The 144,179-nt window shown below is 43.1% G+C and overlaps 2 protein-coding genes across 5 annotated transcripts; one reads left to right on the top strand and one right to left on the bottom strand.

Annotated features, from left to right (window-relative positions):
- Positions 1-32,126: 32,126 nt before the first annotated feature.
- Positions 32,127-43,825, top strand: CFAP119 (cilia and flagella associated protein 119). The gene is made up of 7 exons (XM_078781059.1): positions 32,127-32,185; positions 32,287-32,466; positions 32,806-32,866; positions 34,470-34,586; positions 34,731-34,785; positions 38,736-38,764; positions 43,703-43,825. Exons 1-7 carry the CDS (start codon positions 32,127-32,129, stop codon positions 43,823-43,825), a joined length of 624 nt encoding a protein of 207 aa, XP_078637185.1.
- Positions 43,826-43,847: 22 nt separating this feature from the next.
- On the bottom strand, positions 43,848-116,695 carry PSPH (phosphoserine phosphatase). Of its 4 annotated transcripts, none has more exons than XM_068120790.2 (6): positions 116,567-116,695; positions 55,355-55,498; positions 55,072-55,203; positions 46,683-46,828; positions 46,440-46,588; positions 43,848-46,142 (listed from the first exon to the last, which is right to left on the bottom strand). In XM_068120790.2, the coding sequence occupies exons 2-6, from the start codon at positions 55,492-55,494 to the stop codon at positions 46,035-46,037; spliced, it is 675 nt and encodes a 224-aa protein (XP_067976891.1). In that variant the 5' UTR covers positions 55,495-55,498; positions 116,567-116,695; the 3' UTR covers positions 43,848-46,034. The 4 variants fall into 4 exon arrangements, with proteins under 4 accessions (XP_067976891.1, XP_067976890.1, XP_067976892.1 ...); XM_068120789.2 differs by having other exon boundaries at positions 116,483-116,684; XM_068120791.2 differs by lacking the exon at positions 116,567-116,695 and adding an exon at positions 116,324-116,342.
- Positions 116,696-144,179: the final 27,484 nt, after the last annotated feature.

Genomic DNA, 144,179 nt, shown 5'->3' with positions numbered 1-144,179 from the left:
TCTCTCCTGACAAGGTGGAGAAGTTTTTATCAAACCTCGACTCTGATTCTGCAACTGGACCAGATGGCATCAGCCCTCGGGTCCTAAAATCCTGCTCTGCCGCTCTATCTCACCCTCTCTCTGTTCTTTTCACCCTCTCTTTTGCTCAAGGTCATCTGCCAGCATCTTGGAAATCAGCAAACATTACCGCTTTACACAAAAAAGGTGCAAAAACAGATCCTTGCAACTACAGACCAATCAGCCTGCTCCCAATTATCAGCAAAGTCATGGAATCCATCATTGCTTCAGATATCAAATCCTTCCTCTTCTCCAATGGCTTGATCTCTGATCATCAATTTGGATTCAGACCAGGTCATTCTACTCTGGACATGTTGCTTCTGCTGTCTCAACAATGGATGGAGGTCCTCAATGCCAAACAGGAAATCAGAGCTGTCTCACTTGACATATCACGTGCCTTCGATATGGTCTGGCACCCAGCTCTGCTCACCAAACTCACCTCCTATGGTATTCAGGGAAATCTCCACTCATGGCTTGCGGATTTCCTCTCTGGTCGTAGGCAACGTGTGGCCCTGAATGGATTTCTCTCATCTTCCCTGCCTGTTCTGGCTGTACTGGAGTTCCCCAAGGTCGTGTTCTGGGCCCTGTGCTATTTCTGGTCTTCATCAATGACCTCTCCGACTCTCTGGAAAATTCTCTCTATCTCTTTGCTGATGATTCCACTATCTGCCGCTCCATTCCTCATCCCTCAGATCGGCAGTCTGCAGCCTCCTCACTCTCTGCAGACCTGGACAAAATCACAGACTGGTCAAACAAGTGGAACATGTCTTTCAATCCTGACAAATCTCACACTCTTACAATGTCTCTCCGAAAGGACCGACTGGACAACCCTCCCATCTACTTTCTCAACAATCCTCTCCAAGAAGTTCTGTCGCTCAAGCTTTTGGGTCTCACTATCTGCCATGATCTTTCTTGGGAAAACCACATTTCCAAGCTGGCCTCCAAAGCCAGTCGCCGACTGGGCATCCTCCGTCGTGCGAAGTCCTTCCTTGGCACACCTGAGCTCCTCACCACATACAAGGCTTTCATCCGCAGCTCAATGGAATACTGTTCCACCCTCTGGGCTGGTGCTCCTGCCTCACACCTTGCTCGGCTTCACGCTGTTGAGGCCAAGGCTTTCAGAATCATTGGAATCTCCTGCGATGTAGTCAACTCCAAGGGCCTTTCACTCACTCACCGCAGGCAGGTTGGTGGTCTTTCTGTCTTCTACCGACTCCTCTCTGGCCTTGCTCCCCCAGCTCTCTCTGTGCTCTGTCCCCCCAATATTCCTTCAGGTCGCACAAGATCTGCCTGCAACCCTCTTATGGTTAAACTGCCAAAGTCTAGGCTCTCTGCTCACCTTCACTCTTTCATTCCCCTTTTCTCCCGCCTCTGGAACAAACTCCCCCACTCCCTTCAATCCCACTCCTCCCTCCAGGTCTTTAAAACAGCTGTTCACCACCATCTCTTATCTTCCCCCATCGAAAACCTTGATCTTTTCTACCCCCGGTAATTCACCCCAGAGTCCTTGCAGTGTTCATATGTTTTATTCCTCTCCCACCTCCCCCCAAGTCCTCCCGATGTCCCTGCTCTCAAATGTTGTGTTTGTGTCCTTCCCCCTCTCTCCCCATCTTGTCTGCCGCTTCCCTTGTTTTTTGTGTTTTGTGTGTCGGTTTGTCTTTTTGTGTGATTAATGTTAGCTCTTTCACGAGCCTCGATCTTGTATACAAAAAAGAAAAAAAAAACAAAAAAAAAAACGTGGATCTAGAACCCCTTAGACCCCGATTTTTTAAAAATGCAGTGAACAAACTTTAGTCACAACACAACAAATATCATTTGTGCTAAGTTTCGTCACAATCCCATCAGCGGTTTTGGAGAATAAGTTGCAAGTGTTTATGGACGGACGGACTGACGACGCGCCATCGCATAAGCTCCCCGGAACTACGAACTACGGTCCAGGTGGGCTAATAACATGGTGTTTTATTTATTTATTTTTATTTCAAATGTATTTGGTGACAATTATTGATTCCCTTTCATTCATTTCCTTTGTGCAGGAAATGATCCGAAAGGCAAAATTGTGCCTTTGGTAAGTATACTTAATGCTAACGTTTATTTCACAACTCTGTTTTTCAATTTCGATTCAAAAGTTTCCCAAACCACGTGTTGCCCTTTATGATTGTTCTGATTTATTTGGATGTTGGCATTATGGAGTAAAATCCAAAACACCTGTCAATGCATCCCCAATGTGCAGCGCTCTAAACCACTTTACTGTGACTGTATTGTGGTGTTCTTTAAACACTATGGTACATTTTACTTAAACCAACAAGATTTTACACTTGAATATTCCTTCATTCTTTATATAGCAATTTCTCCATAACATTTAATCCTTATAATACCCTTAAAAGTAAATTACTCATGACTCCACCACAACTACACAATTGTGGTGCATTTTTTTCCCATACAGAATCAAGGCTCATGCAAGAGCATGGAGACGGAGGGTAAAAAGGCAACAAACTGACAGTGGGACCACAGTTACACACAAGCAAAGGAATGAATGAACAGGAAGAGAGGAGAGGAGGAAGCAATAACCAGCAAGTAATATGGTGGAGCTAGGTACAAATGATCATGGGTATGGAAGGGCGGATGACACGAAATGGTGGTTCACCGCCTGCTTGAAGCACTCGAGGTATTAGCGTTGAACAATCACAAACGAGAGAAAAGAGAAACGCACAGTTGAGGTGTACAGTGAGCCTGGACTTTGTGGGTTTATCGAGGATTTGGTTACTGGAAGAACTACATCCTGGAGGAGCTGTGGAGGGTCAGAGGATTGAGAGAGCAGACGGAAGCTATAGACTAGAGGAGAGATGATAAAATCAGAGCGACTCACCGAACTGTCTGCATTGAGAGAGCAACAGTCTTTGTGCTTTGGCCTCATCGCTGGAGTTTCCAATAATGTTGAGACCTTTAGACTCCAGAGATTCCAGGAGAAATACTGGTAAGAAATGTGATACTGGAGCCTCACTTCTTTGAGCTATGGCCTTGTAGATTGTGAGTAGCTCAGGTTTCAATTGATCGAGGAAATGCTTCGATCGACCTAAAATGCTCAATCGGAGGCAAACTTTGCTACATGTTCGGCCAAGAATAAATCCTGGCTGGTGGTGAGGCAAAGAACCTCTTCCAGGAGCTGACCATGGAAATAGATAAGGGAGTTCATTTGACGATTCCTTAAAACCATCCCGTTTGGGTTGGTATTAGATTTGCTCCTGACCTATAGACTCACAAATCACATCAACACTGACACAATAATTACACCAAACAACATCACGGAGAGACATGACCTGCTTTATATTAGTGGAGGAGGAGACTCCACAGCAAATGTGGAGTCGATGTCCTGGTCCAAAAAAAAAAAAAAAGTAAGGAAGATCAACAAAGCTTCATTCGATCTGTCTCATGAGTGCACATTTGACTTGGATTCAATATTACCAATTGGGTACAATCACATGTATATTGTGTGTTCTAAGAACTGCAGAACTCAACAACCTATTTGCAATCATCACATACTAACTTGTTGCTTTCTCATTTCCGTACAGGGCTGACCTCTCCCCACAGAACATGGAGGACCTAGACCAGGCCACTTCGCCACAACACATGAGACGGTGTGCCGTCTGCTCTCTTGTATAATATGCTATGTTGTATAATTATCTTGTATAATTTTGTGCATAATAACATATTAACATATGCTATGTTATTAGCATAACACAGTCTTTCAGGATATTATCATCATGCCTCCGCCATCGAAATCGCCGGAGGCATTATGTTTTCAGGTTGTCCATCCGTCCGTCCGTTATAGGTTTTCGTTACCGCGATAACTTGAGAACGGATGGAGGGATCTTAGTCAAACATAGTGCAGGTATGTATAATGAGCTAAGGATTAACTGATTAGATTTTGGGGGTCAAGAGGTCAAAGGTCAAAGTCTGTAATAGGTCTATAACTTGAGAACGGCTGAAGTTATCTAATTCAAACTTGGTACAGGTATGTATAATGATGTAAAGATTAACTGATTAGATTTTGGGGTCCTGAGGTCAAAGGTCAAAGTCTGTAATAGGTCTATAACTTGAGAACGGCTGAAGGGATCTAATTCAAACTTGGTACAGGTATGTATAATGATGTACGGATTAACTGATTAGATTTTGGGGTCCTGAGGTCAAAGGCCAAAACAGGTAAAAATGTGATAACTTGTGAACAGCTGGAGGGTTTTCAATTAAAACTTGGTACAGGTATATATAATGATGTAAACATGAACTAATAAAATTTTGGGGTCAAGAGGTCAAAGCTCAGAGGTCATGTGAGGTAAAAATGTGATAACTTATGAACAGCGGAATGGATTTGAATCAAACTTGTTACAAGTATGATAATGATGTAATGATGTGGACGCAGGCATATCGGTCAACGTGGTGATGCCAAAGAGTGTTGTTCTAGTTTTCACCCCTCAGCCCAAATTGGGCTAAGGGGTATTGTCGTCACGGGTGTCGTCTGGGCGTCCGTCAACTTTTGGTTTCCGTCAATTTCAAGGAGAACGGCTTGTCCGATAAATCCATTTGTGCAGTGTGTGTTGGGGTTGAGTAGAGGAAGGTTCCTTTCGAAAATGGGCGCGCTGCGATTTTCAATATGGCCGTCACGGCAGCCATCCGGGCGTCCGTCAACTTTTGGTTTTCGTCAATTTCGAGCAGAACAGCTTGTCCAATTAAATCCATTTTTGCAATGTGTGTTGGGGTTGAGTAGAGGAAGGTTCCTTTCGAAAATGGGCGCGCTGCGATTTTCAATATGGCCGCCACGGCAGCCATCTTGAAATTGGTTTCCGTCAATTTTGAGCAGAATGGCTTGTCCGATTAAATTCATTTTTGCAGTGTGTGTTGGGGTTGGGTAGAGGAAGGTTCCTTTCGAAAATGGGCCCGCTGCGATTTTCAATATGGCCGCCACGGTAACCATCTTGAAATTGGTTTCCGTCAATTTCAAGCAGAACGGCTTGTCCGATTAAATCCATGTTTGCAGTGTGTGTTGGGGTTGAGTCGAGGAAAGTGCCTTTCGAAAATGGGCGCGCTGCGATTTTCAATATGGCCGCCACGGCAGCCATCTTGAAGTTGGTTTCAGTCAATTTCGAACAGAACGGCTTGTCCGATTAAATCCATTTTTGCAGTGTGTGTTGGGGTTGAGTAGAGGAAGGTTCATGGGCGCGCTGCGATTTTCAATATGGCCGCCACGGCAGCCATCTTGGAATTGGTTTCCATCAATTTCAAGCAGAACGGCCTGTCCGATTAAATCCATTTTTGCAGTGTGTGTTGGGGTTGAGGAGAGGAAGGTTCCTTTCGAAAATTGGGCGCGCTGCGATTTTCAATATGGCCACCACGGCACCCATCTTGAAATTGGTTTCCACCATGCATGGGCTGAGAGGTTACGCCCGCTTTGCGGTGCTATTTATTTATTATATACTCACTCCCTTGTAAATTTTGGGGGAAATCAAATCTACACTGATGAAGGCCAGTGAGCCAGAAACATGGCTGTGGATTGATTCATTTCCTGAGGAGAGGGGGATTGGGCATTGCCATTAAGGGTTCCAAAGTTTTCAGACTGTAACACTGGGTAGCGGATGATACTGCTTTTATCATTGGGCAGTTTAATGTCTTTCAGAGTGAACCTAATCAATAAGTGTACTGATATATATTCTCACTCACTCATATAAATGTTTGTACTTTCCAAGTGAGCTAGAAAACAGAAATTTGGCATGCGCAAAGCTAATATTTCAGGACACAAAATAAATCACAAAGCTGTCCCTAAATGTCCACAAAATAAACAAAAGTTGGCCAGTGCAGCTTCGCCCCTGTTCATGCATGAATCATCATGTAACCAAAGACAACTGATCTTCACATGATTGTCACATGACCAGGACGTCGTGTGACTAGACTAGCTCCGGCACATTTTTTTTAATGACTAGCTGCCCAAATGTGCAGAGGCGCACATACTACAAATGTGACCTTTCGTAGATCGCAAGGGAGTTGGAGTTTCTCAGATTTGTGGCGGTGTGATGAGAGAAGTGTCTGTAGGTTTTTATCATTTACGGACATTGTACAGTGAGTGGTAGGAAGTCATAAACATTTATTCTTTGCAGACGGTTTACAATCGTAAGTGTTACAGTGCATATTTTAAGTACAGTATTGTATGTTTACATGTACAGTTTGAACCTCTGTATCAAGCACCCTCCTTAAAATTAACCCATGATTATAACAATCGTGAGATTCAGAACATGTTTTCATCAATGCATATTTACCCTGTTTAAATTTATCCATATTGCTGAAAACGTGTATAATGCTAGCTTTGTCTCGGCAAGTTCAATGCAAACACAAGGAGCTGAAATACAGACATCGGTAAATTGCTGAAATACAGATGAAATAGCTAAACCTAATTATCAAAAACAAAAAGAAAAACAAAAATGACATGAAATGGAATTTATTTTCCAAAACGGAATTTATGTATTTTGGAAATGGAAAATCACTGGCTCTACAATTCAGTGTTTTAAAAACATGCTGCACAATATGGGTCAGTTTATCCTTCACAGCAGCCTTTTGTCCAACCAATAAGGCATGCTTTTTCATTACATCTATTGAAAGCATGCAAAATGATATGCCATATGGACTGCACATAAATAAAGTCCTCATGCTGCTCACTCATTCTAGAAATCAACTCAGGAGTGAAACACAGCAATAACGGGTCAAATGACCTCCTCATGATTGTCCAAACTAATATTCAAGTGCATCATGGTAAAAAAAATCTGATTGTAGAAGGCTTCGTTGTGATTAACCTTGGGAGCTCAAAGCAGTAAGGCCAAAAACAAACAGCAAAACAACTCACCTTATTGTGAGCTGTTTGTTTTAGGTTTACACGTTGGCATGTGGCGGCATGCACATGGCGGCACGTGGGTTGCATGGCAGCCATTGCATATATGGCTCTACCTTAGTTTATGATGGTACAACTGCCCCACGCAGGCCGTAACAACTCCAAAACTTGTTTTTCACCCTTCTGAGTTGTATCATTGAAAGCATTGCTGATCTGGCTTTAATTTAATGTATTTCTTTAATCTGTATGTAATTTTCAAATTACAGCTTATGGGAACTTTTAACAACCTTAGTTAGAAACGCAACAATTGTCCGGATCACCCTCGATCATCACAACTTAATTAAATGAGGTATTCAAAACCTGCTTTGTTGTCAGACAATCGGAATGCACTCTCCAAACGGCTGTATAGGTATACGGATCAAAATCGCTTGTTTTAAAATAGAGGATGTACAGTTGGAATGTATATTTGGAGGTTTAGGAGTCGCGGAAGGCGAGAGAACGAGGCCATTCGTAGGGTTCGAAGATGGTTTATTGTAACAGCAAGATCCAGCACACTAAACCCGAACGGAAGTCAGCATGCTTATATAAAGCCAAAAGCCCTCTTCGGAGGGCGTGGCTCCGGCAACCGCGCGTGCGTCACGTCCGCACAACCACAAGTCCAACAGGCCCATGCACGTGCATTATGCCCAAATAAGGTAATCACATAAGGTAACCGCCACATGCGGTTACCTGCACATAAGGTAACCGCCACATACGTCCCCCCAGAATGCACGCCACGGGCCTATGCGTAGGCCGAGGTGACCGAGGGGCTGGGCAAGTCCTCGGGGGAGGCTGCCGAGGTTCCTCGCGGGCCTCCCGAGGTGCACGCGAAAAGCGGGTGAGCCAACCGAGGGGCTGGTCAAGGCCTCGGGGGAGGCTGCCGAGGTTCCTCGCGGGCCTCCCGAGGATGCAGGGTCGGAGAAGTAGTTGCGGTTGTAGTTGTAGTTGCGCGAGGGTGACGAAGCGGCCGTGCCGCTAACGTCAGCACGCGCGAAGGTGACGAAACAGCCGTTCCGCCAACGTCAGTGCGCGCGAAGGTGACGAAGCAGCCGTGCCTTCGGAGGGTCTTGGAATAGGTTCGCCCCTCCGGTCATAGAGGAGGAGCCGAGCGCGGTGCGCGAACCTCATAGTCATGGCCGTCGTCGTTACCGAAACTCCGGCATTTCGAAACCGCTTTCGAAACTGCGCCCGAAGCCATGAGGGAGAAGCCGGCGTCACCAGCTTAGGTGGCTTCCCTGGCTAGGGCGCACTTGCCGTGTTCGTTCGCAGCCCCCGAATCCGTTCGGGGGCAGTCGGAGGTCACCAGTTTAGGAGTCGCGGAAGGCGAGAGAATGAGGCCATTCGTAGGGTTCGAAGATGGTTTATTGTAACAGCAAGATCCAGCACACTAAACCCGAATTGAAGTCAGCATGCTTATATAAAGCCAAAAGCCCTCTTCGGAGGGCGTGGCTCCGGCAACCGCGTGTGCGTCACATCCGCACAACCACAAGTCCGACAGGCCCGTGCACGTGTATTCTGCCCAAATAAGGTAATCACATAAGGTAACCGCCACATGCGGTTACCTGCACATAAGGTAACCGTCACAGAGGTGTATATTTGGTGAAGTTAGCTAAGGTGTTAACTTTTTTTTCTACAAACTTTTTTTTCACTCTTGAGAATGATGTCATTATATGAGTAGTAAAATTACCTCTACTAGCAACGGTACCCGCCCTAAGGGTGGGGCTTCAATTGGGAGGCCCAAATGAAAAGGCTAAATATCAGAAATTGAAGGCTTTTTAAAATTTTAAACGATTCATATAAACATCCGTTAAATCTCGATCGGTGCAGCCGTTTGTGCGGCCCCCGGGAAAATAACGTCATGCGGGAGCAAGTATCAGCAGGATGTGGCAGTGTGGGAGTCCACGATTCTGATCCTCCTTCATGCTGAAGTAGCCCACCACTTCTCCAAGCATTCTGCTCTTCAGATCCGCCATGACAGATTTAAGCTTGATACTGAAGACGCGTGCAGTTAGTACTCCCGATGTCGTATGTACACCCGATACGTGTTTCCTTCATTGTAAAAACTACCAAATCAACAGTAAAAAGGATTTTGAGCTGATAGCTGTTACGGCCTTGGCAAGATCGATGGAGACAGCGATCTGTTGGCGTATTCACCGCCCAAATAGCTATGTGGAATTCTCTCATGTAGAGATTAAACGTCGTTTGAACTTTGGCCGAGGTCATTATTTACTTTTAATGATGTTTACATACGAATGATGTTTAATGATGTTTATATTGGTTTTGGGTCATCCTTTCCGCATATCTCGTGGGATTGTAAGTTGGAGAGACGGCCTTGATGGCGGGGAGGGGGTTGGAATTCTCTCAAGCAGGGATTCAACCCGTGTCCTTATAAAAGGTCTTTGTCCGAGGTCACCGAGTTTGATCGGTGCAGCCGTTTGTGCGGCACCCGGAAAACAACATCGTCACAATGAAAACATCGTCACAATGAACGTTATGCGAACGCGAATGTTATGCGGGAGTCCAAACCTGAGAATGCTGGAGACCAAAGCTGAAATTGGGAAAACTAAATAGCCTATTTTACTCCTGGAGATCCCAGGATTACCCACCCAAAATATCGTTGCGATCGGTTCAGCAGTTTTTACGGTACCTTTGAATGGACAGACAGACACACAGACAGACGGATGGACATTTGGTGAATCATAGTAAGATATCGTTGTATAGGTTGTGTTTGTACTATTTCTGTTTTTTGAATGATTAGTGCATATGTGAGGTCACGTGACTCCTTCGCCAATCTTACCAATCATGGTAATGTCTTAATTAACATTTATTTTTCACATCTGATACCATATTTGATGATCGGAGCTCACTATCTCACCAATTATATCGGTATTATCTGGGTTGAAATCCCCCCAAAATGGGCTTTTTATAAAGAATTGCAGATATATGGATCTCCCCTCATGGCGATGGCAACAGGTGGTGGTTCGTGTGTTTATAAGTTACGATGAATTGTGAGAAAATAACTGTTTGAAACCCCAATTTAGGTGAATCATGGTAAAAATGTGATCCTATAAAGTTTTGTTACGATTAATCTTGGGAGTTCAAAGAAGAAGAGCGCCACAAACAAAAAAATTAGAACGGCACTTGGTAGAAGACATACCTCCGTCAGGCTGAACAGTTTATGTTTTTTATCCCACTGATAAGCTAGATATGGATCCAGACCTAAACCAAAATCTAATCACTTGTTCTTGTTGCTAAACCAACTCATCCACCTAGTTTTGTCATAAATCGTCCACAACTTTTTGAAATATCATGCTATATATCGTTTTTGACCTTATCGATCAATGGTGAAGAATCACTTTTAAAATTCTCGGATGCAGATCTTCACCAAAATTGAATAATTTTGGCCTTGTCACATACCCAACTTCTCCACCAAATTTCATCCACAACTTTTTGAGATATCCTGCTTACAGACAGACAGACAGACAAAGACAGGGGTGAAAACAAAACCTCTGCAACAAACATTTCATATATATATATATATATATATATATATATATATATATATATTGTTACGGTACGCGGTTAAAGATGGTATGTTTGCCGAGCGGAGGCTCCGCGACCGAACAGTGCTTCCCTGACTAAAACCCGATTCACCCCAAACTTTGGCCGTATCGCGCCGCAGCTGCTCAATATGGAAACCTCTAAAGCGACCGAACGAGAATGAAGAAGAAGAAGAAGTACGGAGGAATAACAGGATTTATTAAGTATTTTCACAAGCCAAAGCAACGAGAGCAGTCGGTTATATACAGAAAATGGAAGGAGCAGACACACAGTGAAATCATTAGCTTACCTATTCAAGCTTAATTAATAAACCCCAGGACAACATTAAAGACAGACGGACGATCACACTTACACAGGGAAATGCAGGCAGGAAGGAATGGCTTGGAGATGGGTGGCTTGTAGAGGCAAGGAAGGTTCAGCGGGTGCTGGGCACGGTCGGGCCAGAAGGCACCGCCGTCAAGAAGCCGAGCTTTGGTCCCAAACTGCGCGGGCGAAGTTCCTTTTTCCGTACTGCCTCGTGCGCTCCTTGCGTTGCCCCGGTCCGTTTCTCCTGCAGCACGGCACTTCTTACGGCGGCTCGGTCACACCTGCTCGTCTCCAGCGCATCTCCTGGACCCAGAACTCATCCCTCCTCTCAGCTCATCTCCCTTGGACCTTTTTGCGACTCTCTTAAAAGCTCCTCTCCTCTATGACGAGGTGGAGACACGCCTTTCTTCTCCGACCCTGCCTCGTGGTCAATGGCGGCAATTGGAGGGGAGGTAATTGCCAATCGATGAAAGGGGGAATGGAGGTTTTGGGAATGGGAATGAAGGGAATCTATCTCTTTCACTGGTGCAATGGAGTATTTCAATTAATGGGAGACACAGCCTTACCCTAAAACACATAATAAGATATAACTATCGAACAGGGGTATTCTATGATTGGCTGACGTGTATGCTTTTGGACTAATTATGGGACGCCCTTTGACCTTTACACAACTCCGGAGGCAGGAGGCGCAGAATAAACAATAATAATAATAAAGCACACAATAAAAAAAATACAGTCCTCATATCCGCAACACTGCACCCTCCTCCTCTTAGGCACGTCCCGGGCCGACAACTTTTATTTAGTGTGACACGTAGGTGTAGTTCCCTCTACTTTTAACCTGACCCTGAGTGCGACAGTTTTAAAACATAAATAAATGTGTCCCGCTGCTCCATTGCACCCTGCCTAACAGACTTACGCCCACGGTTAACCGAATTGCGGAATGGTCTTCAAACTACACACTGACGGTGGGGAGCATTATTTACAATTGACACTACTTTTATTTACAAGACTAACCCAGGACCTGTAATTGTTCTTTCTGGGGGGAGACAGTCTGCTCTGCATCGATGCACCATGAAAGCACCCAAAAACGCACCAATACACCCCCAAGCACCAATCCGTGCAGTCATCACTGTTCATCAGTGTTCAATGAATATTCAATAATAAAAACAAATCAACAACCCCGAACCCTGCAGGTGATCTCTTGCTCTTCGGCTCCCTCTGCTGGCTATTACTATTTCTTCCAGTTGTTGTCTTTCTTTCATTTTCTTACTGGCGGCCTATTTGCAATAAAGCTTGCCCAAATGTGTCCATTTTATTTATTTTATTTATGGCCCACAGGGCCGACTACGTGTGGTTCACCTGTGGGGCATCGGTGCCCTGTGGCCAAGGTCCGCCAGCAAGATTTCGGGCCCTCATGGCCGGTTCCAGCAGAGGGGCCATGCCCCAACCCATGGGGTCCATAAGTGGTGCTCGGCCACAGACATGTGGTCCATCATGTGGTGCATCGATGCAGACAGCTGGTTCTGAGAGTTCCGGGCGCACAATGGCCGACTCACGCACGCTCCCCTCGGCGCCCAATGGCGCACAGGTCATGTGGGAGACAAAAGGGGGGAGACAAATGAGCGAGGGGTAAGGTCACAAGGGTACACATCAATAAGGCAATGCAAGGTGAAATGCGTACGGAGGGCGAAGTGAGAAAGCTCGTCCCTACCGTACGTCACCCCCCTGTCACCTACACTACCCTTGCCCTTACCCCATATTCACAAAATCTACACATTTACAAATTCGTCACGACTGTCACGTCTTCCCCATATTTCTTCTACAACAAATCCGTCTCCACAATCCCTCTAGCCAAAATGTGCCATCACCAAATTCATCATCAATCCTCATAAGGAGGAAGAGATGGAACACAAAGCACAATGTCACACCCACGTCATGATGCGTCTCACAATCCAAACATTTGCTCAATACAAAATAATCAAAACAACCTGGCATGGTGTGGAGTACCTGTCACCTCAGGTGAGTGGATGCAGATGGTGCAAGGAGATCCTTCATCCTATCTATCCTCTAAATGACTTTAACACACGTTACACTACCCGGGGTCTTTCCCTGCCAATCCATTGGCCAACTTACACTATGGGTTCTAAAAACCAATTCCCATTGACCAAACTGTGGTGCTGCTCAATTTGGGGTCTCACTCCCCCGATTCATCTCCCGGTGCCCTTGCACAATTTCTGGGCTGTGACGTGTAGCTCTCCCAGCAGGTCTACCCACCTGCACACCTCCACCACTGCAGTTGCCACCAGCGCTTACCTAGCTCCTCACCCGAACCTATCTAATTGGGGAAGGCCCCTCCTGGCTCTGTCACCCCTTGGTGCCCTCTGGCACTGGGCTACCCGGGTCCGTCCTCCGGATCCTCGGGTCCCATCCACAACAACTACTACCGGCTCCCAGAGCCCACCTGCGGCCTCACCTGGCCGACATCCTCACAGTGGTGGAGTGCCCAAACCAACTACACACACTAACAGGCTACACGCCCAGCCATTTCCACAACACTAATGCACCCATCCAATCACCATTCTTCCACCCGCACCACAGATGCCAATATCCAACCACAATTTACCTATACCCTCTACCTAACACTTACACTACCTGCCCCGGGTATTCGTGATGGGGGTCTACTCTTCCCCCATTCACACCTTCGCACCATCCACTCCACTCCATAGTTTCCACCATACTCACTCCATGACCATCCATTCCAATACTCCAGATATTCCACACTACCATTTATTCCATAAACCTGTTCCTCATACCTGTTGTTGCACACCTGTGCAATCATACCTGGTGCCACCTGCACCCTCCTTCCTTCCTGGACCATTTGGTCATCACAATACACATCACCACTACTCCCTCATACACTGCTCCATACACCTGTTCAGTTGCACACCTGTGCAATCACACCTGTTCAATCCTCACACACTTTTCACAATACACTTCCGAATACACCTCCAACACTCACACGGCATCATCTCATCTAACTGCTCCCCTCTGAAACTTGTGCTTCCCAGTCACCCCTTTAAACTATTGCGCTCCCTCGTCATTATTATCCACTCTAAACTACCTGCGTCCCCACTACAGGTATCTGTCACTAACTAATCTTAACGTTACCTAATGTCATCTTCGCTAGATCCCTACACACGATATATCCTAACCCACCCGGGCTAGTTTTCACTGCCATCAACCCCATAAACTAGTGCTCCTTTGCCCCCCGTTCTGTGAGGGATGACAGAGTTGCCATCCCACCACATGGGGCATCTCTTACTATAAATTTTGCTCGTCCAATTTCCAACAAATCAAAAATTTGCCAATTACTGCCAATTCTATTCACTTTTCCAAATTTCGGATCAAAACACTATCACTATTATCATCATCACAGTCCGCTATATCCTAGCCTCGGTGCGTCATGACATCATTAAACTCGGCTTCGTAAAGCCGAGCAATGAATTCGGGTGGTTTGGTCGCCTGCAGGTTGAATCCGTCCGGCTTTCGGTTCAAGGGAGGTGGTTTGGTCGGGCGAGATTCCACGCACCATCTCGGCGCGGCACCTTGCGGTCCCGGGCCCGATGGCTCAATCTCCCCCGGTCGGAACCGCGTCCCCGCGAGGGGGCACCGTCCGCTTCCTCCCACTCGCCCTTGAACCGGACCGGTCGCCTGGCCCAACAAGGCCCGGACTCGACCGTGCGGGGCGGGGCCAAGCCCGAATCGGCAACGACGCTTCGAAGAGAAACGACGCAGCTTCGATCCGCGCCGGGCCTCGCATCCAACAAAGGGCTCCTCGCACCGAGTGCTCGCATCGGCTATCCGTCGCTCTAACCGCTAACCCGGTTACCGTCGATGCTTCACCGGCATGCTCACACGCATACGCTACCCCTTTCACCCTCACAAAACCCGGCGTTCCAACGCCGTCCGTACATTCCACCAACGCTCTCCCTGTTACACACCACACCTCTCGCGCACATTCTTGCGCACACCTCGGTCCACACCTCTCCTCCGTTACGTCCTCCGTAACACTCACCATGGGCGTGCACTCTGGCATCCACCCACTAACGCGCTCACATGGGCTCTCCCACACTCGCGCTACCACCAACTTAGGTGTGCTTCCTCGCACACGTTCCACCACCACCTTACTCTCCGTGTCACACTCCGTACACCCCGACGTGCATTCTCGTTCGCACTCGGTTTCACACTCGCGCCCTGATGTGCCCTCTCGCACCTGCGCCATCACCAACTCACTCTCCGTGTCACACTCCGTACACCCCGACGTGCATTCTCGCTCGCACTCGGTTTCACACTCGTGCTCCGATGTGCCCTCTCGCACCTGCGCCATCACCAACTCACTCTCCGTGTCACACTCCGTACACCCCGACGTGCATTCTCGCTCGCACTCGGTTTCACACTCGCGCTCCGATGTGCCCTCTCGCACCTGCGCCATCACCAACTCACTCTCCGTGTCACACTCCGTACAACCCGACGTGCATTCTCGCTCGCACTCGGTTTCACACTCGCGCTTCGTAACACGCTCACCCCTTGACGCACACTTTTTATTGCTCTCACTCCCTGTGTCACACTCCGTACACCCCGACGTGCATTCTCGCTTGCACTCGGTATCACACTCGCGCTTCGTAACACGCTCACCCCTTGACGCACACTTTTTTTCCACACGCGTGCCATTTCCACTCACACGGGACCCTTCACCAACGCCCGGATGCTTCCTCGATCCCAAGCGCGCGAAAATTATTTTGTCGCCAAACATCCTCTTACAAAATCTCCCCGCACAATATACAGCACGACTCACCTGGGGGATCCTTTTCTCCACGCGCACCTGCAAACTTCCATTCGGGTTAAGCACAGCATCGTGATGTGAGCAGGGACTTTGCACATTTTCCATTTCTCCCTGCAATTCCCGGGCTACCTCCGTCATCTCTTCAATTTTAATTCCCAGCACTGCTTTGTCTTTGTTCACCTCGACGACCGCTGGCTTTAATAAAACACCCTCTACCTCATCGGTCGCCGGCTTTTCCAAACCCCGTGTCGCGATTTCTACCCCCGTCATTGTACCCGCGCTTTCCTCCGCTTCGCTCAACCAGCACTTCTCGACCCGCGTTACCTCCTCGTGCACCCGTGGGACCTGCTCGCCCAACCCGCGGTCTCTGTCCCTCTCCGCTTCGCTTACTTCATATGCGACTCTGTCCCTCGCCCGTTCCTCATAATATCGGCCCTCATTTCGTTCGTTATTTCTTCAGTTCTTTCTTTTAGTTCCTTAGTCATTTGAACACCCATGTTGTTAATTTCCCTGGTGGATATGAGCCCCTGGGCATACATTTTGTTTTCTTCATCCCACTGGGTCAAAAATTTCAACAAATTTGCAAGAAATGGATCCCAGGCCGTTGGCACCGCGGGCTCGGCTGCCGCGCGCTCGAACGAGGCGCCTTTTTGCGCGCCTGATACCTCGTGCGCGAGAGCGCCATTTTGTGCACCTGATACCCCCACGACTGCAACTTCTTTACTCTCCTCCACCATTTTCCCCACTTCTTCCCTGGGGTCCTGGGTCGATTCTACCCCGTTCATCTCTCCCACCGGCATCCCGTCGCCTTGACCAGCCATGGCGCGATTTCAAAATTCGGGTTTTATAAAACAAAAGCAATTTCTGTACTTTGTAATTTTGAGCGCGTTAAACGCTTCAGGTCCGAATCCGACACTTCTGACACCAGTTGTTACGGTACGCGGTTAAAGATGGTATGTTTGCCGAGCGGAGGCTCCGCGACCGAACAGTGCTTCCCTGACTAAAACCCGATTCACCCCAAACTTTGGCCGTATCGCGCCGCAGCTGCTCAATATGGAAACCTCTAAAGCGACCGAACGAGAATGAAGAAGAAGAAGAAGTACGGAGGAATAACAGGATTTATTAAGTATTTTCACAAGCCAAAGCAACGAGAGCAGTCGGTTATATACAGAAAATGGAAGGAGCAGACACACAGTGAAATCATTAGCTTACCTATTCAAGCTTAATTAATAAACCCCAGGACAACATTAAAGACAGACGGACGATCACACTTACACGGGGAAATGCAGGCAGGAAGGAATGGCTTGGAGATGGGTGGCTTGTAGAGGCAAGGAAGGTTCAGCGGGTGCTGGGCACGGTCGGGCCAGAAGGCACCGCCGTCAAGAAGCCGAGCTTTGGTCCCAAACTGCGCGGGCGAAGTTCCTTTCTCCGTACTGCCTCGTGCGCTCCTTGCGTTGCCCCGGTCCGTTTCTCCTGCAGCGCGGCACGTCTTACGGCGGCTCGGTCACACCTGCTCGTCTCCAGCGCATCTCCTGGACACAGAACTCATCCCTCCTCTCAGCTCATCTCCCTTGGACCTTTTTGCGACTCTCTTAAAAGCTCCTCTCCTCTATGACGAGGTGGAGACACGCCTTTCTTCTCCGACCCTGCCTCGTGGTCAATGGCGGCAATTGGAGGGGAGGTAATTGCCAATCGACGAAAGGGGGAATGGAGGTTTTGGGAATGGGAATGAAGGGAATCTATCTCTTTCACTGGTGCAATGGAGTATTTCAATTAATGGGAGACACAGCCTTACCCTAAAACACATAATAAGATATAACTATCGAACAGGGGTATTCTATGATTGGCTGACGTGTATGCTTTTGGACTAATTATGGGACGCCCTTTGACCTTTACACAACTCCGGAGGCAGGAGGCGCAGAATAAACAATAATAATAATAAAGCACACAATAAAAAAAATACAGTCCTCATATCCGCAACAATATATATATATATATATATATATATATATATATATATGTAGATATACAGTGCATTCAGAAAGTATTCAAACCCCTTCACTTTTTTCACATTTTATTATGTTGCATCCTTATGCTGAAATCGTTTAAATTCATTTTTTCCCCTCATCAATCTACACTCAATGCCCCCATAATGACAGAGAGAAAACAGGATTTTAGAAAGTTTTGCAAATTTATTAAAAAGAAAAAACTGAAATATCACATTGACATAAGTATTCAGACCCTTAACTCAGTACTTAGTTGAAGCACCTTTGGCAGCGATTACAGCCTCAAGTCTTCTTGGGTATGACGCGACAAGCTTTGCACACCTGGATTTGGGGATTTTCTACCATTCTTCTCTGCAGATCCTCTCAAGCTCTGTCAGGTTAGATGGGGACCGTCAGTGGACAGCCATTTTCAGGTCTCTCCAGATGTTCGATTGGGTTCAAGTCAGGGCTCTGGCTGGGCCACTCAAGGACCTTCACAGAGTTGTCCCGAAGCCACTCCTGCGTTGTCTTGGCTGTGTGCTTCGGGTCATTGTCCTGTTGGAAGGTGAACCTTCGGCCCAGTCTGAGGTCCTGAGCGCTCTGTTTCAGGTTTTCATTAAGGATATCTCTGTACTTTGCTCCGTTCATTGTTCCCTCAACCCTGACCAGTCCCCCAGTCCCTGCTGCTGAAAAACACCAGAGCATGGTGCTGCCACCACCATGCTTCACCGTTGGGATGGTATTGGGCAGGTGATGAGAGGTGCCTGGTTTCCTCCAGACATGACGCTTAGAATTGAGGCCAAACAGTTCAATCCTGGTTTCATCAGACCACAGAATCTTGTTTCTCACATTCTGAGAGTCCGTTAGGTGCTTTTTTGCAAACTCCAAGTGGGCTTTCATGTGTCTTTCACTGAGGAGAGGCTTCCGTCTGGCCACTCTGCCATAAAGCCCAGATCGGTGGAGTGTTGCAGTGATGGTTGTCCTTCTGGAAGTTTCTCCCATCTCCACACAGGATCTCTGGAGCTCAGCCAGAGTGACCATCGGGTTCTTGGTCACCTCTCTTATCAAGGCCCTTCTCCCCCGATTGCTCAGTTTGGCCAGGCGGCCAGCTCGAGGAAGAGTCCTGGTTGTTCCAAACTTCTTCCATTTAAGAATTATGGAGGCCACTGTGCTCTTGGGAACCTTCAATGCAGCAGAAATGTTTTGTAGGCTTCCCCAGATCTGTGCCTCGACACAATCCTGTCTCTGAGCTCTGCAGGCAGTTCCTTCGACCTCATGGCTTGGTTTTTGCTCCGATATGCATTGTCAGCTGTGAGACCTTTTATAGACAGGAGTGTGCCTTTCCAAATCATGTCCAATCAATTGAATTTACCACAGGTGGACTCCAGTCAAGGTGCAGAAACATCTCAAAGATGATCAAGAGAAATGGGAGGCACCTGAGCTAAATTTCAAGTGTCATAGCAAAGGGTCTGAATACTCGTGTCAATGTGATATTTCAGTTTTTTCTTTTTAATAAATTTGCAAAACTTTCTGCAAACCTGTTTTCTCTTTGTCATTGTGGGGTATTGAGTGTAGATTGATGAGGGAAAAAATGAATTCAAACGATTTCAGCATAAGGCTGCAACATAACAAAATGTGAAAAAGTGAAGGGGTCTGAATACTTTCTGAATGCACTGTGTATATATGTATATATTGTTGTGGATATGAGGATTGTGTTTTTTTTGATTGTTTTATTCTGGACCCTCCTGCCTCCAGTCTGTTGTATAAAGGTCAAAGGGCGTTCCCGTAGTTAATTCCATAAAGCATACATGAAGGACACCATATATCCCTGTTCAATAGTTATATCCTTATTATGTGTATTAGTGTAAGGCTGTGTCTCCCATTAATTTAAATACTCCATTGCACCAAGTGAAATAAGAGTAGATCCCCTTTCATTCACATTCCCCTTCCAACAATTGCCAACTGTTCCCTCCGCGACTTCATTCGCCACGAGGTCGGCTTGGAGAAGAAGGGGGAGAAGCTGCCGACTCCTGGGCATGCCCGCCCATCGTCATCAAGGGCGGAGCCAGAGGGCCGTGCCGACCAATCAGGGCCGAGGTGAGCTCACCGATGGGCGTGTCCTGGACACCAGCGGCTTGATCGCCTGAGGCGCTATATAGAGCGCGCGCGAAAGCAAGAGAGGAAGTTGTTGTTGGACTAAGAGTTGGACCGAGTGGGACTAAGAGTTGGACCAAGCAAGAGAGGAAGTTGTTGGACTGGGTTGGACTAAGAAAGAGAGAGGAGAGAAGGGGCGAAGCGAAGCAAAGAGAGAAAGAGTCCTGGAGTTTGTGAGAGAGGGAGAGAGAACTCGTCACGCCAGACCCCCCACCAGCGGCGTTGGCTCCACCAAGCAGCTCCGACCCGTTACCCCGCGCACACGACAGGATCGGTGGCATCGGCGGCCGTCGAGGTCCAGCCCGACGTCCCGTGCGGGATCAAGCTCCAGCCAGCTCCGTACCTTCCTCCCCCTCCAGCCACCCACCTCCTGTCATTCCTGCCTGCAATTTCCCCATTCGTGTACGTGAGTTTGTTCTGTGTGTCTTGTCCCAGGGTATTAATTAAGCCTATTTAGATAAGCTAGCGATTTTCACTGTCTCTCTGATTTCTTCTGTAAATTATTTTATTATCCTTCCTTCTTCCTTGGTTTCTATTGGTTGTAAATAGCAAATAAATTATATCCGTATTCCCTACTTCTGTCTTCTTCTTCTTCACATCCTTCGCTTTAGTCTTTTCCCCATTAAATATCCATGGCGCGATTTTGGCCAACGTTCAGGAATCGGGTTAGTCGGGGTAACTGTTCAGGCGCGGCGGCCATCCGCTCGGCAAACAACATCCTAGCCGTGTCCGTAACAATATATATATATGTATGTATGTATGTATATATATATATATATATATATATATATATATATATATATATAGATATATATATAGATATATATATAGATATATATATTGTTGTGGATATGAGAATTGTGTTTTTTTATTGTTGTGTAAATTGTTGTAAAAATATCGCCCTCCTTCCTCCAGTTGTGTATAAAGGTCAAAGTGCGTCCCGTAATTAGGTCATAAACAATCACGTTAGCCAATCTTAGATTTCCTCCTTGTTGGTAGTTTATTTCCTTATTCTATGTAGGTTAAGGCTGTGTCTTCCATTAATTGACCCTCCATTGCACCGAATTCAAATAGATAGATCCCCTTTCATTGTCAATAACAAAGCCTCGATTGCCAACTGCATTCGCCGCAGCTATTGGGCGGTTTTCACCGCGACTCCATTAGCCACGAGGTGGGCTTGGAGAAGAAGGGGGAGGAGCCGCCGAATCCAGGGCGTTGGCCACCCCTCGTCATCAAGGGCGGAGCCAGAGAGCCCGTGCCGACCAATCAGGGCCGAGGCGAGCTCACCGATGGGCGTGTTCTAGAGGCCGGCGGCTGGATCGCCCGCGGCATTATAAAAAGCGCGCGCGGAAGCCTTGGAGGTTGAGTCAGAGATACGGCAGAAGTGTGAAGTGCCAAGTGCGAAGCGCCAAGTAGAACAAGTGCCAAGTGTGCAGTGCCAAGTGCGAAAGAACAAGTGCGAAGTGCGAAGTGCGAAGTGCGAAGTGCCAAGTGAGAAGCGCCAAGAGAGAGTTGCACAGAGGTGCCAAGAAAGAGTTCAATCAAGGGGGAGGTTTGGAGAGCGCAGGGTGCACCGGAGGAGCTTCGCCGTGCAGTTTGGAACCGCGGCGGTTTGGCGATCTCAGCTCAAGTATTGACGGCGGCTGTCCGCTTCCAGCCCGACCGATCCCCGCTGAACCTTCCTCTCCCGCCAAGCTATTCCTCCTTCCAATCATCCCTGCCTGCAAATTCCCCATTCGTGTGAGTCCGTCTTTTGTTTGTTCTGTCCAGGGTATTAAGTAAGACTGCATAGGTAAGCTAGAATTTTCACTGTGTCCTTCTGGTCCGTCCCTCTGTCTGCTTTATTTTATTATCCTTCCTTCTCCTTGGTTTCTTTTGGTTGTAAATAGTAATAAATTATATTCGTATTTCCTACTTCTGTCTTCCTCTTCTTCACATCCGTGTCGCCTTTGTCTTTTCCCCATTGAAAACCTGTGGCACGATTCGGCCCACATTTAAGGAATCGGGTCTTAGTAATTGTTAATAGTTCGGGCCGCGGCCGCCATCCGCTCGGCAAATCAACACCTTATCCGCGGTCCATAACAATATATATATATATATATATATATATATATATATATATATATATATATATATATATATATATATATATATATATATATATATATATAACTGTAAGAAATAGTAGAAACTCCAAAGTACGAGCAGGGCGTCTCATTTGTATTGAATATATAATCATTAGATTAAATAAGACGCGGACGTAGCTTCAGGACGTCGATCTTTAATTGTCGACAAGCTTTCGACCAACAAAGGTCTTCTTCGGAGTCAGCCCCAAGTTGGCCCCAAGGCACTTCCGTTGAACTTGGGGCTGACTCCGAAGAAGACCTTTGTTGGTCGAAAGCTTGTCGACAATTAAAGATCGACGTCCTGAAGCTACGTCCGCGTCTTATTTAATCTAACGATTATATTGTTACAGACGTGGCTTGGATGTTATTTACCGAGCGGTTTTATGGTATGACCACGTCTGCACAAGTTACCCGATTGTGCCCGAACGTTGACTAGTCGCGCGATGCTGGCTCAATAAGAAAAAGAAGACACCCGGCTGGATTACAATAACACAATACGACACCAATGTTTCAATTCTCAAGACCTCCGGAGGAGATTATATTCGTACGGAAAGGTTAGATTACAAGGACGAGAGGTACATCATAGGAAGACAGGCACTTAGACACAATCTTATATTATTCCCAACAGACGACAGATAAACGGGACAAAGCTGACTCACACGGGGGTTGATGGCAGGAAAGCGGTTGTCGATGGCTCCAGGTGCACCTGTGCTCAAAGGTTAGAATCGACCCGGTCCGGTCCAGAGATGCGGGAGGTTTCACAGCGCTCGGAGGGGACGTTCTTTCACAGGCGGGCCTTTCTCTCTCTCAGCGCTCGCAGGTCCTTCTTTCTCCAGCTCGGGGCGCATCTCTCGTCACATCCGGCGCGTGGCCGCGTATATCCGGCGGGGAGTGACACGCCCTCGGCTCGTTAGCTCCGCCTCGTGGAATCGGCACGTTGCTTCTCATTGGGTGCGTGCGGGGGGTTTACCAGGCTCCGCCCTTGACGAGGAGCTGACAAGGAGCCCCTTCGTGGTAACCCCGTGGAGCGCATGGTCTGGAGCTAATCGAGCCGGTGTGAGGACGCATCCTCCCCCGCTCCGCCGCCATCTCCTCTGTTGTTGTTGTAATTGTTGGGGAAGAAGATGGAAGGAGGTATGGGAAAGGTCCTAAACTCACTACTGATGCCATATAATCACATTCTGGTGCAACGAAGAGTCATAATTAATGGAGACGAGGCCTTAACTGACATAGAATAAGAATAACTAGGAAGATGTCCGAAAGTTGTCTACGTGTGGTGCGGTGGACCTGGGCACGACATTTAATGGGGGAATAAGGGGAAGGTCGGCTCTACTGATTGTTATTTACATGCAATGGGACTAGGGAATGGGGGATTGGGGAAAGTTGGGGAGTATTGGAGAAAATAGGGGAATATTTACAAGCGGATATGGAGGCCAAATTCCATATTCGCAACATTGCACCCTTCTCTACCCTCGGGGCGTCCCGACCCGATAAATTTTTACCTACTTTAGTGTGGCACGCAATGTAGTTCCCTCTACTATTAACTCTACCCTGAGTGCGACAGTTTTACAGATATTCACAAATGAGTAAATATGTCCCCCTGCGACGTTGCACCCTTCTCCTCACAGAAACACACCCACAGGATAACCGAATCCGGAAAGAATTCTCAAACTAAACATACAGCCGGTAGGGAGCATTATTTACAAGACTACGCTGCTATTTACACGACGATCCAGGACCTGTTTTTGGAGGAACACATGCAGATGTTATGCATAGAGAGAGAGCGCGCTTGCCAACATCGATACACCAACCCACGAGTGCTCTGTGGCCGACGGCCTTTAATAACGTGCAGAGCACCCTTTCCCAGCATCAAAAGCACCACCCCACCACCAATCGGTGCAGTCACCATTGTTCAATGATTAAAAATAAATGCGACAACCCCTAACCCTGCAGGTGTCTCTTGCTCTTCGTGTGGCCTTCAGTGGTGTTAATTAACAGTGGTGGTTCACCTTTATGGCATAGGTGCCACGTTGACCCATAGGTCCATCCCCGGGTGGTGCTTGGCCGCAAACGAACTGCGGTCCATTGTGGGTGGCCACAAACATTGCGGTCCATATGGTGTATCGATCCCGGCAGCAAACAGCGAAAGTGCAGGCCCACAACTGCGCAGCCAGCACCTCTCTCTCCTCTCTCTCTACCCCAAAGCCAGATCCTCGGAGGTGGGAGACAAAAGAAGCAGACAAGTGAGTAAGGTGGTAAGGGCGCAAAAGTGCACGCAATGTAAGGCGATGCACACTGGGGGCACATGGGAACCAGGTGAGACAGGTACGTTCCTATCGTACGCCCCCCCCCCCACCAGGTAACCTACATGGCCCCTCCCTTACCCCTTACTGTATCCACAAAACACAACACTACCCATAAACATCTACTTTACAAATCAACAAACATCCCTACTGTCTTCCCCGTTCCTCCCATAAACCAAATTCGTCTTCTCTCCCTCCTAACCAATCAAATTTGCCATTTTCAACTCTCATCAAAATTTGCCATCTCCAACTCAACATCATAATTTGCCATTACCAATTCATCATCAGTCCCTCCTAGGGAGGGAGAGATGGAATCACCCCAATGTCTCATCCACGTCGTGATGCGTCTCACAAATCCAACAGCAATTCTCATTTCTGCAACACAAACAAAGAAAACACAGGTGTGGAGTCATCATCATCACCACAGGTAAGTGGCTGCGTATGGTGCGACAGGTTCATCAATCCTAACTATCTCCTAAATGACTTTAACAACTTTACACTACCCGGGGTCTTTCTCCGGCCAAACCATTGGCCCTCTTACACTATGGGTTCTAAAAACCAATTCCCATTGGCCAAACTGTGGTGCTCTTCAATTTGGGGTCTCACTCCCCCGATTCATCTCCCGGTGCCCTCGTACAATTTCTGGGCTGCGACGTGTACCTCTCCCAGTGGGTCTACCCACCTGCACACCTCCACCACTGCAGTTGCCTCCGAGCTTACCTGCTCCTTACCCTAACCTAACTACCAGGGGAAGGCCCTCTGGCTCTCTCCCCACTCCGTGCCCTCTCTGGCACTGGGCTGCCCGATCCACACCCGGGATCCTCAGGCACCCACTCACAACTACCGGCTCCCAGAGCCCACCTGCGGCCTCACCTGGCCGACATCCTCACAGTGGTGGAGTGCCCAACCAACTACACACACTAACAGGCTACACGCCCAGCCATTTCCACAACACTAATGCACCCATTCACAACACCATTCTGCAACCGCACCACAAGTGCCAATATCCAACCACAATTTACCTGTACCCTCTACCTAGCACTTACACTACCCGGCCCGGGTACTCGTGAAAGGGGGTCCACTCTTCCCCCATCCACACCTTCGCACCATGCACACCACTCCGTACCACTTACTCCAACTCTCTCCACACACCTGTACTTGCACACCTGTGCTCTCACACCTGGTGCCACCTGCACCCTTCTCTCCCCAAGCGCATTCGCGCTGATCCACACACTCACTACTCATACACTGCTCCACACACCTGTCCAGTTGCACACCTGTGCAATCACACCTGTTCAATTCTCACACACACACGGCATCATCTCAGCTAACTACTCCCTTCTGAAACTTGCGCTTCCCAGTCGTCCCTTTAAACTATTGCGCTCCCTCGTCATTATCATCCATACTAATCTACCTGCGTCCCCACTACAGGTATCAGTCACTAACTAAACTTAACGTCACCTAATGTCATCTTCTCTAGATCCCTACACACAATATCCTAACCCACCCGGGCTAGTTTTCACTGCCATACACCCCATAAGCTATTGCTCATTTGCCCCACATGGGAAGGATGGTGGATTTGCCATCCCACCACATCGGGGGTCTCTTACTACCAATTTTGCACATCAAATTTCAACAAATCAAAAATTTGGCCAATCACTGCCCATCATCTGCCAATCACTACTGCCAATCCTTTGCCAATCATCAAATTTTGTTTTTCTCTAATTTTGGGTCCAAAACACTAACCTCATCACCCAGTCGACTCACTACTGCCTCTCGGTGCGCCAATTCCTGTCCAAAGCCTGGCTTCGTAAAGCCAAGCAATGGATGCTGGTTGTTTTGTGCCAGCGGCTGGATGCGTCCGGCACTCGGTGCAGGGACGGGGGCTTACCCGTGCCGAGATCCCACGCACCACCTCGGCGTGGAGCCATCCAATGCCCCGATCTCGACCTGCCGGCACGTCTCACCAAAAAGTGGTCGCCATGACGACCCTTTCTATCGGGCTGCCAGCTCCGCCTAGTGGAGCCTGGACGCGGCCGTTCAAAGCGAGGCCCGGCACGCACCGAGGGCCCGATTCGGCTATAAGTCGTTCTAAACTCTACCCCGTCTAACGTCGATGCTTCACCTGGACGCTTACACCCCGCAGCCCGTTCCTTGCTCACACATCCAGCCGTGCCCATGCTCCTCGTACCTTTCCTTACACACCCAGGTACACCCATTCCACTCACAGCCTTGGTCACACACCTGACCACCGAACACTTTGGCACACATTCGTTGCTCGCACACCTCACCAATACACCGCTTCGCGCCCCCTCCTCTGTCACCTCCTCTGTGACAATCACAGGTGTGCCCTCATTCGCACACCCAACCACGTGCCTCACCACCAACTCCAGCGTGCATTCCCACTCACGCTCTACCATTCCAGGTGTGCATCCTTCCATCCCAGGTGTACATCCTCGCTCACCTGTCACAACTAACTCACTCTCCTTGTCACTCTCACTCCTTTCACCTCCATTCCTGACAGCGCACTCACCCTTACTCTTGACAGCGCACTCTTTCCTCATGCCCCTGTCCGTTACACACCTTTCTCGCGCACACTCTCCCGTTACACCCTCTGTAACACTCACCACAGGTGGACACTCTTCCTTACTTCTGACAGCGCACTCTTTCCTCATGCACCTGTCCGTCACACACCTTTCTCGCGCATACTCTTGCGCACACTCTCCCGTCACACCCTCTGTAACACTCACCACACCGCGCTTCCACGTGCTTCCTCGCACACGCGCTACGACCGACTCACTCTCGCCAGCACCCTCACTCCTTGGCACGCACTTTTTCCTCACACACCCCAGAGTCGGACTTTCTTGCACACCTCCTTTTTCGCACACCAGACCTGTCGCACACTTCACCAACGGCCTCTCACGAACACCCGGGTCTATCTCGACCCCCAAGCTTCTTAAATCCCCTGGCGCATCATACGCACGACCATATTGGTCACCACTTACACCGGGTCCTCTTCCTCTTCGCTTCTCCTCCATCACCTGCGAATCCCTCATCCGGTTAATGAGCACATCATCACGATCCAAACACAGACTTTGGACCAATTCTTTTATCTCCTCTTTTATCTCTTTCTTATCCTCTCTCCGTCGCTTTTTAATTTCGCTCACCCCTTCTTCCACTTCTTCTAATTTTTGCTTCACCTCTTTTATTCCCCGGTACGTCTCCTCAAGCTCGTCCTCCAAGGCTACCTTGACCGTTTCCATGTGCGTCCTCACCTGCCGGTCCTTCGTCTCCATTACCTCTATCACCTCGTCCAACCTCGTTGTCAGTCCCTCACGTACCATCTGACATTCCCTCTTCGTCGCTATTAAGTCGTTTTTTATGTCGTTTTGTGTCGCTTTCAACCCTCCTAATACCGCAGTGTTCCTTTGAACCTGCTCCGTTAGTCCTTTTTGTCCCTCCGTCAGCTGTTCCACCTCCTGCGTCAGGACCTCTATGCCCCCTTGTAACTTTACAGTCCCCTTTCTCACCTCCTTTTCCATGTGCTCCTCACAGTGCCTCACCTCCTCGCGCACTCCTCCGACCTCCTCACTCACTCCTCTTCTGATCTCCTCTCCCATCACTTGCATCTCCTGCCCAGATGCCACCCTCATCTGCTCCATTTCCTCCCTGTGAGCATCCAGTTTGGTTTCTACCCCCATTCTGACCCCCTCTATCTGCTGCTCCATTTGTTTAACTTCCCTTTCCGCTTGGTCCCTCATGTCCCTCAATTTGCCTTCCATACTGTTTTCTAACCCCTCTAACCCTTTTTGCATCCCTTCCATTTGATTCTCTTGAGCGGCCATTCTGTTTTCTACCCCCGTTAACCCAGTTTTCACTCCCTCTATCTGATTCTCCTGGGCAGCCATTCTATTTTCTACCCCCTCTAACCCATTTCTCACCTCTTTTATCCCATTGTCTAACCCCTCAAAATTTTTGTCTAACTTCCCAATTTTCTTGTCTAACTCCTCAAAATTATTGTCTAACTTCCCAATTTTCTTGTCTAACTCCTCAAAATTATTGTCTAACTTCTCACCGGTACCCCTTGCTTCGTCCCTCATTACCCCCAATTGCTCACTCCGAGCCCTCGCTTCGTCCCTCATTACCCCCAATTGCTCACTCCGAGCCCTCGCTTCGTCCCTCATTACCCCCATTTGGTTTTCCAATCGCTCACTATTCTTTTCCATAAGGGCCGTCATTTGTATAAAAAAAAGTTCCAATCTTCCCAGCGGCGCTACTTCGGTCGCGGGCACGGTGACCAGCGAGGCGCCATTTTGCGCGCCCGCTTCTTCGTGCGTGACGGCGCTATTTTGCGAACCTGCCGCCCTCACTGCTTCGCTCTCCTCCTGTCCCTCATTTTGGTCCTGGATCGACCCTACCTCACTCTCCTTTACCGGACCCCAGCTGTCTTGATCCGCCATAGCGCGACTTTCAAAATTCGGTTTTTTATTTTTATATTTTCGTAAAACAAATTCAAATTTCGCCGTTATAATTTCGCGCGGGAAACGCGCTCCGAATCGATTCGGTCGAGCGCCGTACGCGCTCCGGCTCGATTTTCCCTCCCAAAATTTGGGCCTAACTAATTTAGTCCCGGGTTCGAATTCCACTCCTCGACACCAATTGTTACTCTAATAGTACAATTGGTGTTCCAAAATTTGGGCTAAATAAATTTAGTCCCAGGTTCGAATCCAACTCCTGACAACCAATTGTTACAGACGTGGCTTGGATGTTATTTACCGAGCGGTTTTATGGTATGACCACGTCTGCACAAGTTACCCGATTGTGCCCGAACGTTGACTAGTCGCGCGATGCTGGCTCAATAAGAAAAAGAAGACACCCGGCTGGATTACAATAACACAATACGACACCAATGTTTCAATTCTCAAGACCTCCGGAGGAGATTATATTCGTACGGAAAGGTTAGATTACAAGGACGAGAGGTACATCATAGGAAGACAGGCACTTAGACACAATCTTATATTATTCCCAACAGACGACAGATAAACGGGACAAAGCTGACTCACACGGGGGTTGATGGCAGGAAAGCGGTTGTCGATGGCTCCAGGTGCACCTGTGCTCAAAGGTTAGAATCGACCCGGTCCGGTCCAGAGATGCGGGAGGTTTCACAGCGCTCGGAGGGGACGTTCTTTCACAGGCGGGCCTTTCTCTCTCAGCGCTCGCAGGTCCTTCTTTCTCCAGCTCGGGGCGCATCTCTCGTCACATCCGGCGCGTGGCCGCGTATATCCGGCGGGGAGTGACACGCCCTCGGCTCGTTAGCTCCGCCTCGTGGAATCGGCACGTTGCTTCTCATTGGGTGCGTGCGGGGGGTTTACCAGGCTCCGCCCTTGACGAGGAGCTGACAAGGAGCCCCTTCGTGGTAACCCCGTGGAGCGCATGGTCTGGAGCTAATCGAGCCGGTGTGAGGACGCATCCTCCCCCGCTCCGCCGCCATCTCCTCTGTTGTTGTTGTAATTGTTGGGGAAGAAGATGGAAGGAGGTATGGGAAAGGTCCTAAACTCACTACTGATGCCATATAATCACATTCTGGTGCAACGAAGAGTCATAATTAATGGAGACGAGGCCTTAACTGACATAGAATAAGAATAACTAGGAAGATGTCCGAAAGTTGTCTACGTGTGGTGCGGTGGACCTGGGCACGACATTTAATGGGGGAATAAGGGGAAGGTCGGCTCTACTGATTGTTATTTACATGCAATGGGACTAGGGAATGGGGGATTGGGGAAAGTTGGGGAGTATTGGAGAAAATAGGGGAATATTTACAAGCGGATATGGAGGCCAAATTCCATATTCGCAACAATATATATATATATATATATATATATATATATATATATATATATATATATATATATATATATATATATATATATATATATATATATATTGTTGCGGATCTCCGGGAATGGGGAGGTACCCGTGGTGGGTGAGGCCTCGACCCCTCTTTAGTCCACGAGTCCACGGGGCCGTAGTCCGCGACTGTGCTGTGAAAAATCAAGGGCCCTCATTTGGGCCAAGGGCCCTCATGGGCCCTCAAGGGCAAGGGCCCTCAAGGACAAGGGCCCTCATTTGTTCGGGGAAGGGAGAAAGGGTCATGCGCGGGGAAGCGCGGCCGCTTCTTGGCTTGGCTGGCTTTGTCCAGCTTGCCCGGATGGGCTCGGTCGTGCAGCGAACGTGCGAGGATCGGCTCGGCAGACGCGCACGCAGGGCTGCTCGCTCAGTCGATCAGCACGGTGGACGAAAACACCAGGAATCGCTCCAATCCAAGGCGCCACAGCCGGAGACGATCGCGGCAGGAATGAAGAGCGATGACAACGAACCAGGAGCAGGAACCAGAGGACCAAGCACGAGCAAGATCGCAGGAGCTGGAGGGAGAGAGAGGGCCTGAATGTGTTATGGGCCGGATTTTTATAACACCCGAACCCCTTCCTGAATGTTCTATGGGTCTCAATTGGTGGCCGAGGGTCAGCCCCTCATTGGCCACCCTCGGTCACTCCCCCCTGCCTTCCCTTTAGCTCCCATTGGTTGCTCACTGCCCCTCCTCCCAGGAATGTCTCGTTCCTCCTTTGGGCCTGCAGGGCCTTGTCTATTCCCATGACGAGGCAATTTAGGCTTCAACGAGGCCCACAATCATCCTGCCTGACTCAACGCATTATTTGTTTTCTTTCTAAACACTGGAAAGGGCCTATACCTTACATTTAATAAGAAATAACTAACTATAGGAGGCTACATGTTGTGGTGTAACTAACTATAGGGGGGTTGCCTTTATTCGCAAAACCGCAACAATATATATATATATATATTTATGTATATTGCTACAGGTTCGGTGTGGAGCGCGGGGTTCAGGAGGGGGTTGCTCGAACCCGCCACCTCCCCTCCGACCCCTGAAGCCGGAGTACTAGCTGCAACTCCACAGCCCGACGTTTTGCTGAGCAACTGCTATGCGGAAGCTGGTTGAGTCAGCTAAATCTAGAAGGTTCCTCGCACCCAGTTATCGCATTACCTCACTGGTGATTTAGTGGTCCCAATTGGGGAACCGTGCTCTCGACTTCCCACTCTGTCTACTTATTATTTATGGCTGAGTGAAACTGTAGGTGGGAGGTCGGCTATCCAGTGAAGCGAATTACTGGGATAGAACTTCCCATCAATTTATTAAATGTTATGTCTAATCAATGAAGGAAAGAGAATCGGGAAGGTTTGGAAACAACAATCGTGTATTGACAGGCACGATACTTTACTGTCTGTTCTGGAATCTCATGGCATAACCCTGTTTGTCTGTGCATTTTACTTTCCTGGAGGTTGATTTATCTCCTGGAGTAGAGAGACAACATAGAGTCTGTGAGGTCTGTCCCATACAGAAAATTTCTAAAACACAGCCAGTGACTACTGATCAGCATATGTTTTTTTTTACGGATGTGCTGAGATAGGAGTTGCTGAGACAGATGAATGGGCAAGTATCCTTTTGTTGTAAAGAAAACACGACTGTAACAAATAAACAGTTTCCTACAACAACTGCCAACCTGATGATAAAATACAGGTATTCGCTTGTGTGTAAACAACGTTTTTCAGTTATTTCAATTTTAAGATGGGCTAGCGGGATAGCCGAGATGAAAACACACTCGCCTCTGAGCTGTCCAGCCTGGGTTTGAATCACAACCCAGCTATAAATTGTTATCAGGGCATGGCATCAATGTGTGCCATCCCTCAGATGTATGATATGCTGGGTGTCCTGTCTGCCTGCACTGGTTGTGTTGGTGGACGTTAAAATAAATCCCACGGTGTCTTTTGTGAAGAGTAAGCGAGTTATCTCCGGCACATGAACAAATGACTAATTCCTGCCCAAATGTGCAGAGGCACTGCATCAGCAGCATCGCCATGCCTCAGTAATTGATGCAACCAGCAGTCTGAATCGAGAATTGAATCCCAGTGCAATAAGCGTTGGCTAACAACAACAACAACTTTAAAATCAGTTTATCTTTCTCAGGTTGCTGGCTGATCTTACAGGTGTTACATACAGCACTGGCAGTGACCGCTCTGCCATATTGCTCGACCTTTACTACTACAGTTTCGTTTTTGCACGAGAACACGACTTTAACCAAGAGCAAACCTCAGCGTTTTTCTCCATCGTCAAGCAGGTTCACGAGCTTTGTGCAGGTACAGTTATGCACAATACTTTCACACCACGTGAAATGTTGTTTGTAAAATAAAGCTGATTGTAGAAATTCCTAGTTAATGACAGTGAAAGGTCACACAGTTTGCATCACAAATCACAAAGCGTTCTTTTAGACATATTGCTTTACACCACTCGGTGTCAAGCAATGCAACACAACCTGCAAAATGTATAATACTTCAAACATTTGGCACCATTTTGACTACCCTGTAGCATTGACTATACTTGGTGTACTGCTAATGATCTACGTTGTGACACTAAACGCCGGTACTCTCCAATGAAAGAGTTCAAATCTTGCCATGAATCATTCTTTCTACGTTTCCAGAAACACAGTTTGGAAAAATATGAATGCTTTTCATTCTTTGAAGACCTCATCCTTTACCATACTGTTGATGTGAGTAATCTGCTCCATATGCCACATTAAAAACATCATCTATGCTGTTACAACATTGACAATTATTGTATTTTGTTGTGACCTTTTGCTGTGATTGGGTGGAATGGTTGATGATGCAATTATGGTAAAGAGATTTGGAATAAAAACATAAACAATTTATTAGTCCCCTACACTAGAGGGGACTATAGGTTTGCTCTCCGTCTGTCCGTCCCTCCATCCCACCTGTTGTTTTTCAGACTTTATCCCCATACCCTTTAACATATTCAACTGAAATTTGGTACACAGCTTTATTATGATAAGTTACAGAAGAAGTTTGATTTTCAGGACATTTCATCAATTTTTCATGGAGTTATGCCCTTTTTGATCTTAGAAAACGTCACATGTTATACATGGATCCGTTTTTCAGACTTTCCCCCCATACCCTTTAACATAATGAACTGAAACTTAGTAGGGGAGATGTATTACAAAGCAATTCTCTCTCTTATGGTGTTTTTGTCATGGAATCATATTATTGATAAAATATTAGTTTTTGTAATACTGGTTAAGTAAAGAATAGCGAAACATGAACTAGGTTGATTAATAATCATAGTAAACATGAACACAAGGTACAGCCAGCATGCGACTAGCAAGCCATGAAAGCCGGGAGCAATCATCCTTATTGGACAATGGCCGATTGACCAAATAAATGTATTTCCGGGTAGGCCACGACAAGGATGGGTTTTGAAGAGGAGAGGGCTTGCCGAGAACGCGGAATAAAGGAATCCATGACAGACAGAGAGATGAAGGAGAGCAAGAATGGCAGAGGTCAACTTGCCATTCAGAGGTCAGAGGTCATGGTTAAACTGCCAAAATCAAGACTTTCTGCTCACCTTCACTCCTTCATTCCTCTTTTCTCCCGCCTCTGGAACAAACTCCCTCACTCTCTTCAATCCCACTCCACCCTCCAAGTCTTTAAAACAGCTGTTCACCACCATCTCTTATCTTCCCCCATCCAAAACCTTGATCTTTTCTACCCCCGCTAATTTCACCCCAAATCCTACACTTTTTTGAAATACCAACTTCTGTCCTGGAAGTCCTTGGTCTCCTTGTGTTTTATACCTCCCCCCCCCCCCTTCCAACACCTCCTCCCCCCACGCCCTTTCCCTCCCGCGCTTCTCCCTGCTCTCAGGTGTTGTGTTTGTGTGCTTCCCCTCCTCTCCCCATCTTGTCTTCCGCTCCCTCTTTTTGTATGTTTTGTTTGTCTGGTTGATTTGTTTGTGGAATACATGTTAGCTCTTTCACGAGCCTCGATTCAGTATACGAAAAAAAAAAAAAAAAAAAACTTGTGGCACGAAGACAATGAGCTTTCCTTTAGAGATATGGCATTTGTGCATTTTCAAATGAGGAAATGTTTAAGGTTTATATAAGACGACAGGTTAACTGTTAGCACAAATTGCAATGGATAGAGAGTTGGATGATGGAATGTGAGGCAGCATGCGAGATGGGGCGAGTTTGTGAGAGACGTGTACACATTTCGTTATCCATTCGTAAATAGAGAAATACATACTGAAGGTTGAACTATTGTGAGTAAAAAATCAAATTTGAGACTTGCATGTTGTTCCAGCAACCACCGTTTAGCATGAGATTGTTCAATGTGGAAGAAGTGAGGTGCATGAAAGAATACATGTTGGACACTTACTTCTCTCATTGCAATCTATACAAGTATGCATTCACACCACAGGTGGGTTGACATCACCTCCACGGGTAATTACTAATTTGTATTTATTTAATAACCTCCCATTCCCCTTATTGAGCACACACACCATCATGTGGAGTTGGACTCTGCACGCCAATAAGTATAACACTTAAACTTTGGTGTCCACAGGTACAACTGGACCTCTCACTGAGCTATCCACAAATGGCAGAATGTACACAAGAACGTAAGTGGGAATTATTGTGTCAGTCACCCTAGTTTTTATTTTTCCCCTCCGATTGAAACAGGACCGATCCAAAATCCATTTTCTTGTCCCATTCACACTTAGATTCATTATTTAAAAATTTTAAAGTGTACTTCTATCACTCCAGTGTTCCTCTTTCAATTGCATGTCAAACCGTAACATGGCGGTTAGCACAACATAAATGAGCAAAGTTGGAACGATGCTGCATGTCCCAGCACCTTCAAATGCCATTCATATATACAATCTTACTATGATCAGAGAAACACTGCATGGAGTAGAGACGCATCTTGTGTGGAGACGCAAAGGCAAAACCAACGTTTTTCAATCACAAATGCAAACTATTGTTAAAAGGCCAAAGTCCGTTGTGAGCACACGGTGGTCTTCAGCTACGACTTGCACCAGGTCTACTATATGAGGAGGGCCGCATCATGTGGCCTCAGGTGTCTGCACTAGACCACAAGACCCCCAACATGATTTGCAAATTGCATATCACCTCCGAAGGTGGACGATGGATATGTATTCACACCTGTTTGTCTGCTTGTTGGTCTGTTTGTGAGCAGGGTATATCAAAAAGCCATAGAGGGATTCCGACAAAACTTGGTGGACAGGTTGGGTGTGTGCCAAAGACAAATTGATTCGATATTGGTTAACTCAGCCTGGTGTTGGCTTAGCGGTTAGGGTGCCGGCTTGGGATCCGAGGATCCTGGGTTCGAATCCCGGTCGATCGCTGAATTAACGCCAGGGGGGTTGACTCAGCCTGTCATCCTTCCAAGGTCGGCAAATTGAGTACCAGCTTGCTGGGATGAATGATCACGGTGTGTACCCCGGTTTAGAATAGGTACACCGTATCCCTGCGCATCGTAAGAAGCGACTAAGGGTTGGCGTCAGGAAGGGCATCCGGCCATAAAAACATTGCCTCAAACAGGGAACCATGATTGTCATGGGGCCCGCAAGGCTAACCCCCACTCTAGCGGGGAAAATGGCCTTAAAACGATCATTCATATTGGTTAAGATACAGATGTAGATCTGGCCTATCAGAAGGATACAAATGTAAACTATTCAGCCTGGCAGAGGTATGTGCTCCACTGAGTGCCGTTCTAGTTCTTGATCTATCCATAAAATATTGGAATTCTGGAGTATCTTTATACAAACAACAACAACATGCATTTTAAAGGCCATTTTCCCTGCTAGAGCGGGGGTTAGCCTTGCGGTCCCTATGACAATCTTCTCCATTTTGCCATATTTTCTGCATCTCTCCTTGTTAACCCCCTTGCCCGCATTTCTTCTTCCACCATCTTTAGCCAAGTCTTTCTCGGTCTTCCCCGTCTTCTACTTCCTTCTACATTCATTTCCATCACTCTTCTCAACCAGTCACTTTCATCCTTCCTCAACACATGACCAAACCATCTCAACCTGTTCCTCTTCACAGCATCAATCACAGGCTCTATTCCCATCATCTTTTGCAATTTATCATTTGTCTTCCTCTCTCTCAACGATACTCCGCACATCCGTTGCAATGGTATCTTTATGATGAAGGTTTATCAACAAAGTGTATTATCAACTTTATATTTGTGGTATTTACCATGTGCAATCAGATAATGATGGCGCTGCAGACGGTGAAACTGAACAAACAGTACCTGTACTTGGCATTCAACATGGAACAGAAATTCAACAAAGTGATTGAGCAATGTCACAACATCCATGTGAAACCCTGCATGCTGATGGCTCCAATGGCCTTGTCCTTGTTTGGGCATTATCCAAGCTTACAAACAGTACATACAATGATGAGCTTGCAGGTGTAAAGGTTACATTTCAGGTTGTAGTTTTGTTTTATGAAATGCTTGAACTGAGCTATCTCAGGACTAGGGATTCCATGACATGTTCTATGCTCTTAACCGATCTATTCTCCAATTGATCCAATATGTGATCAGATCCTTTATACCTATACCAGTTTGTCATCATTCAGCATCTGTTTCACAATCTGATACGAGTTCACATCACTGTTACATCCTGCAACAATTTCTCCTTGCAAATTCCATATAGTAAAAATAGGCATGGCATGATATTTAAAAAGACACTTAAATAATTAAACAAGTCTGGCAACTCTTATTCCTCAAGCAATGTAAATTTTTACCTTCAAATGAGTGAGTTGGATAACTTATGGGGCAGCACAACAGCAGAAACCACCGGTGAACCTGCAGAACCTCATGGAGATTTTGAAAAGGATGGTCATATTTGTGTCCTTACCCCCAGGACTTTCTAGTCCTGACTTTGATCCAGAACAGGAGAGTCAAACATATTGCACTAAAACAGTAGTTTTGTTGTGGTGTACAATAAATAATAAATGTATATGCACGACACTGTCATAGTGTCATTAATGATTATTGTCGATTTTAAACAGAACTCAAAGTCTGCTATTCCATCGAAAATAATTTGAGTATAAAAGACCTCATATAAGAGTATATACAATATTGTAATGAATATTGGGGTAGAGTGATATATAGATCAGGTAGATCTGTGTATGTATCATGCTCCGACTGTCGTGAAGAAAAAGAACCATCTCGATGTACATAATCAGGGATCTGTCTAGCCCGGATGTCGGATTAAGTGTATCTTTGTGATCATACAAGGATGATCCTTGTGTTAAATAGAGTAGGGATTATGTTAATTCCCCTGTGTGTCAGACCTGTGATCTACCCTTTGGCTCTTTTGGCACTGCACCATAGACACTAGTGAGGAAGGCCCATTAACTACAACATAAATAATAATAAAACTCAACCGGAAGCCAGGCATCAAGCACCAAGGCTAACAATCCCGCCTGGCAGGCACACATTTCTCAAGCAGGCAATAGACACGCCCAGAGGGGCAGCGATTGGATGTGACACCACCATTAGGAAGACACAAGGCAGGACAAAGGGCGCCGATTGGCAGAGTAGGGAAGGACTCGTGATTGTTCAAGCTAGGGGCAAGAAGCTGGCCACCGATTGGTGGAAGGAAGGCCGAAGGGGAAGCAGAGCGCCGATTGGCCACCGACCGATGGCATGAGGAGGAGAACGTGAAGCACTCGGCCAATGGTGAGGGACTGACGCCAGAAGAACATTCTAGATGTCGAGAGGTGATGGACTGATTGGAAGGGAGGATCGATGACGTCAGACGACGGGCAGTAAAAGAACTCGCTGGCCAACATTTTCTCTCTTCTCTTCCTCGTGCCACGCTCTTCCCTCCTCCTCTTGCTACCTTCCTGACGTTGTCCTCTGCCCTCGGCTAGTGTCCCTCGTTCCGGACCTCGCGAGAAAACAATACCAGGACAGCGGGCTCCAGGCAGCGATCGGAGATGCCACCGGGAGACGTGCCGAGTTTTGCAGAGGAAGAGCGGCAGTATTGCCAGGCAGAAACGATGCGTGGACGAGCATTACTTGCCGCTGGAGCGTGACGAGGCCGGGGTGGGTGAGACGAGAAAACAATACCAGGACAGCGGGCTCCAGGCAGCGATCGGAGACGCCACCGGGAGACGTGCCGAGTTTTTCAGAGGAAGAGCGGCAGTTTTGCCAGGCAGAAACGATGCGTGGACGAGCATTACTTGCCGCTGGAGCGTGACGAGGCCGAAAATGAGGCCTAGCGGCCTGTGGAACCGAGTGGACTGCGGCCTTCTCCCAGCGTGGGAACGGGTGGAGGGGGGGTGGGGGGGGGGCTGGACGATTTCGGGCAAGGTTCAAGCCGCTCGCAGCTAAGTGCACGATAATCCCACACCATTATTCATTTCAGTTTATTTCTTCTTGTGTCTGTGTGCAAGTCAGGTGTGTGGGATCCCAAATTCGGTTTTAGTTTTTATCGTCGCGTTTCCTTGTCCCGGCATTCCGTTGTAAATAAACCCTTATGTTATTTTCCCCTGTAAATTTTACATCAGTTTTCGTTTGCGTTAATTTCCACAGGTTTGAAGGCTGCCGTCAGGTTCCGTGAGGTAAGTGAGTTTGAGCATCCTCACCCTCCTCCCTCCCCACGTGTATGAACTCTGCCATATTTGAACTGAATGCCTTCGGAGTTAAAGCTTGCTCGGCTAATCTGTTTCCTGGTGAAGATTTTAATCGCCAGGAACATGACATTCGAAAATAATTTGAGTATAAAAGAGCTCATGGAAGAGCATGTACAATATATACATAATGTGGTGATGTCCCTGAGCCTGCCGCACACAAAGATCGTCCCACGCAGATGCTGGAGTCTGCACGGCATCGAGAGACAGGAATCTGCACTCCCTTGGTTTTGCCAAAGAAAATATCAAGCTCCATAGACGGTATATATAAAGAATGAACACTGGACCAAAGAGGAGAGAGAAAAAAATCATCCTTCATTGCCGGGTCTATTCAGCCCATGAGCTTTGGGAGATGAACGGCAGGGGAAAACGATTCATGGTTGACAAAGGCAGCAGTTAATACGAGGAAACAGAGGTCCAAAGCTAATAAAATAGGGGCAATACCCCAGGTACTCACCTGGTAGAATAGAGCAGTGTACTACACTGACCAAAGGTATTTTAAACAGTATCATGGTATTTTAATCAAATTTTAATGGTTGCTAGAAGACAGGGCAGCATGTACAATCATCTTACTATAATTCACCAAATGTCCGTCTGTCTGTTCGAAGGTACCGTAAAAACTGCTGAACCGATCGCAAAGATATTTTGGGTGGGTAATCCTGGGATCTCCAGGAATAAAATAGGCTATTTAGTTTTCCCAATTTCAGCTTTGGTCTCCAGCATTCTCAGGTTTGGACTCCCACATAACATTCGCGTTCGCATAACGTTCATTTTGACGATGTTCTCATTGTGACGATGTTGTGACGATGTATGTGTTCACGGTAGTGTATGACGTGACGGTGTGAACGTAATTTCATAATGTTTTTCGTTTCGCAATCCTTTAATAAACGTTTAATGTTTAATGAACGTTTACTGTCCTTCGATGTCCGGGGCCGCACGCGCGCTGCACTGGACGGGCCAGCGTGTACCTTGCCCTTCGCCGTCAGGCTCGGGTAAACCGCTGAGCCCTATCCGTGATGGGGACTGGGGCTTGAGACAGTGTCCCACGAACGAGGAATTCCCAGTAAGCGCAAATCATCAGCTCGCGTGTTGATTAAGTCCCTGCCCTTTGTACACACCGCCCGTCGCTACTACCGATCGGACGGTTTGATGAGATCCTCGGAGCAGCCCCTGCACTGGCCGTTCTCGGCTCGTGCCAGTGCACCGAAAAGATGAGCAAACTTGACTGTCTAAAGGAAGTAAAAGTCGTAACCAGGTTTCCCTCGGTGAACTTGCGGAAGGATCATTATCGGGACAACATAAGAGTGAGCGAGACGTACGTGGTACGTGAACGTCCATGTACTGTTTAGCCATGTACTGTTTAGATTTTGCCGATTTGCATGTGATATGATTCAACGGATGTTTATATTGTTACGGACGCGGTTAAAGATGTTATATTTGCCGAGCGGAGGCTCCGCGACCGAACAGTTATTCCCCGACTCTAAAACCCGATTGACCCCAAACTTTGGCCGGATCGCGCCACCGCTATTCAATCGGGAAAACTCTAAAGCGACCGAATGCAAAGAGGAAAAGGAATAAGACGAGAAAAGGGTTGAAAATACTACTAAATTTATTTACTATTTACAGGCTCAAAATAACCAAGGAAGAAGGAAAGATAAGAAAATAATTTACAGAAGATATTAGAGACACAGTGCAACGCTAGCTTACCTACAGTCTTAATTAACCCAGGGACAGAACAAACAAGGACAGACTCACGCGGGGAATGATGATAGGACTGGCAGGAGGTGAATGGCTGGAGGGAGAGGAAGGTCCACGGGTACTGCAGCACGATCGGCGCGTTTAGCAGCCATCGTTCTTTCGCGGCCCTGCTCAAGAACTGCCGTCAAGGCCCCAAGCTGCTGTGGCTCGAGCTGCTGTAAATGCAGTTTCGGTGGCTCGAGCTGCAGATCAACTCTGGACTTCTCTCGGACTCAACTCAAAGCGCATCTCTTGGACCCAACTGCTTGGACTCCCTCTCGTCTGCGCTTGGGAACGCCCCGCCGGCGGGTTATATACGCCCCGCCACTCAACCTTTTCGAACCTCCCCCAAACGTTCTCTCTCCGCCCTCTCAAGCCAAACCCCTGGCTCATGGTTGGTCGAGTGGGGCGGGCTCACTCCTCCCCTCTATGACGAGGTGGAGACACGCCTTTCTTCTCCGACCCTGCCTCGTGGTCAATGGCGGCAATTGGAGGGGAGGTAATTGCCAATCGACGAAAGGGGGAATGGAGGTTTTGGGAATGGGAATGAAGGGAATCTATCTCTTTCACTTGGTGCAATGGAGTATTTAAGTTAATGGGAGACACAGCCTTACTCTAAGACACATAATAAGATATAAGCTACTGAACAGGGGTATTCGATGATTGGCTGACGTGTATGCTTTTGGACTAATTATGGGACGCCCTTTGACCTTTACACAACTCCGGAGGCAGGAGGCGCAGAATAAACAATAATAATAATAATAAAACACACAATAAAAAAAATACAGTCCTCATATCCACAACAATATGAATCGTTTAAAATAAAAAGCCTTCAATTTCTGATATTTTACCTTTTCATTTGGGCTTCCCAATTGAAGCCCCGCCCATAGGGCAGGTACCGTTGCTAGTACTAACATAATTTAACAAACAAGACTTTAAGCAAACAAACAAAAACTATAATGTGACTGTCGCCAATATGCCTCCGCATAGTCTCACAATGGGTAGATGCCATCACTCTGCATATGTATGGGTAGATCACGTTTGTGAAGTTTTGTGTTGATTGGATAAGGTTCGTTTTTCTATTCAATATGGCTGCCAAACCACGTGACCTATGCCATCATCATTTTCAAACTATATGCAACAGTGCTGTTAGATGATATTTGTAAAATTTCACATCGATAGGGTGAGCGGTTTCAGAGATATAATTATTTAATATTTTCCTTCAATCCAATATGGCTGCCCAACCATGTGACCGATGATATCATAAATTTAATATTTCAATACAAATGGATCAGAGATCATGTGCATGCAATTTCAGATTTTTCGGAGAAGAAATTCGATTAAAACATTTTTGGCTGGTATACCACATCTCCTATGATGTCATCATTATCATGCTTTTGTTCCCCATTGGGAGTACTTGACAATGTGCCAAGTTTCAAAAAAATTCCATTCAGTGGTTTCCAATAAATAATTTTTAATTATTTGCTTTTAATCCAAGATGGCTGCCATACCACGTGACCTTTGACATTACAATTATCATAAAAACATTCTGCAAGGGTGTCACTCCCACCAAGAAAGTTTTGTCTCAATCGAACACATGGTTGCTGAGAAAAACGAGGTTTAGCCTATACGGACGGACGGATGTACGGACAACCCGAAAACATGTGTCCGGCCACCTTCGGGGTCGGAGACATAAAAATACCTATTTTGGGGATTAACCCATCCCAATTTTTCTAATGCCTTGAACAAACTTTGGTACATCATGGGTGTTGAAGGTTGTGGTGAAGTTTCATCAGAATTGCACGTGTAGTTTCTGAGAATAAAGCAAATACCTATTTGGGGGGGGGGGGGGGGGGAAATCCCCCTCCTCAAAACACTCCCTTAGGGGCCCGGTTTTTTAAAATGCCGTGAACAAACTTTGGTACATCGTGGGTGTTGAAGGTTGTGGTCAAGTTTCATTGGAATTGGATGTGTAGTTTCCAAGATGAAAGCAAATACCTATTTGAGGGGGGGGGGGGGGGGGAGGGGAGGCAGAGTGAGGGCGACAAATAAAGACAAATGAAACAAGAAAAAGAGCAATCAGAGATTGCAAACCCTCGCCAGGATTTTTTTTCAGTGGTTTTTAAGGCTTTTGTGTTAAAACCAATATGGCGGCCGAACCACGTGAACGATGACGTCAGCATTTTTTTTTTCTCCACTAATTTATTCCTAGATTATGCTGAAGAAATTTCATCTTGATCAGATGACGTTTTGTACTTGTCAAATTATGACGTCATAATGGAGGCACCTATGACAATCATCATTCACAGATGTTATTCCACATGGAGACTTCTTTATAATGAGCCATGTCTCAATTTCTTTCTATGCAGCACTTTCGGAGATATGGAGGTGCAGAGTTTTTCGTTTTTTTCCCCCCAAGATGTCATAATTATCATTTAAAATTTTTTACAGGTGGAGATATATCTATGATGAAATTTTCCTGTCACTCGGACCAACGGTTGCAGAGAAAATCATATTTATTCTGTGCAGACAAACGGACAGACAAAGGGACTCAAATGCAATACCCTCTCCTCTGGTGAGGGTAATAAAAACAAATATCAGGCTGATGACAAAGACCTAGAAATAATGGTTGCTGAAAGCAAACTAAAAATAGAAGTGATAGCAAGGAAGGAAGGGAAGGTGAATGCTGGGAAAGGAGGCAAGGGGGTTCCAATATACCACCGTTTAGAGGCCATTTTTCCCCGCAAGGCGGGGGTTGGCCTTTTCGGGGACCGTGGTAGTTGTTGTTTTTTTGGTCCCCTTTTTGAAGCAATGTTTTACGGCCGGATGCCCTTCCTGACGCCAACCCTTTTTGCCGCCTTCAACGACAAACAGGGAATTACCAGTGAACTGGTACTCAATTAGCCGACCTCGGAAGGATGACAGGCTGAGTCAACCCCCCTGGCATTAATTCGGCGATCGACCGAGATTCGAACCCAGGATCCTAGGATCCTAAGCCGGCACCCTAGCCGCTAGCCCAACATCAAAGGGTTCCAATGTGGGACTGAATTGATAAGAAGCACAGGCGTCGAGCACTCGGTTAATTCCGCAGCCTCTCAAGTAAGGTATGAGGTCATGTAATGTGGCAAATAGGCCTGGGAACTTGTTCGGGCCCATGGACTTAACTGGCTGTTGCTTTGTCGCGACCTGCGGGACTCGAACCGGGCAACCGAAACGGACCCACAGCTGCAACAATATACCGCATTGACATTTTAGGCTGAATGATGTGCCCCAGAAATTGCCATGGATATGGAAATATTTAATGGTGACTCATCAAAGGCAAGATTTTACAAAGCACTCGATTGATGAAAAAAGAATCCAAAATTTAACATTTTTTTCAGTTATAAATCTCAACTATCTATTCAAACAATCATTATTATTACTGGTCAAATGCTTTGTTCCAAACAGATCATTCTCATGCATATCAAAGATGCTTTTCAGCAACGATCAAATTCTCACCAACAGTTCATTGTGCCTTGCATTATTCATTCATCTCTGAAACTCGGCGATGAACTGTAAAATAAAGTGTTTTTTTCACCGTGATGTGTACCATCGAGATTTAAAGGGAATAGCATGGAATAGGTTTTACCCTATAAACGAACCCAGAGCAAGCATTAGTACTATTCATTAACTCTAAGTATTCCCAAGCCGAGAATGGTAAGACAATCCATGTTCTCTCATTGAACAGTGTAGAGCAGTGATTGTTGACATGTAAACATTGTTCATGATCGAGTTAAGAGGAAAATAATATAAATTGCAACGCATTAAATTTAAATTAAACAACAAAAACATTTGCTCAACAACAGGAATTAAACAGAATTAACAAACTCTACATCAGATCTGATTCTTATTTGAAAGCTGCAATCTATTAATTATATTGGTAATTGGGCTAACCCCCGCGCTAGCGGGGAAAATGGCCTTAAAACGATCATTCATTCATTCATTCATTCAATCTATAATTATTGGTAGTTTTGCTAGGAAATTGAGCAGAACCTGTGTGATGCCATCAACGTTTTGCCGGTTGTAATTGGAGGGAGTGTGGGAGGAAATTAGAGTGGGGAGGGGGGAAGGGGTAGGGACGGGGGTGGGAATTTCTCCTACTTTGATTGAATGGTGAGAGGAAGACGATGCAGAAGCTTAATTATTAAAATATTGAGGGTTGCCATTTCCTTTTGCTTACAAATTTGTTGCAAAATAATCAAGAAATTTCTTTCTTCTTTACCAGTCCCAAATATTCTCAACTTCTTGTGGAGTGTCTTGGAGGGCGGGAACATTCTGGCCCAAGTCTTTCACGAACCGGCTGGCCATTTATTTGTAATTTGTTTTCTTGTTCAGTGTTCTGGCTTGGCCTTCTCTCCGTAAAGGACACCGCATGATCTAACGCCTACCAACTAATGCAGCAAACGGGACACCCAGCTTAATGTCAGTCCAAGGAAAGGAGCGCACACACACACAAACACACACACAAATCGCTCTACATGCGAAACACCAGGGTGGCATTTTTGGGTTGGATTCGAACCCAGAGGCCGCTCAGAGGGGATTGCACATACCTCTACACTGTCCTACCAGCCCTGAAAATAGTCAAGGGACAGAAAAAGAAAGAATATTTTTTAGAAATAAGACAATTAATGGTTTAAATTGAAATTCAACTTTCATACATTTGATTTCGAAAAGGGTTTATAAGAGGTGTTGTAAGTTGTAATGTAGACCTTGTGCGGTCATCGGTTAAATTTCAACAACAAGACTATGCAAGGTATCATTTATGATTTCAGAAGTGAATACAAGAACCTAAATACATTTCAAAGCAGGAAATCATTGAAAAAGAAGTAACTCATCTTTGCACATTCCCATGAAACGATTCAAGAAAAAACTAACGCAACTGTGCAAAAGCAAAAACAATTTGTGTTGAAGGTGCAATCATTGGCCGAGAAATAATGGATGAAATCAACAAGACGTTGACCGAGGCACCACCGTGGGAGACGAGGAGAAGCTAACGTTTTGGGAGTTAACGCTTTTTTCTTCCGACGAAGGGTTAACGACCGAAATCTCAGTTTCTCCTTCCCACAGTGGCCAACATACCTCAATCAACATCCCATTGATTTCATCCATCATTCCACCTGCCTGCCTCCAATGCGGCTCGACACGAGCCTTCACCAGCAAAACTAGTTCTTCATTCTACCTAATAAATATTCTCCTGTTATTTCACCTTCTGAGGGTCAGTCACTTTCAGGTTCATTCAGCAACGGTATAAAACTCATTTCAAAATGCACTTATCAAACCAAGGGACTTGTTACAAACAAACTTTGGGGGCGAATCTGTCAGTCGTTGCCATTTTGGAGGGTTAAACGAGAGCTCGGTAGGCATGGTATGCGTTTTATAACTGCCTCGCTCTTCCATGGATGTGGATGTGGCATCATTGAGAATATTATGGCTGAAGCTCCTGAAGGATTTCTGAGAAACTGGCCACAAACCACTTGGCCTTCTCTTTTACTGGTGCCCTGATCACGTTGCCACCAAACCCCACGAAGGCATCCTGCAAGGGAGGAGGGCGTGGGGTTGGTGAACATTAGAAACTGTAAATATTCTTGACATTTGAAAAAGGGTGAAGGATAAATAGGAAAAATAAACGAGGATGTACGAAAGGCAGGAAAATAAGCACCAGCATAGCAATACACATTGAACAAGCATTTAATGCACAGCCACACTGGGGTATATAGATTAAGGTAGATCTGAAAATTTGCCATCTTTATTAAAGAAGATCTGTTTGTAGACATTCGCCTTCCGTAATGGGTGAGGCAAATAAGATGAAGTGGCTTGAAAACCAGCTTACCGCAGGTGGACAGGCCTCGAGATCGGTGAATCCATCTCCAATGATGACGATCGTGTGGAACTCCCTGGTTTCCTTGAGCCGACAAATTATCTTCCCCTTTCCACCTGAATCAGAAGTCAACTGGCTTTTGTCAAACCCCACATATTCTCCTGGACACACAGACATCGATTCGTGATCAGTATCAAGGTACACCTGGACATTAACACTTTCATTTAAGTACCAGCGATCTCCCCTGAGGCCTACCATCTTTGCCAAACAAAAGGCGATTGGAGTAGACGTTCTCTAGGGGAATTCCCAGCTCCAATGCCACAGGGTCCACCAGTTGGTTGAAACCTCCAGAGATGAGGAATACCTGGACTCCATGAAGCTGGAGGTAACTCACCAATTCTCTGGTGAACAGACATGAAAGCACCAAAAATCACACTCAATGCCAAAGTTTGGTATTTTAAGGTTTTTTCCAAAACAAATTTCCTTTGAAGAGAAGATCTTATGTAAACAGCGGAAACGCGTTGCATGTGGTAAGTCCTTGTTAACTTTCCAAAGTGCAAAGTAATCTCACTCGTCCCAAAATGGGTTCACACCGAAAGACTAGTCTTGAGTAAATCCAAAGGTTTGAGAGCTGAGGCCTGTGTGAACGCAAGTCAGTTAGTCTCCGAATCAGAAGAGTTAATCCATCCGGGACCATGGAGTTGAACTACTCGTACAGCGCAAGTCTGTGTTAACATAACCAGAACCCTTGGTCAGGGGGAGAGGATGCGACTCACTCTTCAGGGGCAAGGTCTTCGTTACACCATCTTGTGAAAACAACAACAGGTATCCCCCGCTTAACCGCTCAACGAACGTTTTAATAGAGAAGGTTCACTACAATGAATGGTTACATTTTGGGCTATTCTTTGCTTAACGAAGAGTCTGGTGTTCGCTTAGCGGTTTGGGTGCTGGCTTGGGATCCTAGGATCTTGAGTTCGAATCTGTCGATCGCTGAATTAACGCCAGGGGGATGGACTCAGCCTGTCGTCCTTCCGAGGTCGGCAAATTGAGTACCAGCTTGCTGGGATGAATGATCCCGGTGTGTACCCAGATTTTGAATAGGTACACCATATCCCTGCGCATCTTAAGAGGCGACTAAGGGTTGGCGTCAGGAAGGGCATCCGGCCATAAAAACATTGCCTTAAAAAGGGAACCATGAGGTCATGGGGCCTGCAAGGCTAACCCCTGCTCTCGCGGGGAAAATGGCCTTAAAACGATCATTCATTCATTCATTTGCTTAGCAAAGGCCTCGATTCGCTATAATGAAGGAGCAGCCACAATGTCTGGTGATTGCAGGAACATCACTTCTGTGGTGATATATTTTCCGCTCATTAACTTTTCAATTGGGATATTAACTCTTCAAAAGGATTACTGATAATAAACTTTTCAAAATGGAAGGGTTAAAAACAACTCTTTGAAAAAAAAAAAGAAAGAAAGGAAAATGAGAAAAAAAACATAACAAAGGGATTAACGATAAAACACACACACACACACACACACACACACACACACACACACACACACACACACACACACACACACACACACACACTGAAGGGGTATAAAGATACGTAACCCCTTCCTTAAGCGGGGGATACCAGTACTTCACAAACTGACCACCTGGCCTGTATGAAATATCTTCATGTGAATGTCAAAAATGAATACAGATCAAAATTGTTGGAAAGTATTAAGGTTACTGTGGTTACCTAGTTGCTATGGATTATCTGTGTGAACACAGCTTTAACCTTCCACTGATTAGTTACGCTCTTTCATGATCAACTAGATTACTAGAGCAATGCGACTGTGCCGCCAATATGACTTTGCATAGTCCCACAACGGGTAGATGCCCTCGTTCACCGTCCTAAAAATAAACAAGTTTGATTTAAATCCCTTGGGCTGTTTTCAAGTATCACATTTTCATCAGCCATGACAGGTTTCACATTGAGCGGTGAAGCGGTTTCAGAGAAGGGATTTGTTTCAATATCGGCTTTCAAGCTAATATGGCTGCCACACCACATGACATATGACCTTTAAAAATGTACATTCTGCATATGTTTGGGTAGGGGATCATGTTTGTGAAGTTTCGTGTTGATCAGATAAGGTTTATTACTTACAAAAGCGAAGATTTTTCAAGTACAGTAATACCCCGGCCGACGTCATTAATTGGTTCCATAAGCCGTGACGTAACTCGGTTTTTGACGTAAACTGGGCGTAATGCCTTTTAGCTCTTTCACGAGCCTCGATCCTGTATTCAGAAGAAAAAAAAAAAAAAAAAAAAGCCTTAAAAATGCCTTAAAATGAAGACAAACACCGTAAAACTAGAGTAAACAAGCGTTACGCCTAGGTTCCCCGTCGGGGAAGTGATGTGAGTTGACAAAGTGGAACACGCATAAAACATGCTATGATATGATATTTCGCTCACAAGGTTCAGACATACATGGAGGTGGCCATCTTGGATTTTGACGTGGCGACCCAATTTTCAATAGCGTTCTTCCTTATGCCGAGATACACCCACACACCAGAAGGTACTTCGCTTATTTTTCAAGATATTTCGCTCACAAGTTTCAGACATATATATGGTGGCGGCCATCTTGGATTTTGACGTGGCGACCCAATTTACAATAGCGGTCTTCCGTATGCCGAGATACACCCACACACCAAATTAGAAGTTGGTACTTCGCTTATCTTTCAAGATATTCATCTCACAAGGTTCGGACATACATGGCGGCGGCCATCTTGGATTCTGACATGGCGACCCAATTTTCAATATCGTTCTTCCTTATGCCTAGATACACCCACACACCAGATTAGAAGTTGGTACTTCGCTTATTTTTCAAGATATTTCGCTCACAAGGTTAGACATATATATGGTGGCAGCCATCTTGGATTTTGACGTGGCGACCCAATTTTCAATAGCGTTCTTCCTTAAGGCGAGATACACCCACACACCAAATTAGAAGTTGGTACTTCGCTTATTTTTCAAGATATTAATCTCACAACGTTCGGGCATACATGGCGGTGGCCATCTTGGATTTTGACGTGGCAACCCAATAGATACACCCACACACCAGATTAGACGTTGGTACTTTGCTTATTGTTCGAGATATTTCGCTCACAAGTTTCAGACATATATATGGTGGCGGCTATCTTGGATTTTGACGTGGCGACCCAATTTTCAAGAGCGTTCTTCCTTATGCCTAGATACACCCACACACCAGATTAGAAGTTGGTACTTCGCTTATTTTTCAAGATATGCAGGTTACAAGGTTCAGACATACATGGCATCAGACATACATGGCGGCGGCCATCTTGGATTTTGACGTGGCGACCCAATTTTAAACAGCGTTCTTGCTTGTGCCTAGATACACCCACACACCAGATTAGAAGTTGGTACTTCGCTTATTTTTCAAGATATTCCGCTCACAAGGTTCAGACATACATGGCGGCGGCCATCTTGGATTTTGACGTGGCGACCCAATTTTCAATAGCGTTCTTCCTTATGCCGAGATACACCCACACACCAAATTAGAAGTTGGTACTTCGCTTATTTTTCAAGATATTCATCTCACAAGGTTCAGACATACATGGCGGTGGCCATCTTGGCTTTTGACGTGGCGACCGGATTTTAAACAGCGTTCTTCCTTGTGCCAAGATACACCCACACACCAGATTAGACGTTGGTACTTCGCTTATTTTTCGAGATATTTCGCTCACAAGTTTCAGACATATATATGGTGGCGGCCATCTTGGATTTTGACGTGGCGACCCAATTTTCAATAGCGTTCGTCCTTATGCTGAGATACACCCACACACCAGATTAGAAGTTGGTACTTCGCTTATTTTTCAAGATATGCAGGTTACAAGGTTCAGACATACATGGCATCAGACATACATGGCGGCGGCCATCTTAGATTTTGACGTGGGTTGCACCCACACACCAAATTCGAATGCGGTCCTTCGCTTACGCACGCACGCACGCCCGCACGCATGCCCGCACGCACGCACGCACTTGACGGACGGACGGACACACGGACGGAGGGGAAAGCCATCGTCCCCCTTTCGCTCCGCTGTGCGCGCGGGGGACAATAACTCGTGAAAGTATATAACTATCGCTAAACCTTAAAGAACACTAAAACACATTTTAGTCATATTTTTTAATGAGTATTGAACACAATTAATAAATGAATTTGTAAAGAATAATAAATAAAATTAATAAGATTATGTTATTCACCTTAAACATGGCGTCTCTTCTGAACACAAACACACATTTTAGCAGTCTTAGCCGGCAGCGCTTTTTCAGCGACGTATGCGAGAATACGTTCCCTATCATGAATGATGGTCGATACCGTCGACCGTGGCAGCCCTAAGGCATAGACCTTATCGCGAATCGGTAAATATCAACAGAGGGCGCTCCACCGCAAAGCATGATGGGATCGAAAAGGGGGCAAAGGTAAACACGAACCCAGAAGAGGAAGCGTCTGTCTACGATCGACGCTGTGTTTACGGAAAGGAAGATGGCTAATGTGAAAGAAATTCAGCATTTTTTGGCATTAAAATCCAGCGATTTAAAGAAATATTTGAGGGAAAGGGGGGTTCCCATTGGAGAAGAGAAACAACCTGCTTATGCAAGAACAGTTCCTGAATGTTGAAACCTCGATCGGCCATACAAATATCGCCGGGCTGGAACTTGTCTACAATGTTCGTCATCTTTACAATTTTTTTGTCCGACGTGTTTCCTCCTGTAGGTTTGGAAATGTATGAAATTGTTCCGCTAGGTGTAATACCAACAAGGCACTTGAGAGTAGGTATTGACTTATATTGGCTGTACACTTGCGAACAAAACTTGGGAGACAGTGCTTTGTCCTAATCCAAAGCGAAATACTATTGCCCCTTTCCGATCCCATGACGCATTGCGGTTCCGATTCGCGATAGGGTCTATGCGCTGTCAGCGACACTTTTTCACCTTTTTCATACCTTTTAATCATATTTAACTTCTCTTCCATCGTAACCACATTACGCTTGGAAACACTAGCATTATCCTTCTTACGACCCATGGCTAACACAGACACAGTAAAGGAATACTGTACGTCACCTCTGTTTTGAATGAGAACCAGCAGCTGCGCGAATGTACAGTATACTGTACATACATTTTTATATATTTTTAATGTGCTTTTTATTGTATTTTAAATTGTTTTTTAGCTTCTTTTATTGTAAATTTATGCACTATTTTATTTATTTTAAATATATTTTTAAGGATTTTTTTTTTCACGTCCGTAAGAGTGACGTAAAGTCGCACATAATGACGTTCGCTGAACTGAAATTTACTCTAGAAGAGTGGCGTAAAGTTGGATTTGACGTAGGTCGAAATGGCATAAAACGGGGTATGACTGTATATTGGTCGGTTGCGTTTGTGGTTCTGTCCGTTTGTTATTTGGCAAAAAAAAAAAAAAAATTTGCAAGTATGTTGATCACTCCGGTTTGTGTTTGTGTGTGTGTGTGTGTGTGTGTGTGTGTGTGTGTGTGTATATATGTGTGTGTGTGTGTGTGTGTGTGTGTGTGTGTGTGTGTGTGTGTGTGTGTGTGTGTGTGTGTGTGTGTGTGTGTGTGTGTGTGTGTGTGTGTGTGTGTCTGTCCGTTCACTTATACTTGCCTACAGGTCACAATTTTAAACCGATCTTCACGAAACTTCACGAATCAAATGGTAGAGTTCATGGTCCGACAAAATCCTATATATTTTGGGGGCAAAAGGTCAATAGGTCAACATAGGCAAAAGGTCAACCACTTTTTTCAAATTTCTAAAATCCTCAATTTTCATCCGATTGACTTGAAATTTGAATAGGATATACATATCGGCAAACTGAATTCAACCACCAACTATTTTTGAGATCAGCATAGGCCAAAAGGTCAACATATGCCAAACGTCAACAACCATTTCTAAAATCCTCAATTTTCATCCGATTGACTTGAAATTTGAAGGGGATTTACACATCAGTTAACTGAATTCAACCAACAACTATTTTTGAGATCAGCATAGGCCAAAAGGTCAAAATAGGCGAAAGGTAAACCAGTTTTTTTGAATTTCTAAAATCCTCAATTTTCATCCAATTGACTTGAAATTTGAAGAGGATTTACATATCGGCGAACTGAATTCAACCACCAACTATTGATGAGATCAACATTGGCCAAAAGGTCAACAAAGGCCAAAGGTCAACAACCATTTCAAATTTCTAAAATCCTCAATTTTCATCCGATTTACTTGAAATTTGAATGGGATTTTCATATCAGTTAACTGAATTCAACCAACAACTATTTTTGAGATCAGCATCGGCCAAGAGGTCAATGTAGGCCAAAGGTCAACCACTTTTTTTTAATTTCTAAAATCCTCAATTTTCATCCGATTCACTTGAAATTTGAATGGGATATACACATCAGTTAACTGAATTCAACCAACAACTACTTTTGAGATCAGCATCGGCCAAAAGGTCAACATAGGACAAAGGTCAACCACTTTTTTAGAATTTCTAAAATCCTCAATTTTCATCCGATTTACTTGAAATTTGAATGGGATTTTCATATCAGCGAACTGAATTCAACCACCAACTATTTTTGAGATCAGCATCGGCCAAGAGGTCAATGTAGGCCAAAGGTAAACCACTTTTTTTTGAATTTCTAAAATCCTCAATTTTCATCCAATTGACTTGAAATTTGAAGAGGATTTACATATCGGCGAACTGAATTCAACCACCAACTATTGATGAGATCAACATTGGCCAAAAGGTCAACAAAGGCCAAAGGTCAACAACAATTTTAAATTTTTAAAATCCTCAATTTTCATTTGATTCACTTGAAATTTGAAGGGGATTTACACATCAGTTAACTGAATTCAACCAACAACTATTTTTGAGATCAGCATAGGCCAAAAGGTCAACATAGGACAAAGGTCAACCACTTTTTTAGAATTTCTAAAATCCTCAATTTTCATCCGATTTACTTGAAATTTGAATGGGATTTTCATATCAGCGAACTGAATTCAACCACCAATTATATAAGAGGTCAAAAGGATGTTCTACTGAGTGCCATTCTGCTTTGTTCTGTTTTGCCAAGTGTCACTGAATGAGTGATTTTTCATCCGTTTGTCTGTGTTTGTCACCGGCCTACAGGTCACAATTCTAAACCGATCGTCACGAAACTTCACCAAGCTGTATAGGTCATCCCAATTGAGAAGCCTATTGTTTTGGGGTCAAAAGGTCAAAAGGTCAACATAGGCCAAAGGTCACCAACTTTGCCAAATTTCTAAAATCCTCAATTTTCATCCAATTGACTTGAAATTTGAAGAGGACGTGCATATCTGGTCACTGAATTCACCCACCAAGTATATTTGAGGTCAACATAGGCCAAATTTCTAAAATCCTCAATTTTCATCCAATTGACTTGAAATTTGAAGAGGACTTGCATATCTGGTCACTGAATTCAACCACCAAGTATATTTGAGATCAACATAGGCCAAAAGGTCAACATAGGCCAAATTTCTAAAATCACCAATTTTCATTTGATTGACTTGAAATTCTAAGAGGATTCACATACGTATAGTCGTATATGGTCACTGAATTCAACCACCAACTATTTTTGAGGTCAACATAGGCCAAGTTTTAAAAATCCTCAATTTTCATGCAATTGACTTGAAGATTGAACAGCATTTGCACATTGAGTCACTAAATAGGGAAACTAACTATTTTGAGGTCAAAAGGTCAAAGGTCAACTCAAGGTCAACCTTACAAAATCATAATTTTTCATCTGAAAAATCGTCACTTTTCTTCCTGTTGACCCGAGCTTTGATCAAGATTGTCAATTTTAATCTTGATGAAATGGAATTTTTTTTTCTTGGGGGTGGGGGGGGGGGGGTGGATTTTGCAAGTATCGTGCTTCGCATGACGTCTTCTTGTTTTTCTATCCAAGATGGCTGCCAAACCACATGACCTTGGATGGCATAATTTTCAAATTATATGCAATGGCGTTAGATGATATTTGTAAAATTTTGCATCAACAGGGTAAGTGGTTTCAGATATAATTATTTAATATTTTCCTTCAATCCAATTTGGCTGCCAAACCATGTGACCTATGATGTCATAAATTTAATATTTCAATACAAACGGGTCATAGATCATGTGCATGCAATTTCAGATTTTTAGGATGAGGATTTGAATTAAAACATTTTTGGCTGGTATACCACTTCATATATAATGTCATCATTATCATGCTTTGTTCCCCATTGGGAGTACTTGACAATGTGCCAGGTTTCAATTTTTTTCATTCAGCGATTTCCCAGAAATATTTTATTTATTTATTTGCGTTTATTCCAAGATGGCTGCCATACCACCTGCCCTATGACATCACAATTATCATAAAAACATTCTGCATGGGTGTCACTCCCACCCTGAAAGTTTCATCTCAATCGGACACGTAGTTGCTGAGAAAAACGAGGTTTAGCCCGTACGGACGGACAAACAGATCTAATCGGACAGACACCCCGAAAACATAATGCGTCCGGCCACCTTCGGGGTCGGAGGCATAAAAATACTGGACTATACCGCACCACCTTACGTACCGAATGCCAGGCGTGAGTTGAATAGGTTGTCTGGCAACTTGCTCTACTTGCTGCCGACTGGGTCTAATCAGGTTCAGCCGATTATTGAGGGCTTCACAGAAAGACATGCTTCCGCCCATAGTCTTCATTGTCCTGGTGTGTCCGCAGACGAGGTGACGATATGACTGTGAGCTCAATAAAATGTGTAACGACAATCAAGGGGATGAGGAAAGATACTAGCAGCAACATTTTTGCTATGGAACTCATGACATGATGATGGTGTTACAATATATACCATACTTACAATGCAGCAACCGCATCGCACACACCGCACAACTTGGCAATTTCATTGATTCCTTCGGTGACGATGACCGTGCTGTCCACGTCAAAGCACACTGCATCGGCATTCCTCACCAGAGCCTTGACCTCTTCACATGTAGTCATGGTGCTGCTTGGGAAGAGATTTGTTAACAAAAACAAGATTGTAAAACAACATTTACATTTTTTTATGGGGCTGGCAGGATAGCTCCGATATCACATTGCCCCCTTCTAGCTGCCGAGTGCTTTTGATTGCCAACCACGAAGAAATTGTCACCATGGTGTTTCTCAGGCCAGGTATTACATCAGTTTATACAGAGACCGTCAGATAGGACCTTAAAGGTCCACAGACATACAAGTTGTTTTTGATGCGATTATATAGATTTTTAAGTAGTAAATACAAAGAACCGATTGTAGTTTTTTAATTACCTCCGCCAACGAATGTGGATGCAGGTTATGTTTTCACCCCTGTCTGTCTGTTTGTCTGTGAACAAGATATCTCAAAAAGTTGGGGACCGATTCGGACGAAATTTGGCGGAGAGGTAGCGTATTTGACAAGGACGAAATGATTCGATTTTGGTGAAGATCTGGATATGGATTCGGATACGAGAATTATTTAATTTTTAAGTGATTCTTCACCATTGAAAGATCGGACCAAAACGATACATAACAAGTACAGATACATTCAAAGTACAGCGCCCCCATGCCAAATAATTCAATATCCTACAGCGCGGCATTGCCGGGTCGCCTCTGGCGCCCGGCAATACCGCGGTGCAGCTCCTAGAGAGTGCATTGGGAGGGAGAGGTATACAATAATTGATTGATTAATTGCATAATTAAAATCAATAAAAGATTATCATAAAAAATTTTCTTCATCAATTTGGCTAATAGCATAACTAAACCATGAGCGCTTCATCTGAAGATGTATCTTTTATGAATTTAATTAAATAAGTAGTTAATTAAAAAATTAATAATTAATTGATTAATCAATAAATAATTAATCGATTAAATGATTAATCAATCAAAAATATCCTTTATAGCCACCTCACTTGGTCACTGTCATGTCCAAATATTAGCTACCTAAGATATTGCCCAGATGAGAAAGACAAGAAATAAAGGATTAATAATGAAAATAAATAAATAATAATCATAAAAAAATGAAAAAGTTCATCAATTGGCTCATAGAATACATAAACCACCACCATTTCATCCGAATCTGTAACTTTAAAAAAATTAATCAATTAAGTCATTCATCGAATAATTAAATAATTAATCGATTAATTAATCTACAGACTTGGCATTTAATATGGAATATTTTTTTTGTGGGGGTGAACTTACTTTTCAAGATGTCTTAGAACCAAAAGTTCATTGGAATTATGTTGAAATTATTCTAGATTTTGTTAATGTGACCTTTAAAAGAAACAAAAACCACATTTGACATTTCGAAACAAATAAATTGATCCTTGAAAGTGATGTAAACTGATATCGAACTCAATTCATGGACAGTACTGTGTTAAACTTCTGTACGTTTTCCAGAAGTATCTCTTTATTTTGCACATTAGCCAAAATATTTTTAAACAAAAATAAAAGTTAAATTACGACTGGGATTACGGACAGTAAAATTACAGTTCAGTACTTCGTGTAACCCCCACGACCATTCAGGAGAGCACGTACACGTTGAGGCATGCTGTTCACGAGATTTGCCAAGGTTTGGACAGGAATCGCTTGCCATGCAGTGACAATAGCCTGCTGCAATTCACGCACAGAGGTCGGCTGCTGGTCCAAGTGGTCGATTTGACGCGTTAATTCTGCCCACAAGTTCTCTATCGGATTCATACCCGGGGACATGGCAGGCCACTCCATATGCTCTACACCACGGTCAGCAAGAAAGTGTTGGATCATGCGAGCACGATGAGGCCATGCATTGTCATCATGGAAGACAAAGTTTCCTCGAAAGGCTGCACGAGCAAATGGAAGCAATGTTTCTTCCAGAATGGCCCTGTGCTTGAACTGGTTCAGGTTTGCCCCCTGCATGAAAAGCAGCCCAAATGGTCACCCCACCACCTACAGCTTGGACTCTTGGCACTATACAATCTTTGTTGTAGGCTTCATGCACTTGTCTGCGCACTCGGACGCGGCCATCTTGACGATAGACCAGAAATCTAGACTCGTCACTGAAGATCACGTGATTCCAGTGTCCTGGCTGCCATTGACGGTGCTCTCTGGCCCACTGAAATCGGCGCTGGCGGTGTTGTCTGGTCAGGCGTGGCTTTCTCAGGGGACGCCTGGCACGATAGCCTGCTTGAACCAGTCGTTGGTTGACTAGCCTTCTGGATACAGGCACATTTGTCAGTTGCTGCCACTCAGCCCTAAGCCGATTAGCTGACTTGGTACGGCCATTGCGGACTAACCGGTGCAGCTGGCGATCATCCCTCCTTGTGGTTCTGCGGGGACGTCCTGGCCTCGGTATTGGAGTAGGGACACCCCGGGGAGCATTTCGTTTCAGGATCTTTGACACCTGACCTTGAGTGATGCCATACTGCCGAGCAATAGCACGGTTTCATGCCGTAATTTCGTAAAGCCACCACTCCATGACAAACAGCATTGTCGAGTTGACGGACCATCTCCAGAGGAAGCGGCAATAACTTTTGGAGACGTGCAGCAGTTGTTTTCCACTAATACAGAACGCAACAACCCTTGTATACCCGACTGTTAAGCCAATCATCAAATGCACCTGTCCGTACATTTTGCCACGCCACCTGTGATATAATCCTGTTGTTGACTTCTTGCTGCGACAGACAGTGACATGGTTCTTTTAACAAATAAATCACCAAAGTGTAAAAGAAACTCACCAGATTGATATACTGAGTTAAGAAAGTAAACCCAAGTCAAGGAAAAAAAAATATTCCATATTAAATGCCAAGTCTGTATCTATATAAAACACAGTTTGTGTGTGTGTAATGTTACCGATAGACTCCTAAAGGGAGAGGCTCACGTGCTTGATATTTGGCATAGACATGGCCATTGAGCCTGGGAAGGACATGGCGTACCTAAAAATATTTGACGAGATCCATATTTTTTATTCATATTTACCTCAGCGCATTTCAGCGAGGAATATTATACACGGAATCTGAGCCGGTGGCAGAGCAGTGCGCTGATTCGCTCAGAGCGATCACGTGATGTTCCATCCTTGCCGCCATAAACTCACAGTTATGCGTTCGCACGTAATTCAGAGCGAAAAGCGATTGCGTTTTTTCACATTTCAGCAAGGAACATTGCCATTCACACCACAAAGTTTTTTTTTCTTTCATCTTTAGATCCATATTTTTTTTCAGCGAGGAATATTATACACGGAATCTGAGCCGGTGGCAGAGCAGTGCGCTGATTCGCTCAGAGCGATCAAGTGATGTTCCATCCTTGCCGCCATAAACTCACAGTTACGCGTTCGCATGTAATTCAGAGGAAAAAGCGATTGCGTTTTTTCACATTTCAGTGAGGAACATTGCCATTCACACCACATAGGTTTTTTTTTTCTTTCATCTTTAGATCCATTTTTTTTTTCAGCGAGGAATATTATACACGGAATCTGAGCCGGTGGCAGAGCAGCGCGCTGATTCGCTCAGAGCGATCACGTGATGTTCGATCCTTGCCGCCATAAACTCACAGTTACGCGTTCGCACGTAATTCAGAGTGAAAAGCGATTGCGTTTTTTCACATTTCAGCAAGGAACATTGCCATTCACACCACATAGGTTTTTTTTTCTTTCATCTTTAGATCCATATTTTTTGCCATAACGTAGCGCAGTATGGCTCGCTCGAGCTCGAGTTAGCCAATCACCTGGGAGCATGAGGCCACGTTGGCCACGCCCACGACACGACGCAGAGTTGCAATCTTGCGTTTGCGTCATTTGTTACCACGTGTAAACGTAAAAGTGAAAAAAATTGAATTTGTCTACGAGTGAGTGACTGGAAGACTGACTGTGATAAAGGCAATGGCACCGAAGAAAAGAAATTTGTCGCGTTCAACATCCTGAGCAAGGAAAATCACTGATCGGAGACTCCATGAAACCGATGAAGATACTTTTCACCATTGACAAGCCAATCAAGAACGCGTCTCTAGATTCAGACAGCAAGAGACAGAAGATGAGACAGAGGCACGTCTAAACACCAATCAACAACGTCTGGCGAGGGCCAGACAGCGAGAGACAGAAGATGAGACAGACGCACGTCTGAACGCTAATCAACAACGTGTGGTGAGGGCCAGACAGCAGGAGACAGAAGAACAGCGCCAAAAACGACTCAACAACTGGCAACCATCAGGCAGACGGCAGCCGGCCATTGCATGGGAGAAGGCTGCATTCAGTTACAATCCGAACACTGACTACTCCTCAAACGTTGATATTGGCTCCATGTCGTTCACCTATCAGTTTTGCCATGCCTTGAAATGGAAGGGAGAAACACCAGGAATGTGTTGCAGGGGAGGCAATGTCCTTTTGCCTTCTCTCCAATCTCCACCGGAACCTTTGAAAGAACTACTTCAATCAACTACGACTCAATCCAGACACTTCCTGAAGGAAATCCGTAATTACAACTCTTTGTTCCAAATGACTTCGTTTGGAGCAGATCGCGTCGTCACTGAGCAAGGATTCATGCCGACATTCAAGGTGCAAGGCCAGGTATACCACCTCATTGGCTCTATCCAGCCTCAACCAGGTGAGCAACCGAAATTTTTACAAATCTATTTTATGGGTGACCACCGAGAAGAACCTGCCCGACGAGGACAGAACTTCCCCAACTTACGCTCTGAACTAATCCTCGCCTTACAAGATATGCTCCACTCAAATAATGCGCTGGTCAACAGCTTCAAGTCGACATTGGAGAGAATGCCTTCACCTGATTACAAGGTCGTAATTCGAGCTGACAAACGTCCTCACGGAGAGCACGAACGTTGGTTTAACAAGCCAGTCAACAATGACGTTGCAGTTCTCATGGTAGGAGAGCAGTACAACAATCGCGACATCGTCCTGCATCTTCGCGACAACAGCACGAAGCGAATTTCGGAGACTCACCGATTCTATGACGCCCTCCAGTACCCTCTGATTTTCTGGAAAGGACAAGATGATGGCTGTCATTTTGAAGTCGAACAAGCTGGCGGCCGGGGAAAGAAAGTATCTGCGAATGACTTCTATGCCTTCCACATCATGGTCAGAAAGAATTCCACGAATCATATCCTGCAGTGCCGTGATCCGTTCCACCAGTTCATCATCGACATGTATGCCAAAATCGAAAGTGAGAGACTCCTCTTTATCCGGCTCCACCAACGTCAACTGAGGGCAGTTCACCCATCCACGTTCACCGGAGGTCCCCGATACATGCACGAGCGGACCCAGGATGCGATGGCATACGTACGCAATTACGGTCGCCCCAACCATTTCCTTACCTTCACCTGTAATCCGAAGTGGGAAGAAATTAAGCGAGAGTTGATGATCAACCAGCAGCCAACACATCGCCATGACATTGTCGCAAGGGTCTTCCACCAGAAACAGAAGGAACTCATGCAGACGATTAAGAAGGGCAAAGTTTTCGGGACTGTCCGATGCTTCATGTACACCACTGCTGTTTTGATGCTTTTTCACAACTGTTCTGATGCTTTTTTGCCGTTTTTTTTTAAATATAAAAATCTCATTCCAAAAAAAAAAAAATTCAACAAAATCTCACAATGATGACATATAATTCACAGAAAACGTTGAAGCAACCGCGTAATATTGCGGTGATGTTTAACTGAGTGAGAATAGTTCTAAATTTTAAAAACTTTCATCTGATATTTGTGATTTATTTCAAACAAACTGTATTTCCCATCTACACGGCCATGTATTCCTATTAACGTTATGTAAAGCACATACATTGTGTGGATTACATCATTTGTGGATGTGATCAATTGCCAGTAACCATCTATATCCCTCCCCTCCCCTTGCCTCCTCCCCCTCCCTCCCCCTCCCCCTACCCTTCCCCCCTCCCTCCCTTCCCCCCTACCCTCTCCCCTTTCCCCCTCCCCTCCCCCCTCTCCTCCCCTCCCCCCCCTCTCCTCCCCTCCCCCCTGTTCCCCTCCCCTCCCCTTCCCTTCCTCCTCCCCTCCCCCGCCCGGCAATGCCGGGTACTTCTGCTAGTAATTAAATAACTCATCAATTAATTGATTAATCAAAAAACAAAAAATACCGTTTTTGAGAAAGTACTTGCTCACTATATTGTGCCGAAATTTCAGCTTCCGAGCTGAAAGCAAGAAAACAACCAGAGTGAAAACTGAGTACTCCCTTTCAGCGTGCGTCACTGCCGAGCCCCATTCGGCGCCCAGCAATACCGCAGTGCAGCTCATGGAGACTGCATTGCGAGGGAGAGGTGTACAATAATTGATCGATTAATTGCATAATTAAAATCAATAAAAGATTATCATAAAATATTTTCTGAATCAATTGGCTAATAGTATAACTAAACCACGAGTGCTTCATCTGAAGATGTATCTTTTAGAAATTTAATTAAATAAGTCATGAGTAAAAATATTAAATAATTAATTGATTAATCAATAAATAATGAATCGTTTAATTAATCAATCAATATTTCAAAAATACCCTTTACAGCCAAATCACTTGGTCGTTGTCATGTCCAAATATCAGCTTCCTAGCTCAAAAGGTGCCTGAGATATTGGCCAAATGAGAAAGAAAATAAATAAATGATTAATAATGAAAATAAATAAATAATAATCATTAAAAAATTAATTATGAATCAATTTGGTCAGAGAACATAAACCACCACCATTTCATCAGAATCTGAAACTTAAAAAAAAAAAAAAAAAAATCGTCATTAATCGAATATTTAAATAATTAATCGATTAATTGATACATTGGTTAATTAATAAATCAAAAATAGCCTTTGCAGCCAAATCACCTGGTCATTGGCATGTCCAAATATCAGTGACCTAACTCAAAAGGTGCCTGAGTTAATGGCCAGAAGAGAAAGTAAATTTAATTAATGAAATAAGTACTTAATTAATCGCTAATAATTAAATAACTCGTCAATTAATTGATTAATCAAAAAACAAAAAATACCGTTTTTGACAAAGGACTTGCTTACTATTGTGCCGAAATTTCAGCTTCCCAGCTCAAAGGATGGCTGGGATATCGCCCGGACAAACAAACAAACAAGAAAACAAGACAAGTACACATACATTCAAAGTACACCGCCCCCATGCCAAATAATGAAATATCCTACAGCGCGGCATTGCCGGGGCGCCTCCGGCGCCCGGCAATACCGCAGTGCACCTCATAGAGGCTGCATTGGGAGGGAGAGGTGTTCGCTAATTGATTGATTAATTGTATAATTAAAATCAATAAAAGATTATCACAAAATATTTTCTTAATCAATTGGCTAATAGCATAACTAAACCAGTAGTGCTTCATCCGAAGACCTATCTTTTCGAAATTTAATTAAATAAGTCACTAATAAAAAATTAAATAATTAATTGATTTATCAATAAATAATTAATCAATTAATCAATAAATAATTAAGCTATTCAATGATTAATCAATAAATCAAAAATATCCTTGATAGCCACATCACTTGGTCACTGTCATGTCCAAATATTAGCTTCCCAGCTCAAAAGGTGCCTGAGATATTGGCCAAATGAGAAAGAAAATAAATGAATGATTAATAATGAAAATAAATAAATAATAATCATTAAAAAAATTAAATTATTAATCAATTCGGTCACAGAACACATAAACCACCACCATTTCATCAGAATCTGTAACTGAATTTTTTTTATTTTTTTTTAGTAATTAATCGAATAATTAAATAATTAATCGATTAATTGATTAATTGATGAATCAATAAATCAAAAATATCCTTGATAGCCACATCACTTGGTCACTCATGTCCAAATATTAGCTTCTGAGCTCAAAAGGTGCCTGAGATATTGACCAAATGAGAAAGAAAATAAATAAATGATTAATAATGAAAATAAATAAATAATAATCATTAAAAAATTAAATTATTAATCAATTCGGTCAGAGAACACATAAACCACCACCATTTCATCAGAATCTGCAACTTAAAAAAATAAATTTTTTTGTCATTAATTGAATAATTAAATAATTAATCGATTAATTGATTAATTAATAAATCTAAAATAGCCTTTGCAGCCAAATCACCTGGTCATTGGCATGTCCAAATATCAGCTTCCTAACTCAAAAGGTGCCTGAGTTAATGGTCAGAAGAGAAAGGAAATTTGATTAATTAAATAAGTACTTAATTCATCGCTAATAATTAAATAACTCCTCAATTAATTGATTATTCAAAAAAAAAAAAAATTTTTTTGACAAAGGACTTGCTCACTACTGTGCCGAAATTTCAGCTTCCTAGCTTAAAGGATGGCTGAGATATCGTCCGGACAAACAAACAAGAAAACAAGAAAGCAAGAAAACAAACAAACAAACAAACAACCAGAGTGAAAACTGAGTACTCTCTTTCAACGTGCGTCACTGCCGAGCCCCCTTCGGTGCCTGGCAATGACGATTTGCAATGCCTGGAGATGGCATAGGAAAGGAGCGGTGTACAAAAACCAGAAAGAAAACAACCAGAGTAAAAACTGAGTACTCCCTTTCAGCATGCGTCACTGCTGAGCCCCCTTCGGTGCCTGGCAATGACGATTTGCAATGCCTGGAGATGGCATAGGAAAGGTGCGGTGTACAACAAGGACAGATACATTCAAAGTACACAGCCCCCATGCCAAATAATTAAATATCCTGAAGCGCGGCATTGCCGGGGCGCCTCAGGCGCCCGGCAATACCGCAGTGCAGCACATTGAGGCTGCATTGGGAGGGAGAGGTGTACACTAATTGATTGATTAATCGTATAATTAAAATCAATAAAAGAATATCACAAAATATTTTCTTCATCAATTGGCTAATAGCATAACGAAACCACTAGTGCTTCATACGAAGATGTATCTTTGAGAAATGTAATTAAATAAGTCATTAATAAAAAATTAAATAATTAATTGATTAATCAATAAATAATTAATCGAATAATCAATAAATAATTAATCGATTAATTGATTAATCAATAAATCAAAAATACCCTTGATAGCCACATCACTTGGTCACTGTCATGTCCAAATATTAGCTTCCCACCTCAAAAGGTGCCTGAGATATTGGCCAAATGAGAAAGAAAATAAATAAATAATAATCATTAAAAAATTAAATTATTAATCAATTCGGTCACAGAACACATAAACCACCACCATTTCATCAGAATCTGTAACTGAAAAAAAAAAAATGTTTAGTAATTAATTGAATAATTAAATAATTAATCGATTAATTGATTAATTGATTAATCAATAAATCAAAAATATCCTTGATAGCCACATACCTTGGTCACTCATGTCCAAATATTAGCTTCTGAGCTCAAAAGGTGCCTGAGATATTGGCCAAATGAGAAAGAAAATAAATAAATGATTGATAATGAAAATAAATAAAGAATAATCATTAAAAAATTCAATTACGAATCAATTCAGTCACAGAACACATAAACCACCACCATTTCATCAGAATCTAACATGAATTTTTTTTTTTTTAGTAATTAATTGAATAATTGAATAATTAATTGATTAATTGATTAATCAATAAATCAAAAATATCCTTGATAGCCACATCACTTGGTCACTCATGTCCAAATATTAGATTCTGAGCTCAAAAGGTGCCTGAGATATTGGCCAAATGAGAAAGAAAATAAATAAATGATTAATAATGAAAATAAATAAATAATAATCATAAAAAAATTAAATTATAAATCAATTCGGTCACAGAACACATAAACCACCACCATTTCATCAGAATCTGCAACTTAAAAAAAAGAATTTTTTAGTCATTAATCGAATAATTAAATAATTAATCGATTAATTGATTAATTAATAAATCAAAAATAGGCTTTGCAGCCAAATCACCTGGTCATTGGCATGTCCAAATATCAGCTTCCTAACTCAAAAGGTGCCTGAGTTAATGGTCAGAAGAGAAAGGAAATTTGATTAATTAAATAAGTACTTAATTAATCGCTAATAATTAAATAACTCCTCAATTAATTGATTATTCAAAAAATACCGTTTTTGACAAAGTACTTGCTCACTACTGTGCCGAAATTTCAGCTTCCTAGCTCAAAGGATGGCTGAGATATCGTCCGGACAAACAAACAAGAAAGAAAACAAGAAAGAAAACAAGAAAGAAAACAAGAAAGAAAACAAGAAAGAAAACAGAGTGAAAACCGAGTACTCCCTTTCAGCGTGCGTCACTGCCGAGCCCCCTCCGGTGCCCGGCAATGACGTTTTGCAATGCCTGGAGATGGCATAGGAAAGGTGTGGTGTACAATACATTCAAAGTACACTGCCCCCATGCCAAATAATTAAATATCCTACAGCGCGGCATTGCCGGAGCGCCTCTGGCGCCCGGCAATACCGCAGTGCACCTCATAGAGGCTGCATTGGGAGGAAGAGGTGTACGCTAATTGATTGATTAATTGTATAATTAAAATCAATAAAAGATTATCACAAAATATTTTTAAAATCAATTTGGGTAATAGCATAACTAAACCACAAGTGCTTCATCCGAAGGTGTATCTTTTAGAAATTTAATTAAATAAGTCATTAATAAAAAATTAAATAAACAATTGATTAATCAATATAATTAATCATTTAATCAATAAAAAATTAATCTATTAAATGATTAATCAAGAAATCAAAAATATCCTTGATAGCCACATTACTTGGTCAATGTCATGTCCAAATATTAGCTTCCCAGCTCAAAAGGTGCCTGAGATATTGGCCAAATGAGAAAGAAAATAAATAAATGATTAATAATGAAAATAAATAAATAATAATCATTAAAAAATTTAATTATTAATCAATTCGGTCACAGAACACATAAACCACCACCATTTCATCAAAATCTGTAACTTAAAAAAAAATAATTAATTTTTAGTCATTAATCGAATAATTAAATAATTAATCGATTAATTGATTAATTAATAAATCAAAAATAGCCTTTGCAGCCAAATCACCTGGTCATTGGCATGTCCAAATATCAGCTTCCGAACCCAAAAGGTGCCTGAGTTAATGGTCAGAAGAGAAAGGAAATTTGATTAATTAAATAAGTACTTAATTAATCGCTAATAATTAAATAACTCCTCAATTATTTGATTAATCAAAAAACAAAAAATAACGTTTTTGACAAAGGACTTGCTCACTATTGTGCCGAAATTTCAGCTTCCCAGCTCAAAGGATGGCTGAGATATCACCCGGACAAACAAACAAACAAACAAACAAGAAAACAAGAAAGCAAGAAAACAACCAGAGTGAAAACCGAGTACTCCTTTTCAGTGTGCGTCACTGCCGAGCCCCCTCCGGTGCCCAGCAATGACGATTTGCAATGCCTGGAGATGGCATAGGAAAGGTGCGGTGTACAATAAATAAATAATAATCATTAAAAAATTAAATTATTAATCAATTCGGTCAGAGAACACATAAACCACCACCATTTCATCAGAATCTGTAACTTAAAAAAAAAAGAAAAGTCATTAATCGAATAATTAAATGATTAATCGATTAATTGATTAATTGATTCATTAATAAATCAAAAATAGCCTTTGCAGCCAACTCACCTGGTCATTGGCATGTCCAAATAACAGCTTCCTAACTCAAAAGGTGCCTGAGTTAATGGTCAGAAGAGAAAGGCAATTTGATTATTTAAATAAGTACTTAATTAATCGCTAATAATTAAATAACTCGTCAATAAATTGATTAATCAAAAAACAAAAAATACCGTTTGTGACAAAGCACTTGCTCACTATTGCGGCGAAATTTCAGCTTCCTAGCTCAAAGGATGGCTGAGATATCGCCCGGACAAACAAGCAAACAAGAAAGCAAGAAAACAACCAGAGTGAAAACTGAGTACTCCCTTTCAGCGTGTGTCACTGCCGAGCCCCCTTCGGTGCCCGGCAACGACGTTTTGCAATGCCTGGAGATGGCATAGGAAAGGAGCACTGGAGCAGTGTACAATTATCACAAAATATTTTCTTAATCAATTGGCTAATAGCATAACTAAACCACGAGTGCTTCATCCGAAGATGTATCTTTTAGAAATTTAATTAAATAAGGCATTAATAAAATTAAAAAAAATTAATTGATTAATCAATAAATAATTAATTAATCATCAGTGGTTCTCAAACTTTTTTGGACGACCGCCCCCTTCTGCCCTCTTGGACCGGCCCAATGCCCCCCTTGTCCTGTCGTTCGTGGTCGGACACCCAGAATTTATGTAGATAGGAAGCAAAAATAACAGAATCCAAATATTTTCTGAATAATATTTTACTTTATTTTACCTTCCTTTTTATTTTATTTTGCACGACCTGCAATGTTTCAGCAGAACAGGTCCAGGTGAGGCAAACTGGGAATCTGTTATCACAGGCCCAAATACCGTTAGTGTGAAGGGTGGGCCTGGTGACTTGCTGCGAGATTACGAACGTCTGGCTCGATCTCAGTGAGGTAGAGACGCAGATCGCCCCTCTTGGTAATGTCAACGCGGTTTCGATACTTGGTCAGCAGCACCATCACGGCGCTGAACCCTCTTTCAACGAGGTATGATGTGGGGAACGCCATCAGCAGCAGTTCTGCCTCTGTACACATTGCGGGGTATTCGCCCTGCTCCAGAATCCGCTGTATTCATGCTGCTAGAATCTTGCCTTCGCCTCATCGTCATTGTGGAGGTTGATAATTTCGTCCTGTAATTCGCGCTTCACATCTTGAATGTCACATTTGAATGGGTTGATCACCCATGCTGGCATCGACAGTTCTAGCATGTCTCTGAAACGCTGCTCCATATCTCCACGAATCTTCTCAAGGTGATTGCAATAAACGAGCAGCTCTTCATCAGAAACAGCAGTTTCCTTTGGCAACCGGGGAAAGTGGTACATATCTCTGCGGCCGAGGGTTTCCCTGTGCAGAGTCGCCTTGGTTTAGCAAGTTTTTTAGCTAATAAATACAATGTTTCAAAACACAAAAGACAACTTTCAATCAATTTCTACTTCGGTGAAAGATATAGAAAAATATGTTAAAGATGTTAAATTGAACAAAGATAAATATGGAAATTATTGGATAAAACCTATAATGGAAAATAACATGAGCCCCTCTATTTCATTTAAAGGAAGAGCTCGAACTATGCCTGGAAAGACATCTATTAAATTATATATTGTGGCGGACACGAAAGCTCACTGGCGTGAGGGCATCTTTCCACGCACCAAGTGGACGGCGGCCACGCCCGAGGGGTAGGCGTGGCCGCGGGATATACAGCGGGCGCGCAGCCCAGAGCGCGCCAGTGCTACAGTTGAGCTCGTTTAATAAAGACTCTTAAACTCACCGCGTTGTCCGCTTCCTTCTTATTGTACAAGCAAGCGCGCGTAGCACCGCGCTTCATTGGTGACTCCGACGTTCTGGTCAGCCGTCGCTGACCACCCGAATACGCCATCGCAATGGCAAACAACGCGGTCCAAATGAAACTCCCCGAGTTCTGGGAGACGCAAGCCGAATACTGGTTCCTGCAGGCAGAAGCCCAGTTCCGACTTCGAGGCATCACGGTGGACGAGACCATGTACTGCCACGTGGTCGCTTCCCTCGGGCCCGGCACGGCCGCCCGTGTCCTGTCGGTCCTGAGGAACCCACCGGCCGACGGCAGGTACGAGGCGATCAAGCGTCTCCTCCTCACCACGTTCGGCCTCACGGTGGACGCATGGGCCGGCCGCCTCCTGGACCTCACCGAGCTCGGTGACACGCGACCGTCGGTCCGCATGGACCATATGCTGTCATTGATGGGCGACGAAACCCCGAACGCTCTTTTCCGGGCGTTATTTCGACACCAGCTGCCGGCACGAGTACGCCTCGCGTTGGCCGGTTCTGTGACGACGGAACCCCGAGCGCTCGCTGCCGAGGCCGACAGGTTCTTCGCGGCTTTGGACGCGCAGGCGAGTTTTGGTGCGGCCGCCGCGCATCCCGAGGCTGACCCTGATGCTGATGCACCACACCTCGGGGATCCCGAGGCTGACGCACGCCGCGTGGCCGCCGCCACGCCACGCCCACCACCACCGCGAAAACCGCGGCCTCCGCCTTCGCCGCAAACCTGGTGCCATTTCCACGCCAGGTTTGGCCACAAGGCGAGGACTTGTTGCCCGCCGTGCTCCTTCGGCAAGTCGGGAAACTACAAAGCCGGCGCTCGGTAGCGGCCCTGAGCGTCGGCCATTCCGGCAGCCTTCTTTTTATAACGGACACCTTGTCAGGGCGCCGTTTCCTATGCGACACGGGGGCACAGGTGAGCGTTATCCCTGCCTCTATGTCCGACAAGCACACCGCGGGCCGGGGCCCCACGTTGCTTGCCGCGAACGGAACACCCATACGCACTTTCGGGAAGCGCTGCCTCTCCCTGCGGTTCGGAAGGCAACGCTTCGAGTGGACGTTCGTAACCGCTAGTGTCTCCATGGCACTACTCGGTGCGGACTTCCTCTGTGCACACGGGTTGTTGGTAGATGTGAAGAACACACGTCTCGTCCAGGCTGAAACGTTCAGCTCGCTTGCTTGCGCGCTGAGCAGCTCGTTGAGCGGCTCACCGAGCGGCTCGCCAAACGGCTCGCCAAGCGGCTTGCTGAGCGGTTCGGTCCCGGCGAGGTTAGTTTGTACGTTTCCGGCAGCGGACGACTTAACCCGCCTCCTCGCCAGCTTCCCGGCCCTTACGCGGCCCACCTTCTCGGCGGGGGCCGTCAAGCACGGGGTGGAACACCACATCCCCACCGCCGGGCCACCGGTCTATGCCCGGGCACGCCGCCTCGAGCCGACGAAGCTCGCGGTGGCTAAAGCGGCGTTCGCTACGCTGGAGCGGCTCGGCATCGTGCGGCGCTCCGAGAGTGCTTGGGCGTCGCCGCTTCACATCGTGCCAAAGCCCGGCGGGGGATAGCGACCGTGCGGGGACTACCGGCGCCTCAACGACGCCACCACCCCCGACCGCTACCCCGTCCCCCACATCCAGGACTTCTCCACCCGGTTGGCGGGCATGTCCTTCTTTTCGAAGGTGGACCTCATACGCGGCTACCATCAGGTCCCTGTCAGGCCGGAGGACATCCCGAAGACGGCGGTCATCATGCTGTTCGGACTGTTCGAATTTCTTCGGATGCCCTTCGGTTTGAAGAATGCGGCTCAGGCGTTCCAGCAACTCATGGACAGCGTCTTGCGCGACTTGGACTTTGTGTACGTATACCTGGACGACATCCTCGTCGCCAGCGCGTCCCGCGAAGAGCACCTTCACCATCTCCGCACGCTCTTCGAACGTCTGGGCCAGCATCGCCTCATCGTGAACCCCGCCAAGTGCCGGTTCGGCGTAGCAGACATCGATTTTTTGGGGCACCACGTCACCAGGCACGGGGCCGTCCCCCTACCGGCCAAGGTGGAGGTGGTGAAGGGGTTTCCGTGCCCCCGCACGATCAAGGGGCTCCAGGAGTTCCTGGGCATGGTAAACTTTTACCATCGGTTCCTGCCCCGCATCGCCCAGCTCCTGCGCCCCTTGCACGAGGCCCTCCGAGGGAAGCCGGGCAAAGGTGATGTTACCTGGACCGAGGAGATGGACGCGGCGTTCGCAGGCGCGAAGCTAGCCTTGGCTAATGCCACCATGCTCGTGCACCCGGCACCCGATGCACCGATCGCCCCCACCCCCGACGCCTCAGACTACACGGTGGGCGCGGTGCACGAGCAATGGGTGCGTGGTGCTTGGCAACCGCTGGCGTTCTTCAGCCGGCAGCTTCGCCCGCCCGAACGCCACTATAGTACCTTCGACCGCGAGTTGCTCGGGCTTCACCTGGCGGTCAGGCACTTCCGCCATCTGCTCGAGGGCCGTCTCTTCACAGCCTTCGTCGACCACAAGCCACTGGTCTTCGCGATGGGCAAGGTCGCCGAGCCGTGGTCGGCCCGGCAGCAGCGTCACCTCTCGGCCGTGTCCGAGTACACGACGGACATCCGGCACGTCGCGGGGAAGGACAACCTGGTGGCGGATTGCCTTTCCCGGTCCGTCGCCCACGCAGTCCACCTTGGCATCGACTATGCCCGGATGGCGGCGGACCAGGCCGCCGACCCCGGCGTCCAGGCCTTGCGGACCGCCATCACAGGCCTCCGCGTCACAGAGGTGCCGTTCGACGGCGCGGCCCTCTTGTGCGACGTCTCCCTCGGGCGGCCTCGCCCCATCGTGCCCGCGGGCTGGCAGCGCCAGGTGTTTGACGCCATCCACGGCCTGTCCCACCCGGGCACGAAGGCCTCCCAGAGGTTGGTCGCCGACAAGTTTGTCTGGCATGGCCTCCGGAAGGCCGTCCGCGGCTGGACCAGGACGTGCCTGGCGTGCCAGCGCGCGAAGGTGCACCGGCACACCCAGGCCCCATTGGCCCCGTTCACGGTGCCGGAACGAAGGTTCGACCACGTACACGTGGACCTGGTGGGACCTCTGCCCCCTTCGTGGGGTTTCACCCCTGTCCTGACAATGGTGGACCGCACCACCCGTTGGCCGGAGGCCGTGCCTTTGGCGGCGACGACGGCGGCAGACGTCGCACAGGCGTTCATCGCCACCTGGGTCGCCCGGTTCGGCGCCCTCTCGGACATATCGTCCGACCGTGGCCCCCAGTTCACCTCGGAGCTCTGGGGGACGGTCGCGCGGGGGCTCGGGGTCCAGCTGCACCGAACCACGGCCTACCACCCCCAGGCCAACGGACTGTGCGAGCGGTTCCACCGCTCGTTGAAGTCCGCGCTCCGGGCCACCCTCCGCGACGGCGGCTGGGTCAACAGGCTCCCCTGGGTCCTGCTGGGCCTCCGGACGGCGCCCAAGGACGACCTGCGCGCATCTGCGGCGGAGTTGGTCTTCGGACAACCGCTGCGGGTGCCGGGCGAGTTCCTCCCCGACCCCATGGCACCATGGTCCGCGGCGCAGGAGCGCTCCGCGCTGCAGGAGACAGCCCGGAGGTTCGCCCCGGTGCCGACGGCGCACCACGGGCACCCGCCTACGCAAGTCGCCCCGGAGCTTCGCACTGTGGAGTACGTCTTCGTCCAGCACGACGCCCACCGGACACCACTGCGGCCCCCGTACGACGGGCCTTTCCGCGTGCTGGAGACCGGGGTGAAACACTTCACCTTGGACATCGGCGGTACTCCCGACCGCGTCTCGGTGGATCGCCTCAAACCGGCCCACCTCAACGTGGACCACCCACCGCCGGTGGCTCGGCCCCCGCGTCGGGGCCGCCCCCCTGCGGGCGGACCCCCGGCACTGCCCAGGCCCGCCGCCCCCCGGTCCTGCACCCATCCCGTGCGCAGCCGGAGACATCCCAGCTGGCATCCCTGCACCCCGGACGCCGCCGGTCGCCAGAGGGCGCTTCGGCCGGGTCATCCGTTTGCCCCGCAAACTGGCCCTCCAGGTGCGCGGGAATTCTGGGGGGGGGGGGGGCGCGTGTGACGGACACGAAAGCTCACTGGCGTGAGGGCATCATTCCACGCACAAAGTGGGCGGCGGCCACGCCCAAGGGGTAGGCGTGGCCGCGGTATATACACCGGGCGCGCAGCCCGGAGCGCGCCAGTGCTACAGTTGAGCTCGTTTAATAAAGACTCTTAAACTCACCGCGTTGTCCGCTTCCTTCTTGTTGTACAAGCAAGCGCGCGTAGCACCGCGCTTCAATATCTAACAAAGGTTTCTCCTCTTCTCCCGGCAATTCAGATCAAAGACTTTCGAATGGTATGCGCTGCTTCGTTACTTGGCGCTCGCCCTTTAAAAGGATAGAACACGGACAAATAACCATTATTATAGTTGGCAATACTGGCGCAGGCTTTGATGGCTCAATTGGCCTCCTCCTGTGTTAAAGTGCCTTGTAAGATCATTTATATTACTAGGGCGTGCCCGTACGTGGGTGCAAAAAAACATGCGTGCAAACAACAACAACAAAAAAAAACTTTGAAACCACGTGGCAGTAACGACCACAGAACCCCCCCCCCCTCTATTTACATGAAATGGTTTGGTCCATTCGCAAAGCCAAAGCGAACGGCTTGCGAGTACGGTAGAACCCCCCCCTCTATTTACATGAAATGGTTTGGTCCATTCGCAAAGCCAAAGCGAACGGCTTGCGGAGTTTGGTAAATAAATCGCCATAGCTCGGTAACTACTTCTCCGATTAATATGAAACCTTGAAAAGGCACATCCTCAGGTCCCCAGCAATATACCTGGCAAGTTTCAAGTATATCGGACCCGTGGTTGTCGAGAAACAGCGGTCACAGACAAACACACACACATACAGAGATTACTGGAATTATAGATAGACTAGGGCGTGCCCGTACTATATATATATCTAAAATTATATCCCCCCCCCCTCTATTTACATGAAATGGTTTGGTCCATTCGCAAAGCCAAAGCGAACGGCTTGCGAGTACGGTGACAATCCCCCCCCCTCTATTTACATGAAATGGTTTGGTCCATTCGCAAAGCCAAAGCGAACGGCTTGCGAGTATGGTGACAATCCCCCCCCCCCCCTCTATTTACATGAAATGGTTTGGTCCAAAGCGAACGGCTTGCGAGTACGGTGACAATCCCCCCCCCCCCCTCTATTTACATGAAATGGTTTGGTCCAAAGCGAACGGCTTGCGAGTACGGTGACAATCCCCCCCCCTCTATTTACATGAAATGGTTTGGTCCAAAGCGAACGGCTTGCGGAGTTTGGTAAAGAAATCGCCATAGCTCGGTAACTACTTCTCCGATTAATATGAAACCTTGAAAAGGCACATCCTCGGGTCCCCAGCAATATACCTGGCAAGTTTCAAGTATATCGGACCCGTGGTTGTCGAGAAACAGCGGTCACAGACAAACACACACACATACAGAGATTACTGGAATTATAGATAGACTAGGGCATGCCCGTACTATATATATATCTAAAATTATATCCCCCCCCTCTATTTACATGAAATGGTTTGGTCCATTCGCAAAGCCAAAGCGAACGGCTTGCGAGTACGGTGACAATCCCCCCCCCCCCCCCTCTATTTACATGAAATGGTTTGGTCCAAAGCGAACGGCTTGCGAGTACGGTGACAATCCCCCCCCTCTATTTACATGAAATGGTTTGGTCCAAAGCGAACGGCTTGCGGAGTTTGGTAAAGAAATCGCCATAGCGTGCACAAACACGCAGGAAAGCGAAAGAATCGCAAATTAGTTTTAATTAGTTTTAAAACATAGTTTAACGCCAACATAGCGGCAACATAGTTTGCCAACGTGAAATAAATGAATACGCTCTCAAATGTGCCGTCCGAGGCAGAGTCTGTTCGGCACGTTCGGCACACGTGATAGCTCGCTGCTCTCTGATTGGTTGAATCGTTTTTTGGACATAGCTCGGTAACTACTTCTCCGATTAATATGAAACCTTGAAAAGGCACATCCTCGGGTCCCCAGCAATATACCTGGCAAGTTTAAAGTATATCGGACCCGTGGTTGTCGAGAAACAGCGGTCACAGACACACAGACACACAGAGATTACTGGAATTATAGATAGATATCTACATATCTGGGCAGTGCCTGTTGTCACTGAACTACTCCCTGAAACTTTTGTTTCCATGGTTGTGAAGTGTTTTTAATGATGTGGTGGTGGTTTTGAATTATGTGGTGGTGAGGTGTTTTAAATTATGTGGGGGTGATGTGTTTATAATTACGTGGTGGTGAGGTGTTTTGAATTACGTGGTGATGAGGTGTTTTCAATTACGTGGTGGTGATATGTTTTAAATTAGGTGGGGTGAGGCGTTTTGAATTACGTGGTGGTGAGGTGTTTTAAATTACTTGGTGGTGAGGTGTTTTGAATTACGTGGTGGTGAGGTGTTTTAAATTACTTGGTGGTGAGGTGTTTTGAATTGCGTGGTGGTGAGGTGTTTTGAATTACGTGGTGGTGAGGTGTAATCGTCCCAAACTTCCAGTCTGCACCTACCCCTCCTGTAATGTACGTGCTGAGGGGTTCTTTTTTGAATTTTTGTATATTTTTTCAACTTAAATCTTCAACTTAAATTGCTTATAAAAATGTAATATCACAAACACTACAAATAAATTTGTGCCAAATAATTATTTGTATTATGATTGGTGTAAATCATGACAACACAGCAACTCAGGTACAGTTATTATCCTCAGCTAAAATAAGCCCGTTCCTCAGTGACGACGCGCGAGCCGAGCCAAGCTTGTAATACAATATGTCGCGCAAAACAAATACAGAAGCTGTTCAAAGCGATCTTTATCCATGTTGTACATGATATTTGACTATCGAAGCAAACCACAGAGTCAGCCAGAGAAAGGTGCCCAACACTCCTTTTTTTGTCTTATAGCGGAACGTTAGTCAATCCTCCCCGCTTCGCCTCGCTCCCAGCATGAGTGGAAATTTCCCAAAGAGATCCGGCTTCTTATGATGTCACATAAGCTCGGAGGCACCTCATTATGTGGATTCCACATTCACAGTAATCTGACGTACCATACTCTGTTACAGAGCGTCGGTGCTGCCGAAGCAGTGTCTTGGCAAGGGTTATACTGGATGGTTTGCCATTGCCTTCCTCGCAGTAGACCGAGGAGTAATTTGGAATTTGTTCAGGATGCCGGAGATAGCTCGCCTACTTTTCGCGAAGGACACCAACAACAACAACAACAACAACAACAACATGCATTTTAAAAGGCCATTTTCCCTGCTAGAGCGGGGGTTAGCCTTGCGGTCCCCATGACAATCTTCTCCATTTTGCCCTATTTTCTGCATCTCTCCTTGTTAACCCCCTTGCCCGCATTTCTTCTTCCACCATCTTCAGCCAAGTCTTTCTCGGTCTTCCCCGTCTTCTACTTCCTTCTACATTCATTTCCATCACTCTTCTCAACCAGTCACTTTCATCCTTCCTCAACACATGACCAAACCATCTCAACCTGTTCCTCTTCACAGCATCAATCACAGGCTCTATTCCCATCATCTTTCGCAATTCATCATTTGTCTTCCTCTCTCTCAACGATACTCCGCACATCCGTCGAACCATTCGCATTTCCACCCTTTCCAACCTTCGTTGCTGCTCTACGTTCATTACCCATGTCTCGCTCCCATAAATCATAACACTTCTCACACATGCAGCATACACCTTTCCCTTCAGCTTCAACGACACTCCCCTCATCATCAGCACGCCACTCAATTCCCGAAACTTCTTCCATGCACATCTCACTCGAGCAACCGTTGCCGAGTCTGATCCACCTTCTCCATTCAGCATGTCTCCAAGGTAGCAAAATGTTTTCACACCTTCCAGCTTCATGCCGTCTCCAAGATCCAACTCAACATTTCCTCCATCTGCAGCTCTCTCTGTGCACACCTTACATTTGAATGTAGCTGCCACACTGGTTAATGACCCTCTCAGACCACTACATTTTTTATGAACCCACTCAGCGCACATTGTACACTGAATGGAGTTCACTCTGACACCCTTCCTACACACAGCACAGGGCCACTTCCCAGTTCTTTCCACCTCACCACATGCTTTACCACTTGCCATCACCTTCGTCTTTCCGATATTCACCTTCAGACCTTTTGTCTCCATACATTCCTTCCATGTGTTCATCTTTTCCTTCAGTCCATCCATACTTTCCGCAATCAACACCAGATCATATGCATACAACAACTCCCACGGTAAACCCTCCTTTACGTTCTGAGCCAGCACCTCCATCACAGCTACAAATAGTAGTGGACTTAGTACCGACCCCTGATGCACTCCCACCTTCACCTCAAACTCACCACTGTTCCCATCCTTCATCCTTACAGCTGTGCGTGCTCTTTTGTACATTGCTATCACTACTCTGATCAACCATTCCTCCACTCCTAACTTCCTCAATGCCCATGTCAATACTTTGCGTGGAACCCGATCGAATGCTTTCTCCAGATCAACAAACCCAAGAAACAACTTCTTCCTCTTCTCCATGTACTTCTCCTGCAACTGCCTCACAATGAAAAGCGCGTCTGTCGTTCCTCTTCCTGGCATGAATCCAAACTGCATTTCGTCGATCTTCACTTTCTTCCTTATCCTCATCTCCAACACCCTTTCCAATACCTTCATTCGATGCTCCAATAACTTTATCGCTCGGTACGAGCCACACTCCAGAGGGTCACCTTTCCCCTTGTATAGAGGGACGAGGGTGCTCAGTTCCCAATCCACTGGAATGCGGCTTTCTTTCACCACCAGATTGCAGATCTCTGTCATTCTCTTCACACCCCAACTTCCTGCTGCCTTCAACATATCTCCCACAACTCCCGTCGGCCCTCCCGCTTTTCTACTCTTCATTGCTTTTATCGCTTCCTCAACTTCCTTCTCAGTTATCTTCTCTGCTGGTCCTAAAACTGGGTTACTCTCTATGTTGCCATCCCATTCATTCTCTGTGTTCAACAGCATTTCCATATATCTTTTCCATCTTCCTTTAATTCCATCTGGGTCGACAACGATTTGTCCCACTTCATCCTTTAAGCAACTTTAAGCAACTTAAGCAACCCCATCACATCACACCTCTCTTTCGCTATCTGCTTTGCAATCCTGAATACTGCTTTCTGACCCTCTTCCGAATCCAAGCGTTCTCCAAACATTTTCCTACATGCCTCCTGCGCCTTTGCTACCTCTTTCTGTGCAGCGTTCTTGGCTGCCTTATAACTTTCATGCTCTGCCTTTTCTGCCCCCATACCCTTCGCCTTCTGCCACTCCTTGAACTTCTTCCTCTTCTCGTCAATCCTCTTTCCAACTTCATCATCCCACCACCATGTTTCCGAGTGCCTCGGTGGTCCTTTTGTCCATCCACATACCTCACCAACGGCTCCCAACAGACTAGCTTTCATTGACATCCAACCACTTTCAAGCTCGACCACATCATCCTCCACCATACTCAGCCTCTCTTTTAATGCCCCCCTCACTGTCACCTCTTTCAACCTCCATACCTTCATTCTCGGTTGGTACTTCACCCGCCAAACTCTCCTCGCACCTTTCACCCTTATGTCGCAGACAACCAAGTGGTGCTGTGAAACAGCCTCCTCCCCCGGGATCACCTTTGTGTCCCGGAGGTGCCCCCTATCTCGCCTACGCACCAGCAGGTAGTCAACGGTTGTCGTCGACCCACCTGACGTGTATGTAACAAGCTCATTATCCTCTTTCTGGAACTGAGTATTACAAATCAACAAATCAGCTCCATCAGCAAACTCCAAAATCCTTTCACCTTCTCCATTTCTCACACCATATCCGTAACCCCCATGAACTCCCTCAAAACCGTCCATACTCCTTCCCACATGTCCATTTAGGTCTCCTCCTACCACAACAACTTCCTCATCTTTCACGTTTTCCATCAGCTTCTCTATAGCACATCAGAACTTGTCCTTCTCTACATCGCTCTGACCAACCTGCGGAGCATATCCCGAGATGACGTTCACCAAGAGCTTTCCAATCATCATTTTCACCATCATCAACCTTTCACTCACTCTAGTCACACTCACCACACTGTCTACAAACTCCTCAGAAAACAGGACACCAACACCATTCACGCCCTCCGGGCACCTTTGCCACACAAACTTGTATTTCTGTCCCTGCCTACCCTTCACCATTCTCACACCACTTCCCTTCCATCTCGTCTCCTGCACACAACATATGTCCACTCTTCTTCTGACCAATACTTCCACCACTTCTCCTGATCTCGCTGTCATTGTCCCTACATTCCATGTCCCAAATCTCAGAAACCGATCTCCACATCGGGCATCAGACGTTTCGTCATCATAAATGGAGTGATTTCCACCCTTGCTTCGATCGGGTTCCCCACCTTGAGTTTTGACGAGAGGGAGTGGGGTCCCCCACGGGGTACTTCGGGCTGTACCCTGCCCATATGTAGTCGTAATTGTCATGGTTCTCTTTTTGAGGCAATGTTTTTATGGCCGGATGCCCTTCCTGACGCCAACCCTTTTAGTCGCCTCTTACGACACGCAGGGATACGGTGTACCTATTCTAAACCAGGGTACACACCGGTGTACCAGTATATTACATAATACACGATAACTACTGGTATATTACATAATACACTATAACTACCAGTATATTACATAATACACTATAACTACTGGTATATTACATAATACACTATAACTACTGGTATATTACATAATACACTATAACTACTGGTATATTACATAATACACTATAACTACTGGTATATTACATAATACACGATAACTACTGGTATATTACATAATACACTATAACTACCAGTATATTACATAATACACTATAACTACTGGTATATTACATAATACACTATAACGACCAGTATATTACATAATACACTATAATGACTGGTATATTACATAATACACTACAACTACCAGTATATTACATAATACACTGTATAACTTCTGATATATTACATAATACACTATAACTACCAGTATATTACATAATACACTATAACTACTGGTATATTACATAATACACGAAAACTACCAGTATATTACATAATACACTGTATAATTACTGGTATATTACATAATACACTATAACTACCAGTATATTACATAATACACTATAACTACCAGTATATTACATAATACACTATAACTACTGGTATATTACATAACAATTACTGAATATAACTACCAGTATATTCCATAATACACGGTATAACTACTGGTATATTACATAACAATTACTGAATATAACTACCAGTATATTACCTAAAAATACACTGTACAACTACAAGTATATGACATACTACCAATACACTGTATAACTATGGATATATTACATACCAATACACTGTATAACTACCAGTATATTACATAACAATACATTATATAACATTTTAGTAGTTGCCGAAGACGACAAGAAGAGGCCATTTCGTTGGGTACAAAGCTTGTTTATTGTACAGAAATCTCCAGCAACTGCTCGCGAACGGAAGTCGTAACAGCTTATATAAACCAAGAACCCTCTTCGGGGGGCGTGGCTCCAACAGCCGCGCGTGCGTCACGACGACACAACCAAAAGCCCGTGTGCGTGGGTTAGACCAAACCTATCGTATTGGTAACCATCACATGCGGATAAGTTAACCGCGACATGTGAATAAGGGAACCGCGACATGTGAATAAGGTAACCACTACATGCGCCCCCCCAGAAGGCACGCCACGGGCGTGTACGGAGTTCGCGGGTGGAACAGAGCCGGGCCGCGGGTGGACCAGAGCCAGGCCGCGGGTGCTGAGCAGCGGTAGCAGTTGTAGTTGCAGCAGCAGGAATTGCGGGAGTGGCGAGCAGCAGTGCGCGCGAAGCCAACGAGGCTCCAGTGCGCGCGAAGGTAACGAAGCAGCCGTGCGTGCACAAGAGATGAGCAGCGGTAGTAGTTGTGCGTGCGCAAGAGATGAGCAGCAGTACTCGGCCTGTGTGCGCGGAGGTGACGAGCAGCAGTGCTCGGCCTGTGTGCGCGAAGGCGACGAGCAGCAGTGCTCGACCTGTGTGCGCGAAGGCGACGAAGTAGCTGTGCCGCCAACGCCACGTAACGGCGTTCCTTCGGAGGGTCCCGGAGCTGGTTCGCCCCTCTAGTCGTAGAGGAGGAACCGAGCGCGATGCGCGAACCACATGGCCGCTCGTCGTTGCTAAAACTCCGGCAGTTCGAGTTTAGGTCTTGTGGAAGAAATTGCGGTCGCAATACTGCCGTTTTCATGTGGCCCCCGAATACGTTCGGGGGCACCGAGGTCACCAGTTTAGTAGTTGCCGAAGACGACAAGAAGAGGCCATTTCGTTGGGTACAAAGCTTGTTTATTGTACAGAAATCTCCAGCAACTGCTCGCGAACGGAAGTCATAACGGCTTATATAAAACCAAGAACCCTCTTCGGAGGGCGTGGCTCCAACAGCCGCGCATGCATCACGACGACACAACCAAAAGCCCGTGTGCGTGGGTTAGACCAAACCTATCGTATTGGTAACCGTCACATGCGGATAAGTTAACCGCGACATGTGAATAAGGTAACCGCGACATGTGAATAAGGTAACCACTACAACATTACAATTAGGTACACTGTATGTATAACTACTGGTATATTACATACCAATAGATTGTATTTTAGGAGTTGTGGATGACGAGAAGACAAGGCCATTTTGTAGATGTTCAAAGTTCCTTTATTCCGACAGAAATCCTCTCGCGAACAGAACTCATACAGCTTTTATAGCGCCAACACCCTCTTCGGAGGGCGTGGCTTCAACAACCGCGGGGGTCGTCACGCTCACACAATCAAAAGCCCCACTGGCCCGTGCACGTGGATTATGTCCCAATAAGGTAACCACAACAGTATAACATTACAATACGGTACACTGTATAACTACCGGTATAATACATACCAATACATTGTATAACATTACAATACGGTACACTGTATAACTACTGGCATAATACATACCAATACATTGTATAACATTACAATACGGTACACTGCATAACTACCGGCATATTACATTACAATACACTGTAATTATGTCCCAATAAGGTAACCACTACAGTATAACATTACAATACGGTACACTGTATAACTACCGGCATATTACATTACAATACACTGTATAACTACCGGTATATCACATAACAATACACTGTATAACTACCGTTATATTACATAACAATACACTGTATAACTACCGGCATATTACATAACAATACACTGTATAATTACCGGCATATTACATTACAATACACTATAACTACCGGTATATTACATTACAATACACTGTATAACTACCGGTATATTACATTACAATACACTGTATAACTACCGGTATATTACATTATAATACAGTGTATAACTACAGGTATATTACATTATAATACACTGTATAACTACCGGTATATTACATTATAATACACTGAATACCTACCGGTATATTACATTATAATACACTGAATAACTACCGGTAAATTCCATTATAATACACTGTATAACTACCGGTATATTACTTTACAATACACTGTATAACTACTGGTATCTTACATTATAATACACTGTATAACTACCGGTATATTACATTATAATACACTGTATAACTACCGGTATATTACATTATAATACACTATAACTACCGGTATATTACATTATAATACACTGTATAACTACTGGTATATTACATTATAATACACTGTATAACTACCGGTACATTACATTAGAATACACTGTATAACTACCGGTATATTACATTACAATACACTGTATAACTACCGGGATAATAGATTATAATACAATGTATAACTACCGGTATATTACATTATAATACACTATAACTACCGGTATATTACATTACAATACACTGTATAACTACCGGTATATTACATTATAATACACTGAATAACTACCGGTATATTACATTATAATACACTGTATAACTGCCGGTATATTACATAATACACTGTATAACTACCGGTATATTACATGACAATACACTGTATAACTACCGGTATATTACATTACAATACACTGTATAACTACCAGTATATTACATAACAATACACTGTATAACTACCGGTATATTACATTATAATACACTGTATAACTACCGGTATATTACATTATAATACACTATAACTACCGGTATATTACATTATAATACACTGTATAACTACTGGTATATTACATTATAATACACTGTATAACTACCGGTACATTACATTACAATACACTGTATAACTACCGGTATATTACATTACAATACACTGCATAACTACCGGGATAATAGATTATAATACACTGTATAACTACCGGTATATTACATTACAATACACTGTATAACTACCGGGATAATAGATTATAATACAATGTATAACTACCGGTATATTACATTATAATACACTATAACTACCGGTATATTACATTACAATACACTGTATAACTACCGGTATATTACATTATAATACACTGAATAACTACCGGTATATTACATTATAATACACTGTATAACTGCCGGTATATTACATAATACACTGTATAACTACCGGTATATTACATGACAATACACTATATAACTACCGGTATATTACATTACAATACACTGTATAACTTCCGGTATATTACATAACAATACATTGTATAACTACCGGTATATTACATTATAATACACTGTATAACTACCGGTATATTACATTATTATACACTGTAGAACTATCGGTATATTACATTACAATACACTGTCTAACTACCGGTATATTACATTACAATACACTGTATAACTACCGGTATATTACATTATAATACACTGTATAACTACTGGTATATTACATTATAATACACTGTATAACTACCGGAACATTACATTATAATACACTGTATAACTACCGGTATATTACATTATAATACACTGTATAACTACTGGTATATTACATTATAATACACTGTATAACTACCGGTATATTACATTATAATACACTGTATAACTTCCGGTATAATACATTACAATACACTGTATAACTACTGGTATATTACATTAGAATACACTGTATAACTACCGGTATATTACATTATAATACACTATAACTACTGGTATATTACATTATAATACACTGTATAACTACCGGTATATTACATTATTATACACTGTAGAACTATCGGTATATTACATTACAATACACTGTATAACTACCGGTATATTACATTACAATACACTGTATAACTACTGGTATATTACATTATAATACACTGTATAACTACTGGTATATTACATTATAATACACTGTATAACTACCGGTATATTACATTATAATACACTGTATAACTACCGGTATATTACATTATTATACACTGTAGAACTATCGGTATATTACATTACAATACACTGTATAACTACCGGTATATTACATTATAATACACTGTATAACTACTGGTATATTACATTATAATACACTGTATAACTACCGGTATATTACATTATAATACACTGTATAACTACTGGTATATTACATTATAATACACTGTATAACTACCGGTATATTACATTATAATACACTGTATAACTTCCGGTATAATACATTACAATACACTGTATAACTACTGGTATATTACATTAGAATACACTGTATAACTACCGGTATATTACATTATAATACACTATAACTACTGGTATATTACATTATAATACACTGTATAACTACCGGTATATTACATTATTATACACTGTAGAACTATCGGTATATTACATTACAATACACTGTATAACTACCGGTATATTACATTACAATACACTGTATAACTACCGGTATATTACATTATAATACACTGTATAACTACTGGTATATTATATTATAATACACTGTATAACTACCGGTATATTACATTACAATACACTGTATAACTACCAGTATATTACATTACAATACACTGTATAACTACCGGTATATTACATTATAATACACTGTATAACTACTGGTATATTATATTATAATACACTGTATAACTACCGGTATATTACATTATAATACACTGTATAACTACCGGTATATTACATTACAATACACTGTATAACTACCGGTATATTACATTACAATACACTGTATAACTACCGGTATATTACATTATAATACACTGTATAACTGCCGGTATATTACATAATACACTGTATAACTACCGGTATATTACCTGACAATACACTGTATAACTACCGGTATATTACATTACAATACACTGTATAACTACCAGTATATTACATAACAATACACTGTATAACTACCGGTATATTACATTATAATACACTATAACTACTGGTATATTACATTATAATACACTGTATAACTACCGGTATATTACATTATAATACACTGTATAACTACCAGTATATTACATTATAATACACTGTATAACTACCGGTATATTACATTATAATACACTGTATAACTACCGGCATATTACATTATAATACAGTGTATAACTTCCGGTATATTACATTATAATACACTGTATAACTACCGGTATATTACATAACAATACACTGAATAACTACCGGTATATTACATTATAATACACTGTATAACTACCGGTATATTACATTATAATACACTATAACTACCGGTATATTACCTTATAATACACTGTATAACTACCGGCATATTACATTATAATACAGTGTATAACTACCGGTATATTACATTATAATACACTGTATAACTACCGATATATTACATAACTAGAACGGGCACTCGGTAGAGCACATACCTTCGCCGCAGCTACTGTTCTGTACTTGGCATGGGAGTGTAGGGAACAGAACAGTGAACAGTTTGGTGCTGATTTCATGCAAATCGGATAAGAATTGACCGAGTTATGACAAACAAGATCGGGCATTGAATTCTGAACATTTTGGCATTAGTTGCATGCCAATTGGATAAAAATTGACCGCGCTATGGTAAAAATACGATTTTGACCTTTTCGTGACCTTGACCTTGACCTTTGACCCGATTGCTCCCAAAATCTAATCAAATGTGTCCCGTATAATAACCAATCATCCCACCATATTTCATGCAATTCGGTTGAATACTTTTTGAGTTATGCGAATAACATACACACACACACACACACACACAGACATACAAATAAATACACAGCGATCAAAACATAACCTTCCGCTTTTGCGAAGGTAACAATACACTATAACTACCGGTATATTACATTATAATACACTGTATAACTACTGGTATATTACATTATAATACACTGTATAACTACTGGTATATTACATTATAATACACTGTATAACTACTGGTATATTACATTATAATAGACTGTATAACTTCCGGTATATTACATTACAATACACTGTATAACTACCGGTATATTACATAACAATACACTGTATAACTACCGGTATATTACATTATAATACACTGTATAACTACCGGTATATTACATTATAATACACTGTATAACTACCGGTATATTACATTATAATACAGTGTATAACTACCGGTATATTACATTATAATACACTGTATAACTACCGGTATATTACATAATACACTGTATAACTACCGGTATATTACATTCTAATACACTGTATAACTACCGGTATATTACATAACAATACACTATAACTACAGGTATATTACATTCTAACACACTGTATAACTATCGGTATATTACATAACAATACACTGTATAACTACCGGTATATTACATTATAATACACTGTATAACTACCGGTATATTACATTATAATACACTGTATAACTACTGGTATATTATATTACATTATAATACACTGTATAACTACTGGTATATTACATTATAATACACTGTATAACTACCGGTATATTACATTACAATACACTGTATAACTACCGGTATATTACATTACAATACACTGTATAACTACAGGTATATTACATTATAATACAATGTATAACTACCCGTATATTACATTACAATACACTGTATAACTACCGGTATATTACATTATAATACACTGTATAACTACCCGTATATTACATTACAATACACTGTATAACTACCGGTATATTACATTATAATACACTGTATAACTACAGGTATATTACATTATAATACACTGAATATTAACTAACGGTATATTACATTATAGTACACTGTATAACTACCGGTATATTACATTATAACACACTGTATAGCTACCGGTATATTACATTACAATACACTGTATAACTACCGGTATATTACATAACAATACACTGTATAACGACCGGTATATTACATTTAATACACTGTATTACGACCGGTACATTACATTATAATACACTGTATAACTACCGATATATTACATTATAATACACTGTATAACTACCGGTATATTACATAACAATACACTGTATAACTACCGGTATATTACATTATAATACAGTGTATAACTACCGGTATATTACATTATAATACACTGTATAACTACCGGTATATTACATTACAATACACTGTATAACTACCGGTATATTACATCACAATACACTGTATAACTACCGGTATATTACATTACAATACACTGTATAACTACCGGTATATTACATTATAATACACTGTATAACTACCGGTATATTACATTATAATACACTGTATAACTACCGGTATATTACATTATAATACACTGTATAACTACCGGTATATTACATTATAAAACACTATAACTACCGGTATATTACATTATAATACACTGTATAACTACCGGTATATTACATTATAATACACTGTATAACTACCGGTATATTACATTATAATACACTGAATAACTACCGGTATATTACATTATAATACACTGTATAACTGCCGGTATATTACATAATACACTCTATAACTACCGGTATATTACATGACAATACACTGTATAACTACTGGTATATTACATTACAATACACTGTATAACTACCAGTATATTACATAACAATACATTGTATAACTACCGGTATATTACATTATAATACACTGTATAACTACCGGTATATTACATTATTAACGCACAGGTTGTAAACCTGGTGCGTTATAGCGTTTGCCTGGGAATTTCGGGCGCTCAAAAGTGAAGCTAGTTTCTGTCACCCATTTCTGTCGCTCATTTCTGTCGCTCATTTCTGTCGCTCAGATGTGTAAACATGACGTCATCAAATCTATATTTATAGGATAGGTTATAGGAGATATATATGTTATAGGATAGGAATATAGGACCCAAATGACCCAGAGGACCCAAATGACCCAGAGGACCCAAATGACCCAGAGGACCCAAATGACCCAGAGGACCCAAATGACCCAAATGACCCAGAGGACCCAAATGACCCAGAGGACCCAAATGACCCAGAGGACCCAAATGACCCAGAGGACCCAAATGACCCAAATGACCCAAATGACCCAGAGGACCCAAATGACCCAGAGGACCCAAATGACCCAAATGACCCAGAGGACCCAAATGACCCAGAGGACCCAAATGACCCAAATGACCCAGAGGACCCAAATGACCCAGAGGACCCAAATGACCCAGAGGACCCAAATGACCCAGAGGACCCAAATGACCCAGAGGACCCAAATGACCCAGAGGACCCAAATGACCCAGAGGACCCAAATGACCCAGAGGACCCAAATGACCCAGAGGACCCAAATGACCCAGAGGACCCAAATGACCCAGAGGACCCAAATGACCCAAATGACCCAGAGGACCCAAATGACCCAGAGGACCCAGAGGACCCAAATGACCCAGAGGACCCAAATGACCCAGAGGACCCAAATGACCCAGAGGACCCAAATGACCCAGAGGACCCAAATGACCCAGAGGACCCAAATGACCCAGATGACCCAAATGACCCAGAGGACCCAAATGACCCAGAGGACCCAAATGACCCAGAGGACCCAAATGACCCAGAGGACCCAAATGACCCAGAGGACCCAAATGACCCAGAGGACCCAAATGACCCAGAGGACCCAAATGACCCAGAGGACCCAAATGACCCAGAGGACCCAAATGACCCAGAGGACCCAAATGACCCAAATGACCCAAATGACCCAGAGGACCCAAATGACCCAGAGGACCCAAATGACCCAGAGGACCCAAATGACCCAGAGGACCCAAATGACCCAAATGACCCAGAGGACCCAAATGACCCAGAGGACCCAAATGACCCAGAGGACCCAAATGACCCAAATGACCCAGAGGACCCAAATGACCCAGAGGACCCAAATGACCCAGAGGACCCAAATGACCCAGAGGACCCAAATGACCCAGAGGACCCAAATGACCCAGAGGACCCAAATGACCCAGAGGACCCAAATGACCCAGAGGACCCAAATGACCCAGAGGACCCAAATGACCCAGAGGACCCAAATGACCCAGAGGACCCAAATGACCCAGAGGACCCAAATTACCCAGAGGACCCAAATTACCCAGAGGACCCAAATGACCCAGAGGACCCAAATGACCCAAATGACCCAGAGGACCCAAATGACCCAGAGGACCCAAATGACCCAGAGGACCCAGAGGACCCAAATGACCCAGAGGACCCAGAGGACCCAAATGACCCAGAGGACCCAAATGACCCAGAGGACCCAAATGACCCAGAGGACCCAAATGACCCAGAGGACCCAAATGACCCAGAGGACCCAAATGACCCAGAGGACCCAAATGACCCAGAGGACCCAAATGACCCAGAGGACCCAAAGGACCCAAATGACCCAGAGGACCCAAATGACCCAGAGGACCCAAATGACCCAAATGACCCAGAGGACCCAAATGACCCAGAGGACCCAAATGACCCAGAGGACCCAAATGACCCAGAGGACCCAAATGACCCAGAGGACCCAAATGACCCAAATGACCCAGAGGACCCAAATGACCCAGAGGACCCAGAGGACCCAGAGGACCCAGAGGACCCAAATGACCCAGAGGACCCAAATGACCCAGAGGACCCAGAGGACCCAGAGGACCCAAATGACCCAGAGGACCCAGAGGACCCAAATGACCCAGAGGACCCAAATGACCCAGAGGACCCAAATGACCCAGAGGACCCAAATGACCCAGAGGACCCAAATGACCCAGAGGACCCAAATGACCCAGAGGACCCAAATGACCCAAATGACCCAGAGGACCCAAATGACCCAGAGGACCCAAATGACCCAGAGGACCCAAATGACCCAGAGGACCCAAATGACCCAGAGGACCCAAATGACCCAGAGGACCCAAATGACCCAGAGGACCCAAATTCTATGTATGTTTCTATGATGATGTATGTTTTGGTGAAAGTACATAATGTGAATACTAGTAGCAATTTTACAAAAACCATGGCATAATTTCAAATCTTGACCCGAGATGATAATTATGCTACATCATAATTTCCATGTGCCAACCTGGGCGGAATCCAAGTGGATTCACTTGACTTGTTATACACTGTAGAACTATCGGTATATTACATTACAATACACTGTATAACTACCGGTATATTACATTATAATACACTGTATAACTACCGGTATATTACATTATAATACACTGTATAACTACCGGTATATTACATTAAAATACACTGTATAACTACTGGTATATTACATTATAATACACTGTATAACTACCGGTATATTACATTATAATACACTGTATAACTTCCGGTATAATACATTAAAATACACTGTATAACTACCGGTATATTACATTATAATACACTGTATAACTACTGGTATATTACATTATAATACACTGTATAATTACCGGCATATTACATTACAATACACTATAACTACCGGTATATTACATTACAATACACTGTATAACTACCGGTATATTACATTATAATACACTGTATAACTACCGGTATATTACATTATAATACACTGAATAACTACCGGTATATTACATTATAATACACTGTATAACTGCCGGTATATTACATAATACACTCTATAACTACCGGTATATTACATGACAATACACTGTATAACTACTGGTATATTACATTACAATACACTGTATAACTACCAGTATATTACATAACAATACATTGTATAACTACCGGTATATTACATTATAATACACTGTATAACTACCGGTATATCACATTATTATACACTGTAGAACTATCGGTATATTACATTACAATACACTGTCTAACTACCGGTATATCACATTATAATACACTGTATAACTACTGGTATATTACATTATAATACACTGTATAACTACCGGTATATTACATTATAATACACTGTATAACTACTGGTATGTTACATTATAATACACTGTATAACTACCGGTATATTACATTATAATACACTGTATAACTTCCGGTATAATACATTAAAATACACTGTATAACTACCGGTATATTACATAACAATACACTGTATAACTACTGGTATATTACATTATAATACACTGTATAACTACTGGTATATTACATTATAATACAGTGTATAACTACCGGTATATTACATTATAATACACTGTATAACTACCGGCATATTACATTGCAATACACTGTATAACTACCGGCATATTACATTACAATACACTGTATAACTACAGGTATATTACATTATAATACACTGTATAACTACCGGTATATTACATTATAATACACTGTCTAACTACCGGTATATTACATTATAATACACTGTATAACTACCGGTATATTACATTACAATACACTGTATAATTACCGGTATATTACATTATAATACACTGAATATTAACTAACGGTATATTACATTATAATACACTGTATAACTACCGGTATATTACATTATAACACACTGTATAACTACCGGTATATTACATAACAATACACTGTATAACTACCGGTATATTACATTACACTGTATAACTACCGGGATAATAGATGATAATACACAGTATAACTACCGGTATATTACATTATAATACACTATAACTACCGGTATATTACATTATAATACACTGTATAACTACCGGTATATTACATTACAATACACTGTATAACTACCGGTATATTACATTACAATACACTGTATAACTACCGGTATATTAGATTATAATACACTGTATAACTGCCGGTATATTACATAATACACTGTATAACTACCGGTATATTACCTGACAATACACTGTATAACTACCGGTATATTACATTACAATACACTGTATAACTACCAGTATATTACATAACAATACACTGTATAACTACCGGTATATTACATTATAATACACTATAACTACCGGTACATTACATTATAATACACTATAACTACCGGTATATTACATTATTATACACTGTAGAACTATCGGTATATTACATTACAATACACTGTATAACTACCGGTATATTACATTATAATACACTGTATAACTACCGGTATATTACATTATAATACACTGTATAACTACCGGTATATTACATTAAAATACACTGTATAACTACCGGTATATTACATTACACTGTATAACTACCGGGATAATAGATGATAATACACTGTATAACTACCGGTATATTACATTATAATACACTATAACTACCGGTATATTACATTATAATACACTGTATAACTACCGGTATATTACATTACAATACACTGTATAACTACCGGTATATTACATTATAATACACTGTATAACTGCCGGTATATTACATAATACACTGTATAACTACCGGTATATTACCTGACAATACACTGTATAACTACCGGTATATTACATTACAATACACTGTATAACTACCAGTATATTACATAACAATACACTGTATAACTACCGGTATATTACATTATAATACACTATAACTACCGGTATATTACATTATAATACACTGTATAACTACCGGTATATTACATTATTATACACTGTAGAACTATCGGTATATTACATTACAATACACTGTATAACTACCGGTATATTACATTATAATACACTGTATAACTACTGGTATATTATATTATAATACACTGTATAACTACCGGTATATTACATTACAATACACTGTATAACTACCAGTATATTACATAACAATACACTGTATAACTACCGGTATATTACATTATATTTATAATACACTATAACTACCGGTATATTACATTATAATACACTGTATAACTACCGGTATATTACATTATTATACACTGTATAACTACTGGTATATTACATTATAATACACTGTATAACTACCGGTATATTACATTATAATACACTGTATAACTACTGGTATATTACATTATAATACACTGTATAACTACCGGTATATTCCATTATAATACACTGTATAACTTCCGGTATATTACATTACAATACACTGTATAACTACCGGTATATTACATTACAATACACTGTATAACTACCGGTATATTACATAACAATACACTGTATAACTACCGGTATATTACATTATAATACACTGTATAACTACCGGTATATTACATTATAATACACTGTATAACTACCGGCATATTACATTATAATACAGTGCATAACTTCCGGTATATTACATTATAATACACTGTATAACTACCGGTATATTACATAACAATACACTGTATAACTACCGGCATATTACATTATAATACAGTGTATAACTACCGGTATATTACATTATAATACACTGTATAACTACCGATATATTACATAACAATACACTATAACTACCGGTATATTACATTATAATACACTGTATAACTACTGGTATATTACATTATAATACACTGTATAACTACTGGTATATTACATTATAATACACTGTATAACTACTGGTATATTACATTATAATAGACTGTATAACTACCGGTATATTACATTACAATACACTGTATAACTACCGGTATATTACATTATAATACACTGTATAACTACTGGTATATTATATTATAATACACTGTATAACTACCGGTATATTACATTACAATACACTGTATAACTACCGGTATATTACATTACAATACACTGTATAACTACCGGTATATTACATAATACACTGTATAACTACTGGTATATTATATTATAATACACTGTATAACTACCGGTATATTACATTATAATACACTGTATAACTACCGGTATATTACATTACAATACACTGTATAACTACCGGTATATTACATTACAATACACTGTATAACTACCGGTATATTACATTATAATACACTGTATAACTGCCGGTATATTACATAATACACTGTATAACTACCGGTATATTACCTGACAATACACTGTATAACTACCGGTATATTACATTACAATACACTGTATAACTACCAGTATATTACATAACAATACACTGTATAACTACCGGTATATTACATTATAATGCTCTATAACTACTGGTATATTACATTATAATACACTGTATAACTACCGGTATATTACATTATAATACACTGTATAACTACCAGTATATTACATTATAATACACTGTATAACTACCGGTATATTACATTATAATACACTGTATAACTACCGGCATATTACATTATAATACAGTGTATAACTTCCGGTATATTACATTATAATACACTGTATAACTACCGGTATATTACATAACAATACACTGAATAACTACCGGTATATTACATTATAATACACTGTATAACTACCGGTATATTACATTATAATACACTATAACTACCGGTATATTACCTTATAATACACTGTATAACTACCGGCATATTACATTATAATACAGTGTATAACTACCGGTATATTACATTATAATACACTGTATAACTACCGATATATTACATAACTAGAACGGGCACTCGGTAGAGCGCATACCTTCGCCGCAGCTACTGTTCTGTACTTGGCATGGGAGTGTAGGGAACAGAACAGTGAACAGTTTGGTGCTGATTTCATGCAAATCGGATAAGAATTGACCGAGTTATGACAAACAAGATCGGGCATTGAATTCTGAACATTTTGGCATTAGTTGCATGCCAATTGGATAAAAATTGACCGCGCTATGGTAAAAATACGATTTTGACCTTTTCGTGACCTTGACCTTGACCTTTGACCCGATTGCTCCCAAAATCTAATCAAATGTGTCCCGTATAATAACCAATCATCCCACCAAATTTCATGCAATTCGGTTGAATACTTTTTGAGTTATGCGAATAACATACACACACACACACACACACACAGACATACAAATAAATACACAGCGATCAAAACATAACCTTCCGCTTTTGCGAAGGTAACAATACACTATAACTACCGGTATATTACATTATAATACACTGTATAACTACTGGTATATTACATTATAATACACTGTATAACTACTGGTATATTACATTATAATACACTGTATAACTACTGGTATATTACATTATAATAGACTGTATAACTTCCGGTATATTACATTCTAATACACTGTATAACTACCGGTATATTACATAACAATACACTATAACTACAGGTATATTACATTCTAACACACTGTATAACTATCGGTATATTACATAACAATACACTGTATAACTACCGGTATATTACATTATAATACACTGTATAACTACCGGTATATTACATTATAATACACTGTATAACTACTGGTATATTATATTACATTATAATACACTGTATAACTACTGGTATATTACATTATAATACACTGTATAACTACCGGTATATTACATTACAATACACTGTATAACTACCGGTATATTACATTACAATACACTGTATAACTACAGGTATATTACATTATAATACAATGTATAACTACCCGTATATTACATTACAATACACTGTATAACTACCGGTATATTACATTATAATACACTGTATAACTACCCGTATATTACATTACAATACACTGTATAACTACCGGTATATTACATTATAATACACTGTATAACTACAGGTATATTACATTATAATACACTGAATATTAACTAACGGTATATTACATTATAGTACACTGTATAACTACCGGTATATTACATTATAACACACTGTATAGCTACCGGTATATTACATTACAATACACTGTATAACTACCGGTATATTACATAACAATACACTGTATAACGACCGGTATATTACATTTAATACACTGTATTACGACCGGTACATTACATTATAATACACTGTATAACTACCGATATATTACATTATAATACACTGTATAACTACCGGTATATTACATAACAATACACTGTATAACTACCGGTATATTACATTATAATACAGTGTATAACTACCGGTATATTACATTATAATACACTGTATAACTACCGGTATATTACATTACAATACACTGTATAACTACCGGTATATTACATCACAATACACTGTATAACTACCGGTATATTACATTACAATACACTGTATAACTACCGGTATATTACATTATAATACACTGTATAACTACCGGTATATTACATTATAAAACACTATAACTACCGGTATATTACATTATAATACACTGTATAACTACCGGTATATTACATTATAATACACTGTATAACTACCGGTATATTACATTATAATACACTGAATAACTACCGGTATATTACATTACAATACACTGTATAACTACCGGTATATTACATCACAATACACTGTATAACTACCGGTATATTACATTACAATACACTGTATAACTACCGGTATATTACATTATAATACACTGTATAACTACCGGTATATTACATTATAATACACTGTATAACTACCGGTATATTACATTATAAAACACTATAACTACCGGTATATTACATTATAATACACTGTATAACTACCGGTATATTACATTATAATACACTGTATAACTACCGGTATATTACATTATAATACACTGAATAACTACCGGTATATTACATTATAATACACTGTATAACTGCCGGTATATTACATAATACACTCTATAACTCCCGGTATATTACATGACAATACACTGTATAACTACTGGTATATTACATTACAATACACTGTATAACTACCAGTATATTACATAACAATACATTGTATAACTACCGGTATATTACATTATAATACACTGTATAACTACCGGTATATTACATTATTATACACTGTAGAACTATCGGTATATTACATTACAATACACTGTCTAATTACCGGTATATTACATTATAATACACTGTATAACTACTGGTATATTACATTATAATACACTGTATAACTACCGGTATATTACATTATAATACACTGTATAACTACTGGTATATTACATTATAATACACTGTATAACTACCGGTATATTACATTATAATACACTGTATAACTTCCGGTATAATACATTAAAATACACTGTATAACTACCGGTATATTACATTATAATACACTGTATAACTACTGGTATATTACATTATAATACACTGTATAATTACCGGCATATTACATTACAATACACTATAACTACCGGTATATTACATTACAATACACTGTATAACTACCGGTATATTACATTATAATACACTGTATAACTACCGGTATATTACATTATAATACACTGAATAACTACCGGTATATTACATTATAATACACTGTATAACTGCCGGTATATTACATAATACACTCTATAACTACCGGTATATTACATGACAATACACTGTATAACTACTGGTATATTACATTACAATACACTGTATAACTACCAGTATATTACATAACAATACATTGTATAACTACCGGTATATTACATTATAATACACTGTATAACTACCGGTATATCACATTATTATACACTGTAGAACTATCGGTATATTACATTACAATACACTGTCTAACTACCGGTATATCACATTATAATACACTGTATAACTACTGGTATATTACATTATAATACACTGTATAACTACCGGTATATTACATTATAATACACTGTATAACTACTGGTATATTACATTATAATACACTGTATAACTACCGGTATATTACATTATAATACACTGTATAACTTCCGGTATAATACATTAAAATACACTGTATAACTACCGGTATATTACATAACAATACACTGTATAACTACTGGTATATTACATTATAATACACTGTATAACTACTGGTATATTACATTATAATACAGTGTATAACTACCGGTATATTACATTATAATACACTGTATAACTACCGGCATATTACATTGCAATACACTGTATAACTACCGGCATATTACATTACAATACACTGTATAACTACAGGTATATTACATTATAATACACTGTATAACTACCGGTATATTACATTATAATACACTGTCTAACTACCGGTATATTACATTATAATACACTGTAAAACTACCGGTATATTACATTACAATACACTGTATAATTACCGGTATATTACATTATAATACACTGAATATTAACTAACGGTATATTACATTATAATACACTGTATAACTACCGGTATATTACATTATAACACACTGTATAACTACCGGTATATTACATTACACTGTATAACTACCGGGATAATAGATGATAATACACAGTATAACTACCGGTATATTACATTATAATACACTGTATAACTACCGGTATATTACATAACAATACACTGTATAACTACCGGTATATTACATTACACTGTATAACTACCGGGATAATAGATGATAATACACAGTATAACTACCGGTATATTACATTATAATACACTATAACTACCGGTATATTACATTATAATACACTGTATAACTACCGGTATATTACATTACAATACACTGTATAACTACCGGTATATTACATTACAATACACTGTATAACTACCAGTATATTACATTATAATACACTGTATAACTGCCGGTATATTACATAATACACTGTATAACTACCGGTATATTACCTGACAATACACTGTATAACTACCGGTATATTACATTACAATACACTGTATAACTACCAGTATATTACATAACAATACACTGTATAACTACCGGTATATTACATTATAATACACTATAACTACCGGTACATTACATTATAATACACTGTATAACTACCGGTATATTACATTATTATACACTGTAGAACTATCGGTATATTACATTACAATACACTGTATAACTACCGGTATATTACATTATAATACACTGTATAACTACCGGTATATTACATTATAATACACTGTATAACTACCGGTATATTACATTAAAATACACTGTATAACTACCGGTATATTACATTACACTGTATAACTACCGGGATAATAGATGATAATACACTGTATAACTACCGGTATATTACATTATAATACACTATAACTACCGGTATATTACATTATAATACACTGTATAACTACCGGTATATTACATTACAATACACTGTATAACTACCGGTATATTACATTACAATACACTGTATAACTACCGGTATTTTACATTATAATACACTGTATAACTGCCGGTATATTACATAATACACTGTATAACTACCGGTATATTACCTGACAATACACTGTATAACTACCGGTATATTACATTACAATACACTGTATAACTACCAGTATATTACATAACAATACACTGTATAACTACCGGTATATTACATTATAATACACTATAACTACCGGTATATTACATTATAATACACTGTATAACTACCGGTATATTACATTATTATACACTGTAGAACTATCGGTATATTACATTACAATACACTGTATAACTACCGGTATATTACATTATAATACACTGTATAACTACTGGTATATTATATTATAATACACTGTATAACTACCGGTATATTACATTACAATACACTGTATAACTACCAGTATATTACATAACAATACACTGTATAACTACCGGTATATTACATTATATTTATAATACACTATAACTACCGGTATATTACATTATAATACACTGTATAACTACCGGTATATTACATTATTATACACTGTATAACTACTGGTATATTACATTATAATACACTGTATAACTACCGGTATATTACATTATAATACACTGTATAACTACTGGTATATTACATTCTAATACACTGTATAACTACCGGTATATTCCATTATAATACACTGTATAACTTCCGGTATATTACATTACAATACACTGTATAACTACCGGTATATTACATAACAATACACTGTATAACTACCGGTATATTACATTATAATACACTGTATAACTACCGGTATATTACATTATAATACACTGTATAACTACCGGCATATTACATTATAATACAGTGCATAACTTCCGGTATATTACATTATAATACACTGTATAACTACCGGTATATTACATAACAATACACTGAATAACTACCGGTATATTACATTATAATACACTGTATAACTACCGGTATATTACATTATAATACACTATAACTACCGGTATATTACCTTATAATACACTGTATAACTACCGGCATATTACATTATAATACAGTGTATAACTACCGGTATATTACATTATAATACACTGTATAACTACCGATATATTACATAACAATACACTATAACTACCGGTATATTACATTATAATACACTGTATAACTACTGGTATATTACATTATAATACACTGTATAACTACTGGTATATTACATTATAATACACTGTATAACTACCGGTATATTACATTACAATACACTGTATAACTACCGGTATATTACATTATAATACACTGTATAACTACTGGTATATTATATTATAATACACTGTATAACTACCGGTATATTACATTACAATACACTGTATAACTACCGGTATATTACATTACAATACACGGTATAACTACCGGTATATTACATAATACACTGTATAACTACTGGTATATTATATTATAATACACTGTATAACTACCGGTATATTACATTATAATACACTGTATAACTACCGGTATATTACATTACAATACACTGTATAACTACCGGTATATTACATTACAATACACTGTATAACTACCGGTATATTACATTATAATACACTGTATAACTGCCGGTATATTACATAATACACTGTATAACTACCGGTATATTACCTGACAATACACTGTATAACTACCGGTATATTACATTACAATACACTGTATAACTACCAGTATATTACATAACAATACACTGTATAACTACCGGTATATTACATTATAATACACTATAACTACTGGTATATTACATTATAATACACTGTATAACTACCGGTATATTGTGGCGGACACAAAAGCCCACTGGCGTGGTGACATCATTCCACGCACCAAGTGGGCGGTGGCCACGCCCGAGGGGTAGGCGTGGCCTCATGATATACACCGGGCGACCAGCCCGGAGGAGTTCAGTGTTACAGTGTAGTCTTACAATAAAGACGTTTATATGTTACCGCTTGTCCGCTTCCTCCTTGCTCACAAGCAGCGCGCGTAACGCCGCGCTTTACTGGTGACCCTCGACGTTGGATCTGCCGTAGCGATCCTTCCGAACACGACGCCATTGCAATGGCCAACGACAAGGCAATGGCGATTAAACTTCCCGAATTTTGGGAGGCCCAGGCCGAAGTCTGGTTCGTTCAAGCCGAAGCCCAATTTCAGCTTCGGCGCCTCACCAACGACGACCTGCGCTACTGCCATGTCGTCGCCTCCCTCGGGCCCGGCACGGCCGCTCGAGTTGTGTCCGTCCTTCGCCACCCACCGGACGGCCACAAGTACGAGGCACTCAAGCGGCTACTCCTAGCCACGTTCGGCCTCACGGACGACGCACGGGCCGATCGCCTCCTGGATCTCCCCGAGCTCGGTGAGACGCGCCCGTCGGTCAGAATGGACCATATGCTGTCACTGTTGGGCGACGAAGCCCCCGGTTCGCTATTCCGGGCGCTTTTCCGTCGCCAACTTCCAGCGCAGGTTCGCCTCGCGTTGGCCGGGACCGGGCTAACGGAACCCCGAGCATTGGCGGCCGAGGCGGACAAGTACTTCGCCGCTTCGGACACGCGGGCGAGCGTTGGCGTGGCCGTCACGGCCTTCGACGCTGATGTTCCACAGCATCATCTTCTACAGCACGCTGATGTTCCACAGCATCATCTTCTACAGCACGCTGATGTTCCACAGCATCATCTTCTACAGCACGCTGATGTTCCACAGCATCATCTTCTACAGCACGCTGTGGTTCAGCAGCATGCTGATACGCACCTCGTGAACGCCGCCACGCCCCGCCCACCGCCGCGGCGAAAACCGCCACCGCGGGGAAACCCGTCGACTCCACCGGCCTGGCGGAGCCAGCCGCGCTCCTCCAGCTCCACCACCTGGTGCTGGTTCCACGCCAAGTTCGGCCACGAAGCTCGGCGGTGTCATCCGCCGTGCTCCTTCAACGGGTCGGGAAACGCCCGGGCCGGCGCTCAATTGTGGCGATGAGCGCCGGCCGTTCGAGCAGCCTGCTGTTCATAACGGACACCTTCTCCGGGCGCCGTTACCTGTGCGACACGGGAGCACAGGTGAGTGTCATTCCCGCCGGCACGTCAGACAAGCACACCGCGGGTGGGGGCCCCGCGCTGCTTGCCGCGAACGGGACGCCCATCCGTACGTACGGAAAACGCTGCCTCTCTCTGCGGTTTGGAGGGCAGGTTTTCCGATGGACGTTCGTCACCGCCGACGTGCCCATGGCACTGCTTGGCGCGGACTTCCTGTGCGCTAATGGGCTCCTGGTCGACGTCAAGCGCAGACGGCTTGTCCAGGCCGAGACGTTCAGCTCGCTCGCATGTGCATTGCCCAGCTCAACGAGCGGCTTGCCAAGCGGCTTGCCGAACGATTCGGTTCCGGCCACGTTGGTCTGTACGCTTCCGGCAGCGGACGCATTCACCCGCCTCCTCGCCGGCTTCCCGGCCCTCACACGGCCCACCTTCTCGGCGGGGGCCGTCAAGCACGGGGTGGCCCATCACATCCCCACCGTCGGGCCACCGGTCTACGCCCGGGCACGCCGCCTCGAGCCGATGAAGCTGGCGGTGGCAAAAGCGGAGTTCGCTACCCTGGAGCGACTCGGCATCGTTCGGCGCTCAGAGAGCGCTTGGGCGTCGCCGCTACACATCGTGCCGAAGCCCGGCGGGGGATGGCGACCGTGCGGGGACTATCGCCGTCTCAATGACGCCACGACTCCCGACCGCTACCCCGTCCCCCACATTCAGGACTTTTCCGCCCGTTTGGCGGGCAGGTCCTTCTTCTCGAAGGTGGACCTCATACGCGGCTACCATCAGGTCCCCGTCAGGCCGGAGGACGTCCCGAAGACGGCGGTCATCACGCCATTCGGACTCTTCGAGTTCCTGCGCATGCCCTTCGGTCTGAAGAATGCGGCTCAGGCGTTCCAGCGACTGATGGACAGCGTCCTGCGCGACTTGGATTTTGTCTACGTCTACCTGGACGATATCCTCGTCGCCAGCGCGTCCCGCGAAGAGCACCTACGCCACCTCCGCACGCTCTTCGAACGCCTGGGCCAGCATGGCCTGATTGTGAACCCCGCAAAGTGCCGGTTCGGCGCCGCCACAATCGATTTTCTGGGGCACCGTGTCACCAGGCACGGAGCCGTCCCCCTGCCGGCCAAGGTGGAGGCGGTGAAGGGGTTTCCGCGCCCCCGCACGATCAGAGGGCTGCAGGAGTTCCTGGGCATGGTGAACTTTTACCATCGGTTCCTGCCCCGTATCGCCCAGCTCCTGCGCCCCCTGCACGAAGCTCTCCGAGGTAAGCCGGGCAAAGGCGACGTTACCTGGACCGAGCAGATGGACACGGCGTTCACGGGCGCGAAGCTCGCCTTGGCTAACGCCACCATGCTCGCGCACCCGGCGCCCGATGCACCGATCGCCCTCACCACCGATGCCTCGGACTACGCGGTGGGCGCGGTGCACGAGCAATGGGTGCGTGGAGCTTGGCAACCGCTGGCGTTCTTTAGCCGGCAGCTTCGCCCGCCCGAACGCCGTTACAGTACCTTCGACCGCGAGTTGCTCGGACTTCACTTGGCGGTCAGGCACTTCCGCCATCTGCTCGAGGGCCGGGCGTTCACTGCCTTCGTCGACCACAAGCCGCTGATCTTCGCGATGGGCAAGGTCACCGAGCCGTGGTCGGCCCGGCAGCAGCGTCACCTCTCGGCCGTGTCCGAGTACACGACGGACATCCAGCACGTCGCGGGGAAGGACAACCCGGTTGCGGATTGCCTTTCCCGGGCCGTCGCCCACGCAGTCCACCTCGGCATCGACTATGCCCGGATGGCAGCGGACCAGGCCGCTGACCCCGACGTCCAGGCCTTGCGGACCGCCGTCACGGGCCTCCGCGTCACCGAGGTGCCGTTCGACGGCGCGGGCGCGGCCCTCTTGTGCGACGTCTCCCTCGGGCGTCCTCGCCCCATTGTGCCCGCGGGCTGGCAGCGCCAGGTGTTTGACGCCATCCACGGCCTGTCCCACCCGGGCGCGAGGGCCTCCCAAAGGCTGATCGCCGACAAGTTCGTCTGGCATGGCCTCCGGAAGGCCGTCCGCGGCTGGGCCAGGACATGCCTCGCGTGCCAGCGCGCCAAGGTGCACCGGCACACCCAGGCCCCGTTGGCCCCGTTCACGGTGCCGGAACGCCGGTTTGACCACGTCCACGTGGACCTGGTGGGACCTCTGCCCCCCTCGCGGGGTTTCACCCACGTCCTCACCATGGTGGACCGCACCACCCGGTGGCCGGAGGCCGTGCCCTTGGCGTCAACAACGGCGGCCGATGTCGCGCAGGCTTTCATCGCCACCTGGGTCGCCCGGTTCGGCGCCCCCTCAGACATCTCATCCGACCGCGGCCCCCAGTTCACCTCGGAGCTCTGGGGGGCGGTTGCGCAGGGGCTCGGGGTCCGGCTGCACCGAACCACGGCCTACCACCCCCAGGCTAACGGCCTGTGTGAGCGATTTCACCGCTCATTGAAGGCTGCGCTCCGGGCCACCCTCCGCGACGGCGGCTGGGTCGACAGGCTCCCCTGGGTCCTGCTGGGCCTCCGGACGGCGCCCAAGGAGGACCTGCGCGCATCCGCGGCGGAGTTGGTCTTCGGGCAACCGCTGCGGGTGCCGGGCGAGTTCCTCCCCGACTCCACGGCACCATGGTCCGCGGCACAGCAGCGCTCCGCTCTGCAAGAGACCGCCCAGAGGTTCGCCCCGGTGCCAACGGCATGCCACGGGCACCCACCGACGCACGTCGCCCCGGAGCTTCGCACGGCGGAGTACGTCTTCGTCCGCCACGATGCCCATCGGACACCACTGCGGCCCCCGTACGACGGGCCTTTCCGCGTGCTGGAGACCGGGGCGAAGCACTTCACCCTGGACATCGGCGGTACTCCTGACCGCGTTTCGGTAGACCGCCTCAAGCCGGCCCACCTCGATGTGGACCATCCACCGCCAGTGGCCCGACCCCCACGTCGGGGCCGCCCTCCTGCGGGCAGACCCCCGGCACCGCCCAGCCCCGCCGCCACGGCGCCCCCCGGTCCTGCACCCATCCCAGGGGCAGCCAGGGGCATCCCACCTGGTATCCCTGCACCCCGGACGCCGCCGATCGCCAGGGGGCGCTTCGGCCGGGTCATTCGACTGCCCCACAAACTGGCCCTCCAGGTGCGCGGGAATTCTGGGGGGGCGCGTGTGGCGGACACAAAAGCCCACTGGCGTGGTGACATCATTCCACGCACCAAGTGGGCGGTGGCCACGCCCGAGGGGTAGGCGTGGCCTCATGATATACACCGGGCGACCAGCCCGGAGGAGTTCAGTGTTACAGTGTAGTCTTACAATAAAGACGTTTATATGTTACCGCTTGTCCGCTTCCTCCTTGCTCACAAGCAGCGCGCGTAACGCCGCGCTTTAATATTACATTATAATACACTGTATAACTACCGGCATATTACATTATAATACAGTGTATAACTTCCGGTATATTACATTATAATACACTGTATAACTACCGGCATATTACATTATAATACAGTGTATAACTTCCGGTATATTACATTATAATACACTGTATAACTACCCGTATATTACATAACAATACACTGAATAACTACCGGTATATTACATTATAATACACTGTATAACTACCGGTATATTACATTATAATACACTATAACTACCGGTATATTACCTTATAATACACTGTATAACTACCGGCATATTACATTATAATACAGTGTATAACTACCGGTATATTACATTATAATACACTGTATAACTACCGATATATTACATAACTAGAACGGGCACTCGGTAGAGCGCATACCTTCGCCGCAGCTACTGTTCTGTACTTGGCATGGGAGTGTAGGGAACAGAACAGTGAACAGTTTGGTGCTGATTTCATGCAAATCGGATAAGAATTGACCGAGTTATGACAAACAAGATCGGGCATTGAATTCTGAACATTTTGGCATTAGTTGCATGCCAATTGGATAAAAATTGACCGCGCTATGGTAAAAATACGATTTTGACCTTTTCGTGACCTTGACCTTGACCTTTGACCCGATTGCTCCCAAAATCTAATCAAATGTGTCCCGTATAATAACCAATCATCCCACCAAATTTCATGCAATTCGGTTGAATACTTTTTGAGTTATGCGAATAACATACACACACACACACACACACAGACATACAAATAAATACACAGCGATCAAAACATAACCTTCCGCTTTTGCGAAGGTAACAATACACTATAACTACCGGTATATTACATTATAATACACTGTATAACTACTGGTATATTACATTATAATACACTGTATAACTACTGGTATATTACATTATAATACACTGTATAACTACTGGTATATTACATTATAATAGACTGTATAACTTCCGGTATATTACATTACAATACACTGTATAACTACCGGTATATTACATAACAATACACTGTATAACTACCGGTATATTACATTATAATACACTGTATAACTACCGGTATATTACATTATAATACACTGTATAACTACCGGTATATTACATTATAATACAGTGTATAACTACCGGTATATTACATTATAATACACTGTATAACTACCGGTATATTACATAATACACTGTATAACTACCGGTATATTACATTCTAATACACTGTATAACTACCGGTATATTACATAACAATACACTATAACTACAGGTATATTACATTCTAACACACTGTATAACTATCGGTATATTACATAACAATACACTGTATAACTACCGGTATATTACATTATAATACACTGTATAACTACCGGTATATTACATTATAATACACTGTATAACTACTGGTATATTATATTACATTATAATACACTGTATAACTACTGGTATATTACATTATAATACACTGTATAACTACCGGTATATTACATTACAATACACTGTATAACTACCGGTATATTACATTACAATACACTGTATAACTACAGGTATATTACATTATAATACAATGTATAACTACCCGTATATTACATTACAATACACTGTATAACTACCGGTATATTACATTATAATACACTGTATAACTACCCGTATATTACATTACAATACACTGTATAACTACCGGTATATTACATTATAATACACTGTATAACTACAGGTATATTACATTATAATACACTGAATATTAACTAACGGTATATTACATTATAGTACACTGTATAACTACCGGTATATTACATTATAACACACTGTATAGCTACCGGTATATTACATTACAATACACTGTATAACTACCGGTATATTACATAACAATACACTGTATAACGACTGGTATATTACATTTAATACACTGTATTACGACCGGTACATTACATTATAATACACTGTATAACTACCGATATATTACATTATAATACACTGTATAACTACCGGTATATTACATAACAATACACTGTATAACTACCGGTATATTACATTATAATACAGTGTATAACTACCGGTATATTACATTATAATACACTGTATAACTACCGGTATATTACATTACAATACACTGTATAACTACCGGTATATTACATCACAATACACTGTATAACTACCGGTATATTACATTACAATACACTGTATAACTACCGGTATATTACATTATAATACACTGTATAACTACCGGTATATTACATTATAATACACTGTATAACTACCGGTATATTACATTATAATACACTGTATAACTACCGGTATATTACATTATAAAACACTATAACTACCGGTATATTACATTATAATACACTGTATAACTACCGGTATATTACATTATAATACACTGTATAACTACCGGTATATTACATTATAATACACTGAATAACTACCGGTATATTACATTATAATACACTGTATAACTGCCGGTATATTACATAATACACTCTATAACTACCGGTATATTACATGACAATACACTGTATAACTACTGGTATATTACATTACAATACACTGTATAACTACCAGTATATTACATAACAATACATTGTATAACTACCGGTATATTACATTATAATACACTGTATAACTACCGGTATATTACATTATTATACACTGTAGAACTATCGGTATATTACATTACAATACACTGTCTAATTACCGGTATATTACATTATAATACACTGTATAACTACTGGTATATTACATTATAATACACTGTATAACTACCGGTATATTACATTATAATACACTGTATAACTACTGGTATATTACATTATAATACACTGTATAACTACCGGTATATTACATTATAATACACTGTATAACTTCCGGTATAATACATTAAAATACACTGTATAACTACCGGTATATTACATTATAATACACTGTATAACTACTGGTATATTACATTATAATACACTGTATAATTACCGGCATATTACATTACAATACACTATAACTACCGGTATATTACATTACAATACACTGTATAACTACCGGTATATTACATTATAATACACTGTATAACTACCGGTATATTACATTATAATACACTGAATAACTACCGGTATATTACATTATAATACACTGTATAACTGCCGGTATATTACATAATACACTCTATAACTACCGGTATATTACATGACAATACACTGTATAACTACTGGTATATTACATTACAATACACTGTATAACTACCAGTATATTACATAACAATACATTGTATAACTACCGGTATATTACATTATAATACACTGTATAACTACCGGTATATCACATTATTATACACTGTAGAACTATCGGTATATTACATTACAATACACTGTCTAACTACCGGTATATCACATTATAATACACTGTATAACTACTGGTATATTACATTATAATACACTGTATAACTACCGGTATATTACATTATAATACACTGTATAACTACTGGTATATTACATTATAATACACTGTATAACTACCGGTATATTACATTATAATACACTGTATAACTTCCGGTATAATACATTAAAATACACTGTATAACTACCGGTATATTACATAACAATACACTGTATAACTACTGGTATATTACATTATAATACACTGTATAACTACTGGTATATTACATTATAATACAGTGTATAACTACCGGTATATTACATTATAATACACTGTATAACTACCGGCATATTACATTGCAATACACTGTATAACTACCGGCATATTACATTACAATACACTGTATAACTACAGGTATATTACATTATAATACACTGTATAACTACCGGTATATTACATTATAATACACTGTCTAACTACCGGTATATTACATTATAATACACTGTATAACTACCGGTATATTACATTACAATACACTGTATAATTACCGGCATATTACATTATAATACACTGAATATTAACTAACGGTATATTACATTATAATACACTGTATAACTACCGGTATATTACATTATAACACACTGTATAACTACCGGTATATTACATAACAATACACTGTATAACTACCGGTATATTACATTACACTGTATAACTACCGGGATAATAGATGATAATACACAGTATAACTACCGGTATATTACATTATAATACACTATAACTACCGGTATATTACATTATAATACACTGTATAACTACCGGTATATTACATTACAATACACTGTATAACTACCGGTATATTACATTACAATACACTGTATAACTACCGGTATATTACATTATAATACACTGTATAACTGCCGGTATATTACATAATACACTGTATAACTACCGGTATATTACCTGACAATACACTGTATAACTACCGGTATATTACATTACAATACACTGTATAACTACCAGTATATTACATAACAATACACTGTATAACTACCGGTATATTACATTATAATACACTATAACTACCGGTACATTACATTATAATACACTGTATAACTACCGGTATATTACATTATAATACACTGTATAACTACCGGTATATTACATTACAATACACTGTATAACTACCGGTATATTACATTATAATACACTGTATAACTACCGGTATATTACATTATAATACACTGTATAACTACCGGTATATTACATTATAATACACTGTATAACTACCGGTATATTACATTATAAAACACTATAACTACCGGTATATTACATTATAATACACTGTATAACTACCGGTATATTACATTATAATACACTGTATAACTACCGGTATATTACATTATAATACACTGAATAACTACCGGTATATTACATTATAATACACTGTATAACTGCCGGTATATTACATAATACACTCTATAACTACCGGTATATTACATGACAATACACTGTATAACTACTGGTATATTACATTACAATACACTGTATAACTACCAGTATATTACATAACAATACATTGTATAACTACCGGTATATTACATTATAATACACTGTATAACTACCGGTATATTACATTATTATACACTGTAGAACTATCGGTATATTACATTACAATACACTGTCTAATTACCGGTATATTACATTATAATACACTGTATAACTACCGGTATATTACATTATAATACACTGTATAACTACTGGTATATTACATTATAATACACTGTATAACTACCGGTATATTACATTATAATACACTGTATAACTTCCGGTATAATACATTAAAATACACTGTATAACTACCGGTATATTACATTATAATACACTGTATAACTACTGGTATATTACATTATAATACACTGTATAATTACCGGCATATTACATTACAATACACTATAACTACCGGTATATTACATTACAATACACTGTATAACTACCGGTATATTACATTATAATACACTGTATAACTACCGGTATATTACATTATAATACACTGAATAACTACCGGTATATTACATTATAATACACTGTATAACTGCCGGTATATTACATAATACACTGTATAACTACCGGTATATTACCTGACAATACACTGTATAACTACCGGTATATTACATTACAATACACTGTATAACTACCAGTATATTACATTACAATACACTATAACTACCGGTATATTACATGACAATACACTGTATAACTACTGGTATATTACATTACAATACACTGTATAACTACCAGTATATTACATAACAATACATTGTATAACTACCGGTATATTACATTATAATACACTGTATAACTACCGGTATATCACATTATTATACACTGTAGAACTATCGGTATATTACATTACAATACACTGTCTAACTACCGGTATATCACATTATAATACACTGTATAACTACTGGTATATTACATTATAATACACTGTATAACTACCGGTATATTACATTATAATACACTGTATAACTACTGGTATATTACATTATAATACACTGTATAACTACCGGTATATTACATTATAATACACTGTATAACTTCCGGTATAATACATTAAAATACACTGTATAACTACCGGTATATTACATAACAATACACTGTATAACTACTGGTATATTACTTTATAATACACTGTATAACTACTGGTATATTACATTATAATACAGTGTATAACTACCGGTATATTACATTATAATACACTGTATAACTACCGGCATATTACATTGCAATACACTGTATAACTACCGGCATATTACATTACAATACACTGTATAACTACAGGTATATTACATTATAATACACTGTATAACTACCGGTATATTACATTATAATACACTGTCTAACTACCGGTATATTACATTATAATACACTGTATAACTACCGGTATATTACATTACAATACACTGTATAATTACCGGTATATTACATTATAATACACTGAATATTAACTAACGGTATATTACATTATAATACACTGTATAACTACCGGTATATTACATTATAACACACTGTATAACTACCGGTATATTACATAACAATACACTGTATAACTACCGGTATATTACATTACACTGTATAACTACCGGGATAATAGATGATAATACACAGTATAACTACCGGTATATTACATTATAATACACTGTATAACTACCGGTATATTACATTACAATACACTGTATAACTACCGGTATATTACATTACAATACACTGTATAACTACCGGTATATTACATTATAATACACTGTATAACTGCCGGTATATTACATAATACACTGTATAACTACCGGTATATTACCTGACAATACACTGTATAACTACCGGTATATTACATTACAATACACTGTATAACTACCAGTATATTACATAACAATACACTGTATAACTACCGGTATATTACATTATAATACACTATAACTACCGGTACATTACATTATAATACACTGTATAACTACCGGTATATTACATTATTATACACTGTAGAACTATCGGTATATTACATTACAATACACTGTATAACTACCGGTATATTACATTATAATACACTGTATAACTACCGGTATATTACATTATAATACACTGTATAACTACCGGTATATTACATTAAAATACACTGTATAACTACCGGTATATTACATTACACTGTATAACTACCGGGATAATAGATGATAATACACTGTATAACTACCGGTATATTACATTATAATACACTATAACTACCGGTATATTACATTATAATACACTGTATAACTACCGGTATATTACATTACAATACACTGTATAACTACCGGTATATTACATTACAATACACTGTATAACTACCGGTATATTACATTATAATACACTGTATAACTGCCGGTATATTACATAATACACTGTATAACTACCGGTATATTACCTGACAATACACTGTATAGCTACCGGTATATTACATTACAATACACTGTATAACTACCAGTATATTACATAACAATACACTGTATAACTACCGGTATATTACATTATAATACACTATAACTACCGGTATATTACATTATAATACACTGTATAACTACCGGTATATTACATTATTATACACTGTAGAACTATCGGTATATTACATTACAATACACTGTATAACTACCGGTATATTACATTATAATACACTGTATAACTACTGGTATATTATATTATAATACACTGTATAACTACCGGTATATTACATTACAATACACTGTATAACTACCAGTATATTACATAACAATACACTGTATAACTACCGGTATATTACATTATATTTATAATACACTATAACTACCGGTATATTACATTATAATACACTGTATAACTACCGGTATATTACATTATTATACACTGTATAACTACTGGTATATTACATTATAATACACTGTATAACTACCGGTATATTACATTATAATACACTGTATAACTACTGGTATATTACATTATAATACACTGTATAACTACCGGTATATTCCATTATAATACACTGTATAACTTCCGGTATATTACATTACAATACACTGTATAACTACCGGTATATTACATAACAATACACTGTATAACTACCGGTATATTACATTATAATACACTGTATAACTACCGGTATATTACATTATAATACACTGTATAACTACCGGCATATTACATTATAATACAGTGCATAACTTCCGGTATATTACATTATAATACACTGTATAACTACCGGTATATTACATAACAATACACTGAATAACTACCGGTATATTACATTATAATACACTGTATAACTACCGGTATATTACATTATAATACACTATAACTACCGGTATATTACCTTATAATACACTGTATAACTACCGGCATATTACATTATAATACAGTGTATAACTACCGGTATATTACATTATAATACACTGTATAACTACCGATATATTACATAACAATACACTATAACTACCGGTATATTACATTATAATACACTGTATAACTACTGGTATATTACATTATAATACACTGTATAACTACTGGTATATTACATTATAATACACTGTATAACTACTGGTATATTACATTATAATAGACTGTATAACTTCCGGTATATTACATTACAATACACTGTATAACTACCGGTATATTACATTATAATACACTGTAGAACTATCGGTATATTACATTATAATACACTGTATAACTACCGGTATATTACATTATAATACACTGTATAACTACCGGTATATTACATTATAATACACTGTATAACTACCGGTATATTACATAATACACTGTATAACTAACGGTATATTACATTCTAATACACTGTATAACTACCGGTATATTACATTACAATACACTGTATAACTACCGGCATATTACATTATAATACAGTGTATAACTACCGGTATATTACATTATAATACACTGTATAACTACCGATATATTACATTATAATACACTATAACTACCGGTATATTACATTATAATACACTGTATAACTACCGGTATATTACATTACAATACACTATAACTACAGGTATATTACATTCTAACACACTGTATAACTATCGGTATATTACATAACAATACACTGTATAACTACCGGTATATTACATTATAATACACTGTATAACTAACGGTATATTACATTCTAATACACTGTATAACTACCGATATATTACATAACAATACACTATAACTACCGGTATATTACATTATAATACACTGTATAACTACTGGTATATTACATTATAATACACTGTATAACTACTGGTATATTACATTATAATACACTGTATAACTACTGGTATATTACATTATAATACACTGTATAACTACTGGTATATTACATTATAATACACTGTATAACTACTGGTATATTACATTATAATACACTGTATAACTACTGGTATATTACATTATAATACACTGTATAACTACCGGTATATTACATTATAATACACTGTATAACTACCGGTATATTACATAATACACTGTATAACTAACGGTATATTACATTCTAATACACTGTATAACTACCGGTATATTACATTACAATACACTGTATAACTACCGGCATATTACATTATAATACAGTGTATAACTACCGGTATATTACATTATAATACACTGTATAACTACCGATATATTACATAACAATACACTATAACTACCGGTATATTACATTATAATACACTGTATAACTACTGGTATATTACATTATAATACACTGTATAACTACTGGTATATTACATTATAATACACTGTATAACTACTGGTATATTACATTATAATAGACTGTATAACTTCCGGTATATTACATTACAATACACTGTATAACTACCGGTATATTACATTATAATACACTGTAGAACTATCGGTATATTACATTATAATACACTGTATAACTACCGGTATATTACATTATAATACACTGTATAACTACCGGTATATTACATTATAATACACTGTATAACTACCGGTATATTACATAATACACTGTATAACTACCGGTATATTACATTCTAATACACTGTATAACTACCGGTATATTACATAACAATACACTATAACTACAGGTATATTACATTCTAACACACTGTATAACTATCGGTATATTACATAACAATACACTGTATAACTACCGGTATATTACATTATAATACACTGTATAACTACTGGTATATTACATTATAATACACTGTGTAACTACCGGTATATTACATTACAATACACTGTATAACTACCGGTATATTACATTACAATACACTGTATAACTACTGGTATATTACATTATAATACACTGTATAACTACTGGTATATTACATTATAATACACTGTATAACTACTGGTATATTACATTATAATACACTGTGTAACTACCGGTATATTACATTACAATACACTGTATAACTACTGGTATATTACATTATTATACACTGTATAACTACCGGTATATTACATTGCAATACACTGTATAACTACCGGTATATTACATTATAATACAGTGTATAACTACCGGTATATTAAATACCAATACACTGTATAACTACCGGTATATTACATTATAATAGTGTATAACTACCGGTATATTAAATACCAATACACTTTAATTTCATCGTTAGTATTACCCTTCCTAAAAGTAAAACTGTTCTGCTGATCCATTTATAGTATAAAAATCTGCTTACTGGATGCAGAATGTCCGATGTCAGGTCCCGGAACCCCAAACCCCCCAAACCCCGAAACCCCCCAAACCCCCCAAACCCCACATTTCCCCACATTTCCCCCACTCTCGTCCATTTCCCACTATTTATAGTTCAGGCTCAGACCATGCACGCCATTCTCACCAGATGCAAAAGCAAAGCGACGATCTTTGTCATGGACAGAGTAACCCTTTAATGGATACACATGCGATGCACGAAATTACGTACAAGGAACTCGGGTGCAGGATATGAAATGATGATTCAGCCTTTTAAACTCGAGCACAGCGCGCCGGCTTCATTCATCGTGAGGCGGGTTACGTCAGCCGAACGGAAGGCTCATTGGCTCAATCATCGCGCAGCGTTTGGATCACGTGGCCGTCACAACCTCACGGTTTCCGTGTCCTCGTCTCTGATTGGCTCACTAGGGGAGGATATTCTCGGCTTTGATTGGTCAGAATGTTTCTCGAGTTACCAAGGCAGCCAGACTCGGGAGCGTGTACTAATTTAAATTCTCTTTGGGTTTTCAATGTTTTAAATGGACAATGTTTTATTTCGTACACGAGGGACGCTATTCACGATCAGTATGACAGACAAAAGCGTTGAGAGTAAATAAGACGCGAGCGTATCCTCGCCTTTGATTGGTCAGAATGTTGCAAGGGGGGTGAATATTGTTGTCTCTTGATTGGTCAGAATGTTACTTGGGGCACGAGGCCAGCCAGACTCTGGATCATGTGTAAACTTAAATGCCCTTTGGTGTTTTGTTTTCTAAGCACATTTTATCGTTCCAACACGACGAGAGGACAATCGCTGGTTTCGTACTCGAGGGATGTTGCTCACGCGCAGTTTGGCAGAATTGTACTTTACAAAACGTTGCAATTAAAAAACGACGAGATAAACTTTCAAACGTATTGCACAATATAGATGGAAACTAGAACGGCACTTAGTAGAGAGCATACCTCCACCTGGTTGGCCATATCACTCAATGGTGAAGAATCACTTTACACATTCCACTAGCTGGATCCGGATCTTCACCAAAATCGAATCGATTCGTCCTTGTCACATGCACAACCTGTCCAACAAGTTTTGTCCAAATACATCCACAACTTTTTGAGATATCCTGCTATGTATCGTTTTTGGCCCTACCTCCGAAAGGTGAAGAATCACTTAAAAAATTAAATAATTCTCATATCCGAATCCACATTCAGATCTTCACCAAAATCGAATCGATTCGTCCTTGTCAAACACCCAACCGGTCCAATAAGTTTCGTCCTAATCAGTCCTCAACTTTTTGAGATATCCTGCTATGTATCGTTTTTGGCCCGACCTCCGAAAGGTGAAGAATCACTTAAAAAATTAAATAATTCTCATATCCGAATCCACATTCAGATCTTCACCAAAATCGAATCGATTCGTCCTTGTCAAACACCCAACCGGTCCAATAAGTTTCGTCCTAATCCGTCTACAACTTTTTGAGATATCCTGCTATGTATCGTTTTTGGCCCGACCTCCGAAAGGTGAAGAATCACTTAAAAAATTAAATAATTCTCATATCCGAATCCACATTCAGATCTTCACCAAAATCGAATCGATTCGTCCTTGTCAAACACCCAACCGGTCCAATAAGTTTCGTCCTAATCCGTCTACAACTTTTTGAGATATCCTGCTATGTATCGTTTTTGGCCCGACCTCCGAATGGTGAAGAATCACTAAAACAATTAAATAATTCTCATATCCGAATCCACATTCAGATCTTCACCAAAATCGAATCGATTCGTCCTTGTCAAACACCCAACCGGTCCAATAAGTTTCGTCCTAATCCGTCCACAACTTTTTGAGATATCCTGCTATGTATCGTTTTTGGCACCATCTCCCAATGGTGAAGAATCACTAAAAAATTCTAGTAGCCGGATCCGAATCCGGATCTTTACCAAAATCGAATCATTTCGTCGTTGTCACATACGCTACATCTCTGCCAAATTTCGTCCGAATCTGTCCACAACTTTTTGAGATTTTTGTTCACAAATGGACGGACAGACAGACAGACAGACAGGGGTGAAAACATAGTGGCTTGAGATCTTCGGGTCCTGAGTTAGAGCCCCTGATCAGCCGTTGAATTGACACCAGGTGGGTTGACTCACCCCGTCATCCTTCCTAAGTCGGCAAAATGAGTACCAGGTGCAGCCGCACTTCGAGAAATTTATCCAGGCACACGCTGCACATGAACCACCACAAATTACAAAACTGAACATGTCCATTGTAAAAAGTGTGAACAGTCGTCAAGTTGTGTGCAAATTTCGCTCACTTAATCCAACACTAGATTAAATAAAGTTTTACCATATAAAGCATGTTATAACACTCATGATATCTATTTTTATGCCTCCACCGACTTCTGGCTGTCCGTCCGTCCGTCCGTCTGTCCGTCCGTCCGTCCGGCTGTCCGTGATAGGTTTTCGTTGCCGCGATAGCTTGAGAACAGCTGAAGTGATATTAGTCAAACTTGGTGTAGGTGTGTATAATGAGGTAAAGATGAACTGATTAGATTTTGGGGTCACGAGGTCAAAGGTCAGAGGTCATGTTAGGTAAAAATCGTGTTACCGCAATAACTTGTGAACCAGTGATGGGATTCTGACCAAATTTTGTACAATTATGTAGAATGATGTAAAGATGAACTGATTCGATTTTTGGGTCAAGAGGTCAAAGGTCAACGTCTATAATAGGTCTATAACTAGAGAACGGCTGAAAGGATCTAATTCGAACTAGGTACAGGTATGTATAATGATGTAATCTTCTATCTATAATTCCAGTAATCTCTGTCTGTCTGTCTGTACGTTTGTTTGTTTGTCTGTGACCGCTGTTTCTCGACAACTACCGGTCCGATATACTTGAAACTTGCCAGGTATATTGCTGGGGACCCGAGGATGTGCCTTTTCAAGGTTTCATATTAATCGGACAATTACTTACCGAGCTATGTACAAAAAACGATTCAACCAATCAGAGAGCAGCGAACGATCGCGTGTGCCGAACGTGGAGGACACACTCTGCCTCGGATGGCACATTTGAGAGCGTATTCATTTATTTCACGTTTGCAAACTATGTTGGCGCTATGTTGGCGTTAAACGATGTTTTAAAACTAATAAAAACGAATTTGCGATTCATCGTAACTGCGATATACGACCTTCCTCCGGCAGCCAATCACCCATCAGCCAAAGACCTCACTTCCCGTAGCCAATCACGGGACACGTTGTTGCGTGTTTTTCCTTTTCTTTTTTTTTATTGAATTGATTGATTCCTTGCGCTTAAATTGCAAACAGCCAAAATACATTGGCGCTAATTGAATAATTGGGCATTATCTATCTATAATTCCAGTAATCTCTGTCTGTACGTTTGTCTGTGACCGCTGTTTCTCGACAACCACGGGTCCGATATACTTTTAACTTGCCAGGTATATTGCTGGGGACCCGAGGATGTGCCTTTTCAAGGTTTCATATTAATCGGACAATTACTTACCGAGCTATGTCCAAAAAACGATTCAACCAATCAGAGAGCAGCGAACGATCGCGTGTGCCGAACGTGGCGGACACACTCTGCCTCGGATGGCACATTTGAGAGCGTATTCATTTATTTCACGTTTGCAAACTATGTTGGCGTTAAACTATGTTTTACAACTAATAAAAACGAATTTGCGATTCATTCGCTTTCCTGCGCGTTTGTGCACGCGATGGCGATTGCTTTACCAAACTCCGGAAGCCGTTCGCTTTGGACCAAACCATTGCATGTAAATAGAGGGGGGGGATATAATTTTAGATATAGATATAGTACGGGCAATGCCCTAGTGATTAACTGATTAGATGTTTGGGTCAATGAGGTCAAAGGTCAAATGTCATACGTCCTGTCAGGTAAAAATTCTGTTACCAGGCTAACTTGTGAACCAGTCATGGGCTTTTCACCAAATTTGTTATAATTATATATTATGATGCAAAGATAAACTGATTCGATTTTGGGGTGAAGAGGTCAAAGATCACAGGTCATGTTAAGTTACAATTACTTTGTTACTGCAATAACTTAAGAACGGCTGAATGGATCTTAGTGAAACTTTGTGCAGGGATATATAATGACGTAAAGATGAACTGATTTGATTTTGGAGGCACGAGGTCAAAGGGCAGAGGTCTTGTCAGGTAAAAATGTGATAACTCGTGAACAGCTGAAGGGATTTGAATTAAAACTTGGTACAGGTATTATAATGATGTAATAATGTGGGCGGATGCATCAGTTGACGTCGTGACGTAGAAGTGTCATTCTAGTTTATATAATGAATGATGATGAGCACTTTAAAGGTATCACTTGAAGCAGGGTCAATGCTCAAATTTGTTGCACTTTTTGTGCAGCTGCTCCAATTCTTCAGAGAGTTTTTCCTCTTCTTCCTTTTTCGTTTTAGCTGATCCCCTCATTGCATTGGATTTTGGAATGAAGAAGACATTTTTGTCACACAATTTACCTCCACTGCACATGTGCTGTACAGTTCATTGTTTTCCCTTTTCGCTTGCCACTCGCCGAGCAATTTTAATAAACCTCCATCAGTATTTTTTTTAAACATCCCTCCATAATGAGGTCCAAGAGACAAGGTCGAAGATGCTTCAGCAAAGACAGATCGTTTTACTGCAACATCTTCCGGTTTCATCTTTCAGTTTTTTTTCTTTGTTTTTTGTATACAAGATCGAGGCTCGTGTAAGAGCTGATGATGAGATTACTTTTCACAAAAAATGCATTAATCACATTAATCACAAAAAAAAAAAACCACACAAAACATACAATAAAGGGAGCGGGAGACTAGATGGGGAGAGAGAGGGAAACACACAAGTACAACAGCAGAGAAGAGGGACATCGGGAGATCTGTGGGAGGGAGAGGGCTTGAGGGGAGGACGCATGGGAAGGGGGGGAGGGGGTGGGAGAGGTATAAAACACATGGAAACAGCTAGGACTTCCAGGAAAGAAGTCGGTATTTCAAAAAAGTGGAACTGGGGTGAATTAACAGGGGTAGAAAAGATCAAGGTTTTGGATTGGGGAAAATGAAAGATGGTGGTGAACAGCTGTTTTAAAGACCTGGCGGAAGGAGTGAGATTGAAGAGAGCGAGGGAGTTTGTTCCAGAGGCCGGAGTAAAGAGGAATGAAAGAGTGAAGGTGAATAGAGAGTTTTGATTTTGGCAATTTCACCAGAAGAGGGTTGCAGGCAGATCTTGTGCGACTTGTAGGAATATTTGGGGGACAGAGCCCAGATAGAGCTGGGGGAGCTAGGCCGGATAGGAGTCGGTAGAAGACAGAAAGACCACCTACCTGCCTGTGGTGAGTGATTGAAAGGCCCTTGGAGTTCGCTTCATCGCAGGAGATTCCAATGATTCTGAAAGCTTTGGTTTCAACAGCGTGAAGCCGAGCTAGGTGTGAGGCAGGAGCACCAGCCCACAAGGGAGAGCAGTATTCCATTGAGCTGCGGTTGAAAGCCTTGTATGTGGTGAGGAGCTCAGGTGTGCCAAGGAAGGACTTCGCACGACAGAGGATGCCCAGTCGGGGACTGGCTTTGGAGGCCAACTTGGAAATGTGGTTTTCCCAGGAAAGATCATGGCAGATAGTGAGACCCAAAAGCTTGAGTGACAGAACTTCTTGGAGAGGATTATTCAGAAAGTAGATGGGAGGGTTGTCCAGTCGGTCTTTTCGGAGAGACATAGCAAAAGTGTGAGATTTGTCAGGATTGCAAGACATGTTCCACTTGTTTGACCAGTCTGTGATTTTGTCCAGGGCTGCAGAGAGTGAGGAGGCTGCAGACTGCCGATCTGAGGGAAGACGAATGGAGCAGCAGAGAGAGGAGTCATCAGCAAAGAGATAGAGAGGATTTTCCAGAGAGTCGGATAGATCATTGATGAAGACCAGAAAAAGCACAGGGCCCAGAACACTGCCTTGGGGAACTCCAGCCTGAACAGGAAGGGGAGATGAGAGAAATCCATTCAGGGCCACACGTTGACTATGACCAGAGAGGAAGCCTGCAAGCCATGCGTGGAGATTTTCATGGATACCACAGGAGGAATAGTTTGGTGAGCAGAGCAGGGTGCCAGTCCGTATCAAGGGCATGTGATATGTCAAGGGAGACAGCTCTGATTTCCTGTTTGGCAGAGAGGACCCCCATCCATTGTTGAGACAGCAGATGCAGCATGTCCAGAGTAGAGTGACCTGGTCTGAATCCAAATTGATGATCAGAGATCAAGTCATTGGAGAAGAGGAAAGATTTGATTATTTTTTTTTGTATACTGAATCGAGGCTCGTGAAAGAGCTAACATTAACTTCACAAACAAATCGACCAGACAAACAAAATACACAAAAAGAGGGAGCGGAAGACAAGATGGGGAGAAAAGGGGAAGCACACACACACAACATCCGAGAGCAGGGAGATGTGTGGAAGGGAGAGGGCCCGGGGGGAGGAGGCGTGGGAAGGGGGGGGGGGAGGGGAGGGAGAAGTATAAAGCACAAGGACACCAAGGACTTCCAGGACAAAAGTTGGTATTTAAAAAAGTGGAATTGGGGTGAAATTAGCGGGGGTAGAAAAGATCAAGGTTTTGGATGGGGGAAGATAAGAGATGGTGGTGAACAGCTGTTTTAAAGACTTGGAGGGTGGAGTGGGATTGAAGAGAGTGAGGGAGTTTGTTCCAGAGGCGGGAGAAAAGAGGAATGAAGGAGTGAAGGTGAGCAGAGAGTCTTGATTTTGGCAGTTTAACCAAAAGAGTGTTGCAGGCAGATCTTGTGCGACCTGTAGGAATATTTGCGGGACAGAGCCCAGAGAGAGCTGGGGGGGCAAGGCCAGAGAGGAGTCGGTAGAAGACGGAAATACCACCAACCTGCCTGCGGTGAGTGAGTGAGAGGCCCTTGGAGTTAGCTTCATCGCGGGAGATTCCAATGATCCTGAATGCTTTGGTTTCAACAGCGTGAAGACGAGCTAGGTGTGAGGCAGGAGCACCAGCCCAGAGGGGAGAGCAGTATTCCATTGAGCTGCGGATGAAAGCCTTGTATGTGGTGAGGAGCTCAGGTGTGCCAAGGAAGGACTTCGCACGACGGAGGATGCCCAGTCGGCGACTGGCTTTGGAGGCCAGATTTGAAATGTGGTTTTTCCAGGAAAGATCATGGCAGATAGTGAGACCCAAAAGCTTGAGTGACAGAACTTCTTGGAGAGGATTATTCAGAAAGTGGATGGGAGGGTTGTCCAGTCGGTCTTTTCGGAGAGACATCGTAAGAGTGTGAGATTTGTCAGGATTGAAAGACATGTTCCACTTGTTTGCCCAGTCTGTGATTTTGTCAAGGTCTGCAGAGATTGAGGAGGCTGCAGACTGCCGATCTGAGGGATGAAGAATGGAGCGACAGAGAGTAGAGTCGTCAGCAAAGAGATAGAGAGGATTTTCAAGAGAGTCAGAGAGATCATTGATGAAGACCAGAAAAAGCACAGGGCCCAGAACACTGCCTTGTGGAACTCCAGCCTGAACAGGAAGAGGAGATGAGAGAAACCCATTCAGGGCCACACGTTGACTACGACTAGAGAGGAAGTCCGCCAGCCATGTGTGGAGATTTCCATGGATACCAAAAGAGGAGAGTTTGGTGAGCAGAGCGGGGTGCCAGACTGTATCGAAGGCACGTGATATGTCAAGGGAGACTGCTCTAATTTCCTGTTTGGCATTGAGGACCTCCATCCATTGTTGAGAAAGCAGAAGCAGCATGTCCAGAGTGGAGTGTCCAGGTCTGAAACCAAATTGATGATCAGAGATCAAGCCATTGGAGAAGAGGAAAGATTTCATATCTGAAGCAATGATGGATTCCATGACTTTGCTGATAATTGGGAGAAGGCTGATTGGTCTGTAGTTGCTGGGATCTGTTTTTGCACCTTTTTTGTGCAAAGCGGTGATGTTGGCAGATTTCCAAGCAGATGCAAGATGACCTTGAGCAAAAGAGAGGGTGAAGAGAACAGAGAGGGGGAGTGAAAGAGCGGAAGAACATGATTTTAGGACCCGTGGGCTGATGCCGTCAGGTCCAGTTGCAGAATCAGAGTCGAGGGTTGACAGAAACTTTTCCACCTTGTCAGGAGGAAAGGACACAGAGTCCAGGAGCAGCTGGGTACGACTGGGTACGGTGGGTACAGAGAGGGATTGGTTTGGGACACAAGATTTAGAGGCAAACACAGAGTTGAGGCATTTAGCTTTTTCACGTGCGGAGTCAGCCGTGTGGCCATTTAAGGTGAGGGAGGGGATGGAGGGGGAACAAACACCAGAAACAGATTTCACCAGACGCCACCAGGATTTGGAAGAGGGAGACAGATAAGAGAGTTCGGTCCTGAGGACGGAGAGATATTGTTTCCTGGCTCTCCTGAGGGTGGACACACACTTGTTTCGGGCTTTGTGAAAGGAAATGAGATTTCCCCTCCGTTGGATTTGCTTTCCAGGAGACGAAAGCAAGTTGTTTCTGGGCAATAGCCTTACCACAAGATTCCGTGTACCATGGACGGGAGGAAGGGTATGACAACTGAAGACGAGAAGGGATAAATCTGTGCATGAGAGAGAGCAATTTTCTTTGGAAGAATTCCCAGGATGAGTTGATGTCAGAGGCAGTAGAGATGTGAGACCAGTCCAGATGATTGATGGCTGCTTGAAGACCGTGCCAGTTGGCCTGAGTGAAATGCCAGACTTGTCGACGCTGAAGAGGCTCTCTGAAAATGGTCAGAGAGATGTCCACTTTAACAAGCACATGATCAGAAGAGCCGATTGGAGCAGAAGAAGAGCAGCAGACATTTTCAGGGAAGTTAGTCATAACCAAGTCCAGAAGAGAAGATTCTCCGTTGACTGAGATCCGGGTTGGGAAATTGACAGATTGTGTCAGTCCCAGTGAGTCACAGAAGTCCTTTGCTGAAGAGCCATGGCTGGTGAGAGAGGTACCCACCCCCAGCCAATTGGCATGGTGACAGTTGAAATCACCACATATGAGGAAGAGAGAGTTGGGATGGGTAGATTGAAGTTGGTCCATATTATCAGACAGCGAGATGTAGATGGAGTCATCATTGTTTGGTGGACGGTACAACACGCATATGAACAAAAGGTGGGAGCGAAGGGGAAGCCGTAGCCAAAGGTATTCCTGGGGGTGAGGTGGAGAGAGGGCAGTGCAGGGCGAGTGAGGAAGAGAGTTTTTTTATAAAGATAGCAACCCCACCTCCAGGACGAGGCTCAGGTCTATCATACCGGAGGAGGGAGTAACCTGGGAGAGATACCAAGGAATCAGAGACATCATGAAGGAGGAAGGTTTCTGTTAAGCAGATCACGTCTGGTTTGTCAGAAGAAACCTGTATGGAGAGATCAGTTAAGTTTGAGCGAAGGCCCCGGATGTTTGAGGTCCATACTGTTAAGGAAGAGGAAGGGGGAGCATCGGATACAGAACAGGGGGGGGGGGGAGCGGTAGGGCAGGATGTGGAAGAGGAGGAAGAGGTAGGGAGAGCTGTTGCAGGTGTGTCAGAGATTACAGAATAGCTTGGAGAAAGGGAAGAATGGGGCAGACAAAAGGTTTGATGGTGTTTGGGTGAGGCGCACTGAGGTGTTATTTGAGGAGGGGGAAGAGTGAGGCAGAAGGTTGAGGAAGATGAAGGTGAAAGTTGGAAGGGGGAAGAAGCGGGGAGGACGCTTTGAGGAGGAGGGTTGAGAGGGGAGTCTAGGAGGGGAGGAGTGAGGGAGAGTCTCGGAGGGGAGGGGTGTGGGGGGAGTTTAGGAGGGAAGGGGCAGCGGGGGAGATTTGAAAGGGATGGGTGTTTGGGAAGATTTGGGGGGGAGGGGCAAGGGGGAAGATTTGACAGAGATGGGTGATGGGGAAGATTTGGAGGGGAGGGGTGTGATTGGATTTTGAAAAGTGTACGATTTATGGGAAACGAACATTTATTGCAAAATGAGTTTCTTGAGACATTCGAGTCAAAAATACGTTTGAGGACGCTGAAGGGTGGGTGGAGTTCTGGAGAGTTTAGGGAATGAATGAAAGATGCACTGTAAGAGATGGAATTTTTTTTTTGAATGAATAGAATTGGTGAGCAAGTCGAAAGCATCCTTTTATAGAAGAAGTAGAAAAAAGTGTTATAGAATATGACATAATAATAAAGTTCTTCAGGGGACAGATGAAACATGTATTAACAACTTGATCACGTGATCTCGAACAACGTGGTCGAAGAACGAAAGAACAAATAACGAAGAACGAAAGAGCAAAAGAACGAAGAACGAAAGAACAAATAAGAACGCACAAGCGGATAAGAACAGGGAAGGGAAAAAATTTTTTGGTTTTTTTTGAGATTTTAAAACAAGGGAGTATGGGTGAAAAGACCGTGAAAAACAGAGACCGAAAGTAGTTGCAGCGCGATCGAAGAACCGCTGAGACAAAAAACAAAAGCCTCAAGCCAAGGTCTGAGGACACGGTAACCGACTAGTACTACAATAGGCCTCAGAATACACGATACGAAAAAACCGACGATTCTGTACACAGGTATGAAAAACCAACACCGAGAAACCTATTAAAGTCACCCCAATAGGTACATGCACCGAAAGAAAGATAAAGACACGACAAAAACACAAATGTGAAAGATCACTTAGCTTCGAAAGCGTGAGCGCATGGAACAGCTTCGAAAAGACGTGACCTCGCCGTGATCTCTCGAGATATCCGAAGCAATGATAGATTCCATGACTTTGCTGATAATTGGGAGCAGGCTGATTGGTCTGTAGTAGCAAGGATCTGTTTTTGCACCGTTTTTGTGTAAAGTGGTAATGTTGGCTGATTTCCAAGCTAATGGCAGATGACCTTGAGCAAAAGAGAGAGTGAAGAGAACAGAGAGAGGGTGAGATAGAGCGGCAGAGCAGGATTTTAGGACCCATGGGCTGATGCCATCTGGTCCAGTTGCAGAATCAGAGTCGAGGTTTGACAGAAACTTCTCCACCTTGTCAGGGGAGAGGAACACAGAGTCCAGGAGCAGCTGGGTTCGACTGGGTAAGGTGGGTACAAAGAGAGATGGGGTTGGGACATAAGATTTTGAGGCAAGCACAGAGTTGAGGCATTCGGCTTTGTCACGTGCGGTGTCAACTTTGTAGCCATTTCAGATGAGGGAGGGGATGGAGGGGGAACAAACACCAGAAACAGATTTGACCAGATGTCACCAGGATTTGGAGGAGGAAGGAGACAGGTTTGAGAGTTCGGTCTTGAGAGTAGAGAGATATTGCTTCCTGGCTCTTCTGAGGGTACACACACACTTGTTCCGAGCTTGGTGTAGGGAACTGAGATTTCCTTCAGTTGGATTTGCCTTCCAAGAGGCAAAGGCAAGTTGTTTCAGGGCAACTGCCTCACCACAAGATTCAATGTACCACGGACGGGAGGAAGGGTATGACAACTGAAGACGAGATGGGATAAATCTGTGCATGAGAGAGGGCAGTTTTCTTCGGAAGATTCCCAGGAAGAGTTGTTGTCAGAGGCAGTAGAGATGGGAGACCAGGCCAGATGATTGATGGCTGCTTGAAGACCATGCCAGTCGGCCTGGGTGAAATGCCAGACTCGTCGACGCTGAGGAGGCTCTCTGAGAATGGCCAGAGAGATGTCCACTTTAACAAGCACATGAGGAAGAACCGATTAGAGCAGAAGATGAGCAGCAGACATTTGCAGGGAAGTTTGTCATAACCAAGTTCAGAAGAGAAGATGCTCCGTTGACTGAGATCTGGGTCGGGAAATTGACAGATTGTGTCAGTCCCAATGAGTTGTAGAAGTCCTTTGCTGAGATGCCATGGCTGGTGAGAGAGGTACCCCCACCCAGCCAGCTGGCATGATGACAGTTGAAGTCATCACATATGAGGAAGAGAGAGTTGGGATGTGTGGATAGAAGTTGGTCCATGTTGTCAGACAGCCAAATGTAAATAGAGTCATTACTATTTGGAGGATGGTACAGAACACATATGCACAAAATGTGGGAGCAGCCGGGAAGCCATAGCCAGAGGCACTCCTGGGGGTGAGGTGGAGAGAGGGTAGTGCAGGGAGAGTGAGGAAGAGAGTTTTTGATAAAGATAGCAACCCCACCACCAGGTCGAGGCTCAGGTCTATCATATCGGAGGAGAAAGTAACCAGGAAGAGATATTAAGGAATCAGAGACATCTTGAAGGAGGAAAGTTTCAGTCAAGCCGATCAAGTCTGGATTGTTAGAAGCAACCTGTATGGATAGATCAATCAGGTTTGAGCGAAGACCCCGGATGTTTGAGGTCCATACCGTTAATGAGGAGAAAAGGGGGAGCATCGGGTGCAGGACAGGGGAGGGGAGGGGTAAGGTCAGATGAAGGATGAGAGGGGGAGGTAGAGAGAGCAGTTGATAGTGTGTCAGAGATTACAGAAGAGTTACAAGAAAGGGCAGGATGAGGAGGACGAAAGGTTTGATGGTGATGGGATGAGGGACAGGAGGGGTTGTTTGAGGGGGGTGGGGGGGAGCAGAGAAAAGTAGAAGGTTGGAGGAGGTGGAGGTATGAGATAGAAGGGAGACGAAGTGGGGAGGAGGCAGCTTTGAGGAAGAGGGGGGAGGAGAGAGAATTGGAGAAAGATGGTGGGGGGTGATTTGAAGGGGAGGGTTTGGGGGGGAATTTTGAAGGAGAGGGGCGAGGAGGGAGTTTTGAAGGGCAGGGGGAGATTTGAAGGGGAGGGGCAATGGGGGAGATTTGAAGGGGAGGGGCGAGGAGGGAGAATTGAAAGGGAGTGGTGAGGAGGAAGTTTTGGAGGGGAGAGGTGAGGGGGGAGTTTTTAAGGGGAGAGGTGCTGGAGGAGTTTTGAAGGGGAGGGGTGGTGGAGGAGTTTTGAAGGGGAGGGGGGAGATTTGAAGGGGAGGAGTGAGGAGCGATTTGGCGGGGAGGGGCGAGGGGGTAGTTTAGGATGGGAAGGGTGAGGGGGGAGTTTAGGGAGGGGTGAGGGAGATGAGATGACCTAATCCTAACCCAGTTCCGGTTCCTTGAGATCGGTCGTGCCCTTTTTTGACTCTGCCAAGGTCCTTATTTAGATAAGTATGATCAGAATATGAAAAATGCAAAATCAGAAAATGTGAGAACAAGCGATCCTGCAGCCATCGAGTAGACGGGCTGTATCAGGTTTCAGAGAAACTGGTTGGTAAATAAGGGATGAGTATGGATTGGAGGTTTCAGGGATTAACTACCCCTGAGAGCCCCCATGATTCGAAAACGAAGCCTGAGCGATTGTGTGGGACATCGAGCAGAAAGGCTGTATCGGGTTTCAGAGCAATCAGTTGATAAATAAGGGACAAGTAGGGATCCAAAGTTAGGGTGTTCACCCCCCACTGGGCACCCCTATGATCTGAAATCGAAAAGTCGAAGCCTGAGCGATTGTGCGGGCTACTGTCTTGTATTCATGTGTCAGGTTTTAGAACAATCAGCTGGGTGATATGGGAGGAGTAGAAAAAATAGCAAAAAGTTAACTGACGGACGGACGGACAGATATCCGGACATGATGACCCATTATATAAGTTCATCTCTTCAAGAATTGAGATGAGATGACCGATAAATGGGTCGTGATGTCTGTATGTCTGTAGGTCCAGCCGCCCGTCCGTTAACTTTTTGCTACTGCTCTCTTATCACCAGGCTGATTCTTCTGAAACTTGAAGCATGAATACAAGACAGTATTCCAAACAATCGCCCAGGCTTTGATTATTCGATTTTGGATTGTGGGGGCTCCAGGGGGGAAGGGGGCTGGGGGGAGTTACCCCCTGGAACGCCGGATCCATACTCGTCTCTTATTTACCCACCGATTGCTCTGAAACCTGATACAGCCCTTCCACTTGATGGTCCGCAGGATCAATCAGTCTTAGAATTTTTCGATTTCAGATCAAGGGGGCTCACAGAGAGATTCCCCACAACTCAGTAGAGGTCTGAACTACAACCTCAAGAGATGACCGTCAGCCCAGTCAGGGCTATTTATTACTCTTTAATATTGTTATGTTTGTGGGTTTAGGTGAAGAAATACCTTAGGAAAGTCAGGAATGTATAGTTTAGCATGGACCATGTGATGCGTAGAAAGCCCATTTCGATGTACATAAGTATGGTAAACGTGCAGGTTAAGAGTGTTTGCATGTCGCCATAAGTGGCATGGCTTTTGTGTTAACTAGTTCTCGGGCATAAGATTAATAAACCCCTGTGTGTAACTGGCCCCCTGTGATTTTTCCCTTTGTTCTTATAAAATTCACTCGGCCAGCAATGCAATCCGCATATTGCCACAACCACACCGACAAGACCGACAGAAACCCAGCACATTTGCCGATCGGCAAGGGAACCCCGCCCCCGAACACCACCCCAAAGAGAACGATTGGTCATGGACATGGACTGAAGTGGTGCGGCGCGGGATTGGTTCGAGTGTGACGTCAGCGAGAAGAAGGGAGGGTGCATTTCTCCTCTCTTGCTCTCTTCTGGTCCCGGCTTCGTGGCGAGCGGACGCTTTCTGTCTCAGGCTCGGCGTGGCCTCTGGCTCGTGTGCACTTGCGAGGAGAGCTTTTCCGGAGCTGTTGTGGACAACTTTCATGGTTTAGCGTAAGGAGGAGGTGTTGGTTGACGGTGGTGCTTTTCGGAGACGGAGGAGGTCGCGAGCGAAACAAAGAAGGATCCTGCCTGTTTGCCTCATGCCGGCGGCTGGCTACGGGCGTGATTCCGTGCCATCTTGTGCGCTTCCTGTGCGGTGACTCTGGTTCGACGACCAGCAAGCCCTACCAGCCATTTTGGGACGCAAAGCTGAGTGCTGGCCGATTATAAGCACATTTTATTTTCTTAATCTTTCCCTGTGTCTGTAATTGAGTCCGTATGGAGGTTCCCTCACCTTAGCATTTAACTATTACTATTAGTTTTACCTCAACATTTTTTATTGTCTTTGCATTTATTTCCATTAAATTCATTATTTGTTGCATCTTAATTTTGTGTGTCTTGTTTCGTTTCTTCGTTCTGTGGGTTCGGATTAACCCTGTGTGTTCCGATCAGATAAGGCTCCGAACCTTCCCGCGCTCGTGAAAAGATAATCCCGCCAAGTTCGAAATACGCCTCGGAGTTCAAGCTCGTTTCAGTCATCCGTCACCCAGGGGTCTTAACCCCGGGGACACGACAATATGATTCGGCTAGGGTCAGAATGAAATCACTGACCCCTGAGAATCAGAGCAGACCCTATAACCACAGTTCCACCAGGTCTGGTGCACTTTTCATGTTCCTCCACAATGCAAGTTCTCTGCTTTTTGTAAATGCTGTGAAAATTTTTGTTCTCTACTCTTGTTGGAGAAGGGACAGCTGGCTAACAACTGATCCATTATGTCATCCCTCGAGATTGTACAAATTAAATAGTAAAATTTTATAGTTCAGTTTGTGCCATAATATTTTCCAGGCACAATTTAAACTTAATCTAGTCTTAATACGTTTGTTCGTTCATGAATGTGTGTCTGTTTGTCTGTAACATTCTGTTCCAACCATTGGTTGGACAGTTCTCTTGACTCCACCCATTATTTATTGTTTCGTGAAAAATGTTACGGCCGCCATGTTGGTGCTTACTGCTGTGCGAAGCTAAAGACGTCTCGGAGCTGTCATATTCACAATCACCATGCCTTCCATATAAGTTTTCCTTAATTGTTAGGGTTCGGGTCAAGAGGTCAAAGGTCAAAGTACGTAATAGGTCTATAACTAGAGAATGGCTGAAGGGATCTAATTCAAACTTGGTACAGGTATGTATAATGATGTAAAGATGAACTGATTCGATTTTGGCACCAAAGTTCAAAAGTCAAGGGTCAAAGTCTTAATCGGTCTATAACTTCAGAATGGCTGAGGTGATCCAATTCAAACTCGGTACAGATATGTATAATGATGTAAATTTTAACTGATTATAATTTGGGGCCAATAGGTCAAAGTCTGTTAGAGGTCTATAACTTGAGAACGGCTAAAGTGATCTAATTCAAACTTGGTACAGGTATGTATCATGATGTAAAGATTAACTGATTAGATTTTGCGGTCAAGAGGTCAAAGGTGAAAGTCTTAATCGGTCTATAACTTGAGAACGGCTAAAGGGATCAAATTCAAACTTGGTACAGATATGTATAATGATGTAAAGATTAACTGATTATATTTTGGGGTCCCTTGGTCAAAGGTCAGAGGTCATGACAGGTAAAAATGTGATAACTTATGAACAGCTGAAAGGATTTATATTAAAACTTGGTACAGGTATAATGATGTAATAATGTTGGCGGAGGCATATCGGTCGACGTCGCGACGTCGAAGAGCGTCGTTCTAATTTTTATCTAAAGCTCAAATGTCAAGGCTGTACAAGATCATCAATTTTAATTTTGTAGTTTTACCATCACCTAAAGAGAGGGCATTGCATTCATTCGAGTCTGTCTGTTTGTCTGCACAGAATAAATATGATTTTCTCTACAACCGTTGTTCCGATTGACAAGAAATTTTCACCATATAACAACTCCACCTGTAGAAATTTTGAATGATAATTATGACATCATCGGTCACGTGGTATTGGCGCCATCTTGGAAAAACCGAAAAGCTTTGCACCTTTATATCTCCGAAAGCGCTGCATAGAAAAAATTGAGACATGGCTCATTGTAAAGAACTCTCCATGGGCAATAAAATATGTTAATAATGATGTCATAGGTGCCTCTATTATGACGTCATAATTTGACATGTACAAAGATTCATCCGGTCAAGATGAATTTTTTTTTTCTCGAAAATCGTTGGTCCAATTGACAGGAAATTTTCACCATAGGTGCACATCCTCCTGTATATTTTTTAAATGATAATTGTGACGTCATAGGTCACGTGGTAATGTCACCATCTTGGAAAACCAAAAAAACCTTGCACCTTTATATCTCCAAAAGCGCTACATAGAAAAAAATGAGACATGGCTCATTGTAAAGAACGTTCCATGGGGGCTAATTATGTTAATGATGATGTCATAGTCATGGCTCCATTATGACGTCATAATTTGACAAGTACAAAACTTCATCCGATGAAGATGAAATTTCTTGAGCGTCATCTATGGATAGATTGGTGGAGAAAAAAATTAATGATGCCGTCATCGGTCACGTGGTCCGGCCGCCATATTTGTTTTAACACAAAAGTCTTTAAAAAACACTATAAACACGTCCTGGTGAGGGTCTGCAATCTGATTGCTCTTTCTTGTTTAAAAACGGTTTTTGTTATTTTAAGTATACGGAAGAAGAAGAAGAAGAAGAAGAGGAAGAAGATGACGTCTGAATACTAACGGGTGCAGACGGGCTTTGCATTTTCAGATGCTTTCTAGTTTTCTTTTTAATTTGTTTTCTCTGCAACCGCTTGAGCAAACAACAAACAACATGCATTTTAAAGGCCATTTTCCCGACTAGAGTGGGGGTTAGCCTTGCGGTCCCCATGACAATCTTCTCCATTTTGCCCTATTTCTGCATCTCTCCTTGTTAACTCCCTTGCCCGCATTTCTTCTTCCACCATCTTTAGCCAAGTCTTTCTCGGTCTTCCCCGTCCTCTACTTCCTTCTACATTCATTTCCATCACTCTTCTCAACCAGTCACTTTCATCCTTCCTCAACACATGACCAAACCATCTCAACCTGTTCCTCTTCACAGCATCAATCAGAGGCTCTATTCCCATCATCTTTCGCAATTCATCATTTGTCTTCCTCTCTCTCAACGATACTCCGCACATCCGTCGAACCATTCGCATTTCCAACCTTTCCAACCTTCGTTGCTGCTCTATGTTCATTACCCATGTCTCGCTCCCATAAATCATAACACTTCTCACACATGCAGCATACACCTTTCCCTTCAGCTTCAACGACACTCCCCTCATCATCAGCACGCCACTCAGTTCCCGAAACTTCTTCCATGCACATCTCACTCTAGCAACCGTTGCCGAGTCTGATCCACCTTCTCCATTCAGCATGTCTCCGAGGTAGCAAAATGTTTTCACACCTTCCAGTTTCACGCCGTCTCCAAGATCCAACTCAACATTTCCTCCATCTGCAGCTCCCTCTGTGCACACCTTACATTTGAATGTAGCTGCCACACTGGTTAATGACACTCTCAGACCACTACATTTTTGATGAACCCACTCAGTGCACATTGAATGGAGTTCACTCCGACACCCTTCCTGCACACAGCACACGGCCACTTCCCAGTTCTTTCCACCTCACCACATGCTTTACCACTTGCCATCACCTTCGTCTTTCCGATATTCACCTTCAGACCTTTTGTCTCCATACATTCCTTCCACTTGTTCATCTTTTCCTTCAGTCCATCCATACTTTCCGCAATCAACACCAGATCATCTGCATACAACAACTCCTTGAGTCTGCAGCCGCTTGAGCGATTGTCACAAAACTTTCACCATTGTAGCGCCGACCCATGTAGAAACTTTTAACAAGGTCACATCATGATTCGATGGAACATTTCCAAAATGCAAAGTTCCAAAAAAATCAGTTTTCTGCAGGCATGGATGGGTTAGATTAGAGGATGTTTCACGTATAAGGAATAAACGGCCTCGCTCTCACTTCACGCAGCCCCGGCTGAATTCATGGTAATTACCCCCGTTGTACACTTTTTTTTACGTTTCCAAACATTGTAACTTAGCATTTATAGCGTTTTGTACCATTGGACTCCATGATACGGTGTCGTTCAACTTATTCCAGCAGAGAGCGCTGTATTCACACTCATGCGTCTCACGGCGTCAGTTTGAGTCGATTGTGCTGGGAATGATGAACCAAATAACCTTTGCTGTAATTCAATCTTAAACTTTTCTGAGATGAAGTGACTCATACCGACTTTTAATTAATCTACCGGTAAGTGATATCGAGTATTTATCATTATGCTGACTTTGACAACCTGCATGTAAACAATAGTTATACAATATGATGGGAGAGGAGTGCGTGATGACGCAATGACGTCATCACGTTATCAGGATTACAAAGGCGAAGTTTAGTTTTTCATGTTTATGACGCAGTAAACACTCAGCTGCAGAATTGTGCTCAACACAGCACAATGGACCAGAATTAAATGACATCGAAATCCACAAGCAAACAGGCACATATGTATATTGCAAATCCACGAACGAAAAATAATATATTGTAGCGGTTACCTTATTCGCATGTCGCGGTTAACTTATTCGCATGTGACGGTTACCTTCTGTTTGGTCATAATCCACGTGCACGGGCCTGTGGGGCTTTTGGTTTGTTGGACGTGACGCACGCGCGGTTGTCGGAGCCATGCCCTCCGAAGAGGGTTTTGGCTTTATAAAAGCGGTACGACTTCCGTTCGCGTAGAGAGTGCTGGAGATTTCTGTACGAATAAACGAGCTTCGAACCCTACGAAATGGCCCCGTTCTCTCGCCTTCCGCGACTCCTAAACTGGTGACCCCGGCTGCCCCCGAACGGATTCGGGGGCTGCAAACGAACACGGCAAGCGCGCCCTGGCCAGGGAAGCCACCTAAACTGGTGACCCCGGCTTCTCCCAAACGGATGCGGGCGCGGTTTCGAACGCAGTTTCAATCGAACTGCCGGAGTTTTGGAAACGACGAGCGGCCATGTGGTTCGCGCACCGTGCTCGGCTCCTCTACGACCAGAGGGGCGAGCCTGCTCCAGGACCCTCCGAAAGAACGCAGTTACGAGATGTGGGTGGCACTGCTGCTCATCTCTTGCGCGCGCACTGACGTTGGCGGCACGGCTGCTTCGTTACCTTCGCGCGCACTGCTGCTCACAACTCGCAAAAACTCTACAACTACAGCTACAGCTCGTGTGTCGAAAGCTGCAACTCGCGCAACTACTACTCCTACTCTGCATCCTCGGGAGGCCCGCGAGGAACCTCGGCAGCCTCCCCCGAGGCCTTGACCAGCCCCTCGGTTGGCTCAACCCCTTTTCGCGCGCACCGAGGCCGAGCACTGCTCGAGCCTTCTCGGCACTGCCGAGCGCGCCCGCGAACTGCAACCTCGGGAGGCCCGCGAGGAACCTCGGCAGCCTCCCCCAAGGCCTTGACCAGCCCCTCGGTCGGCTCAACCCCACGGCGGCATTTTTTCGCGCCTACCGAGGCCGAGCACTGCTCGAGCCTTCTCGGCACTGCCGAGCGCGCCTGCGAGCTACGTACATGCCCGTGGGAGTGCATTCTGGGGGCGCGCATGTAGCGGTTACCTTATTCACATGTCACGGTTAACTTATTCGCATGTGACGGTTACCTTATGTTTGGTCATAATCCACATGCACGGGCCTGTGGGGCTTTTGGTTTGTTGGACGTGACGCGCGCGCGGTTGTCGGAGCCACGCCCTCCGAAGAGGGTTTTGGCTTTATAAAAGCGGTACGACTTCCGTTCGCGTAGAGAGTGCTGGAGATTTCTGTACGAATAAACGAGCTTCGAACCCTATGAAATTGCCTCGTTCTCTCGTCTTCCGCGACTCCTAAAATATCGAAAAAATATTTTTTCCCCTCGGGATGTCATCCCATGGTGCAAACCACTCTTCGATTTCCCGTCGCCGTCATCCTCGGCGTCCACATTGCCAAGAATGCCCACTTTGCTTTTCCAGGCTTTCATGCTCCCATCAGTGTGCTGAACAACAGTGTACATGTCAAAACGAACCTTGCTTCTCCGGGGGGAGGGTGTCCGATTTTCTCTTCTCCTTCTATATAAAAATAACAACAAAACGCTAAGGCTTTCCTGTCTTGGTATTTTCACCACAGGCAGCTAATATATTGTTGTGTCCCAGGGCTTAAGACCCCTGGGTGACAGATGACTGAAACGAGCTTTAACTGCGAGGCATATTTCGGACTTGGCGGGATAATCTTTTTGGGCGCTCGGGAAAGCCCAAAGCCTTACCTGATCGGACGACCGACACTGGGTTAATCTGAACCCACAAACACAAATACTGGACAAGCAAAATCCACACTACAAGGATGAAATGTAAAAATAAAGGATTTAATGAAAATAAATGCAAGAGACAAAAATGAAAGGCGAGGTAAAAGCTATAAATCCTAATTGAGACCTCTCCACTTAGACTCATATACAGACAAGAGGAACGAAAGTAAAAATAAATAATGGCTTTTTTTAATAGTGCCGGCACTCGTCTCTCTCCACGAGGTTATTGAAGGGAATGGCAGTTCAAGGTGGCCCGAAGCCGCTCGCGTGGGAACCGCTCCGACAATTAGTCAGGTTCATTATGTCCAGATTTAAAGTTTCGTTGGATTTTTTGGGGGATTTGGAAAACTATATATTTTTGGAAACTATATTGTATAGTCAGTCAGAAAACCAATATTGCTATTTGCACAGACTCCTGTATGGCGGCCATCTTGGATTTTCAAAAATTGCCGCCGTAGAACTAATTTTTCTCAATATCTCAGCTTCTAAATAACATAGAGCTTTGATTCTAACGGCTAAACATACATTTTCAAGGGCCCCGAATCCAATGGTAACAAGTTCGATAAGCTAGACATGACCATAGAGCTCCTATGTGGCGGCGATCTTGGATTTTTCAAACTGGCCGCCGTAAAATTGATGTTTCTCAATATCTCAGCTTCTAAACAACATAAAGCTTTGATTCTAACGGCTAAACATACATTTTCAAGGGCCCCGAATCCAATGGTAACAAGTTCGATAAGCTAGACATGACCATAGAGCTCCTATGTGGCGGCCATCTTGGATTTTTCAAACTGGCCGCCGTAAAATTGATGTTTCTCAGGATCTCATCTTCTAAATAAGAATGTTCAAGTCAATGATGAACTATCTACATCGGGTGGAGACAATCCTGTTATTCGTGGCAGCATCACGGAGTGCTGACCTGGTGCTTCACCTCCAAGCTGGAGAAGAACTGAGCAAGTTATTCTTTGCCATGGACCGGATCAAATACAAGCCGCTCTGGCCCCGATACATCGCAGACATGTATGACCTAAGAACCAATCACCCTAGGACCTGGGAAGAACTAGGAGCTGGCAATCTATCAGTAACCAAGAATGACATCCCGTTTGTATCCATTGGACCAGATCATGCATGTGAACATCTGAACAAGCTGATGAAGATTCACTCTGGACTGATTGGCATCTCTAACAATGCCAATGCTAGACAGAGATTCTTCATGGTTACACCAGAATTATCACGCCTGTCAAAAGACTTCAAGAGTCAGTTTGGCCTGGAAGGTGACAAGATCACAGAACATCATGACCTTGGTCCAAGTGCAGTCAAGAGGGAGCATGAAGCAATCAACAAGATCAAGGCTGCGATACTGAGTCACGGGAATCCATTTGACACTGAAGGTGACAAGCTGCACAATGTGATAACGAATGCTTACATCCCAGACGAGTATGTACCACAGATCTTGAACATTGATGTCACTGGTCAGAAGTTGTATGAAGACTACGTGTCGGAGCGTATCAATGGAGATGTTAGCCTCTGGGCACCAGTCAAGACGGAGAACAATAAGATGTTCACGTCTGGGAACAAGAGAACCACAGTGAAACTCAGAAACAGGACTGTGGATCTGAAGGAGACTAAGGAACTGTACGGAAGGCTCATGGTCCTTGCCAAGTCAAACAGAGACGTCAACCAGAAATATGCCATCGGAAATTACGAGTTCACTGTGACACCAAGAGCACTGTTCGCTCCAGATGGGACAATTCTTCCATGCACTGACAAGTCGAAGTTAATTCATCTCCTCGACAAGCTAGCAAAAGCAGAAATTCACCCCGAAGATCAGCAGCAGACACCAGCTGCAAGTGTTCTACAAGAAGATCCAATGGACACAAGAACTATGGCATCCACATCTAGTAAACCTACAAGTCGGAAGATTGCACTGGTGGATGGGATGGTACTTGTGCATAAGCTGACAAAGAAACCAGCCACTGTAGTGAAAGTCAACGATCTGCGTGAATGCTTCAATGACAGACTCATGTCTCTAACAAAAGATTGTGATGAGATCATACTGGTCTTTGACACATACAAAAACGATTCTCTGAAGAGTGCTACCAGGGCTAAAAGAAGGCAAGGAAAGGATGCAGTACAGTATCAAGTCAGAGATGACACCAACATCAAACACATCCCAATGAGCAGATTCCTTTCTCATGACAAAACAAAGGCTGATCTGACTGACTATCTGGCAGCGAAAACTCTAGAATACAACAGTCACTCATCCAAGTTGATCATCACGTCTGATTCAGGGCGTACTAGGAGCAACAGTGACCTGCTCTTCGAGGACAACAACCATGAAGAAGCTGACATCCTGTTGATCCACCAGGCCGTGCTGGCATCCCAGCGAAACCCACATGATGCGCAGTTGGTGTTCTTCTCTCCCGACACAGATGTCCTGGTGCTAGTCATAGCAAACTATGACCTACTGCTGAGGAATACATCCATTTCCATGGCCTCTGGAATACTTCAAATAGAGCCACTGTGGACAGCTCTAGGGGTCGAAAGAGCAAAGGCGTTGCCAGCCTTTCATGCTTTCACAGGGGCAGACAACACTGGGAGGTTCTCTCGAATAGGCAAAGCAACCTGGCTGCATGTCTACCTCAAAGCAAGTGAAGATGTCATAGACACCGTGCGAATGCTTTCAGATGCAACTGAAGTGACGGAGGACATGTTGTCCACACTAGCTAACTTTGTATGCGCTGCTTACTCTCCAAATGGCATCCACATCGACAGCATCCCCGAACTACGATGGTATCTCTTTTGCAAACACATGGCAGAAAGTGACAGGCTTCCTCCTACTCTTGGAGCTCTGAAGCAGCACATCCTTAGAGTCCATATCCAAGCCAGAGTGTGGGGTCAGGCAAGCATTGCTCAACAGGATCCTCAGCTGAATCCCCTGCAAAACGGCTTTTACAAAGACACGGATGGACAAGTGAAACCAACCACAACTGAGGAGCCTCCAGCCCCCAAGGCCATCATTCAAATGGTTAGATGTCAGTGCAAAACAGACTGTTCTTCATCTAGATGTTCCTGCAGAACAAACAACTTGGCTTGTACAGACCTTTGTCAGTGTGACATCCAGTGCCAAAATGATGAGGACTCTCAAGATGTGATGAACGAAAGCGATGATGAGGATGATGATGACTTTACTCAATGATGAATCAAAGCTCTGTGCTCTTTAGAAGGTGAGTTACATCAGTTTTACGGCGGCCAGTTTGAAAAATACAAGATGGCCGCCACATAGGAGCTCTATGGTCATGTCTAGCTTATCGAACTTGTTACCATTGGATTCGGGGCCCTTGAAAATGTATGTTTAGCCGTTAGAATCAAAGCTCTATGTTATTTAGAAGCTGAGATATTGAGAAAAATTAGTTCTACGGCGGCAATTTTGAAAATCCAAGATGGCCGCCATACAGGAGTCTGTGCAAATAGCAACATTGGTTTTCTGACTGACTATACAATATAGTTTCCAAAAATATATAGTTTTCCAAATCCCCCAAAAATTCCAACGAAATTACATAGTGAACCTGACTAAATGGCGCAGATATGCTTTTTCGTTGCACCCCGACCGTGAGCTAATCCGTCAGGTGGCACACCTTCACTAATAAGGCTCCAATCATCTCTCCGGCGCACACAGACGAGCGCCCGTCATCCTCACATGCAAAACAACCAAGCGACCACCGTGATCAAGACCAGGACAAGAGCAAAAGGCAAACACAGCCGTCCTCTTGGAAAGCCAGCACAAAAGAGAGAATGTGACCGCCTCCAACGAATGCCAGGACTAGAAGAGAGGGAAGAAAATGTCGTCTCCTGTTACTTTTTCTCAGAGCGTCCCGATGACGTCATCTTTTTTTGACCAATCGCACAGTGCTGTCCAATCGTCCCAACCAATCGTCCTTCGGGGCGTGGCCTCATGGCCATTCTTGATGCCCAATGACAAAGCTCGGGGCATGGCCTGTTAATTTCGGTCCTCCAAGGCAGAGCCTAGCCGTCCTTCGGGAATGTTCGGGGGCGGGGATCCCTTGCCGATCAGCAAATGCTGTTTCTGTTAGCCCTGGCGGCGTGGTTGACGAATGTAGAGCATCACCTAGCCTGCTGAGTTTTATAAGAACATGAGGGAAAAATCACAGGGAGGCAATACATACTGCGGATTATTATTAACCATAAGCCCTATAATTAATTAGCATAAACCACCCTCCTTATGGCGACATGCAAACACTTAACCTGAACATTTACCCTGCTTATTTATGTACAGCGAGATGGGCTTCTCCTTCTTCGTGGCACACGGTCCATACTAAAACCTACACATTCCTACTTCTCTGAGGTAGTTCATGCCTACCTCCACAAACGTAACTACATATATATATATATATATATATATATATATATGGGTCAGAATTTTGAACGAGGTACATTTGGGCCTCCCAGGGGTCAAATTTTTTTTTTGGAATAGCTAAAAATCACCTCGATATCCTTAAAGCCATAAGCCTGGGCTATCAAACGCAGCCAAACTGACACCGATCGGCCCAGAGGTTCCGTTTTTATTCATGGTCAAAGTTTCCCTTCCTTGTTAGCATAACATAAGAGACCAAAATAAGATATATGAATTCCTTCCTCTTCTTCCCGAAGATGCTGTTTCGGCTAGTTTTGCGTACTTAACGCACCAGGAGCGTCCCGATCTTTTGAAATGGCATAGAATTCAAGCTAATGTGATGGTCTGATGGTATATTTCACTTCGATATGCACTTACCTGGCTTACAGGGAGCATGACGTGCGTAACGTAAGAGACCGTTATGGTTTCTAAATTCACACTCAAGCTTGTTGTGTCTCAGAGAAACAAAGGAGGTCAATGATTTTTACAGAGTTAATACATACGTATAAGTGCTGTTTGTTGCGCCCTAAAGAAGAACTATGGAACACCCTGATATGTGTAAAACAGGGCTTATATAAATATCTCTTACGTTACGGTTCATCTGCTTCATCCTATATGAGGAGGAGCTGTGACTCAGGAACTGTCATGAGTAACACAAAAACACATTCAGTAGAGTAGTTATATAGATCTACTTTTATTCCAGCTGTGAAAAGTATCTGAAAAAGGCTTTTATAATGAATGCATGGCTTTGAAGGGTAACGAAATACTTTTAAAATGCCCTTTTTCACCATTTTTTGAGGTTCAGAGGCTTATAACATGTAGATAATTGATAAAAAGTATATAAAACGATACATTTTCTGATAGCCGTGATTGCGTTCTACAAGATGACACCTAAATGTACTAATTCAGAACATTTGGGACAAAGTTATATAGGTTTAAAGCAATCAATGTGTGTTTTTTGGGATTTGTACCTCGTTCAAAATTCTGACACACACACACATATATATATATATACACAAAGAATTAAGTTAAGCACCCCTACACAACGAATTAAGGTAAGCACCCCCTAATATATATTCTTTGTGTATATGTATACATTGGCATATATTCTAAGGTATGTGAGATCAAATAATGATTGGTATGACATTAGCAATTATCCATTGATGAAATTGAGTGATCAAAGTGAAAAAAAGTGATTGGTTGAGTCAGTGATCCGATCACGTGGGTCCTACACACGTTATTGACGCAAAGATCGCTAGAGGTCTTCTCAGAACAATGACTGTACGTTAGAAAACATAAACGTCATCCACACTGTCTGTGATGGACCTATAGCTCCATACTTAAATTGAGGTGAAAATATGCCAAAAATTCCCAAAAGATTTCACCTTAAATTATTCAGAATAAAATATTGAAAACGGCATGATTGTTATGTTTTTATGTGACCATAATATCACTTCTCCAGAAAATATAGCAATATCATGGGTATATTACACTGTTTTGACGACAACAAACTTGTAATGTGCGAGGTTGTAAAAAAACGGGGGGGGGGGGGGGGGTGCTTAACTTAATTCTTTGTGTATATATATATATATATATATATATATATATATATATATATATATATATATATATATATATATATATACATATATATATATATATATATATATATATATATACATATATATATATATATACATATATATATATATATATATATTGTTACGGTTCGCGGTTAAGGATGTTGTTTGCCGAGCGAAGGCACCGCGACCTAACAGTTTCCCCGATTCACCCGATTCACCCAGACGTTGGCCGTATCGCGCCACAGCTATTCAATATGGAAACCTCTAAAGCGACTGAATGTAAAGAGGTAGAAGAAGAAGACGTACGGAGGAATAACAGGCTTTATTAATTATTTTCACAAGCCAAAGCAAAGAGAGCAGTTGGTTATATACAGAAAATGGAAGGAGCAGACACACAGTGAAATCTTTAGCTTACCTATACAAGCTTAATTAATAAACCCCAGGACAATGTTAAAGACAGACGGACGATCACACTTACACGGGCAAATGCAAGCAGGAAGGAATGGCTTGGAGATGGGTGGCTTTTAGAGGCAAGGAAGGTTCAGCGGGTACTGGGCACGGTCGGGCCGGAAGGCACCGCCGTCAAGAAGCCGAGCTTTGGTCCCAAACTGCGCGGGCGAAGTTCCTCTCTCTGTACTGCTGCCTCGTGCGATCCTTGCGTTGCTCCGGTCCGCTTTTCCTGCAGCACGGCACGTTTCACGGCGGCTCGGTCACACCTGCTCGTCTCCAGCGCATCTCCTGGACCCATCTCCGTAAAAGCTCATCTCTTTTGGGAGCGTCCCGCGGCGGGTTATATAGGCCCCGCCCTTCACCCTTTTCGAACCTTCCCCAAACGTTCTCTCTCCGCCCTCTCAAGCCAAACCCCTCGTTCTGGGTTGGATGAGCGGGGCCGAC

Source organism: Myxine glutinosa, chromosome 6 (genome assembly GCF_964187855.1).
Source record: "Myxine glutinosa chromosome 6, kmMyxGlut1.1, whole genome shotgun sequence".
NCBI lineage: Eukaryota > Metazoa > Chordata > Myxini > Myxiniformes > Myxinidae > Myxine > Myxine glutinosa.
This window is presented reverse-complemented; position numbering and strand designations above follow the sequence as displayed.

What these genes read in the sequence shown, in the direction of transcription:
- CFAP119 (XM_078781059.1), top strand. Translation starts at nt 32,127, where the DNA reads ATGACTAATTCCTGCCCAAATGTGCAGAGGCACTGCATCAGCAGCATC. An exon ending in CTTTGTGCAGGTACAGTTAT is followed by an intron (nt 32,467 to 32,805) that starts GCACAATACTTT and finishes CCAGAAACACAG; the next exon opens with TTTGGAAAAATATGAATGCT. An exon ending in GGCAGAATGTACACAAGAAC is followed by an intron (nt 34,786 to 38,735) that starts GTAAGTGGGAAT and finishes TAATTTCCACAG; the next exon opens with GTTTGAAGGCTGCCGTCAGG.
- PSPH (XM_068120790.2), bottom strand. Translation starts at nt 55,494, where the DNA reads ATGACTACATGTGAAGAGGTCAAGGCTCTGGTGAGGAATGCCGATGCA. An exon ending in CAACTCACGCCTGGCATTCG is followed by an intron (nt 46,829 to 55,071) that starts GTACGTAAGGTG and finishes TCTGTTCACCAG; the next exon opens with AGAATTGGTGAGTTACCTCC. An exon ending in TCGAGGCCTGTCCACCTGCG is followed by an intron (nt 46,143 to 46,439) that starts GTAAGCTGGTTT and finishes CCTCCCTTGCAG; the next exon opens with GATGCCTTCGTGGGGTTTGG.